The sequence below is a fragment of the Hippopotamus amphibius genome, chromosome 2, assembly GCF_030028045.1.
Source record: "Hippopotamus amphibius kiboko isolate mHipAmp2 chromosome 2, mHipAmp2.hap2, whole genome shotgun sequence".
Classification (NCBI taxonomy): Eukaryota; Metazoa; Chordata; class Mammalia; order Artiodactyla; family Hippopotamidae; genus Hippopotamus; species Hippopotamus amphibius.
In genome coordinates this window covers 144,973,501-145,099,215 of record NC_080187.1, presented here as the reverse complement: position 1 = coordinate 145,099,215, position 125,715 = coordinate 144,973,501, and the positions used below count along the sequence as shown (strand labels likewise).

The following is a 125,715-nucleotide window of genomic DNA, read 5'->3' as shown; positions in this document are numbered from 1 at the left end:
GGCTGCTTCACCATGTTGGGGGCGGCCTCAGACAGCCCCCTGGGACAGAGCCTGGAGTCCTCTACCGGCTGGGAAGGGGAAGGGGAGTGAGTTTCAGACAGAGAACAGCTCAAGCAACCAAGGGAAGCGCATGTACTTAGTGACCTTACAACTGCTCCCGAGCTGAAGAGACCGTTCGGCTCATTTTAGAGATGAGAGAAAAGAATGGCAAAGAGGTTCTGAGCTGCCTCAGGGCCAGTCAACTTTTCAAAAGCCAGCTCTCCCAATCCCCTATCCCAGCACTTCTTGGAGGCTTCTCAAACTCTGAGGACATAATGATAAAGCCTTGGCTCAAGGCTGTGGCACATCCAACGCTTCCCGAAGCAATGTCCTTACCTGTGACCTGCACATCACCCTCTTCCACAACGACTCCTCTTTTACCAGCTCCTTAAACTCCTTTCTTCTCCCCGACAGCAAATACCTCCTCTGAGACTGCTTCTCTCCTCTCAGCCAGTCTCCCATGCCAAATCAATCTTGACTTTTCTCTTATACCGTGACCCCTTCTAGCCACCCTGGGTCCTTCCCCGCAACCTAGACACATGCTCATGTATGATCCAGTTTAGAAAAGTGCTCACCGGACCTGTGTGTCCTCTTCGTTTGCCATCTTCCCTGTTTCCTTTCCCATCCATACTAGGTTTTAATGACCGTGTCTGTGCTAATAGATCCCAAATTATCATTCCTAGCGCTGCTGTCTCCCCTCAGTGCTGCTCCCTGGCATTCCACAGGCACCTCACACTAAACATGGCCAAAATGGAATTCCTCTTCTGCCTCAAGTCCACTCCAGCTTTATTGCATCTGGTGGTACCGCCATTCACTTGGTCATCCAAGCTAGAAACCTGGGAGTCCACGTGGGTTCTGGCCAATTCTGAATTCCTGTGATTACCGCAGTCCTGCTGGTGTTACTTCCCAGATCTCCCTCAAGTCTGTTTGCGCTTCCCTACCTGCACCATCCCTGTCTCATTTCAAGTCTCTACTGTCTTCCATGTCCCAGCCTCCTCCCCTGTCTCCCTGCCTCTGACCTCACCTGCTCTGGAAGATCTTACCTGGCCCCCCTTCTGTGCAACCCCACCCTGTTTATCAAGCACCTTGCTTTGCTTTCATCATAGTATTTTACTTACACTATCCAAAATGATCTTGTTTAAATATCTGCTTCCCGTTCTGTGTCCCTCTTTCCATTATGATGTAAGCTCCCTGAGCTCAGGAACCTTATCTATCTTGTTTACTATTCTGTTTCCATCACCTAGACTAACACCTGTATGGAGCAGGTGCTCAAGAAATATTTGTTCACAGAATGAATGCTCTAGATCATCATTGCCTGATAGAAACATAATGTAAGCCACAAATGTGAACCACATGTGTAGTTTTAACTTTTCTAGTAGCCACATTAGAAAAGTAAAAAGACAGAGGTGAAATTAATTTTAATAATATATTTTATTTAACACAATGTATGCAAAAGATGATCATTTCAGTGGCCATCAATATCAAAGATATTAATGGGAAACTTTACATTCTTTTTTTAATACTAAGTCTTTGAAATTTTGTGTGTACTTTGCACTTAGAGTATAATCTCATTTCAGGCTAGTCACATTTCGAGTGCTTAATAGCTACATGTGGCCAGTGGTTTCTGTATTGGACTTCACAGTTCTAGACTTATTCCTCCTCTTATATCAGCTGGCTTCAGTTATGCTCTCTGCTACTTTAAGAATGGGTGTGATAATCAAATCACGAATAAACTTACTCAAACATCCTCAGAGAGTCTACCATATTTCCAGCATTGTTCTAAGAAGTGGTCACACGAGATGAATCACAAACACATTTTACCCAAGAAGACCATAGTCTAGTGTGAGAAAAACACATGTAAACAATTAGCATACAAGGTGATAAAAGATTTATGTACAAATTGCTGTAGGAATCACCAATCTGTCTGGAGAGTCAAGAAAAGCTTCAAAGAGGAGGTGACGCTTTAGACCAGCCTTGTAGAACAAGTAGAAGCTGGCCAAGCAGCCAAGGCATAGTGGGATTTTCTAGGAAATGGAAACAACACATGTCTAAGGCAGAAATGTATGGGAGAGCATGTCACTCTTTGAACTTCAAGTTATTTGCTCTGGTTGTAAATACTCGTGCATGATGGGGCCTGGCAGGAAGTGATGATGGAGAGGTGATCAGGGGCTCAATCTCAGAATACCTCAAGGTCAGGGAGCATTTAAGATTTATGAATAGGAGGAGAGGCTGACTTGATCAGAGTAACTCTTTTGGAGGGGGGTAGGACCACAGCACAAGGCTTGCAGGATCTTAGTTCCCCAATAAGGGATTGAACCCTGGGCTGCGGTAGTGAAAGCGAGGAGCCCTAACCACTGGCCCACCAGGGAATTCCCCAGAGTAACGTCTTTAAAGATCTGCCTGGCAGCCTTAGAGGACTGGGGCAGGGAGGGTGGGGGGGACTCGAGGGTGGGGGAGTCAAGGAAGGGAGGGAATACGAGGATATGTGTATAAAAACAGATGATTGAACTTGGTGTACCCCAAAAAAAATAATAAAAAAAAAAAAGAAAGGAAAAAAAAAAAAAAAAAAGATCTGCCTGGCAGCTGGTGTGGACCATGGTTTAGAAAGAGGAGAAGTAGGAGGCAGAAAGACCAATTAGGGGACTTATCCCAGCAAGAGATGCTGAGGACCTGAACCAAAGTGATGGCAATGAGAGGGAAGAGGAGGGGGCAGATGTGAAAGATCTGGACAGTAATTGTAAGAGGAGAGAGTTGGGAGGAGGGGGCTTGAGGATGAGTTTGATTTCGAGTATGTTGGGTTTTCAGTACCCATGGGGCTCCCTGGAGGAGCCGTCCCATAGGCAATTGGGGATGCTAGTCTGTGGCACCAAGAGAAGCACAGGCTGCAGATACAGTTTTGGGGGCCACCAGCCTAGAGGTGTGGCTTAAAATCAAGGAAATAAATTCAATCTTCCAGAAAGAGGGTAGAGTCGAAGAGAATGGTAACAAAGGACACCCAAAAGGGGCTGGTGAGCATTTCCATCAGCAGAGCAGCCCAAGGACATCTGAACTCAATAACAGAAGCATCCAGCATCCCAAACCTGTGAGCTTCTCCCTAGGAGTCTGCAAGGGACCCAAGGGCCATGGCAAAGCTTTGGGGTACTTTGGTATACATATTGGAGATTATATTATTTTGTTGACAACAATTTGTCAATGCTGAAAATATGAGTGGTCAGAACATTTGTAGTAGAGAAGACTATGTGATAGGAACCCACCCCAGGTTTCCAGGGAGGGCATAAACCCAGTGAATACAATATCATTCTCCAGCACTGCAGTACTCTGTAAATTATAAAGGAACTCCATCAACATATCCCCTTTAATCTTTACAACAGTTCTCTGAAGAATATCGAGTCATTTATGGCTGAAGAAACTGGGGCTCAAAGAGGTGAGACAACTTGCCCAAGGTCTAAGGGCCAAGAGAGGGTGCACTTGAATTCAGATTTGCTGACTTTAAGGCACTATACCTATGATGCCACAGCTGACCAGAAAGAAGCAAAGCACCACATCGAGCGCCTTAGAAATGGTGGGTGGACACCCTACAGATGCAAATCAGTAATTATTAAATTTCTCCTTCTCTTGAAAAAGGGTTTGGGTATGATTTAAAATAAAAGGCATCCAGGCAATAAAGTTGTTTTTTGATTTTCAGTTTTTGTTTTTTTTAGGACCATCCATCTTGCAAGTCATGAAAGCTAATGTTGTAGCGGTGAAATTTGACTCCAAGCTTCCTAGAAGCAAAAATAGACTCATGAAGGTCTGTCCTCTGCCCATCCCCTGATGAGAATGACAGTTTTGGATGTGTTGATTCAAAAGAATTGACTGATCAGGAATTACGCTGAAGGGCCCCTGACCATGCCTGCTTCTGCCATGGAGGGGAAGTGAAAGCAAAACATCAGAGAACTTGGTCATGTAGGAAGTAAGAAATAAGGAAGAATGCTGCTGGGCAGGGACTGAGGGAGCACAGGAAGGCTGTTTTGAAAGAGCAAAGAAGTCAGCCCTGTGTTCACTCTTTAGCCTGCAGCCCCAGTGCCCTCTTCCCCTTTCACATGCTTCAGTTTTCCACTTTTTTCCTTCCTTCCTTCTTTCCTTCCTTTCTTTTTCTTATTGAAGTATAGTTGATTTACAATATTGCATTAGTTTCAGGTGTACAGCATAGTGATTCAGTAATTTTGCAAATTATATTCCATTATAGGTCATTATAGATACTGGGTATAATTCCCTGTGCTATACAGTATATCCTTGTTGCTTGTCTATTTTATACATAGTAGTGTGTATCTGTTAATGCCATACCTCTAATGTGTCCCACCTCTCTTTCCTCTCCCCTTTCTTCTATTTTTTATCCTTCTGATAAAAGTTCTGATTGTATTCTTTGAAAGGCTGAACACTCTAGACAAACGTGCAAGGGGCAGTCAAACAGATTGCTCTGTGGGGTGTATAGAGACAGAAAAAAATGACCTGAGAGTGACCAGGGCAAGGGTGGTGTACCTTAAAGGGTACACTACTAGGGTCTTGTCCAGAGAAGGGACCAGACAGTGACCAGTCCACTCAAAGAAACATTAAGTTATCCTAAACACTGTCACATTAAACACTGATTTTGTCTTTGGCCACAAGTGCCCTGTTTGTCTTAATATGCTACAATGATTACCATGGATATTTTGGGGCAGTGCCAGGCATAGAGCAGATGCTCTATAAATGCTCACTGAAGGAAGAGGTAAAGTTATATGTAAAATGTTTGTCCAAAAGTCTTGTGCAGTTGCTAGATGAGATCTGCACCATTGCCCTGGGTTTCCTAGCAACCAAAGCAAAGAGGGAAACATTGTTATAACATTCACAGTGTCCATAAGGTAAAAACAGATCAGTGGCTCAGAAGAACTCTCTCATGGCTCCTCTTAAAGGGAACACCAACTCATATAGTATGTCCTCAGCAACATTCCTATAATAAATATAGAATCTAATTCTGAATAGTTGTTTTGCTACATCTTCAGTGCAGGTGGCTGGCATACTGCCGAGAGCCACTCAGTGCAAAGGAGCCAAAATAATTCCTCACAGATAAGCAACTCTCTGAAGGTTTGGCTTGGTTCAGTGATAAATTTTACAGTATCTGGGGGCAGAGGTGGAAATACCTTCCTGGCAAGCACATCATCACTTCCAGTCCAAGCCCAGAGCAGACATCACCAACGATCACTGAAACCTTCCCCCAGGGAGACTGGACATCACCAATCGGCTTCTTCTCACTTACCAACTTAAGTCGACCTGCCAGCTCTGATCAAAGGGTATTCATGAATATCCTTCAGGCAATGTTCTGTGAATATTATTTCATATAAAACATTTTAATATAAATGAGGCAATAGAGAGTTTGAAATTATAGTGGCTGGCAAGAGAAGAAACAAGTGGCCAAGTAAGGACAAAGCACTATGGTTTGACAGACAAACAAATGGAGGGTAATTTGACATTCTTGCATGAAAAGAATGAGCATGGAACAAACAAACCCAAGGTTGCTGCATTGTTTTTGTTTGTTTTTATAAATTTATTTATTTATTTAATTTATTGGCTGCGTTGCGTCTTTGTTGCTGCACACGAGCTTTCTCTAGTTGATGCAAGTGGGGGCTACTCTTCATTGTGGTGCGTGGGCTCCTCATTGCAGTGGCTTCTCTTGGTTTGGAGCACAGGCTCTAGGTGCGTGAGCTTCAGTAGTTGTGGCACACAGGCTCAATAGTTGTGGCTCACGGGCTCTAGAGCACAGGCCCAATAGTTGTGGCGCATGGGCTTATTTGTTCCACAGCATGTGGAATCTTCCCAGAGCAGGGCTCAAACCCATGTCCCCTGCATTGGCAGGCAGATTCCTAACCACTGTGCCACCTAGGAAGTCCTGCTGCATTGTTAAGAATGCTCCTGAGGTATAACACCTCACATGTCAGGGTTTGGGTTAGACAGAGCTGATTGGAGGGGAGATTGAAGTACTTCCTTGACATTCACTCTTCCTCTCTAGATACCTTTCAACCTTTGATTCAAGAGTTAATGTAAAAGTGGTTATCTTAAGAATAGTTAACATAATTAACTGGCCAGTAAGTACATTTAAAAAAAAGGCTAAAGAATACAGTGCTTGAAACAGGAAAGGGTACTCCTAGTAGATCTGAAACTTGAAGGATACACAGAAGATTGTGGTAGCTGTGACTTTGCTGGTCCCCAAACCACACTTCTCAGTATTCGTCCCCTTTGTAGACCTCCACCACACTGATTCGACTTGGCAGGTGGCGAGCTTGCTCTGCCCAGTGGAACGTTAGGAAGCATAATTTAAACAAAAGCTTGTAAGAGCTTGCCATTAGAGTTTGTCCTCTTACGGTGCTTTTTCTTGGAACCCAGCCACCATGCTGTGAAGAGGCCCAAGCGTCCATGTGGAAAAGCCAACACGGAGAAGAACCAAGGCCCCTGGCCGACAGCCTGAGCTCCAGCCAGCAGCCAGCAGCCAGCAGCAGCATGGAAGAAGGTTAGTTTCGACCTCCCAGCCATCCCGACATCAACACCACATAAAGCAAAAGAACCACATGGTCAACCCACTGAATCATGAAAAATGAGACATTTTTGATGTTTTAAGCCACTAAAGTTTGAGGTGGTTTGGTATGCAGTCATAAGAAAAATAGGAAGCAGTGGTGGAGAAAGAACAGAGGCAATTTAAACCTGAGACACTAAAATTCTTCCCAAGGGAGGCAAGGAACAGGTCCTAGTTCAGAGTCGATAAATGCAGAGCAGAAGGAGAGTTTGGATGAGCACTGAGGAACAGTATTGAGGACAGCTCAGACCATCAGCCCTTCATTCTTTCCCAGCACGAACATGTAATAGCTGAAAGCAATGGCATTCACCCTCAGCATTAAGAAACCTCTTGTCTAAAGAAAGTGGGAAATCTGTTTAGAGGGTGTCTGAGGGGGCTAGTAGGTGGGCCTGAGAATGAAGCAGAACCCAGTTAGAAATGCTAAAGGGCTCTGCCCCTCAAGATAAAACCTACCTGGAAAACTATGAGGACCTCTAACTTGACTACTTGCTTCCTGTCCTGGTACCCTAAAAGATTTCTATCTCCCAAAACCCCACGTGCATAGAACCCTCCGACGACTCTGTCAGCCAGGGGACAGGCCTGACGGGGACCAACAAATCTGCCAAGGTGTTCAGGAAAGCTACCCATACGGCTTAACATAGTCCCTTACTCATAACTATAAGCAGAAAACCAAGGTTGCTAAGTATATTAGGAAAATCAACAGCATGAAAGAGAAGGCCCAAGTTGAACCAACAGAAAAACTGATCTTGGAAAAAACAGAGACAATTTAAGAAAGAAAAGAGAACTTTATAAAAATTGTAGTTATCCTCAGAGAAATGTGAGAAGGCATTGCAGTTGAGAAATGGTCAGAAGTGGCTAACAGAAAGGAACAAAGAATAAGTTCTAGGAAATTAAAAATGAGATTGTAGTAGGAAAAAATTCAATTAGTGGGCTGAAATAATAATTTGGACACAGCTAAAGACCAAGCAGTTAATCTACTCTTACACTGATCTACTCATTCCTTTTGCACATAGCATATTTCACCTGCTGGCATACTATGTAATTTTCTTATCCATTATGCATATTATTTACAACCTATCTCCCCTGCTAAATTGTCAGCTCCAGAAGGGCAGGAATCTTTGCTTGATTTGTTCATTGATTGTCCAGTGAAACCTAGCACCTTGAACGGTGCCTGGCCTTTAGCAGGCATCAGTAAATATTTGTTGAATTGAATTAAAATCTAGATAGACATATCCTGGTAAAATTTTGTAATTCTAAATGTAAACAGGAAATCCTAACATCTTTGGGATTTCCTACAAAAGAACAAGAAACAATTGTCATCTAACATTAACAACATTGAATCTTGGAAAACAGAGTAATACCTTCACAGTTAGCAAGGAAACTGATCTCGGACCTAGAATTCTAAACCCTGTCACACTGCCAGTAATTTGTGAAGGCAATAATAAGGCATTTTCAGATGAGCAAGAACATTTACTATCCATGCATCCTAGATGACAAATTATTCCAGTATACTTTCCAGCAAATTTTTTTTAAAAGTTCAAGAAAGGACAGCATGGACTACAGGAAACTGAAACCCCAAGGAAGTGAAAAAAGCCAGCACAATATTAAGAGAATTGATCATATTGGGATGCTTGAAAGGATCTCCCTGGACCAACAATGTTTAAATGACATGAGGATTTACATTTATTAATATTCTCTGGCTCCAATCACACGAACTGTTTCTTTAGTGACTAATATTTACATAGTCACGAAACTATGTAATTTAAAACTATGCTATTTAAAAATTTTCTAGGGACTTCCCTGGCGGTCCAGGGGTTGAGACTCTGTGCTTCCACTGCAGAGGGCATGGGTTCGATCCCTGGTTGGGGAACTAAGATCCTGTATGCTGCATGGCAAGGCCAATTAAAAAAAAAAGTTTTCTATTTTTGAAACAACCGTAGGCAAAACATGGAAAACAGAGTTTCAAAGCAAAACGTAAATATTATAAACCTTTACCCTGTAAGAATCATAGCTACAAAAATTGAGGTGGGCTGACAGAGGAGGTGTTTCAGATCCTTTTTTTTTTTTTTTTTTTGTCGCACATGGGCTTAGTTTTTCCGTGGCATGTGGGATCTTCCTGGAGCAGGGATCGAACCTATGTCCGCTGCATTGGCAGGTGGATTCTTAACCACTGCGCAACCTAGGAAGCCCATGATCCTTTTTTTTTAAGAAATAAAATTGAAATTGAAATCCCCTCCTTTGTACTATTCCTCTCCCTCCATCTCTAGAAGTAATCACTACCCTGAAATTGGAGCATATCCAGTCCGTATTTATATACGTTTCTATACATGTAAACAATATATAGTTATTTTATAAAATTTACATAAATGATAATATCCTTACATATTTTTTCACTTAACATTGAGTTTTTGAAATCGACTGATTTCCATACTCTTGTTCAATTCAGTTTCATTGCTAGAGCATTCTACTGTATGACCATACCATGATTTATTTTTCATTCCTCCACTAGTATATCTCAGAGTTGTTTTTAATTTTTCAGTTTTATAAACAATGCTGTAATGAACATCCTATAATTCTCTCCTGTGCACATGTCAAGAGTTTCTCCAGGTGGCAATGCCTAAACACAAAATGGCCAGGGCAAGGTATGCATGTTGTTTGGAGCTTCTTTACACTTGTTCGGTCCAGGGCCAGCTTCCTGCAAGTTTCTTCACTGACCTGATGTGCTTTGAAAGCAAAGAGTCCTTCCCAAGAGTCAGTGAGCTTCGCTCTAATCAAGAGGTTAAAGTTGTCTCCACTCTACCTTCTGAGAAACACTGTCCTAATCCATGGCTGGAGACAGATAATATCTTCAAACCTAAATCAGACGTCAGGAAAAGATGCAATTGAGCATAAGAAGAATCAGATGGGAAAGGTCAGTAATTTCCCCCAGAATATGCTGGTAGCAGAAATTCAGACCTCAAACAATGGTATAGAATGGCTACAGTTTTACAAGGGAGAGTTTCACTTCTGCTCTGAGCTCAGGACATGGCATATGATCTTTGTTTTTAGCTCCTTGTGTGGTGGGACAGTTTTTGCTAGTTCACCCTTTCATCACAGGTGTAGGTCTCCTGTAAAGGTCCCAGTTCTCTGCAGGATGTCAGGTTTCAACATTCTGCATCCAGTGAACTCAAAGCCAGGTCTCCTAGCCTAGTGTAGACATAAAAACCAAGCTTCTGGGTTATTGAAATTATTATTGAAATGACAACCTCCCTGGAGCTGTTGGCACTGCACTGCTTGCAGACTCCAGGCCCCAGACTTTAGTTTTAGCCTCTGGGAATTTCACTGACTTTCTTGCAGTCTAGGCTATGTATTTAAGTGATCCTATTATATTGTATCCAGTATTTAGGTGTTTTTAAGAGGGAGAGTTTTCAGATTACATATCTAATCCAGATAGCTCAGGACTTTAACTCGAAAACATTAAACTATCAAGTGAGAGGTGGAAATAAAAAGGCATTTTCAGAAATGCAAGGTCTCAAAAAATCTACCTCCCTTGAACCTTTTCTCAGAAAGCTACTGGAGAATGTGTTCCACCAAAATAAGGGAGTATACAATGTAGAAGATGTGGGATTCAGGAGACAGGAGCTCCAGCCCATGAACGGGGCTGAGGGTTTCCCCAGGATAATGGGGTGACAGCTGTGGAGGAGCAGGTCTGGAGAATAAGCAGTCCAGCTTAGGGCAAGAGGAAGGCAACTCCAGGAGAACTGTCTCTAGAAAAAGATGTAATTGTTAGGCTACCTAGTATGTTTGAAGGTACTAAGATATGAAAAAGTCCAGGGACTTTGAGGCTGAAGTAATGAGAGAAAACAGAAAACTAAGCAAACGGCCTCATCTTCTATAGTAGAAAGTCAATAGATAACTTCCAAATGTGAAAAAAATCAAGAAATCCAGTGTAAATATGTTATATAGAAATATGCGGCAAAAGCAGGCATTAGGAGATGTCTTCAGGGGCAGAATTCAGGGGGTGGGGAAAAGTAGGGCAAAGGATTCTGGTTTTCATTTCAAGCCATATAAACCTATTTTTATTAAATAGATGTGTAACTTTGATAAAAATGAATAAGTAAATAAAATAAGTATGATGGCATAATACACAACATTCATATCATTTTTGAGCTTTGCAGCAAGATCTAAGACAAATGTCTTTTCATAAGTATTCAAGAGATTAGTCAGTTTTCCAAAGCCGGTTCTTTTTTTAACTTTATTATTTTTAAGGCTGCAACATGTGACTTTTGCAGGATCTTAGTTCCCCTACCAGGGATTGAACCCCAACCCCCTGCAGTGAAAGCGGGGAGTCCTAACCGCTGGACCTCCAGGAAGTCCCCCAGAGGCAGTTCTTAATCCTTCGATATTCAAATCACCTTCTCTGAAACACTTAACATATTTTTATCCTTGTCACTTATTTTCTTCACTTGTTAACTGGTTTTATAATCAAATTTTCCTTTGTGAATAAGCCATTCTCCAACATCACTTTAATCAACTTCATGAAATTCTGCGACCCCACAATCCTGGAGAGGATGAGTGACTACAAAAAAAAAAAAAAGCCATTGACTCAATGGCAGAGGTAAATTGCGGCTAATCCAGTGGGGAATTATTTCATAATTGACTGGTTTGTTAGTGAATGTTTTGGAGGGTTGTTGACTTTTGCTACTTTACATAAACGTAAATGGTGGGGTCCTGACTAATGAATACTCGGATAATAAGAATTCTGTTTATGTTAAAACTGACTGTCCCAACTGTCACATTCACTTCTCACTCATTGGTTCACCACCTGCTTGATGTCTGGTGCGGAAAGGAAATGGCATAAAGGCAGGAAGCAGAAAGGAGAAGTGGGAAGGAGATATAGAATGAGGACTAAAGAAGCTGTATATTTTATAACCAGCCTCCAATTACTGGAGAGCTCGCTGAATTCCCTATCCCTGAATTCCCTATTTAAACAATCATTTATTCATTCATTTACTACACCTTTATTTATTGAATGAAGACAATGTGCCACATACTCTCCTAGGCACTGTGGTTATAAAAAAGGAAAGTGTGAATAAGTGACCAACCCATTCACAATCTACAGAGGACCCAGACCTATAAAAAAAATGATCACAATCACAGCTGTACTTGAGAAGGACAATAATAATGAAGATGAAAGGTGCCCAGGGGAGGGAATGATTCATGAAGCCAGGACATCTCAGAGGAAGTAATCCCTGAAGGACCGAGGCAGAGAGGACATTTCAGAAGGAAGTTGCCTACAACATATGGAGTGGAACGGAGGCTAAAATGCCATAACACAGGGACTTCCCTGGTGACACAGTGGTTAAGAATCCGCCTGCCAATGCAGGGGACATAGGTTCGATCCCTGGTCCGGGAAGATCCCACATGCTGCAGAGCAACTAAGCCTATGCGCTACAACTACTGAGCCTGAACTCTAGAGCCTGCAAGCCACAACTACTGAGCCCGTGTGCCTAGAGCCTGTGGTCTGCAACAAGAGAAGCCACCACAATGAGAAGCCCATGCACTGCAATGAAGAGTAGCCCCCGCTCACCACAACTAGAGAAAGCCCGTGCGCAGCAACAAACACCCAAGGCAGCTAATAAATAAATAAATAATTGAATAATTAAAAAATAAATAAAATACCATAGCACTGTCTAGGAAGTGCCAGCCAACCCCCCCAGCATAAAGGAACTAGTGAAATTTTTAAGATAGAGAGGGACATGTTCAGGTTGGCCATTTTAGGAGATTATTCTAGTAGATGTGCAGAGTTTGAGGTGAAGGGGAGTGAAACAGGAGACAAAGGGATGAGAAGAGCAGTAATCCAAGCAAGAAAAACGACACTGTCTTGAACCAGGGCAGCTACAGTGAGAGTAGAAAGGAGAGGCTAATTAGGAATAGAATCTACAGAGCTTGGTGATTAATTGGATGTGAGCGGTGTGAAGCAGAGAAGAATTTAGGAGTGGCAGCTTGCTGGAGAGAAGGAAAGGGGCAGGGAACTCAGAGGACGGAGGTACACTGAGATATATGGAAACCAATCGTGGTTTTTCTCCGAGGCCTGGAGACAGTCTTCCTTCCTTGTGCTTGCTCCTGCCCAAATAAAATCAATTATACACTAAGAAAGAAAGAGCACAACTGGGTTGTATTCTGTATGTTGTGATCTGTTGAAACCAGAGGCTGAAATCAGACTGCCAGACATTGTTTCTACTTGAGTGCCAGAATTTCAGCTGGATTTTTTAAGGTGGCAGCAATTTACTGCATGAGGAGCTGAAGGAGCTTCCGTGAAAGGAGATGTCAGCTCAGTTTGATGCTTTGTGGGATCAAAGGAGTAGGAGATTTCTAGTAGACATTTGGGTATCTAAAACAAGTATTGTGCTTATAAGAATGATCAGAGATGAAGATTTTGATTTGGGACTCACCAGCATTAGCTGAAATCATGGGAACAGAAGAGATCATGCAGAAAATATGGTTGGAGGGAAAAAAAGAAGGGCCCCAAGGTTGGAATCCTAAGTAAACCAACGTTTAAGGGTGGGGACAGAGGAGCTCATCATGTATTAAAACTGAACAGGAGAAGTTAGAGAATAGGAAACTGAAAAGGAAAAGTTAGAGAGGTGAAAAATTATAAAACTGTATCACAAACCCATGTAAGCAGAGTGTCCAAAAGTAAGTCAACCATCACAGTCAATGAAAATAAAATGACAGGGACTTCCCTGGTGGTCCAGCGGTTAGGACTTTGCCTTCCGATGCAGGGGGTGCAGGTTTGATCTCTGGTCGGAGAGCTAAGATTCCACATGCCTCAGGGCCAAAAAACCAAAACATAAAACAGAAGCAATATTGTAACAAATTCAATAAAGGCTTTAAAATATGGTCCACATCTAAAAAAAAAAATCTTAAAAAAAAATGAAATGACAAAGATTTGGCAGTAAGGAAATCTCCTGAGGCCTTATAGATGCTCAGTGGAGTGGTAGCCAAAGCCATCCTATTGTTGCTTGAGGAAACAAAGTGAATACTGTGATAGGAAGGAAGAAGAAAGGGGGACACTTTGAGGCTGACACAGGGTTGAGGACCTTTTTCCTGTTAGGGAAAATTGTTACATATTTGTGGGTACTGGGAAAAGGTGCTTGTGAAAAAGGAGAGTTTGAAGTCACCAGAAAGAAAAGCTAGAGACAATAGCAAGATAGTAAGGGAAGAAGCTGAAGAGCAAAGGTGGAAAACTTAGCTTTGGAGAGAAGGGAAATGTCTAAGACAGATGGGAAAAGAATAAGCCGACCTACTTATAACTGGGTTGATCCAGTTTCTGTTGAAACTGAATTGGGAAATCAATAGAGATGGGCAAAGTTAAATGAAGTGTGTTCATATAATCAGCCTGGTCTATATTTACTTTGCTGTAACCAGAGAGGCCACCTATTCTAGTGATATGGACTCTGAAACCCAGCCTGCTGCTTTGAATTTCACTTCTGGCCGTGACATGCTTTTTCGTGGAAGGTCATATTTATATCACTGCAGCAGAATCACAGCAACTGTGCTCAGTCTCCATGGCTTATTTCAAAGATTCAAAATATGTGGGACAGATAATTCCAGCTCTTCAATGTCCTTGGAGCCCTAGTATTATTTTTATGAACACGACAAAAGCCTTGATAATGTGGTGTAAACGGGACTAATTTTAGTTATTTATCTTATACTTGATTGCATCAAAATAGTATGTGAGACAGCTAATAATAAAGTACAGCTGGAGATTTAAAATAGACTAAAAAGGGAAAAATCACAACTGTGGCAGAACTGTGAAAACTGTACAGCCACCACAGTGATCACAGAAATGTAAATTTGAAGAATGAGGCACCATCTATGAAATAATCAAAATCAAAGTCAAATTGTTAAATCTAAGTGGCGTGGCCTTTAGAAAAACAGAAATTGCCAGTGAACATTTCAATTGGTTCAGTTCTTTGAATAATTGCCAACATTTATTCATCATTTACTCCACATCAGGCACTGTTTTAATGTGTAGTCATCTAATCTTCATTTACTCCTCTAAGGTAGATTGTGTCACTGTTACCTTCTCCATTTTCCAAATAAGGAAACTGGGACACACGGTTAAATAAGTTGTCCAAGCAGTTCATGAAGCAAGTAAGCAGTCAAGCTGTGATTCAAATGACATAGACTGATTCCAAAGCCCTTGCTCTTAACTAGTATTCTATACCAGCAGGACCCCTTTACATTTTTTTTCTTTTTTTGGCTACAGTGCGTAGCTTTCGGGATCCTAGTTCCCTGACCAGAGATTGAACCCCGGCCCTGGGCAGTTAAAGCACTGAGTCCTAACCACTGGACCACCAGGAAATTCCCAACATTCTTAAAAATTATTGAGCCCTTCATGATAAGAACACTTAACAAACTCACAACTAACATACTCAATAATAAAAGACTAAAGATTTTCCCCCTAAGATCAGGAACAAGACAAGGATGACTACTTTCACCACTGCTAGTCAACAACATTATACAGGAAGTCCTAGCCAGAGACATTAGTCAAGAAAAAGAAATAAAGGTGTCCAAATTGGAAAGGAAGAAGTAAAATTAACAGATAACATGATCCTGTATACAGAATATCTCAAAAGATACACACACAAAAAACCTATTAGAGGTAAGTAATGAATTCAGCAAAGCTGGAGGATCTAAGATCAACACACAGAAATCAACTATATTTCTATATACTAGGAATGAACACTCTGAAAATGAAAATTTTAAAAACAATTCCATTTATAATGGCATCAAAACTAATAAAAATACTTGGGAATAAATTTAGCCAAGTTGGTGCAAGACTTGTACACTGAAAGCTACAAAATATTGCTGAAAGAAAATAAAGATCTAAATAAATGGAAAGACATTCTGAGTTTGTGGATTAGAAGACTTAATACCTTTTTTTTTTAGAAGACTTAATACCTTTAAGGTGGGGATACTACCCATTCAATGCAATCTACACAATCATTGCAATCCCTTCAACGATCCAAATGACCTTTTTTTTTTTGCAGAAATTGATGTTGATTGTATAATTGATAAGGAATTGCAAGGGGCTCTGAATAGCTAAAATAATCTTGAAAAAGGAGAACAAAGTGGGAGGACTCACATTTCCCAATTTCAAAACTTACTATAAAGCTATAGGAATCGAGACAGTGTGATACTGGCATAGGGATAGATATATAAATAGTTGGAATAGAACAAAGAGTCCAGAAATAAGTCAAAAAAATCTATGATTAATTGATTTTCAACAAAAGTGCCAAGGCCATTCAATGATGGAAAGAATAGTCTTTTCAACAAATTGTGCTGGGACAACTGGTTATCCACATGCAAAAGAATGAAGTTAGACCTCTACCTCATACCACATATAATAATTAACTCAAAATGGCTCAAAGACCTAAATTTAAGAGCTAAAATTATAAAACTCTTTTTTTATGTAAGTATGTTTGATTTACAATGTTGTGTAAAATTATAAAACTTTTATAAGAAAACATAGGGGTAAATCTTCATGCCTTAAATTTGGTGAGAGATTCTTAGAAATGACACCAAAACACAAGCAAGAAAAGAAAAATTAGGCAAATTGATTTAATCAAAATTAAAAACTTTTCTCAGAGATATAGAAAACAAACTAGTGGTTACCAGAGGGGAGAGGGAAGAGGGAGGGGCACCTTAGGGGTAGGGGACTAAAAGATACAAACTACTATGTATAAAGTACATAAGTAACAAGATATATTGTATAGCACAGGGAATTATAGCCATTATCTTGTAATAACATTTCATGATGTATAATCTGTAAAAATACTGAGTCACTATGCTCTATACCTGAAAATAATATAATATTATAAATCAACTATGCTTCAATAAAAAAATAAATAAATGAACAAAATTGTAAATTTTTGTGCATCAAAAGACATTACCAAGAAATCAACTGTACTTCAATAAAAATTAATAAAAAAAAAAACCACTACCAAGAAAGTAAGAAGACAACCTACAAAATGAGAGAAAATATTTGTAAAACATATCTGATAAAGATCTAGTATCCAGAATATATAAAGAACTCTTAGAACCCCACAAACAAAAGACAACCCAATTTAAAAATGAGCAAAGGGTTTGAATAGACATTCCTTCAAAGAAGATATACAAATGGCCAAGTAAACATGTGAAAAGATGCTCATCATTAATCATTATGGAAATGCAAATCAAAACTACAAATGAGATACCACTACACACCCACCAGGAGAGCTACCATTTTAAAAAAAAAGAAAAATAACAAGTATTGAGGATGTGCAGATATTGGAACCCTCAACATTGCTGATGGGAATGTAAAATGATGCAGCTGCTGTGAAAAACACTTTATCAGTTCCTCAAAAAATTAAGCATAAAATCATCATATGACCCAGCAATTCCATTCCTAGGTATCATACCCCAAGGAATTAAAACATGTATTCCAAGAAATACTTGTACATGAATGTTCACAGCCACACTGTTCACAGTAGCTAAAAGGTGGAAATCACCCAAATATCCATCAACTGGTGAATGAATAAGCAAAGTATGGCATACCATACAGTGGAACATCATTCAGTCATAAAAAAGGGGTGAAGTACTGATACACGCTGTCGTGTGGGTGAACCTCAAAAGCATTATGATAAGTGAAAGAAAGGTCACAGATTGGATAATTCTGTTTATATAAAACATCCAAAATAGGCAAATCCATAGAGACAGAAAGCAGACCAGCAGTTACCAGGGTCTGAGGGGAGGGAAGAATGGGGAGTGACTGTCAAATGGGTACAGAGTTTCCAATTTGGGGTGATGAAAATGTCTTAGAACTAAATAGAGGTGATGGTCACACAACACAGTGTACTAAATGCCACCAAACTGTGTACTTTAAAATGGTTAATTTTATGTTGCATGAATTTTACCTCAATTTTTAAAATTTATTCATTAAGAAAAGTATTGAGGACCCCAAGACCTTTTGTTTATGTGGGTCTATCTATCAATATTTGTTGTGTTAGAAATTTAAACTGGAAAATTTTAAATATCTTTATTCACTTAAAATAACAAGGAGTATATAGAAATAAATATTAAAAATTTTAAATAATGACAGATAACATTTTTATTTAAAATAACTATATTTTCCAAAATAGAAATTAGCGAGAAGAATAGTGTTGTTTTACATTTTTGACAGTGTCTTTAGTGTGTGGCTTGATAGAAGACAGCTGAATTCTCTGCTTCTGAATTCAACCTGTTGCAGCATCACACTGTCAGGCAGCCTTTGGAAAACCTCACCATACACTCCAGAGAGAATGAAAGTGAAGAACGCAAATACTGTCTTCGTGTTATTATGAAAATAGTTTTGACTTCACAGATCCCCTGAAAGGGTCTCCAAGAACTCCAGCGGCCCCAGGAATATTTTTAAAACCGCTGCTGAGAACAGGGAGGGACAACTTCATGGACACGGGACCAGTGCAGGCACACAGAGCCCTGTGCTCTGAAGAGCCCCTACATTTGGGGTTAAATGCTCGGTAGTCGCCATCTTGAAATTCTTCAGAATTTAATCTTTGAATTTGTGTTTTGTAAGTCCAGTCCGATGGGACAATGGGGCATGCACCCGAGGCTTGGAGCCTTGGCTCATGCACTATCCCCTCCTTCTGCTGCCTCCCTGCCTCCCAGGGATCAGCTCAATCCACCCAGTCCCCACCACCCAGTGCCTTGGGCCTTACCTGGCCTGCCTTCCTGCCCAGCAACCACTGGCACCCTCGTTCCTGGTGGGGGCATTGGCTAGGGCATGGGAAGGGTCAGAGTTGGGCACAGTGCACTCGGTGGTGACAGGAGCTGACCTCACCCCAGAGTAGAAATACCCTGGACTCAGGGCAAACCTCTCACCCCTTGCCAAATCTAGATACCTACCTTGTCCTGGCACAAAGATTGCAACACCTTTGGGGTTCATGCATTCCTGTGGGTGAGGGCAACTGGCCTATGGGAAGGGGTATCTCTGGTCTGGCAGGAGAATTGAACCAGGCAGCTGCTGTGCCCTGCGCATGCCTGCTGCCAGGGGACTGACCCCTAGGGGGCCTGTGAGGTCTGCGCTCAGCCCGCCAGTAGCCCTGTGCCTAGGGGAACCCGACATTCAATAGCAAGTAAGAAACACCAGGACAGGTGGAGGGAGGATCAGGGAGTGAGAGATAGCGAAAAAAAGAAAAAAGCTTTTTATTTTAGTACCTTAGTGGAACTTATTTACTGCTGTTTGAACCAGGGCCCCCATGTTCATTTTATATGGATGGCAAACTACATAGCTGGTCCTGTATATAGACTCAGGAAATAATTAAGCAAGATACTTGAGTGTTCCTGCCCTCAGTACTAATAAACCTACAAGAGTAAATTATCCTAAGTGAATGAATTCAAAGGGGAAAAAAAACTATAAATAAAAGTACTTAGAACAGATATATGTATTTACAGTCAAAACTAATAATCTATAATAGAAAAATGACAGAAAAATTTGTTTTCCTTCACCCTTCAAAATGTGTTCCTCCCCTAATATTCTTCATTTCATCTCTGTCCACTGAAAAGAACTAGAAATAATGACCAACCCAGAAGAAATGAGCTACTTTAGAGGCCAGATTCTGGTTTTGAAATGTATTTCCTATTAAAGGGAATCGAGGCTCCTTAGAGAAATGGCTGATTCCAGGTCCAGGGCAGCAGATGTACACCTTGCCATACTACAAAGCAAAGAAGCTCTTAAAGATTATGACCTGCCATCAGGTCATAAGACTCAGAAACCCAGTACTTTTAACAATACCTGGCAATTAATATGCCTAGACACCAAAAGTGCAAACAAGCATATGTGGATATGTGGAAAGGTGAAGCCGGAACAGTGTTGTTACCTGCTCACCCTCTGTATTCGAAACTTGATGGCAAAGGACTATCATTCATCTTCTAGCTCAATATCTGGCTCATGGCCCCCAAAAATGGTTACTGTTTGGGTGGGTAGATAGAATGGAAAGGTAAGAGAAACTCTAAAATTGTTTTACTAATAAATAAAGGGATGATTGTGGAGAGGAGCAATGCTAGGAGCTTTCCCTTCAGATATCTAGAAAAATTCCTAAAGTGAACTATTTCCAGCAACAAAAGTTTACAAGTTGGTAAAATCAAGAAAAAATAAAAGAGAGAAAGAGGGATGTGAATTTCATTGCGCTATACTCAGAAGTGCTAAAGAAACGTAGCTCCTTTATTTATCTTTAAGCAAAATGACCTTACTGGGTCCCACTAATTAGGTGACATGGAAACATGTATTTTAGTCCATACTAGTGCAATTAGTCCAAGCAGAAATGGGACCAATTCCTTTTAGTAAGGCTGCTTCAGAAGCAAAACAACTCAGTCTGTCAGATTCCACCCTCCTCCTTCAGCTAATTTCTAAGGTAGCATTTGGGTACAGGGAAGGGGCCCTGGTGACCTCAAGTTATTGTGGCGTCACAATGGCCCTTTGCTATGTGGGGGCTGGTGACCACTGAGGTACAACTGGCCTTGGCTTTGGCTTCTAGTGTCCACAGCTGACCCCTGCAGTTGCTCTAACCTGCAACCCAGTTTTATTTATCTTGGTCAGAGCCTGAGGGATGCTCTCCAAGTGGCTTGACTTCACCATAGCTTTCACTGACCCATGGGCTCTGATTAATTGCTACCACATTGTCCATCTGGCCCCTGACCAAGAAGTCCAGGCAGTGGGGTCACCTCACAACCCCCCCCCCCCCAGCAGATCCATAGCAGGGTTGCTGGCTCTCAAGTCTACGTTCCTAGGGGCTAAAAGAGGCTCAGGAATGAACACTGCATCTTTTCCCTGGCCATCCTAATTTTAAACCAATCACTTTGATAAGCAGACCAAACATTCACTCTTTCTTGCTCTGGGAAGATAAGCCTCCTGTCTTAGGGAAGGCTGCATAGGAACATTATTTAAGAGGGAAATAAAATACATCCATTTATTGCGTATTGTCACAAATACATAAGCAAGCAAAAAGTAATCTAAGGACCATGACAGTAAAAAGCAGTAAAAGCCTAAGGAAAATGTCTTAACTAAATCATCCAGAAGAAATGCAAGAATTTGGAGAACAAATCTTCAGCATTTTTCTGGCAACTCTGATGAAGTCTAACACACACACCAAAAGGTGCACAAATCCTAAGAGTATAGTTCAGTGAATTTTCAAAAGTGGGTCTACACTTCTGCAATACCCAGATCTAGAAACAGAACATTAACAGCACCCAGAAGCCTGCCTCAAGTCATTTTGTATCTTGACATAACACCACAGATTAGTTTCTTGTTTTTGAACTTTACTTATGCAGGATTACACTGTACATACTCTTTGGGATCTGGCTCCTTTTATTCAATATTATGTTTGTAGGATTCATCTATGCTCTTGTATCAGTTCATTCTGTGTAGACCTCCATTGTGATAATATGTCACAATTTACATTTCTATCATTGAAGAGGAACACTTGGGTACTCTCTAGTTTTTGTTTATTACAAATTTTACTCCTATGAACATTCTTGGTTATGTCTTTTGGTGAACATATATACATATTTCTGTTGGGAATATCCCTAAAAGTGGAATCGCTGGGTCATAGATTATGCGTATGTTCATCTTTAGGAAATAATGCCAAATAATATTTCGAAATGGTTGTATCAAATTACACTCCCATCAGGAGAATATGACCATTCTGATTGTTCTGTATCCTTGCCAGCACTTGTTATTGTTGGCCATTTAATTTTTAGCCATTGAGGTCCTGATGTAGCTGTATCACATTATGGTGTTAGTTTGTATTTCCTTGATGATGATGATGTTGAATATCTTTTTGTGTGCTTCTTGGCCTTTTGTGTAACCTCATTAATGAAGTGCCTATTCAAGTCTCTTGCCCATTTTTTATTTAATTGGCTTCCTTTCTCTTATCAATTTACACATTTTGGATGACAGTCCTTTGTCAGATATGTGTATTGCAAATATCTTTTCCAAGTCTATAGCTTGCTTTTTCATTCTCTTAATTTGTATCTTTTGATAAATAGAAGTTCTTAATTTTAATATAGTCCAATTCATTAATTTTGTTTTATGGGTAAAAAAGAGCTATATATTTCCTTTTAAAGAAATTTTTGCCTGCTCTAATATCTTCTCTTTGGTTTTATGCTGTAAGAATTTTTTTGTCCTTTACATTTAGATCTGGAATGGATTTTTTTTATATCATGTGAGGTTCATGAGTTGTAAAAGAGATAAAAGGGGACATATATCCAAGAACAACAGGCAAGTTTTTTAATTATTATAAAAAATTAATACCAGACTACTTAAAGTCACTATTAGAACCAGTGGAAATAAAAATTGACATGGTACAATAAGATATTATGAACCTCCCAGTGGAAGAACACAGCACCACCTACAAAACGATTTTGCTGAAAAAATGGAAGCTGAATCTGATCAAGCCTCTAGATCTAATTACAGAGGATGGGAGAACATGTTAAACAGCACCATGGGGATGCAGTCTTAATGTTTATTTATCTGTGAGCTACTCTACAGGACAATTTGGTTTCTTCCTCAAACAATTTGCAGGGCAGAGAGAGAGAGAAGCAATAGATTAAAGAGACCTAAGTGACATTTCAAACGAAACAAATATGTAGAGCTTACTTGGATCTACATCCAAATAAACAAAGAAATTGGAATATTGGCTGAAAATTTAACAATATTGGGACTTCCTTGGTGGCGCAGGGTTGGGAGTCCGCCTGCCAAGGCAGGGGACATGGGTTTGAGCCCTGGTCCAGGAAGATCCCACATGCTGCGGAGCAACTAAGCTTGTATGCCACAACTATGGAAGTCTGTGTGCCTAGAGCCTGTGCTCCACAAAAGAGAAGTCATCATAATGAGAAGACCTCACACCACAATGAAGAGTAGCATGTGCTCGCTGCAACTACAGAAAGCCAGTGAGAAGCAATGAAGACCCAATGCAGCCAAAAATAAAAAAATAAAAAAATAAATAAATAAATAAATAAAATTTTTAAATTTAACAATATTAAGGAAATGTTATTAAATTTTAGATGTGGCAATATATTGTAGTTTTTATTTATTTTATTCTTTGTTGAAGTATAGTTGATTTACAATATTGTGTTAGTTTCAGATGTACAGCATAGTGATTCAGTATTTTTGCAGACTATATTCTATTATAGTTTTTTAAGATAATGGGTATAATTCCCTGTGCTATATGGTATATCTTTGTTGTTTATCTATTTTATATACAGCAGTTTGTATCTGTTAATCCCATACCCTTAATTTGTCCCTCCCCTCTGCCCTCTCCCCTTTGGTAACAAGTTTGTTTTCTTGAAAAAAAAAAAAAAAAAAACAGCAACAACAAAAAATTGACATAGTGGAAAATCAGTCAGAACATAAAAGAACTCTAAAAGAAAAATGTACAGTAAAACAAAACAAAACTGGAGAAAACCACTTTTAATCAATTCTAAATGTGTATTTCTTCTTTTAACAACTCTGAAATCAGAATGCATCTTATAACTGATATGTGTGATTCAACTGAGAAAAAAATAAAACTATAGGTTTAGTCAAATAGAAAATACTAGTGAAATCCTATAAAAGTGGTAAATGATAAAAATATATTTCTAAATGTCTGAAAGAATTCTTTCAATAAGTATAAAACAAGAATCTTAGGTGATTAAAAAATTTATTGAGTATTAGTTTAATTAGAAGCCTTGTTTGTTTCTTAGTGGTACATAAAATATGGTTTTATAATCACTGGTGTGCTGGATTTGATGAGATACAGTATTAACTAATTTATCCCATTCAATAATCTAAAGACATGAGCATTACTATCTATGCTTGAAAAATGAAGAAATGTATAGAGAAAATTAGTGAAGTCATAATTAGTAACTGATCTAGCTAGAATTTAGATCCAGACTTTGCATAGTATTTATCACAGAACTTTTAGACAACAGAAGGTAGCATCTGGACTCCTGACCTCAGGAAACTCCAAGAAGACTTTCCAACCCTCAACAGTCAATACTTAAGGATATAAAAGAAATTTGAGAGGGAAAAGATGAGTTTATACATAAATAGAGTCCTTATTAAAATTCTCAGGGAATCTTCCCATTTTTATGTAGATTTGAAATCTTCCACAATAAAAAGTAAAAACAAAAATTTAAGTCAGATACTGACACATGGTTTTTTTCAAACTGCAAATAGTTTGCAAGTTTTCCCAGCAGAGATGGATTTTATGAATCCAAGTCAGATTGCCTTTACTTTTCTGAGGACCTAGTCAAGCCCAGATGAAATGGAACTACATCTACAAGGCTTGGTGGTAGGGGAGCAGGCAAGGGCGAGGTTTATTGCAAAGGGTTGTTTTCTTAGCAAAGCTGTCATTCATAGAACAAAGCAACACCGAGATATTCTCAGGTCTACAAAGTCTTAGAAAACTTACTTATCAAATGCCTATTCTCCCTAATTTGCTCAAAGACATATACTTACTTTAAATCACTTAAATATAGCTCTCACCATGTGTCAGGCAATATTCTAAGTGCTTTATTACATTATCTTCATAGCAACCCTGTAATGGTAGATGTCATAATCCCCATTTTATAAGGAGACTGGTGCATACAGAGGTTAAGCAACTTGCCCAAGGTCACACAGTCAGTAAGGGGCAGAGCCAGAATTCAAATGCAGGCCATGTGGCTCCAGGATGTGTGCTCTGTACTTTGTGCTATCCCACTTCAAATTGTTGGATGCTTTTTTTTTTTATTGGAGTATAGTTGCTTTACAATGTTGTGTTAGTTTCTGCTGTACAGCAAAGTGAATCAGCTATACATATACATATATCCCCTCTTTTTTGGATTTCCTTCCCATTTACATCACCACAGAGCACTGAGTAGAGTTTCCTGTGCTGCACAGTAGGTTCTCAGTTATCTATTCTATACATAGTATCAATAGTGTATATATGTCAGTCCCAATCTCCCAATGCATCCCACCCCCTCCCTTTCCCTGTTGGTGTCCGAACGTTTGTTCTCCACATCTGTGTCTCTATTTCTGCTTTGTAAATAAGATTGTCTATACCATTTTTTTCAGATTCCATGTATATGCGTTAATATATGATATTTGTTTTTCTCTTTCTTTCTTCACTCTATATGACAGTCTCTAGGTCCATCTATATCTCTACAAATAACCCAATTTCGTTCCTTTTTATGGCTGAGTAATATTCCCTTGTATATATGTACTACATCTTCTTCTTCTTCTTTTTTTTTTAATGGTGATGTGGACTGGGTCAGTCTGAGCTTGAAGGGGTTAATGCAGTGATTGGGTATAGAAGAAGTTCTAGAAGCCCAGAAGGCTGCCCCTGTTCTAGCAGTTGCTTCAGTTCTCCTGTACCACATCTTCTTTATCCATTCTCTCTTGTTGGACATTTAGGTTGTTTCCATGTCCTGGCTATTGTAAATAGTGCTGCAATGAACATTGGGGTGCGTGTGTCTTTTTGAATTATGGTTTTCTCTGGGTATATGCCCAGGAGTGGGATTGCTGAGTCACATGGTAGTTCTATTTTTAGTTTTTTAAGGAGCCTCCATACTGCTCTCCCTAGTTCCTGTGCAACCATGGTGAATTTAAATGGAATTTTTGAACAAGAAAGTTGTTCAAAATAAGTGGTGAGGTAGTGTCAGAAGAAGAAAGGGGCGGGGCGGAGGAGAAAAGTGATTACCAAAAACAATAACCTCAGTACTTATGTCTATATGCTTATTGGTATTGTTGTGACATCTAAATAAACTATCCTCAGAGTGCCCTGACTTCTACTTGATTGACAAATCTAGCTTCCCTACACACTCCTCTTTATGTAGCTCTAGTTAACTAAAAATCTAACATTTATTTCAGTTCTACTGGCCCACGATAATTGCATGGTCTTATGGGATCAGAGAAAGGAGGTAAAATTTTGACAGATGACAGATTCTGGGAGAATTTTGTGGTATCTGGGATTTGGAAGAAAAACAGTGGGAAGGCAATAAAGATAAACCATGCCTAGGGCCCCGGGGCCAGCCAATGAACAGATGTTTGGGTTAAGAAAACAGGGCTATTTGGAATTACAAACCTCAGCTTTCCCCTATTCATCTCCCAGAAAGCTGGATCAGAAGGAATGTTATTGCTGAGGGAACCTGAGAAATAGGACTCAAAAGATAAAGGACACAGGGCAGCACCACCTATTCCCACCCACGAGTCCAATACCTAGTGAAAAGTTGTCAAGAATCAGTTTGGGATGGGTAGACATGCCCCCCTATCCCTCAGATGGGTCACAGATTAAAACTGTGTATCAGCCATTACGTTCTCATTCACGTCGGGAAGAGTGGCTCCTCAGTGAAGGCAGAAGAGAGATATTCCACATGGAGAGGAGGCCTGTCCATCTCTCTAAGAGCTGTAGACTTAGACAACTTGAGTTGACTTGGTGACCTAAAAGGCTAGTCTCTTCCCTATTCTTGAAGAGCCACTAGTGATGAGAGTCAAGTGCAGAAGAGACCTCTCAGAGAAGGACAGAGAAGAGGCAGCAGGTCCACTGAGCATCCAGGTAACCCACCACCACTCAGTGGGGACCCTGGCAACCATGCACAGGGGGCATGTTGGTGGACCCCTTGGTGAACGAGTCCAGCTCAGGCAGCGGGGACAGAAGCCCAAGAAAAGACAGAGGGGACAGTCAAGGCAGGAGGGGGTGGGAAGTGCTCAGGGAAACATGCCCTGCTAGAGCCTGAGGGGACATGAAAGCTGACAGGACAGTGGAGAAGGATGAAAGCTGAACTGCTCTGTCCTGAGTGGGAAAGCAGAACGTGGGAATTCTGGGATAGAGGAGGTCAGGAGGGGGATGGAAAGATGGTGGGAAATCAAACTGCTTCAGACTATGGGTGACCTTCCACCTGTTTGCTTTTTAATTTCTAGGGCCATGCATCTAGCAAAGGCTTCTCAGAAACTCTTGACCCTAAAGGAGGAGGAGATGGTGGTTTATAGGGCTTAGGTCAACCACATCTTTCTGAAAAGTGTTCATGCTTAGTTGGAAACAGGTGAAGTGTGGGGAAAAAATTACCCCATGGGCTCAGAGGTCTTAGAAATAAGACTCTGCTGTGTATCTGTGTTATCATAGTGAAGTCTGGTGAAGACTTGGACTAGTTTAAGATTTATAAGAAGGGCGATCTTGGACCCTTCTGACTTTTACCCCTCCCCTCTTCCCCGGAGTGGTCCCAGGGACCCTTCTGACTTTTATCCCTCCTCTCTCCCCTGGAGCTCAAACTCAGGTCACAGGCATAATTGCAGCCTTCTGAGTAAAGGATATTATTTCACATGCTTATCAGTCTCTGCTGGACACGTGAGTCTTTTTCTGCCTTTAGCTTCTTGACCTTAGCTTCTATTTATACCCACAATACTCATCCTTTCAAATAGAGGGTAATCCAATAGCAGCTACTTTTTCAAAGCACTCCTGAAACATAAAAATCCTAAGGACATAATAATTGCCTTTTATATTTTTTAAAAGTCTTCTCTTTCTTTAGCACTAAATTAATTTCCAAAATAGAACTCTTCCTCCTTCTTTCTCCTGACTGCCTTTTCTAGAGTTTTACTAAATGTTTTTTAGCCAATAGGTCTTTTTCTGATAAATCCTCACATTCATTCTAATTATAAACTAGCACACATGGTGACATATATTACTTTCCAAGGCTGAATTCCAGAAAGCAATGACAAGCAAAGAAAGAAGAGCTCCATAAGTAAGCTGAATTTAGTCTAGGGGATGGCAAATTGCCTTTGCTGTTGCTTTTTTTTTTTTTTAATGCAAAAAGAAAATTTATTTCTAGCTGAAGGAGGTCCCAGTGGGTTTCCCCCTCCTACTAAATTATTATCTTCTTTGAGGAAAGTCATATGTTCTAGTCATCTTTGTAATGTCATCTCCAGTGCCTTGCACTAGGAGTATGCAGTGAGTGTTGAACTGAATTAACTTGCATTTAGCCAAGTGAGAGGTGATACCTAACAGCATTTCAGAGGAAGACAAAGAAATAAACTGCATCTTATAACATAGACATGCTGGTGTCCTTGCTATAACTTACCAGTTAGCCAATTCAATAATTGTGTACAGTGAAACCTCACAATATTTTTACCTCTTTCTTAACCTCAAATAAGAAAATTAATATAAAGTGGGTGGAGTCACTCACAATCCCATCACCCTGCAATATATCAAATTAACAACAGTGGTTATAAACTTTGTCTTTTTTTATATGTATAATACAGACATTTAAAACAAAATGGTGTACTCTGAGCCCATAGGACAAAGTGATTTGCTATACATCTTGTTCTGTAGCCTGCTTTTTCACTCAGCGTTATGAGTTGAGAACACATTCTCATGCCAATAAACATTCCTCAGTAGATATTTATTGTTCCACCATATGATTGATTGTACCATAATTTACCTAACCAATCATATGCCTAGGCTGTTTCCATTTTTTTAATTTATGATAATGCTTTGATATCCTTGCTGTTGTGGTTTTGGTTTTATTCTAATACTCTGCTTTATTTCCTCAGGATAAATTACCATAGGTAGAATTGCTAGGACAAAAGATACATAGATTTTAAACTGTGGAACACACATTTCTGAGTCGCTCTTCAGAAAGTTTATACTTCTGTGCATTCCCTGTTCATGTTCTTTGTCCATTTAAAAAAGGGGATGAGTGGATATTTATCTTATTGATTTTTAAGGGCTCTTTATGTATTAAAGACACTGTCCTTTTGTCATGTTATACAAACACTTTTTCCTAGTTTGTCTCTTTACTTTTAATATTAATATGCTTTATTTATAGATGGATAGAAGTTTAATTTTTATGTAGTCAAATATGCCAATATTTTTATTTTGTGGGTTTAGTCTTGGTGTATATTTAGAAAGAAATTCCCCCTCTCAAAACCAGATCATTTCACTTGCACTTTTTCTTGTTTCTTTTATTTTGTTGTTGCTGCTGTTCTCTTCTTTGTTGTCATTGTCTTCTTTAAAGTATATAGATTTGTTCTTTCAGGTATATATTTTGGAATAGAGAGTGAAATATAGTCTACTTCGAATAAATAAATGTATATATGTAATTGAATCTCTTTCTGGACTTGCTAGTCTGCTGTATTTATCCGTCTATTTCTATATCCATAATGTATAATAAGTAGTATTTATCGAGCACTTAAGCTGCTCTAAATGCTTTCCATACATTAATTCGGTTAAGCCTTACATCAACTCTATACAGAGGCAGATTTATCACGAAATTCATGAAGCTTAAGCTTCAGGGTCCTTCACTGGCACAAACCTCATCCAAGAGTCTGGGAGGGGCCCTAGCAATATATTCACACAATGTTATATTTTTATAAAATTTGCAGCGTAAGCTATTTTAATGACTGTTGGTTAAGATTGTGGTCTGATAAATCTTCCATCACAATTTCCTATGTCACTGGGAGGCATTGGAATGGCCTCTGGCCTTAAGGAGAAGCTGAGTCAGGGATACATTTAGTTAAGTTTAGTAGGATATCCTTATGTGGTTATCAATCACTTTTGCTACATGCCCCTTGTAGGAATAGCTTCCAGGAATACTTCTACTGCCTTTTGTGCCAACTTACCCAGCATCATGACACAAAGGTACAAGCCAGAACTCTTATTACGATATAAATGGATCCTCTGGGACCCAGTCCCAGAAGTATGTGGGCAGTGGAAAAAAACAAGGTAAAAAATAAATAACAACATATTTCTATGGGAAATTTTTCCAATCTATCAAAATGTAAAATTACAAATGGAGAATTTGGTTTTTATTAACACCTGGTCAAGAAAGAAGTCCTCACTTTTGGGGAATATTCTTGATTATTCATTGGTTACAATGATAACTAATCATAGCCTTTTGTGACAGGAATCACAAAAAATATAATTTATGAGAATTTCTGGGTTTGTTGGACACAAACATCGAGCAGTACTGCAAATGTCTGTTACAACTCAGACAGAGAAGAAATGACAGGGGCTTCCCTGGTGGCGCAGTGGTTAAGAATCTGCCTGCCAATGCATGGGACACGGGTTCAATCCCTGGGCCGGGAAGATCCCACATGCTGCGGAGCAACTAAGCCTGTGTGCCACAACTACTGAGCCTGTGCTCTAGAGCCTGTGAGCCACAACTACTGAAGCCCGCAAGCCTAGAGCCCATGCTCTGCAGTAAGAGAAGCCACTGCAATGAGAAGCCTGCGCACCATATTGAAGAGTAGCCCCTGCTCACCACAACTAGACAAAGCCTGTGCGCAGCAACGAAGACCCAATGCAGCCAATAAACAAATAAATAAATTTATTAAAAAAAAGAAAAAGAAAAGAAATGACAGAGAGAGGTTCCCAGTTTTCACAATAATGCTTAAAATGTTCGTATTATCGGTAACAAGCTCTGAACATGCAAAAACTTCTCTGAACAGCCAACAATAAATTCTTTGATCCTGTTAGAGGAAAAGCATAAATAATTTTTCTATTCTTTCTCTAGAAAATGATGTTCCAAAACCATTTTCATGTCAAGAGAAAAAATATGAAGGCAAAATTGCAGAGGAAAAGTATTATAGAAGTTTTTCAGGCAGTTACTTTTTAAAAGATTATGTTATTTTCTGGATTTGTGCTGTTTGTGATATTTGTCAGCTTTTTAAAAATTTGTGGTTTCTTGTGATTTTTTTCTTATAAATAAATACTTTTCTAACTAATTTTTCTAATAATTTCAAACATGTAGAAAAGTTTAAAAGACTTCTGCAATTGAGACCCATACACCCCAATTTTCTATCTGATTTTGCATTCTTTTTCTTAAAAAGTACCCCCCCACACACAACACACATGCTGTTGTAGAAGCTTCACACCCATAAAACATGGGTCCACTCCCAACTCTATGATATGGCTTTTATTGATATAATAATAAATTCACAGGTGAGGAAGCTGAGGTAGAGAGAGATCAAGGCCAACAGTTAGATAATACATTGTCACATAGGATTGTTGCTATATACTATAATGCCTGTTAAATTTTGTATTAGTTCAGCTGTGCAACATTTTATTTTTTTAATCTTCCTTTTCCACTGGGCCATATAACTTGAATTGCTGCCATATTAGTACATATAATACTACCTCATTCTTTCTAATGACTTTATAGTGTTCCAGTGTATGAATTTACCACAATTTAGCCAGTTTTCTCTTGATGGAAATTCAAATCTTTTATTATACAAATAAAACTGTCATGATATCCATGTACTTCTGACATTTCACAAATATGTGAATATATTTGAATCAGATAAATATCCAAGAGGGAAACTATTGTGTCAAAGGGTGTCTGGAGATGTCTTTTTGATACTTGGGTCAAGATGTCCATGTCTGAGGTGATAATTGCCAGTACCATTTCTTTATATTGAACTAGCTTTGTTTTTTAAGATTTATTTTTTATTATGCATTTATTTATTTATTATTTATTTTTGGCTACACTGGGTCTTCATTGCTGCACACGGGCTTTCTCTAGTTGCGGTGAGCAGGGGCTACTCTTTGTTGCGGTGCGTGGGCTTCTCATTGCAGTGGCTTATCTTATTGTGGAGCATGGGCTCCTGGCGTGTGGGCTTCAGTAGTTGCAGCATGTGGGCTCAATAGTTGTGGCTCACAGGCTCTAGAGCACAGGCTCAGTAGTTGTGGTGCACGGGCTTAGTTGCTCCTCAGCATGTGGGATCTTCCCAGCCCAGAGTTCGAACCCATGTCCCCTGCATTGGCAGGCAGATTCTTAACCACTGCGCCACCAGGGAAGCCCCTATATTGAACTACCTTTGAATTACTACTTGAATAAGTTTTACTTAGTTGTGGCTAATTATGCTTTTATTTAGTGCTAAATTTGATTTGCTGTTACTTTGAGATTTTTTTATATTATATTCATATATGAGATTGGCTGATAGTTTCTTTTTTATGAGTTCTCTTGGTCGAGTTTTGGTATCAGAGTTAAGCTATCTTCGTAATATGAATTTGGAAGTCTATCATTTAAGCTCTCATTTATTTAGCACCTATTCTTTGAACATTTGAAGGTATCCCACTCTCAAACTGCTTGGCAAGGAAAGATTTCCACAATGTACTAAGTGAAAAAAACAATATGTGTAACAGGATACCATTTTAATTTTTTGGACAATTGTATTTGGGGCATACATGTCTATATGGATGGAGGCATGCATGGATAGATAGATATATTTAGATAGGTAGATAGATGATAGATAGATAGATAATGTTTTCAAGTATACAAGATAAAGTTTAAAAGTGACTAGCTCTCAAACAGATAATGATGGTGACCTCTGCAGAATGGTTGTACAGGAAAGAAGGGCCAGAATTGTCAGTCTTTTTAAATTTCACAAGTTTTTCACATTTTATTTACTTTTCTATTGAGATATAGCTTACATATAGTGAGGGACAAGTCTCAACTATAAAGCTAAAAAGTGTTTACATATGTGAACTTCCGTAGCCGATTGTATTTTCTAAAGATGACTTAATGTCTCCAATCCCATGTGACTTTCCCGCATTGTGACTTGCCACTCCCCTATCAAATGCAGAGTCTATGTGTCCTTTTGCACCTGGGTAGCCCTTTGACCACCTCAACAAATTAAGTATGGAGGTAGTGTGCTGGGTAACAGTTGAGGGCTAGGTCATAAAAGGAAATAGAGCCTTTTTCTGTCTCTCTTCCCTCTCAGGCCGCTTGCCCTTGGCCACCGCGCTTTGAGGAGGCCAGTCACATGGAAATGTTCACGTAGGGAAAAACCAGGGTCCTGGGCCCTCAACTCTGTTGGCTCCCAGCCAATAGCCAGCTACATGAGTGAGCCTTCTTGGAAGCGGATCTTCTAGCCCTCAGCCAAGCCACCCTGGATAACTCTGGGTGGAGAGACGAGCCTTCTCTGCCAAGCCGTACCCGCATTGCAGATTCATGACAAAAACAAATAATTGTTGTTTTAAGCTGTTAGGTTTTGGACAGGTTTGTTACACAGTGATAAATAACCAGAACAACACCCATACAACTACCACCAAATACAGAACATTTCTGTTACCCCAGAAAGTTCCCTCATGCACCCTCCCAGGCAACAACCCCCCAAAAGCTGACTGCTATTCTGACCAATAGCCCCACATATTAGTTTTGCCTGTGGTGAAGTTCAATGTAAATGAAATCGTGATATATTCTTTATGTCTGGCTTCTGCTCAACATGTTTATGAAATCAATTCATATTGTTTCAATGTTAGAGTTTGTTCTTTTTCATCCATTGTATGAAGATATCACCATTTATCCATTCTGCTATTGATATTCATTTGGTCATTTATTATGAATAAAGTTGCTGTGTACATTCATGTACTCCTTTTGGTGGGCATAACTACCCTGTTGGGTATATACCCAGGAGTGGAATGGCTGGGTTGTAGGATATAGGTATGTTTAGTTTTAGTAGGGGGGTTGTTTTAAAACATACCCATGAATTCTTCAATACTACCCCATCAAGAGGTGGGGGGTCTATGTCCTCCCTCTTTGAATCTGGACTGGTCTTAATAACTCATTTGTAAACATAGAATGCAATGGATATGGTCTTGCATCTTTGCATGACTCCTGAGGCTAGATCCAAAAAATTATGCAGCTCTACCTGGTTTTCTTGGGACATGTGCTCTGGGAAGTTTCCAGCCAGTATTTCTCCAAATACTGTTCTGTCTCATTTTCCATTCTCCTCATTCGTATTCCATTTTTTTCATTCTGTCTTAAATGATTAATAGGCACATATTCTTTTCTGTATTTTCTGTCCTTTTTTCTCTCTGTATTTCAATTTGGACATCTTCTACTGACTTGTCTTCTAGTTATGCTAGTCGTCTGTTCTGCTGTGTCTAATTTTCTAGTAAACACAAATTATTTAGATATTAATTTGTTATAGTGCTTTTCAGGTCAAGAATCTCCATCTGACTCTTTTTTTTTCACGGATTCCAGCTCTCATGAAATTCTCCATCTTCTATTTCCCCCATCATATTATCATAGTTATTTTACAGTCCTTGTCTGATAAATCCAACAACTGAATCATCCACAGAACTGATTCTATTGTCTATTCTTTCTCCTTCTCTGTCTCTGTCTCTCTCTCCCTCTCTTTTTTAGCATAACTCATAATTTTTATTTTTTTCCCAACAACATTATGGAAGAAAAAATGTTGTCTCTGGATGATATATGTTTCTTCAAACAAGATTAAATTTCCTTACAGCGGCTTGTACAGATCACCTTGACACTGTCAAAGACTGGTTTTAAGCCAGTTAATTTTTCTCTTACTACTAATGTGTAACCCTTAATTCTAGGGCATGTCCTTTTGGGATCTCAGTCAAAATCCCTTGTAATTACTAAGGCTCCTCCATATTGGTGGAGCTTGAACTACAGCCTCTGTCTCCCCAACACTGCAGCACATGTGAAGTCACTACTTATCTCTGTTCTCAGCTGCTATTGTTTCTCCTTATACATGCGCAACTTAGAATTTATCCAATAGCATGAAGTTAATTTGTATGAAGATATTGGGGTTCACTTCTTTATAGTTCCCTCCTTTCCAGGACTTTGCCCAACTATTTTGGCAGTTTCATAGTTTGTCTCTTGAGTTCTTTCTGCTTGAGAAACAAGCAACAAATTAGAAAATGCCCTCAGGAAAAAAAGCAGGAGTAAATCTCCCATGCTTCCTTCTTTTAAGGACCCTAGTCCCTTAAGTCTTGTCTGCGTTATTTATCCTTTAATGCTGACAAAGACTCTCCCTGACCAAACTTTAGTCAGGCTCCTCTGAGCCTTCTTCTCAACTGTGCCTCACCGTTGGCCCCAGGACTGTCTTTGGCCTGCCTAACTCAATCTTAGCAAGAATCCTCTAAGTTTAGTAAGAATGCCCTCACCTTTTATCTGATTGCCCTCAATACCTGATCAAGTTTCTCACTCCCTACACTTGATATCTGATGACTCTGGCTTGCCTTCAGCAAAAATCCTAAATTAGTTTAGCAAGAATCTCCCTACCCTTGCTATTTCCTCCTAGTAATTTTCCATTACTGACCCCCTCATTTTGCTTATTGGCTATAAATCCTCAGCTGTCATTGCTGTATTTGGAGTTGAGCCTGATCACTCTCCCCTACTGCAATGCCCCCATTGCAATGGACTTAAATAAAGTCTTCCTTACCATTTAAAAAAATAGCTTTTTTTTGTTTTTTTAAGATTTGTTTACTTAGGCTGCACAGGGTCTTAGTTATGGCATGCAGGATCTTTTGTTTTGTTTTAGTTGCAGCATGTGAACGCTTAGTTCCCTAACCAGGGATTGAACCTGGGCCCCCTGCATTGGGAGCACAGAGTCTTACCCACTGGACTACCAGGGAAGTCCTTTAAAAAAGTGTTTTAAAAGTTTGTTGTTGTTGTTGTTGTTTTAAGTTTCTAGGAATTTATCCATTTTACCTAGGATATTCAATTTTTTGGCAAACAATTGTTCACAGTACTCTCTTATAGCCTTTTTTATTTCTGTAGCATATAGTAGTATCCCCACTTTCATTTCTGATTTTAGTAATTTGAATCTTCTCTCTTTTTTCCTTAGTCTGCCTAGCTAAAGGCTTATCAATTTTGTTGATCTTTTCAAAGAATCAACTTTTGGCTTCATTGATTTCCTGTATTGTTTTTCTATTCTCTGTTATTTATCAATGCTCTAATATTTATTATTTCCTTCTTTCTGCTAGCTTTGAGTTTAGTTTTTTCTTCTTTTTCTAGTTCCTTAACTTGTAAAGTTAGGTTGTTGATTTGAGATATTTCATGTTTTTTAACATAAGCATTTATAGCTATAAATTCCCACCAGCACTGTTTTTATTGCATCTCCTAAGTTTTGGTATATATACATATACCTATATATATATATTTTTTTTTAATTGATGTATGTTGATATACAATGATGTGTGGTATATTGTGGGGGGTTTTTTTTGTTTTTTGTTTGTTTGATGTGGACCATTTTAAAAGCCTTTATTGAATTTGTTACAATATTGCTTCTGCTTTATGTTTTGCTTTTTTTTTGGCCATGAGGCATGTGGGATCTTAGTTCCCCAACCAGGGATGGAACTCACAGCCTCTGCATTGGCAGGCAAAGTCTTAACCACTGGACCACCGGGGAAGTCCCTGGTATATTGTGTTTTCATTTTCAGTGGTCTCTAAGTATTTTCTAATTTCTCTTGTGATTTTTCTTCTTTGGTCCATTGGTTGTTTAAAAGTATGTTGTTTAATTTCCACAGTTTTGTGAATTTCCCCTTTCTCCATTTGCTATTGACTTCTAACTTCATCTCTTTGTGGTCAGAGAAGACACGACCCATATGCACTTGGGAAGAATGTGCATGCTGCTGTTGTTGAGTGTTCTGTATATGTCTGTTACATCTAGTTGGCTTATTGTGTGTTCAAGTCCTCTATTTCCTTACTCATCTTCTGTCTGGTTGTTCTATTCATTACTGTGAGTGGGATATTGGTGTTTCCAACTATTATTGTGGAACCATCTATTTCTTCCTTCAATTCTGACCATTTTTGTTTCATATGTTTTCAGCCAATATTTATTCAAGTTTTCTCTCTGCCCCTTTCGCTCTCTCTTCCCCTTCTAGGACTCCCATAGTACTGTCTGTTCTATGAGGGCCTATAGTTCTCTCAGGCTCTGTTTGCTTTTCTTCAATCTCTTTTTCTTTCTGTTCTCTGCCTTAATGATTTCTATTGTCTGATCTTCAAGTTTACTGATTCTTTTTTTCTGCTTGCTCAAGTGTGCCTTTGAATTCTTCTAGTGGATTTTTTGTTTCAGGTATTGTACTTTTCAGCTCTGGAATTTCTTTTTGGTTTCCTTTCAGGCTTCCTGTCTCTATTGATACTTCCATTTGGTTCACACATCATTTTCTTGATTTTCTCTAAATTTCTTAAGTTCTCTGAGCATCTTTAAGATAGTTGTTTTAAAGTCTGTCTAGTATATCTGCCATTAGGTCTTTTTCAGGAACAGTTTCTGCTGATTTATTTTTTTCCTTTGAATGGGTCAAACTTTCCAATTTCTTTGCATGTCTTGTGATTTTTTTGTTGAACACTGGACATTTGAGTCTAGTAATGTGGTAACTTTGGAAATCAGATTCTCCCTTTTCCCCAGGGTTTGCTATTTTTGTTGTTTTGATTGCTGTAAAATCTGTCTCTTTGCCAAGGGTCAGCCTGAGGTGTAAACTTAAGGTCTCCTCAGCCCTTTTCTCAGCCTTTCCCTGGGCATGTATGGTCACTCTAATTTTCCCCATGCATATGGTTGCTTTTTAATATACTAGTCTTTAATATCTGGCTCCCCAAAAGGGAAAAAGTGAAAATGAAGGATGGGGGAAAAGGCTGCTGGTCCTTTAAATCCCCTGGAAGTCACTTCAGCTAAAGCATCTTGCAACAATGGAGAGAGGTACTACAACAATAGCTGCTCCCTCTTTGTCCATACGTTTGTTGTCCAAAGCAGAAATGAGAGTGCAGATCCCCAGTATGTGGAGGATGGTTGCCTTTTTGCCCTCCCTGGCTCCTACAAGCTGTCAACTGAAAAAAAAAATGCTCAACGTGAGAGTTGTGAGTTAAGTTTTATTTGGGGGAAAATGAGGACTGTAGCCCAGGAGACAGCATTTCAGATAGCTCTGAGAAACTGCTCCAAAGAGGCATGCGGGGGGGGGTGGGGGGGGTGGAGGCTGATATATGTGATTTTGGTGAAAAGGCAGTACATGCAATCAAGCACATATTTTTTGCAGAGGTTTCTGCTAGTCTCATGAAGATTACTGCTAGTCATGAGGCACAGATGTCACCATGAAGGATTTTAGTGCTTTTCTAGATACAAGGAGATGCAAGAATTGGGCTCATAAAATCGTCTCCTGAAAATATCTATCTGAAGACCGTTTGGCCAGTTTTTCCCAGAGCACAGAATGCCTCATTCCTGATCTCCACCCTGAACTCCTCTCAGGGATGTTGAAAATCAGCAGCTACAGTGGCTCATAATCTGATCCTTGTAGAGGTAGATGGCAAGTGCCAATTTGTAGGTGACAAAGCTGTGTGCAAGCTGCTCTAGGAACACATGTACTGCCATGTAGCTGGTGGTGGAGGATGGGTAGCTGCTACTGTGCAAAGAGCTGAAGTTGACCAAAATTAACAGCAATTTACTGTCCAAGTTTTCCCCTAGAAGTTTCCAGCCTTCAACAGAGTCCAGAGCTCCAAAATAAGTACATCAAACAGATCCTGCTAGTGGGGAGACAGATTCCTGGTGCTTCCTACTCTGTCATCTTCCCAGAATCCTCTACTTCACTTATTTTCCTTGTTTTCAGTTTGGTAAAGAAGTGCTTTCGGCTACGCTATAGCCTTGGGCTCAATTTTGACTACATTCCACAAGTTTTGATAATGCAGTGTCTTTTTTTTTTTTTTAATATAGTCAATTTTTGGTAATGGGTTAAAACATTTTAAAAACAAACAAAAAAATCCCTGAGTCCACACAGATACCAAAAATAAAGACGGAAGAGGAAGAAGGAGGACAAAGGAAGGCTGTTAGATGTAGAGGGGCTCCAAGCCGCAGGAGCAGCGGCCTTCTGCAGGGGTGACACGTGGAATCACGTCGTCCCTTCCCACATGCTCTCTCGGCCAAGCCCTCGCCGCCGCCCCCCACCCCCCTAACTTCCAGGCGTGTAACTCCTAGAAGGAGAGCCTAGGGACTGTCCTAGATACACGCGGGGGGCACTGTAGCTGGTGACGAGGGGCCTGAGGGAAAGAAGGGGCCAGAGCTTCGGGGGCCCACAGGTCTGAGGAGGTGCCCGCGCCGGGCCGCAGACAGCCAGCGGAAGTCCCAGCTTCGGGACGTGGGGCTCGGATGCGCTCAGTGCGCCCAGCGCTCCCGGGACGCCGCCGAGGGCACCGTCCCCTCCAGGCCCAGCTGGGGCGGCCACGCGCGCCTCCGCCTCCCAGCCCAGCGGGGACGCGCGCCTGGCAGCTCGGGGCGGGGCCGGCGGAGGCGCGCGGCCGGCGGAAGCGCCTTTCCCGGAAGGTAGGGAGGCGGCGCCGGCCTCGGGGGGCGGCCTCGGCGATGGCGGCTGGACCGCGGGAGCTTTCTCTCTAGCCCGCTGAGCCGCGCCGCTGGACGATGGCCTCGCTTGGGCCGGCAGCTACGGGCGAGCAGGCACCGGGAGCTGAGGCGGAGCCGGGCGCCGCGGGGCTGCCGCCGCCCCCGCCGCCGCCCGCGCCGTCCTCTCTGGGGCCCCTGCTCCCCCTGCAGCGGGAGCCGCTGTACAACTGGCAGGCGACCAAGGCGTCGCTGAAGGAGCGCTTCGCCTTCCTCTTCAACTCGGAGCTGTTGAGCGATGTGCGCTTCGTGCTGGGCAAGGGCCGCGGCGCCGCCGCCGCCGCCGGGGGTCCGCAGCGCATCCCCGCCCACCGCTTCGTGCTCGCGGCGGGCAGCGCCGTCTTCGACGCCATGTTCAACGGCGGCATGGCCACTACGTCGGCCGAGATCGAGCTGCCCGACGTGGAGCCCGCCGCTTTCCTGGCGCTGCTGAGGTGAGCGGCGGCCGCCGAGCCGGCCTCCCCGGCTGCGCGGTGACCTTGGGCGAGGCTCTCCTTACTCTCCCGGCCTCAGTTTCCTCCCGAGTGGGTGATGCTCGGGAAGGTCGAAGCCGAAATCTATCAGCCGAGAAGGCTGTCCGCTGGCTGTTAGAGTAAATATTGGTGTCTAGGGCCAGTTAGCGTGCGTTTTCACCTTCAGGTAGCGGGTTGTCGCCCACGCTTGGGAATCAGGGAATTGGTGAGGACAGAATGGGTCAGGTTGTCCTGACGGCCCGTTTGCGACGTTTCAGGTTTTTGTTGGGGGAGAGGGATAATTGGGAAGTTTGTAGGGTCGATGAATTTTTTTTTTCCTCTCTCACTCTTACGCCTTTTTCATTAGTGTTAGTTGTTATGATCCTGGACAGTGAATAGTAGAACAGGTAAGTCTGGGTTTAGCTACCTTGCGTTCCTGCAGACAAGGTCATGTTTGCTTAAAAACCAATCTCCCTGTGTTAAGAGTTTGCACTTTGAGGATAGAAGATGGACTTCTGATTAATTTTATTTAATGGAAGGGAGCTAATAGTTGGGCATTATTAGCTGTTATTCACAAAATTCCATTTAGGAAGGTATAGGTATTGTTGTTTACAATTTTATAAGTGGAACTGAGGCCCAGAGAAGTCAAGTAACTTGATGAGGTTACAGAGGCAACTCATACCGGAGGCCATGTGTGTTTCATTATACCAAGAAGGTTTTAGCTGCCTGAGTAGAATGTACTATTAAAATAGCAGTCTTGGGTGGTACTGAGACAAAAACAGGTAGGTCAGTGGAACAGATAAATACTCCACGAGGGCTCACAGCTCTTTCAGGAAGATCAAGGGAATTGAGTACAAAGTTAACACAACACAGGTAGAAAAGAAATACTTAAATCCCATTAATAAGTGGATAAAGGACAGGATAGATAACTTAGGAAAAGAAAAAAGTAAAACTAACAACGAATGCTTAACCTCATTAGTAATTAAAGAAGTGCAAATTAAAAGTGTAGTACTTTTCCTCTTCTGTTAAGCCCTCCAGTTTTTTTTTTTGTTTGTTTTTTAAGGTAACATCTGGTGAGCCCTCTCTAACAAAGCTGGTGGTAAAAGTTTGGCACTGTAGATTGTTTTCCCCACAGGTAGGAAGTATTCAAGTACTGAAAAAATGTTCCACACAAAAATATTTAAGGCAGGATTATTTATAGTAGTGAGGAAGTAGTCAAGCAGAGGGAATGGTTAGATAAACAATGATAGGTCCACTTGATGAATTGTAATGCAGCTACTAAGTATGATGCTCATAAAGACTAGGTAATATTAATGTGGAAAATGTGTATAGTTAGCATTTGAAACTGTGCTATGATTAAAGACTGGGAAAAGAAACAGCAAAATTATACTTAGAGAAAAGGAGAGAAGAAACTATACCAAAATGCTAACCAAAGTTGTGTTGGTGTGGTAAGGCGATGTTGATTTTTTTTCCTTTTCTCTTTGTTTCTCATATTTTTTGTAATTTAGTTCAGTTACATTTATAAAGGGGGAAAAAGCTCAAAAGCTTGGATCTAGATCATTTTGGTTTTTGGTTTGAAGTTGACCAGGAGGATTGGTTATAGCTCGTTTAGATTTTCTAAACTGGAAGTATTTTTTAATGACCTCTTGGTCCACTTGCATGGTAATCACCTGAAGTACTTGTTAAATTGGTAGATCTCTTTCTCCCTCCTTACAGTACTGTGGTGTTTGGAGGTGGGACCTTGAGAGCATATTTAATACTCTCTCTAAATACTGACACTTGAGAGCCACTGATCTAAAAATATTGTTGAGTAGCTTTTTCCTTTAAGAAATATTGAGATTGCTAGGATAAGAATATAGAGGGAAAATGCTGATTTCATATTTTCACTGAAGCTGTTAATCATTCAGTGTTAATCATTCAATCCTTTCCCATCAATAGAAAATAAGTGAATTAATCTGAGTCCTTGAAATTTTCCTGTTTCCAGTGTAGGGATCGTATTTGTCCTTCCGGTTCTAGTAATTGTTCTAGTCTGAAAGTGATATCTGGACTAATTTTTAAACTTAGGTTACTGGCTGGTTGTGAAACATAGATGCTGTGCTTAGCTATTATTGTGTGACAAAAAGATGTCTCAGTACTTGCTGAGGTGGAAAAGCACGTTCGCTTGGGCATACTTCTGTGTTTACAACTTGAATTATTTAACAGTACTTAAAGCCTTTTGAACTTGAGTTTGAAGCACTTTAAGAAACTGCTCACTTTGTCAGACCTTTAAGTGATGTTCTTTAGTTGTTCATTTGAGGAATACTGCCCCCCTTGTGTTAGTCACTTTTAGTTATTGGATACAACAGTGAACAAGAGAAAGTCCCTGCCCTCATGGAGTTTATAATCTAGTAGGGAGAAACAAAGATATAATGTCAAGTACTGATAAATATTTTAAGGAAAAATGACCAAGCCCTGAGGGAAGGAGCATTCTAAGCAGGGAAAAACATGTTTAAGGCCCAAAATTTCTCCTGTTAAAGGAACTGCAAGAGTAACCATTGTGATTCGAACAGATAGAATATGTGGGAAAGTGGTAGAAGATGAGGTCAAAAAGATAGGCTGGCCAGGGCGGTAGAGCCTGTGGAAGGACTTGGATTCCCTCTGGTGGGAAGCCTTTTGAGGGTTTTGAACAGGGGAGTGCTATGATCTGATTTACATTTTTAAAAAACCCATTCTGGCAGTTGTTTGGAGATTAGACTGTGGAAGGAGTAAAATGAGCAGCAGGCAACTGAATAAAAGAGGCTTTTGCGGTAGTCCAAGCAAGAGCTGATGGTGACTTATACCGGGGTGGGAGTGATGACATGATGAGAAGTAGTCAGATTCTGGGTATATTTTGAAGGTAGAACCAGGAAGATTTTCCAGACATCCAAGGAAGGATATAAGAGTAGCCAGTTAGAAATATGAACCTGAAGTTTAGGGAAGAGCTTCTTGCTGAATGTAAATTTGAAAGTTAAGAGTAAATGGTATTTAAACCACAAGACCAAATGAAATTACCTAGGGAAGGAATGTATTGATACTGTGAAGAGAAAGTGGTACAGAGATGAGCTCTGGTTTCCTCCAACGTGTAGATATGTAGCCTAGGAGGAGGAGCATAAGATGAGACTGAGAGACAGCTGTTAGAGGAATTAGAAGGGAAAGCCCACGTGGTGTCTTGAAAGTGTTGTTGAGGAAGGTGTTCCAAGAAAGAGGGAGTTGTCGACTATGTTAAATGCTGCTTGAGAGTTGAATAAAATGAGGACATTGAATTGATTATTGGTTTTGACAAAATGGAGGCAGTTTATAATCCTCGCAAGAGTGATTTCAACAAAAGGATTAGAATAGATTGGGAAGAAAATATGAGGTGAGGAGCTGGAGACCACTAATGTAAATAATCCTCTCAAGAAGTTGTTGCAAAGAGGAACAGAGAAATGGAGCGGTGACTGGAAGGAGACATGGGTTCCTCAGGTGACAGCTATTCCTCGGGTTCTGTCTGCACCTGTCTTCTTCCTTTCCCCGGTTAACCCATGGCACTGCATGCTCCCCCAGCTATATTGCCAAGCTTCTACTCAGCTGAAACCCAGTTTCCAACTGGACAATCACAGATGAATGTCTAGTACCCATGCAGATGGACATGTCAACAATAAAAATACCTAACACTTAATGAGTGCTTGCCATGTTCTGCTTACTGTTTGTTTCTAAGCACCTGTGTGAACTCAAATTTCAGAACAATCTTTGAGGCAGGCACACTTATTATGCCCTGTCTCCGTCAGCTTTTGCCACAAAAATGCTATAAAGCACCCCAAAACTCAGGGGCTTAAAAAAACAATCATTTATTCTTCCTTTGAATATTCTTGTTTTGTGGATCAGTTGGGGATTGACTCAGATGGGCTTGGCTCCAAGTTGTACTTTGGTTCAAGTTCCATGTGTTTCTCATCCTGTTTGGACCAATCTTGAAGGTTCTCCTCCTTTCTCTTAATTTTTTTAGACATTGCTTCAAACAGACCACTGCCTTTAGACTTAGCTCTCTTCATTCTTCACAGTTAACAAAGTTCTATCTCTAATATCTAGATGTCATCACATGACTCCCCTGAATCTCTTAATGACTTATTTTTGCATACAGGATGCAGTTTAAACATTTTAGCAGGTACACAAGACCTTTATGATTTGATATCGATTCCCCTTTCTCTCCATGTGCTCAGCGCCCCAACTCTACTGATGTCTGTTCCTTATCTTAATACTTGCCTTCTAAAGCCTCTTTGCCTTTCTACTTCTTAATCTTTCTGCCTAGGAGATTTCCACCCTTAATTATTTCCCTTGGAAACTGCTGCAGAGCACAGGGAGATCAGCTCCATGCTTTGTGACGACCTGGAGGTGTGGGATAAGGATGGTGGGAGGGAGGCTCAACAGGGAGGGGATATGGGGATATATGTATACACGTAGCTGATTCACTTTGTTGTACAGTGAAAGCTAACACAACATTGTGAAGCAATTATACTCTAATAAAGATGGGGAAAAAATTATTACCCTTCAGGTATACTTCAGGGTGTCTCTCTCCTACAAAACATCACTAATTCCACCAGCAGGCAGGTTTGCCAGCAGATTTGTGCTCTGCCTCATCTAATCTCTTGTAGCAAGTTTTGTATCTATTACTGTAGAACAAACCAAGGTTTTATTATCTTTCACAGTTGTGTGGGAGGTTCTTACAGCATTTTCTTCAGGTCTCCTGTGCAGTCATAGTCTGATAGCAGTTGGGGCTGGAGTCATCTGGAGGTTTGATTCAAATTCTGGGCTGGCTGAGCCTTTCTCTCTCTCTCTCTCTCTCTCCATGGCTTCTCCAGCTGATCTTTCCAACAGGGTAGCTTGACTTCTTGGATAGCAGAAACCCATGGCTCCTGAAAGCACAAAAGTAGGAGCTGTCAGCCATCCTCAAAGTTTAGGCTCCAGACTGGCATAGTGTTGCTTCTGCCACATTCAGTTAGTTAACAAGAGTGAAACAGGATGAGCCCAGGTTCATTATGGAACAGATCTGTATGAGGGTATGGATAATAGAAGATGTGATTTATTGGGACCATCTTTAGAGATTAGTTATCAAACCATGCCTAATGTATAATTCTGTTATAATTATGACATTACTTTTTAACAATTTTGTTACCAACCTGTTTATGGGCAGAGATATCTCTCCTGTATTTGTATTTCTGGGACCTGTCTCAGTATTATATAGTCCCTCAATAAACATTTTTGAGTAAAATGAATGAATCAGTAATGATACACAGTTTCTTGTACATGATCTTGTGATTTTTCTAATTTAAAATGAAGTTTTTACCTTAGTCTTTTAATTTTTAAATTGGGTTAAATGTAACCTAAGTTTTATATTTTGGAAAGGCTTTCATTTTTGGGGAGAAATCAGAAATCGTTTGATGACCTATAATTATTTCTCTGTGCTCTTGTCTTTAGAATTAGTATATCAGAGCTGAAGTGTTCACTTTAAAATACAAAGTATTGTGGTACTATTATGTTTAATTTTTAATTATACTTTGTTAACATTGGCTTATAGCAGTTTTAGTAATCAAATGGAATGTAGAGAAACCATGTATGTAAAATGTGAATCAAGATGATTCTTGGATTTTCAAGTAACTTTTTTTCTTATTAACATCGACATATATACACTACCAAATGTAAAATAGCTCATGGGAAGTTCCTGCATAACATAGAGAGATAAACTCGAAGATTGTGGAGGTCTCATCCACACGAACCAACCTGAATGTGAGTGGCACAGAGGAATTAAGAAAATTCACACAAGAGTATAGGAAAGCATGGGGTCAGGGGACTCAAGACCAAGCCAGTCAAGAGTCCCAAGCTCTGATTCCCATAGCGTATTTATTGAGAAAAATCATAAGCAGTCTAGCAGAGACTGGATTATAAATCACGGTAATAGACATCACAAGGTATATGCTTAAATTAGAGAAAAAAAGCAGAACACCTTGTTTTTTATGACTACTAGGGGAGATAGTTAATCTTTAACTTGGAGCTGGAGCCTGGAGCCAATGGGCTATGTGACTGCTTTATCTCAGTCAGTTTTCCTTGAGACTAGTTCTGCTTTCAGAACTGCTTACAGCCATGTAGCCGGTCATGCGCTCTCAGGATTGTTACTCCAAGTCAGTGTCCTCTGGGTCCTCTCTGGTTCTCTACATCTCCCCCTTTTTGTTTATTGGACACACATCTGAGCTTCACAGAGTATGCAGCTAGTTGTTTTCGACTTTGTCAGAGGAGACATCGCCAGACTAGGCAAAGACAGAAAGTTATCAAGATTAATATTCCTGTTATCGCCAAAGCGGAGCCCCCAAATATGCACAAATGGGGCATAGGATTCAATTTACCCAATTCATTAGCAATATTGTCCAAATAATTTGATCCTGCTAGTAATTCCAATTTTTTGTCAAGCGTGTCAAGAATTTCCTTATGTAATAACGTTAATTCATGTCATGTTTCCTTGATTTAGCAAATGTTGGCGTACTTTGTTCCAGTTAAATTTTGAAGAATTATAAGGATAAAGAGTAACACAGAATTGAGTAACATTCCAATCACAGTGAAGACATAGTTGTTTCTGAAGACTGAAAATCTCATCTCATCATAATTACAGCTTGTTGTAAATCAGCTACCTCAGAAGTTATTTTATTGTCAGTTTGATTCTGAGTGGACCAAAGCAGCTCAGAATCAGTATGCCATTGCCGCACAGACTCCGTAATTTGAATATTCTGATGTAAAGCTACACCTGCAGTTGCTGCCGTGGCAGTTATTGCAATTAGACCTATTATGACAGCAACTAAAGTTCCGATGAAACGTTTGGTTCTATATAGCATTTTTAAAATTATTTCCTGCAGGCAGTAAAGATTAGGAGACTTACCAGGATCATTTCATTTGAACCAGCAGCCAAATTCCTGGGCGAGCTTTGAGTATACAAATTGAGTTGGCATTATGATTAAATAATATGCTGGAATTTAAGCAAGTATAAAAGGTACAGTTAACACAATTCAACAATAATTCATAAGTATCAAAGTTAGTGCGTCCTTTCATTAGTAGGTGAGGGAATCTTACACAAGCTTGTATGTAATGTGTTCCATTAATAGTAAAGGAGAGCTCAGTATCATTATTGACCAAGTTTCTAGTATAGTTTTCTTTCCAAGCATATATTTCATAAAGAGAGGCCATGAATTTCCATATTTGGTTATGAATTGGACCATGAGAAAAGTATGGACTCGGAGGAGTCATTCCTGGTTCATGCCAGTATATAATATCTCCAGATGCCTCAGTTGAGATAGTAGTACCATGCTTATGTTTTTTCCCTCTTAAATCATATGGGGAACCGTGGCGTTGAGCTGAACCCCTAGGGCTCCAATCAGTGACATTTCCTTGGGAAATATTAAGAAGCACTCAACCTTTATTCCCCCTGCATTTATCCCAACTGATCCAATTGGAAATAGATGATACTCTTTTTTGCTGGCAAATGGATATGTCTGGAGGCATGGTGTTGCTAATGATCCCGGCGTCTTTGAAGCTAAAACTGGACAGTAAGAATACTTGAGTAGGAGTAGTATTACTAGTCTTAAAGATAGATAGCCAGCCTTGATATGCCACTTTAAGACAGTGATTCTCATGTCCAAAACAAATAGGGATGTTATCTGCTCCTACAGTATAATAAAAAATGATATGGCCTTTCTCACTTGGCATCATAGGTCCCCTAGGATCAAATGGCCCAGGAAGCCAATTTGAGTCATTAATATAAACAAGGGGCTCTCTGTCATACCAAGTAATTAGTTTGTTTAGTGGAGGATGTGGAACATAAGCCCAGTATGAGAAATTTGTTTCACCATATGCTATTCCCATCGTAGTATTAACGACGGCAAGCATAGCTAGAAACATGTTGGCCAACGTCCTTGGCATGCGCAGTCCCTCCAGTATCTTGTCAGCTTCATGCGAGGTCTTCTTTATCGCTTCCCACGTCATCGGAGGGGTTTTCTGAGTTGTGTTGGTGACGGTTATTGAAGGTCATTGAAGGTCGTATATTCAGCTCCGCCATTCTTTCCTCTAGTGGTGGATCTATGTCATATCTCACCCGTTTCCAGTTCATTTCTGGGTTTCAGTCGTTTTGCAGGGAGCCACAATATTTTTCTGCTTTCTGTGGAGACACAAGCAAAACCTCTGCCCCATGATTTAACCCAACCCCTTTTCCATATATCTGTACTTATATCATGCCACCAAATTGGCTGCATGAGAGGAGATTCAGGTATCTCGTTTTCCCAGTGTTTTTCTATTGCTGATTTATTCTCTTCGGTCCAAAAATTTAAATGATTAAGTGTAAACAAAGCTTTATTCAAATGATCTTTAGGTGTTATAGGAAACCCACCTCCCCCTTTTTGTTTAGCATTTGTTTTAATATTAAGTGAGCTCTTTCAACAATTCCTGGCCTGTTGGATTATATGGAATGCCAGTGAAATGTGATATATGCCATTCATCACAGAATTTTTTGAACGAATTGGAAGTATAAGCAGGACCATTATCTATTTTTATTTGTTGTGGAAGGCCCATGACCATGAAACAAGCTAGTAAATGAGAACAAACACGAGATATTTTTTCACCAGATAAAGCAGAGGCCATAATAAAATGAGAATAGGTATCAATAGTAACATGCACATATCCCAGACGACCAAAGGAAGGGATACGAGTGACATCCATTTGCCATAATTGGTTTGGGGCTTGCCCTCTGGGGTTAGCACTGCTAGGCCAAGAGGGAACATTGACCACCTGACAGGACGGACAATGTCTTACAATCATCTGACTCTGGTGACGGGAAATTCCAAGGCCTTCTTTAAGGCCTTTGGCATTGATATGAGTTAATCGATGAAATTCTGTTGTTTCCTTAAGTTGAACATTAGCGATAAGCAACTGATCAATATTATGATTACCCTGAGATAGTGGTCCAGGCAATTTTGAATGAGCTCACGTATGAGTAATGAACAATGGAAAAGTTCGTTGATGAAGAGTTTTCTGTAATTGAGTTAATAGTTGAAAAATAGAAGAAGAGGAATTAAGTTCAGCAGTTTCAATGGTTTGCACTGTATAAACAACATATGGTGAATCGGAAACTATATTAAGAGAGGCAGAAGAGTCTATTAATAATGATATTACCACCATTAATTCAGCCTTTTGCGTGGATGTTTGAAAAGTGTCCCATACTTTAGTGAGAGGTCCTGTATAACCTGCTTTGCCATTACTGTTCCCACCGGTAAAGAAGGTAGGGGCTTCTATAATAGGATTTTTGGCAACAATGTGAGGTAAAATCCAATTAGTGGTTTTTAAGAACTTAAATAATTTGCTATGGCAAAAATGATTTACATAACCGAGAGCCCAATTTGCCATTCAGTATTAGTTTGCAAAGTTTTGTTAATTAGAGCCTTTGTTAAAGGAACTACAATAACGTTGAGTCTTGACCAGCTAACTGCTGGAGGCGAATTTTCCATTTGTGAATCAGCTGTCCCATTTTGTCTAGATAAAGCTGGAGCTGTTTGTTAACCTTGTTAGGGAGAAAGATCCACTCAGTGATGGCCTCTTCCTGAATTAATATACCAGTTGGAGAATGTAAAGAAGGAAAAATCAAAAGTTAAATAGGTTTATTTAAATCAACGCGTTCAAGCCGAGCTTGGTGAATGTGTTGTTGTATCCATTCCAATTCCCTTTTTGTAGCCGGAGTTAGTTTTCTGGGACTGTGTAATGCAGAGTCACCTCTCAGAATATCAAAAAGATTAGAAAGAGCATAAATTGGAATTCCCAGTGCTGGACGTAGCCAATTAATATCTCCTAATAATTTTTGAAAATCATTTAAGGTATTGAGAGAATTGGCACGAATTTGAACCTTTTGTGGAGTTACGATGTTACGATTTATAATAGCTCCCAAATAATGGAATGGAGATTCAGTCTGAATTTTGTCTTTGGCTATCTCCAAACCATGTTTTAATAGCTCTTGTTGAGGTGCAGCAATGAGGAGAGTCAATTCTTCTTTATTGGGAGTTGCAAATAACAGATCATCCATATAATGAATTATATAAGCATTAGGAAACTGCTGCCTTAGCAACTGCAGTGGTTGATTAACAAAATGTTGACAAAGAGTAGGACTGTTTAACATTCCTTGGGGCAATATTTTCCATTGGTATCGTTCTGCAGGTTTGTGGTTGTTAATTGAAGGAATAGTGAAGGCAAATTTAATACAGTCCTGTGGCTGTACAAGGATAGTAAAAAAGCAATCCTTCACATCAATAATGACTAAAGATCAGTCTTTTGGAATCATAGCAGGAGAAGGAAGCCCTGGTTTTAACGATCCCATTGGTTGAATTACAGCATTAATTTTTCTCAAATCCATTAGCATTCTCCATTTCCCTGATCTTTTCTTTATTACAAAGACTGGAGAATTCCAAGGACTAGTAGAAGGTTCGATATGACCTGCTTGAAGTTGTTCTTGAACTAATTGTTTAAGCACGTCCAGTTTTTCTACAGTGAGCAGCCACTGCTCCACCCATACAGGTTTGCTTGTTAACCATGTTAAGGGAAGTGCAGCTGGACTTTCAGCAGTGACCGCTAGAATAAATTTGGATTTCTAGAATTTTGTCTTCCTCTTTCATTAACAGCTGTACTCACAGAAAGTATGCTTACACGTTTGCCATTGTTGCATCAGATCCCGTCCCCATAGATTAATAGCTATATCGGCTATGTAAGGTTGTAAAGTAGCTATTTGATTATCAGGACCTAAAACAATATAGATCTGCATACTTTGATGAATATGAGTCATAGTGCCGATGCCAGTAAGGACTAAAGGGATATCCTTAATAGGCCATGAACAAGGCCAGTAACGTCAGGCAGTAGTAACATCAGCCCCTGTATCAACAAGACCCTTAAATTTCTTATTATTGATAGACAGTTCCATCTCAGGCCTTTGATCGTTTATACATGTTTGCCAGAAAATTTGTTTTCCTGTGCTACCAAAACTCCCTTCTCTCCTGACCGAAGAGCGGTTGATAATATAATAAGGTAGCAATAACAACTTGCAATCTGTTCTCCTGCTATAATTTGATATTGCTGACTAGTACTCATCACGACTAAAATTTCCCCTGTAAAATCAGAATCTGTTACACCAGTATGCACAAATACTCCTTTAATCGTTAGACTGCTTCTGCCCATTAATAAACCCACATATCCTTTTGGAATAGGACCATATATTCCAGTATGAACTTTAATAATGCCATTGGCTGGCACAAGTAACAGATTTTGAACAGCAGGAAGATCTAGGGCTGCACCAGCTGAAGTGGCTGGGTAGAGGTCTGAGATTCGTTGGACGTTGGAACCCAGGCCGGGAATTGAAGACCCGTTTTGTTTTGATAGGGGCCCCAGGCTGGGCCCGGGTTCGCGTTTCCCGGCTGGTTTAGGGCTTGACCATTAAGATGAAATTTAGAAGAACATTGGTTTGCCCAGTGCTTTCCTTTATTGCATCTAGGGCATGTACCAGGAACTTCAGGTATATTTTGACCTACAGAAACTTCATTTTGAGGTTTAGCATGACACTCCTTTTTCATATGTCCTGACTTCCCACAATTGAAACAGGTTGTTCCTTTAGAAGGTTTTTTCTGTGAATTGGCTCCACGGATGGCCTCAGCCAACACTTGCATTTTATAACTGTCTGATGCCACATCTTGACAAGCTCGTAAATGTTCTCCAAGAGCTCGTCCTTTCACATGGCATAAAGCCTTTTGACATTCTGAATTAGCATTATGATACGCCAACATTTGTATTAATAAGTCACATAACCCAGGTTGAGAAACTGTCTTATGAAGTACATCTTTTAAGCGGGCTATAAATTCAACATAAGGTTCATTGTGGCTCTGTTTAACATTTACCACTGATGGAACCACTTGACCTGGGGGTGCAGTTTTTTCCCAGGCTTTCATGCAGCATAACCACACTTGTGTTATAGCCTGATCAGAGTATTGTAATTGGGCTGGTACACCTTGTCAACTTCCTGTCCCCATCAGTTGCTCGGTTGAAATTGGGATTGGTGGATTTTGAGCATTATTCCTAGCTCCTTGCTGAGACGCTTCATCTAGCCACCAAGTTTTAAATTGTAAAAATTCTGCCGATGTTAAACAAGTACGGGCTGGTTGGTCCCAGTCCCATGGTATAAGTCTTTCCGACTGAGATAAACCTTGCATTAGCCCCATGGTGTAGGGGGAATTGGTTCCATAAGCCATACATGCGTGTTTTAATTCTTTTAACGTCTTAATAGGGATAGGGGCATGATCATATTGATAAGCCCCTTGAGGGAATTGCTGATTAGGAGCTACTGGAGTAACAGTCACTGGAAAAGCACAAGGGTATAAGTAAGCCTCCAAATCCCCTTCTAGTTGGACTTGGCGAATTCCTTTCTGTATTCCTGAACCCTCAAGTGGTGAGACAATAGAACTTTTAGGAGGATTATTCAAATCCGGAAACAGACTACTGTCCCAAAAGGGGGCTGTAGCACCCTCTAAATCCTTTTTTTCTCTATTGGTCCATTTCTTACTAGTTCGTGTTCCATAATCTAGGGCAGGCATTGCCAATAAAGGACTCTTTTCCCTTTCTTCCTTTTCATTTTCATAGACATATCGTTCCTCATCCTCTGTAAGAGGGCCGGGGGAGAGAAGAAAAGCTTCTCTGGCCCCATCTTCTTCTTCTCCCTCTGAATCTGTGACAGATGGAGATTGTAATGCTTGTAAAGCTAAGGAAATAAGGTTACAAAGAGACCAAACGGAGAGAGGGATATGCTCTCCGTTTCTATGAACTCTCTTAAGTTCTTGTACTACCTGTTTCCGTTGTTTTATTTGTAAAGTACCATCCACTGGAAACCAATAGCAGTGCTGTCTGACAAGAGAAAACAGCTCTTCAAAGCTCCTGCTTTTCAGTTCTACTCCGGAGCTTTGTAAAAGAGTTCATAACAATTCCACATATTTATCATGAGTATGAGCAGAAGATTGCTGACCCATAATGTAACCCTGACGAGAATCCCCAAAAGGGAACTTACCTCTCTGTCTTATGGATAGTCCCTCTGTTTTTTGGGTTCCACCCGTCTTTTGTTTCCAACCAGTCTGTCAGGCAACTCCTTTCACTTCAGGTCCCTGCTCAGGCGCCAGTTTTGGAGATCTCATCCACACGAACCAACCTGAATGTGAGTAGCACGGCGGAATTAAGAAAATTCACACAAGAGTATAGGAAAGCATGGGGTCAGGGGACTCAAGACCAAGCCAGTCAAGAGTCCCAAGCTCTGATTCCCATAGCGTATTTATTGAGAAAAATCATAAGCAGTCTAGCAGAGACTGGATTATAAATCACGATAATGGACATCACAAGGTATATGCTTAAATTAGAGAAAAAAGCAGAACACTTTGTTTTTTATGACTACTAGGGGAGATAGTTAATCTTTAACTTGGAGTTGGAGCCTGGAGCCAATGGGCTATATGACTGCTTTATCTCAGTCAGTTTTCCTTGAGACTAGTTCTGCTTTCAGAACTGCTTACAGCCATGTAGCCGGTCATGCGCTGTCAGGATTGTTACTCCAAGTCAGTGTCCTCTGTGTCCTCTTTGGTTCTCTACAGAAGGTGGGTGATGCCTTAGAGGACCAGGATAGGGAGGGTGGGAGGGAGTCACGGGAGGGAGGGGATATGGGGATATATGTATAAATACAGCGGATTCACTTTGGTGTACCTCAAAAATTGGCACAACAGTGTAAAGCAATTATATTCCATTAAAGAGCTTTAAAAAGAAAGAAAGAAGGAAAGAAAGAAAAAGAGAAAGAGGAAGAAAAAATGGTTTTTCTATCAATGTTAGCTAGAAACCTCTACTGAATCATCTAGTTGGCTAACATGTATTCATTAAAGCTTAGCCAGGTGCCCACACAGTGCCTGGTGCTGTAAGAAAGATATGGGAAAAAATTTAAGAAACACAGAGTTCCCTTTCTTATTGTTTATAGCCTAGTATTTATTTATAACTTTCATTGCTCCAAAAAGAATTTAAAATGTCTTACATACATTGAAATACAGGATAAGAAATAAAACAGAGCCAAGATGAAGCTAATACAAAAATGCATGCTACAGGTACTCTGGAAACTTAATATTGATCATTTTAGCAACTATTACAAAAAGAGATACCTGGCTAGTCAGTTACAGTTCACAGTGTTTGTAGATTAAAAATAAACCAACTGCTTAGGAGGTGCACAATTCTATCTGATGATAAGATCAGTTAAAAAAAAACTCCCGATGCAGTCCCCTCGTAAGGAAGGCATTACTGAGATGAATAGTGTTCTCAGTCTATGTTTTTAGATATAAATATAGATGTTTCTTAAATATGTTCAAGCAGAAGTTGTAGTACTGAAGTATAATTTTATAAAAGAAGTTTGAATTGGGGTTGTGGACCATACAGAATAGTCTAAAGACACAGTTCTTTGGTTCCTGGAATGTTCTTCCTACCCTCTTTTCATCTTTTAGATCTCAGGTAGAAATTCTTGTAGGAAGCTTTTCCACATCTCCCTGTCAGGGTCCCCAGTTATAGATTCTTACAGAACCGTGTACTTCAACTTTGTGGAACTGGTTTCCTTAAGTTTGAATCTACTCAAGCAAATAGTAATAAAGGCCCCACATTTCAGCTCTATATTTTATAACTCTAGTAATTTTTGCCTGAAAAAAATTGACGCGTATAAAGACTGTTTCCTATCTTGCCCTTAAAACAAAAACCTCCTATGTTTCTAGTTTAAGAAGGGAACTGAGCATGATGTTAGCCTTCTCTCTGTCCCAGTTAAAGTGCCTGTAAAGAAATACAAAAGAGAATAAGTCCATTACAGTGAAGACAAAAAGAGGAGAGAGGTTGGAAGCCAGTGTAGAAAAGGGACAAAGCAGGTGGTTCAGTGGTTAAGAATTCTCCTGCCAATGCAGGGGACACGGGTTCAATCCCTGGGCCAGGAAGACCCCACATGCCACGGAGCAACTAAGCCCGTGTGCCGCAACTACTGAAGCCCGTGTACCTAGAGCCCGAGCTCCACAACAAGAGAAGTCACTGCACTGAGAAGCCTGGGCACCACAACAAAGTGTAGCCCCCGCTCGCCGCAACTAGAGAAAGCCTGCTCACAGCAACGAAGACCCAACACAGTCAATAAATAAATAAATAAATAAACATTTTTAAACAAACAAACTGGATGGGGGTGGTCTCTAACCTAAAGTCTGCTTTCCCACTCTAATGCAAAGTGCCAGTCAACAAGCCTTCCACGTACACAGCTCCCAGCCAACCTTTCCATTTTGGAGAAGGTTTTAGCTGAAAAGCAGTCCTATATTTACACAACAGCAAAGAAAACATAGCAGCCACCAGAATACTCAAGTGGAGATCATCATTAATCTTTTGACATATAAGGAAAATCAGAATATGAATGATAAAGACCAAGAACAGCTGATCCTCCAGGAAATAGGTAATTCAGGGAACAGAAAAGAACTTTTAAAACTTGGAGATTTGGGCTTCCCTGGTGGTGCAGTGGTTAAGAATCTGCCTGCCAATGTAGGGGACATGGGTTCAAGCCCTGGTTAGGGAAGATCCCACATGCCACAGAGCAGCTAAGCCAGTGTGGCACAGCTACTGAGCCCATGTGCTGCAACTACTGAAGCCCACATGCCTAGAGCCTGTGCTCTGCAACAAGAGAAGCCCCCGATTTCTGCAACTGCAGAAAGCCTGCCCGCAGCAATGAAGGCCCAGTGCAGCCAATAATACATACATAAATAAATAAAACAAAACTTGAAGACTTGAGAACATTTTTGCATCCATAAAAATGAGATGGTGCTGTGGAATATTAAAAAAAAGGGGGAAACACTCAAGAAAGAACAAGAATTCTTAGAAATTTAGACATATGATTGCTGGGGAGAAAAATAGAAGGGCTAGAAGACTGGCAAGGAAATCTGAAATGCAGAGGAAAATAGAGAATAAAAAAATGAGGCAATATAAAAATTTACAGCCAACATTTACTGACACTAAGTATTTGTCAGGCATTATTCAAAACACTTTATGTATTTTAACTGATATTAAGCCTCACCAGAGCATTATGAAGTAGATACTGTTATTCACATCTCTTTTCAGAGAGGAACACAATAATAACTTGTTTAAAGTCACATAGCTAGCAAGTGATGGAACAGGCTCAAGCCCAAGGCATCTCTTCCTGAGTCCAGGCAGAGTAAAACATCCCTAACCTGATAGGCCTGGTAGTGTAGCACTGAGAGCAGTCAGACGCCCAGAAATGGCGGGTTATGGTAGATAGCTCTTGTGTTTCCTCAACCTCTGTTTCTCCATCTTTAAAATGCAGGAAGCAGCACCTGCCTTCCTTGTGGGAGGATTAAATGAATCGGCATCTGTCACATGATAAGGGACTAAATGGTTTTTTCATGTAATGTTAAGTGAGTATTAGGAGGGTGATGTGATACAGATGGCTGGCTTGAAAGATTTTGGAAAAAATGTTTGAAAACAGTGTAATCTTGAAAAACAGTAACCTTCACTTTTGAACCTGAGACATAGGGGAGTATGAGAATGAACAGCCTCCACTGGAGGTAGTCTTAGGGATAATGATATTAGAGGAAGGCCAGCATTTGGTTAGGGTGGGAAGTTAGGGGGCTGTAACAGGCTAGAATTTCATCTTGGATGGTACTCTGGCCACCAGAATAAAAGAAGAAATTGAAAAGCAAAGGGTGGGGACATGAAATAGAACTTCCTTTCCTCACTCACTTTACTGTACAGAGTGTTCTGAAAGACGTTAATGGGTTTTCTTAAACTCTTATTTTATGACTTGGGTCCTTGGAATATAAGTGTAATAAGTGTTTTAAATCTTTAGTATTGCTAAAATGAAATACTTGTTCTTAATGCCTTATTTCTCCAGCACCCTCAGCTATTCTGAGTTAGCTGAGAACTGGGCAGTAAGCACAGGGGTCTCTGAGGAACCACAAAGGAGGCCTGAAATGGTTATTCATAAGTTCAGTATAGTTCAGCAAGTACTGCCCAGGCCTTCTCTGAGAATCTTATGCTTTATCTGCACTTCTAGGAATCTGATTTGTCTAATGACCTGGCAGTTAGAAGCAGCCAACCAGGGCGGGGGGTTGGGGGGAGAGGCAGTATGGGTTTGATAGTATTTTGAGAGAAAATTGGACCTAAATACCCAAAAGCACATAGCAGTATGGGGTCATTTAAGATGCTATTAAACTGTTTTTAAGCCCCAGTACTCTAGTCTTTGGTCATAATGCTAATTCTGGGATAATAAGGAAAGGTTAAAAGATACCCAGAATAAAAGGACACCATGAACAGGAAATAAATGGATGTTTTGACATTTAGAGATGTGAATTTAAGCCATCTGTAGATTTGTTTAAGTGAACATCCTTTGATGAAGGAGAGAGAAATGAACCACTCGTCCTTAGCTGCTATAGAGTGCTAAAAGACCTCTAAAAATTTGGCTTGGAGACATGCAGTCCCATGATCTTCACTTCACTTTAGTCTTCGCTGTAAATGAAGACTGCCTACCTCTCAGGACTGAGTCAGGGTACAGTGTGGTGATGTATGTGCAAACGCCCCATAGCCCTGGGAAGCCTGGTGTACTTTTCAAGTTACTTTTCACTTTGTTCCTTATCTTTTAAGATATTCCTCCGTGGTTTAACTCTGATAGATTGCTTAGCTAAAACCCTGCTGACCATCTCTTCAATTTCCACTTGCTTACCAGATTTCTGTATTCAGATGAAGTTCAAATTGGCCCAGAAACAGTTATGACCACTCTTTATACTGCTAAGAAATATGCAGTCCCAGCCTTGGAAGCACATTGTGTGGAATTTCTCACCAAACATCTGAGGGCAGATAATGCCTTTATGTTACTTACTCAGGTAAGTAAATGTAGCTAAGGTATGTGTCATTTAGCTTTAGAAATTCATATTAAATATATGAATATTTAATATTTCCTGGAGAATTCATCCTAGATCATTATTTTAAAGCATATGGAATCTTCTAGTATCATTCAGGGAAATACAGCAGAATCATAGTTTTAGAATAGAAAAGTCAGTTAGCATTAATTTGCCACATAGGTAAAGAAACTGAAGCCTTATGTAAATAGGGTGTTATGACTCAAAGTTATATAGCTATTTAGGACTGGAGTTGAGATTAGTATCCAGCATTGTTCCTGCTGTGATTGAGAGTGTGATAGCATGAAGCTTTCTGGACATCTTTGTTCTCAATTTTTGTTGGGTCTGAAATTAAGATTGAATATTTCAAGTCTAGAAAAGTTGTAAGATATACTGTCTTCTATCTTTAAGCTTGTTCACCCCTTCTGGAGGGGTATTGCCATTTAAAAAAGTTTTACAAAAATGTGCATATATCATAAGTGTACAGTTTGATGAATGTTTACAAACTGAACACATCTATGGAACCATTAACCAGTCTTTAACATATACTGTTTAGCATTTGTTATATGCCTGTAATCTGAGCTTCATACTTGAGACATAAATTGTTGTTGTTCTTCTTAGACAATGTTATGATACCGTTTTATATATTTGTTTTAAAAATCCTAAGCTAGTCTATAACCATGTGCTAGGGTTGCATTGTGTCCCCCAGAATTCATGTGTAGAAATTTCAGTCACCAGTACCTGAGAATGTGACTTTATTTGAAAATAGGGTCTTTACAGAGGTAAGCAAGTTAAAATGAGGGGGTAAAAAAGTCGAAGGTTATAATATATATATTGAATATTAGTAGTGGAAATAATCATGGATGTTCCTTAGCTTAACCCTCTCATTTTCCAAATGAAAAAACTAAAACCTGGCTAGTTGACTACCTGCCCAAAGTCTCACAGCAGTCTAGGTGGTGCCAGAGCCCAGAGCTCAAGTTCCCTGGTTCTACATCCATACCAAAAATGACTGATGGCACTTTTTTTTAAGTCTTTGGTCATCAAGTATTTATAATTATAGAAGAAAGAACACGCTGATGTCATCTCTTCTCAGACATAATCACAGAACTCCATGTCTGTATTGCACACCAGACACTAAGCTAGTCCCTTTGTATATGTTATCACATTTATTCCTCATTACAGCTGTGATGTTGTTTATTATTATTATCCCCATTTCAAAGATGAAGAAATGGAAACTTGAAGAGGTAAATATCTTATATAACATAAGACAGCAAGTGGTAAAAGTGAGGTCTCAACCGTAAACCAGTAAGGTATGGTGATATTGATGATAATAATAGCAAAATGTATTGAGTAATTATTTTGTGCCAGGTACCATTCTGAATACTTTGTATGCATTAATTCATTTAATCTTCACAATAACTTTAGGAGATGTAGCTGTTTTAGGTGCAGATTTTCTTATCCCCATTTTATAGACAAGGAAATTGAAATACAGAGAGGTGAAATAACTCAACCAAGATTATGTAACTAATAAGTGCTATCTCCCTGCATTTTTTCCTCTTTTGAATTTGTGATGAAAATCTAATAAAGAAGTTGATAATCATAAGATTCTTTGTTGTCTAAAGAATTTTATTGTGTGTAGAGAGGGTCATTTAACTACTTGTATTTTTTAAATTCAGTCATAAAATTTAGAAACCAATAGGACCACCCTGGTGGTCCAGTTATTAAGACTCTGTGCTTCCACTGCCAAGGGGGGGCCTGAGAGTCTGCATTTCTAACAGACTTTCAGATGATGCTGGTGCTTCTGGACCACACTTTGAGTAGCAAGGGTTAACAGATGTCACTGAGGGGAAAAAAAAAATGAACTTTTCAGTGCCTTGTTGGTTTTAGAACTCAACATTACTCCAGATTTTTCATTGATGGGGTCATGTGAATTAGCCCACGAATTGTCATGTGAACATCTTGTTCCTGCCAAGTGAGTCATTTGAATTGAGCATGTTCATTTACTTGAGAGGACCTCTGCCAGCCTCCCTCTAAAACAAAGAGCCAGTATAGTGTACCAGCATAGATTACACAGGGAAAACACTGTCTATGAAGTGATACAATCATTAGAAATAGTGTTTTATCAGGTAATGCCAGACTCAAACTAAATTTAGAGAAAATTTATTTTACTCTTAAGTAGCAGCAGTAGACTCTAAAGGAAACTTAGTATTGTATCTGAGTGAATGAATAAAATAATTTTTACTGGGACTTCCCTGGTGGCACTGTGGTTAAGAATCCTCCTGCCACATCTTTTTTTGTGTATGCAGCCTGAAATGGATATCAGGTATTATGCTTGTTTAGTACCTGTACATTTACTTTTATTTATTTATTTCCATTTTATTTACTTATTTATTATTTTTTTGGGGGGTACACCAAGTTCAATCATCTGTTTTTATACACATATCCCCGTATTCCCTCCCTCCCTCGACTCCCCTCCCACCCTCCTGTCCCAGTCCTCTAAGGCATCATCCATCCTCGAGTTGAAATCCTTTTGTTATACAGCAACTTCCCACTGGCTATCTATTTTACAGTTGGTAGTATATGTACATTTACTTTTAAAATTTTGTTTTGTTTTGCTTTTTGTCATGTAGAATACTGCCTTGCTTTAATGTGATCTGCATTTGTGTACCTTTTTTTAACTTTAAAATCTTTAAATAAAATGTTTAATACTCATCAAAAAAAGGCGGGGGGGGGGGCTTCCTTTGTGGCTCAGTAGTTAAGAATCTGCCTGCCAGTGCAGGGGACACGGGTTAGATCCCTACTCCAGGAAGATCTCACATGCCGTGGAGCAACTAGGCCCATGTGCCACAACTTTTGAGCCTGCACTTTGGAGCCCGTGAGCCACAACTATTGAGCTCATGTGCTGCAACTACTGAAGCCCACATGCCTAGAGCCCATGCTCTGCAACGAGAAGTCACGGTGATGAGAAGCCTGCACACCACAATGAAGAGTAGCCCCCACTCGCTGCAACTAGAGAAAGCCCGTGTGCAGCAACAAAGACCCAATGCAGCCAATAAATAATTAATTTAAAAAAAAAAAACCTTTAAAAAAAAAAAGAATCCTCCTGCCAATGCCGGGGACATGGGTTCAATCCTTGGGCAGGGAAGATCCCACATGCCGCAGAACAACCAAGCCCATGCACCACAACTACTGAGCCTGTACTCCAGAGCCCTCAAGCCACGACTGCTGAGTCTACGTGCCATGGCAATGAGAAGCCCTCGCACTGCAACAAAGAGTAGTCTTCACTTGCTGCAACTAGAGAAAAGCCCACGTTCAGCAGCGAAGACCCAACACAGCCAATAAATAAATAAATATTTTTTAAAAATTAAAAAAATTTTTTGCAGAAATTTTTTCTAAAGTATCAGTTTTTGTGTGAACACTAACTCAACTATAAAAACTGAGTTGGCCAATTATCTGCTGATGTTAGAATTTTATTTGTTAAAAATGTACTATTTTTCATATTTTAAAAATACGGAAACTATGATCCTAGACTGAATCCCATGCTAAGAGGAATAGTGTTATAAAAAGCATTATTGGGTCAATTGACAAAACCGAAATATAGACAGTAGACTTCTGTTTTATCCAAGCTATTAAATGTAAACAGAGCTGACCCTAGGCCAGAAGGAAACATTGGTCATTGGCACACCCATCATCATATCTCCTTTTTCAGTGTTATGGTTTCATTTCTTCTTTTTCAGTATTATGGTTTTTAAAAATTTCATTTATTTGAAACCCCTCCTACTTTTAAACTTGTTTTTTTGAATTATATGCACCCTGATAAAGCACATGTTATAAGTTTGACTTCTGACTTCTTAAAGCCTAGATTAGCTTTGCTGAACTCATAAACAGTGTACAGTTGATCCTTGAACAACATGAGTTTGAACTTTGTGGTTCCACTTATACATGTAGTTTTTTTCAGTCATAAATACTACAGCACTACATGATTTGTGGTGGTTGAATGTGCGGTTATGGAGGAACTTTGGATACAGGGGCCGACTATATATGGATTTTCGACTGTGCAGAGGGTCAGTGCCCCAACCCCCAAGTTGTTCAGGATCAGCTGTATACTCTTTTTTTTTTTTTTAAGCTCTTTATTGGAATATAATTGCTTTGCACTGTTGTGCCAGTTTTTGCTGTACAACAAAGTGAATCAGCTGTATTTATACATATATCCTCATATCCCCTCCCTCCCGTGACTCCCTCCCACCCTCCTCTTCCCACCCCTCTAAGTCATCACCTATCATCAAGTTGATCTCCCTGTGTTATGCAGCAGCTTCCCACTAGCTATCTGTTTTACATTTGGTAGTGTATATGTGTCAGTGCTACTCTCTCAGTTCGTCCCAGCTTCCCCATCCCCCATCCCCCCCCCCCCCCCCCCCCCGAGTCCTCAAGTCCGTTCTCTACATCTGCATCTTTATTCTTGCCCTGTGACTGGGTTCATCAGTACCATTTTTTTTAGATTCCATATATATGAGTTAGCATACGGTATTTGTTTTTGCTCTGTATGACAGCCTCTAGGTCCATGCACCTCACTGCAAATAACTGTTTCATTCCTTTTTATGGCTGTGTAACAATCCATTGTATGTCTGTGCCACATCTTTATCCATTCATCTGTTGATGGGCATTTAGGTTGCTTCCATTTCCTGGCTATTGTAACTAGTACTGCAGTGAACATTGTGGTACATGTTTCTTTATGGATTATGGTTTTCTCAGGGTATATGCCCAGTAGTGGAATTGCTGGGTCATCTGGTAGTTCTATTGTTAGTTTTCTAAGGAACCTCCATACTGTTTTCCATAGTGGCTATACCAATTTACACTCCCACCAACAGTGCAGGAGGCTTCCCTTTTGTGCACACCCTCTCCAGCATTTATTGTTTGTAGATTTTTTGATGATGGCTATTCTGTCTGGTGTGAGGTGATAACCTCATTGTGGCTTTGACTTGCAATTCTCTAATGATTCGTGATGTTGAGCATCTTTAACGTGTTTGTTAGCCATCTGCATGTCTTCTTTGGAGAAATATCTATTTAGGTTTTCCGCCATTTTTGGATTGGATTATTTGCTTTTTTGGTATTAAGCTGCATGAGCTGCTTGTATGTTTTGGAGATTAATCCTTTGTCCGTTGCTTCGTTGGCAAATATTTTCTCCCATTCTGAGGGTTGTCTTCTTGTCTTGTTTATGGTTTCTTTTACTTTGCAAAAGCTTTTGTTTCATTAGGTCCCATTTGTTTATTTTTTATTTTATTTCCATGATTCTAGGAGGTGGGTCAAAAAGGATCTTGCTTTGATGTATGTCATAGAGTGTTCTGCCTGTGTTTTCCTCTAGGAGTTTTATAGTGTCTGGCTTTACATTTAGATCTTTAATCCATTTTGAGTTTATTTTTGTGTGCATACTCTTGCTCAATATATACAGTACCTTCTTATTGCTTACCATTAAGTTTGTGGGATTCATTCATATTGTGTGTAGTTGTAGATCGTTCATTCTCATTACTGTATAATATTCTATCATGTGAATTTATTTATTTGCTCCTCTGTTGTCAGGCCTAGTTTTTGCTTAGGTTCCCAGAACTTTCAGGCTCTAAAATTCTTGTACTTTAAACTCTTCTTCCCAATCAAAATGGGAAGTGGTAAAAAAAAAAAATCTGATGTTACTGGTATGCTTGACAGTTGATATTGTTTAGTGAAAAGATCTTAAGACTTGAATTTAAGTACTGGCTTTGGAGCATAACTGGCTAGATGGCAAGTCAGTATACCTCTCTGAGCCTCTGTTTCCTCATCTGGTTAATGGGATAATGTCTGCCTTATCTAACCTGGAGTGTTTCATTAAGGATCAAAATATATAATGTATAAGAAACTAGGCAATGCATATATATGCATATGAAAATAAAAATAACAGGGTTGTTAGTGGTAATATGAATTAATTGTTATCTCAGCAGGGCATTTGTGCTTTTAGCTTTTATTTCTGATTGTGGAATGAAAAGTTGTAAGTATATATAGACATTGTAATTGTATTTTAAGTATGTGCTTTTACATAATTAGTGATTATAACTGCTTACAGTATTAGCTTTGAATATGTACAGCCTGAGGGTAAAATAAGTATGAAAATAAAATAACTGTCTTTTTACATGTTTAGGCTCGATTATTTGATGAACCTCAGCTTGCTAGTCTTTGTCTAGACACAATAGACAAAAGCACAATGGATGCAATAAGTGCAGAAGGGTTTACTGATATTGATATAGGTAAGTTCACTGTGAGTTAAAATGTTACATTTTAAGTACAGTAATGCCTTACGAGTCAGCCTTGTTGTCTTGTTGTCAGACAAGCTGTTTTTAAATGAGTGGTTTTTCCAAGTGATTTAAGCCTACCTCTTTAAGAGTTTTGCTTTCTTTATTTTGCTGAAATATCCCTAGAAGTCTTAACTACCTCATTGCCTTTTTTCCCCCTTTTTTTAAGCTCTTTATTGGAATATAATTGCTTTACACTGTTTACCTCATTGCCTTTTAAAAGATGTCAAATCAAATAAATATTCATTGAGTCCTCACCATATGCACGGCATTATACTAGAGTCCTATAAGAAATACAAAAAAGGGTAAGATGTGATTTTTCTTAAGGAAACGATTATCTAATTGGAGAATCAGGGAACAAATATGTGAAAATTAAGATTTAAGACATTAAATAGAAGAGATGACATAAGGTAAAATGTGACTTTTGCCTTTTCTGATACATAGAAAATAATTACTATGCAACTCCAAAACTTGGAGAGAGCACTTCACATTGGAGTATTAGGAAAATCTTGACACAGGATTTTCTGACATGGGCCTTAGAAAATGGATTCTATTTGGATATGAAGAGGGGAGGGCATTAGGGACAAGCAGAACCACGTGAAGAAATGTGTGTAGAGGAAGGGTAGTGTAAGGCAGTTGAAGGCCAGGTTGTGGAGGACCGTGCAGTGACAGGCTGTGGAGCTTGAATTCTCTCCTGTAGGAGAGCAGAGAGAGCTGATCCAGACCTGTGACTTATCATCATCATCATCATCATGAACTCAAAATATCTATATTTAATCTTAGCTTCTTCTGGACTCCAGATTTATATACCCAACTGTTTACTTGACGTCTTCATTTGGAGATTTTATAGGCATTTCCAACAACAGCTAAAAGAGAGCCATTGATTTCCCCCCACTCCGTGTTAAATCTTTTTTGTTCCTTTCCAGTTTTTTTTTTTCCACTCTTTCCTAATGGCACCACCATGCACAACTGAAAACCTAGAAGTTATTCTTGATTACTCTCTTTCATACCTCACATGCAGTTTTATCAACACATGCTCTCTCCTCTCCACCCAAAATGCACCCTCATTTTGCCTCTTATTTCGTTGGACAGAATTCAGTCACCAGATCCTACTTAACTTCAGGGGAGGCTAGGAGATGCAGACTGCTCACATTCCAGGAAGAAGAGAAAAAAGAATTTTGTAAAGAACTGGCAGTCACTACCTATCTCTGTCTATATCTGACCTTGTCTCCTACCATTCTGCTTCTCATTCACTGTTCTATATCCACTGGCCACGCTTATTTCAATTTTTTTGAGCCTTTGTATTTGCTGTTCCTTCTTATTGGAATCCTTTTCCCTCTGAATCTTTGCATGGTTACCTCCTTTTAATCATTCAGATCTCAGGTTAATAAGACCTGAGATGGGCCATCTCACAGCTACTTAAAGTAAGTACCACATTCCCCTAAACAATCCCTGTTCTGTTACTCTGATTTATTTTTCTCTTAATATGTATCACTCTCTGAAGATCTTATCTTGATCTTTGTCTGTGTATTTATTGATTGTCTACCTTCCTCTTCTAGATTGTAAACTTCTTAAAGGCAGAGACTTTGTCTTGTTTAACCACTGTTATCTCCAGCACTGAAAATAGTAGAACATAGTGTGTGTTCAGTTAGTATTTGTTGACCAGCTGGACTGACTGGCTGTGTCTAGACTGTTGCCTTTCCTTCCCACTTTGGCTAGTTCTCAGTCTTAATGTCTTGGCTCAAATTATAACTTTGCAGTGATTCCTTTCTTAAAAACTGCTACCCTCCCCTCTTCCATGAAATTTAATATATTCCTGTTACAATAACATCCCTTTCTTAGTTTGCTTGTCTGTTGCACATTACCTTGGGAAGGATTTATACTTTTCTTGCATTATCCTGAAGGGCAGGGACTAGATGGGGTTCCTCCCCAGCACCTGTCCCTCTGTACTATTGAATTTTTGTTGAGTTACTGGATGTTTGAAAGCTCTAAGCACTGCCCATGTTGGTAATGAAACATTGTTTAATCCTAGTTTCCTTCCCTTTAAGGGGCTAAGTGCTCCACTTCAGTCTACCCTCATTTGAAATATTACTGCCTGCATATGGGTGACTCACGCCAAGAGGTTGTTTTGTAAATAGCCCCTACCTTAGGCATTGCCATTGGATCCTGGGAATCTTGAAGTAGGTGCCTTGCACAGGGTAAAAACCCTATATTTGTTGATTTGATTTGACTGGCAGTAGTTTATATTAAAACCCAGTATTGTATTCTGTGTATAAATGTTATCATATGTGTTTTTATGTTTTTTATTAGGCTCTCAGCTGTCATTTCTTATAACACATCTGTCAATAAAAGACCTATGTATTTTCACCCCATAGTCTATAGTTCGTCTCAAATGTACTTGTTAAAAATGGGAAATGAAAGAGAATTCTAGGGGCTGAGAGAAAGAAAGACCTGGCTTCAGGAGCTTTTTTTTTAATAGCTATTTTAGATTCTGGGCGTGCTTTTTCTCTTCTGGCGTTTGAATATGTGCTCCAGAAGGATATGCTTACCTTTTTCCAAGTAGAGAGAGAATGTTTCTCTCTTGTAGCTTTTTGCCAAAGGAAAAAGATAATATGTCACATTGATAGAACAGAATTAATTTACATTATGCCAGGGGCAGTATATATAACGTGCTTTTTTTTAGTCTTTAAGTCTCTATGTTTATCTTTACTGAGGTTATTAGCATACAGGGTAGAGACGTGTAGGTTCAAAGTTGTCTTTCTAGTCAGTGATTAAATATTACCGTCATGGTATGTCTCTAATCCTGCAAGTATTGAGATGTACTGACTTACATTCATTTAACTTTGAAAAGGTTTCCTGGGGCCTTAGTTTATACTCATCTGCTCAGCTACAAGAGAAGGAAAAAGCTTGATTTTCAAAAAAATTATGTTGAATTGGTTTGTTTTTAACATATTGTTGAGCCCCTTCTATGTCCCAGGGACTGTGATCTTTGATGGAATGATACCTATGTTTGTTATTAAACAAATACTTGGTTCTGGTATGAATGTGTAGACCGTTGCATAATAGAATTTTGTTTTTAATAAATTTTCTTAGGTGTGTGTTTCTGGGCAATTTAATTGTATTTTAATGTTTTCATTGATTTCTGCTATATGGCATCCTCATTTTTATTTAAATTTAATTTAAAATATGTTACATATTTTATAATAATGTGTATTATATTGAGGTTCTTTAGAAAGTAAGGTTCCAGATAAGTAATTTTTCTGTACATCTAGAGCAATAGTTTTTTAAGAACCAAGGCATTTGTTTTGGTCATTTGAGAAAGATATCTAAAAAATATATTTTACTTTACTTGCCCTTGTTAAACAGTACATCTTGACTATAATTTAGGATTCTTATGATTATTAGCGCTCATTATTATGAGTATCAGTTATTATAAACTGAAGCCCTCGGGTCTCTGAAGTTTTTGTTTTTTTAAATCTCTTCCTCTTTGTATAAAAGACTCGGCTACAGTGCTTTTCAGGTACTTATGTCTACTTTTCACAAGTTTCCTCTCTTCTTATTCCTGGTAGATTGCAGCTTAGCATTTCATTTTAGTATGTTGACCTCTAAAGCCTTTTTCTCTGAACTTACTGCTTATGGTCTACTGTAGCTTAAAAATAACTCAGCATATTTTAATTTTCCTACATTTATTATGTAGCATATTATAATTTGCTTATGTTTATTTAATCTCTTTCCCCAATTAGAATGTAAGCTCCATGAAGGCAAGGAATTTTTAACTTTTTGTTTAATGATGTATCCTCGGTGTCTAGAATAGTGCCTGGCACATTGTGAGTGGTTAATAAGAAATATTTGCTGAATGAATGAATAAATTGTAATGTGTAGACTGTATGAATTTGTTCATTACTCATTGGGAGCCTTTTCCTCTGACTCACTTATTCTTGTTCTGGATATTTGAGTTTGCTTGATAAATGGCATGAATATATATATAAGGAGATACTATATCTACGCTCCCATGTATGGTAATACGTTGAATGTTAACCTTATAGTAATTTTTTAAAGAAAACTTTACAGTTTACCTCCTTTAATTCTATAATATTTTTAAGTGTAGAGTCTATAGTTTTAAGTGTCTAACCTATTTTTTATTGAGATTTGAAAATTTAATATAAACATATTTGTCAATATTCCTAATTTGACTTATTTTTGTATTTTACCTGTAGACACACTCTGTGCAGTTCTAGAAAGAGACACTCTTAGTATTAGAGAAAGTCGACTTTTTGGAGCTGTTGTACGGTGGGCAGAGGCGGAATGTCAAAGACAACAATTGCCTGTGACTTTTGGAAATAAACAGAAAGTTCTAGGGAAAGCACTGTCCTTGATCCGCTTCCCACTGATGACCATTGAGGAGTTTGCAGCAGGTAAGGCTTTAACTTGTCCAAAATCAATTTGAAAGTGTTTTAATGGGCAGTCTCCCTGTGCGAGAGAGGAAAAGAAGTTATTTATGTATGTGCATTTGTGTGTATAATTTCATTCAATTCTCCTAATAGCCTTTCAAGAGAATATTGTAGGCCATATATATATATATATTTTTTTTTTAATTTAAAGTTTTCAAGGAATTTTTTTTTTTAATTTTTTTTAAAATTTTATTTATTGTCTTGGCTGCATTGGGTCTTCATTGCTGGGCGAGCTTTTTCTAGTTGTGGAGAGTGGAGGCTACTCTTTGTTGCAGTGTGCGGTCTTGTCACTGTGGTGGTTTCTCTTGTTGTGGAGCATGGGCTCTAGGCATGCAGGCTTCAGTAGTTGTGACGTACAGACTCAGTAGTTGTGACGTACAGACTCAGTAGTTGTGGCTCGAGGGCTTAGCTGCTTCACTTCCTGGACCGGTGATTGAACCTGTGTTCCCTGCATTGGCAGGCAGATTCCTAACCCACTGCACCACCAGGGAAGTTCGTAGGCTATATATTTATATATTTTTAAATTATATGTATATTTTTCTATGTCTTTTGAAGTATTTTATATATTATAAATATATAAAAATCATATGGGTTTTATAGGTTTAAGAACTGAACCTGAGAGGGGTTAAGTGCCTCACCCAGAGTTATAATGAGATCTTTCTGACTCTTAGGGTTATGCTTCTTAGTTCTATGACTATTTTCTGGCCTTTATAAATGAGTTTTGTCTGTTTCTGAACTTAATATAAAGGAAGTCATACATTCAGCCATGTGTTCTTTTGTGTGTGGCTTCTTTCTCTTAACATTATGTCTGTTAGATTCATCTGTGTGATTGTGTGTGGCAGTAGCTCATTCTTTTTCATTGCTGTGTAATCTGTTGTATGGGTGTGCCATGATTTATTTATCCATTTTACTGTTGTTGGACATTTGGGTTATTTCTTTTGAGGGCCATTAAGAACATTCTTATACCTGTCACTTGGTGTACACATGTGAACATTTCTGTGGAATAGGTAGCAGTGCAGTTGCAAAGTCATAGAGTTGTACATATGTTCAGCATTGGTAGATCCTACCAGTTACCCAAAGTAGTTGTAACAGTTCACACTCAACTGCCAAACTAAGAGAGTTGAGTTCATTCCAGTTGCCTCACATCCTCTCTATTATATGTATATAATCTGACAAAAGACTTGTATCCAGAATATATTAAAGATACATATAATGTATATATATATAGCTAATATCCCAGTCTGTGGATTGTCTTTTCATTATCTTAATGCTGTCTTTTGATAAATAGAAGATCTTAATTTTAATGAATTAGCTTGTCAATCTTTTCCTTTAAGGTGAAGGCTTTTTATGGCTTCCAAGATCATGAAAATATCCTCCTAGGTTTTCTTCTAGGAACTTTATTGTTTTACATTTAACTTTTCAGCCTGTAATTCAGTTGGGTTTTTATTTTTGGTGGTGTTTTTTCACACGTGTATGGTGTGAGGTAGAGGTCGAGGTTCATTTCTTTCCCATGTGACTGTATGTTGAAAACTATCCTTGCCCCCATACACAGCAGTGCTAACTTTGATGTAAATCAGGTGACTGTATATGAATGAATCTATTTCTAGAATGTTTAGTCTGCTCTACTGTTATATTTGTGTATCCTTGAACCAGTTATGTGGAGTTTTGATTTCTGTAGTTTTAAACCAAATCTTAAAATCTGGTGCTGAAAATCCTCTAGCTTTGTTCTTCCAGATTACCTTGGCTATTCTTGGTCTTTTGCATCTTCACATAAATAAATGTTTTAATCAGCTTGTCAGTTTCCACCAAAAAAAGTCATGGGATTCTGATTGGAATTTCATTGAATCCATAGGTTGGTGTGGAGATAATTAACATTTTTATAATATTGAGTCTTCCAATCAATGAACATTGATTTGAGTCTTTTAAAATTTCTCTTAGTAATATTTTGAGTTTTTTGATAGAGGTCTTCATATTTTTTGGTAGGTTTATTCCTTACGTATTTTACTTCTTAAATGTTATTGCAATGATGGTTTTTTAATTTCCATGTCCTAATTGCTTGTTTGCCAGTATATAGAAATATGGTTGGTTTTCCTGTATTGACCTTGTATCTAGTGACCTTGCTAAATTCACAAATTCTAATAATTTGTTTGTAGATCATTGTGCGTTGTCTACATGTACAATCATGTGATCTGCAAACAATAATAATTCTCTTTCTTCCTTTCTGATCCCTAGACATTTCTTTTTCTTGCCTTATTGTATGACCTAGGACCTTCAGCATATTAAGAAGTACAGATAGTGAACATCCTTGTATTATTCCAGTTTTAGGCAGAAAGCTTTCAGTATTTCCCCACAGAGTATGCTTGCTATAAATTTTTTGTAGATACTCTTTATTAGAATAAGGAAGTTTCCTTCTATTACTAGTCTGCTAAGAGTTTTATCATGAATTTTACCAAATGTTTCTCTTCTTTTGAAATAAAGATACAGTTTTACCCTTTATTCTCTTAATAGAGTGAACTGCATTGATTGATTTTCCAAGTTAAACCTTTGGATTCCTTACAGACTTGGTTGTCATGCATTATTCTTTTTATATACTACTAGGTCCAATTTGCCAAATTAAAAAAAAAATATTTTTAGGACTACCTCACAAGAGAAATTAGTCTATAATTTTCCTTTCTTCTAATGAAATTGTCAGAATTTGATTATCAAGTTTATGCTGGTCTCATACAAAAGTTAGGAATATTTCTTTTTTCTGTATTCAAGAGTTTATGTAAAATTGGTGCTAATTTTCCTTAAATGTTTAGGGGAATTCACCAGTGAAGCTATCTGGATCTAGTGTTTTCTTTGTGGAACATTTTTAATTAGAGATTCAATTTCTTGAAGTAGGACTTTTCAGATTTTCTCTTTCTTTTTGTAACAGTTTCATCGAGACCTTTAATTTGTTAACGTGAATTTCATGATACCCTTTTATTATTTCTGTGTTTGTGAAATCTAAATTATGTCCCCATTTCATTTCTGATATCGATATATTGTGCCTTTAATCAGCTATGCCTAGGAGTTTATCCATTTTATTAATTTTTTTCCGAGAACCAACTTCTAGCGTTATTAATTTTCTCTATTGTGTATGTGTTTTCCATTTTATTGATTTTGCTTTTTTCTGTATTATTTCTTTCCTTTAATTTTAATTTGCTGGGGGTTATTTACTTAGTTATTATGACTTTTTTTTTTTTTTTTTGGCTGCGTCCGGGCCTTAGTTGCGTTGCATGGGCTTCTCTCTTAATTGTGGCTTGCGGGTTTTCTCTCTCTAGTTGCGCGCAGGCTCCAGAGCACGTGGGCTCTGTAGTTTGCTGCACATAGGCTCTCTCATTGAGGTGTGTGAGCTTAGTTGCCCCACGGTGTGTGGTATCTTAGTTCCCCGACCAGGGATTGAACCTGAGTCCCCTGCATTGAAAGGTGAATTCTCTACCACTGGACCACCAGGGAAGTCCCAGTCATTATGACTTTTTGAGATAAATACTCAAAACAGCGACTTTCAACTTCATTCTTTTTTGTGTATATATTTAAGTCTATACTTTTCCCTCTAAGCATCCTTTTTTTCCCCACAAGTGTTTTTTTTTTTTCTTTCTTTTTTTAAAGAGCTTTTATTTATGTGTTTATTTTGGCCGTGCCACACAGCACATGGGATCTTAGTTCCCCGACCAGGGATTGAACCCGAGTCCCCTGCAGTGGAAGCTCAGAGTCTTAACCACTGGACCTCCAGGGAAGTCACTCCCCACAAGTTTTGATATGTTGTATTTTCATTGTCATTCAATAAAAAATATTTTCTGATTTTCATGGCAATTTTTTTCTTGATCCATGGGCTATAAGTGTTAGGGGAAACACAGATTGTAACCGCCCACCCTGGCCAGGCAAATAATAACAATTTGCATGCGAACTAACAATTTGCATGCGAAATAACAAGTCACCACCAACCTGAAGAATACGGGAAAGGTCAAAAAAGGAAATGCCAGTCCACATGTCCTACTCAACTCCCAGAATTCTCCTCGCCAAAGTCCATCTTGGCTATAAAAGATGCTCACGCCACTGGAAAGGGCCCTAAGTCAGAGTGATGGGCCACAGACAACCCAGAAACCCACCCCATCACCATAAAACCCGAGACTGCGAGCCGCATGGCAGAGCAGTCCTCATGGGTTCCCTTACCCTCCTGCTCTCCACCTGGGCGCCCCTTCCCAATAAAGTCTCTTGCTTTGTCAGCACGTGTGTCTCCTTGGACAATTCATTTCCGAGTGTTAGACAAGAGCCCCCTCTCGGTCCCTGGAAGGGGTCTCCCTTCCTGCAACATAAGTATATAGCTTAATTTTCAAACATTTGGGGATTTTTCTCTCTAGCATTTTTTTTTTTCAGATCTTTATTGGAGTGTAATTGCTTTACACTGTTGTGCCAGTTTCTGCTGTACAACAGAGTGAATCAGCTGTATTTATACACAAATCCCTTCCCTCTTGAGCCTCCCTCCCATCCTCCCTATCCTACCCCTCTAGGTCATCACCAGTCATCAAGTTGATCTCCCTGTGTTATGCAGCAGCTTCCCACCAGCTATCCATTTTATATTTTGTAGTGTATATATGTTAATGCTACTCTGTCACTTAGTCCCAGCTTCCCCTCCCCCCTCCCTAGCATTAAGACAGAAATTTCTGTTTAACTCTTTAGTCTCTTAGCAGCTCCTTTCTGCTTGGTTTCTTGGTCTCATAGTTTTCTCTTGCTTGTGCATAGCTTAGGAATTGACAAGTACTTCAAAGAGAAATTATGCACGAAATGTTGGTCTTGTTTGTCTATTAAGTATTCTCTTCCGGATCATTGTCTGGCTGCCTTGGTACCTTTGAATTACAGTTTCTGTCTTTTCAGTTAAGTGAGGACTACCACAATTTCTAGGCTGCCAGTTTCTGTGTGGCATTTATGCCCTGTGAAACAAATCAGCAGATACTCCAAGGGAAGAAGTGGTGACAGATAGGGCTTCATCTCAGTACATTTTCCCTTCGCAAGCACTGACTCTCAGGTGTTCTCAGCTAACGTGAAATAGCTGTTTTATGTACTGTTTCATCTATAGTTGTTCTCTGACACAGGTTATTCCATCCTACAGACTTAATATTTTTATATAGTCAAATAATGTTTCTTCTATTGCTCTTGTGTATGTTCTTTTCTATTATGCATATTATTTCTGTATTATATTTTTCAAAACTGTTTTTTGGGAGATTTCCCTTTATGTTCTCTATTTTGATGTTGAGTGTGTGTTTTCTTTTTTTTTCTGTCTAGAGATTAGGAAATAATAAATTTTGTATTTACTTTTTTTCCCCTCCAATTTTCTTAATTCTCCATTTCATAATAAAATGATATTTATTGACCTTCTCTATTTAAGATAAGAATGTTAGCATGGTGTTCCATCCTTTCAGCCTTTCCAGCCCACTTTATGGTAACTGATTATACACCCGCACAACATACTACAAAAATACAATTGTATTAGACTTAATTCTAGGTTGCCTTGGCGTTAGTGCTCATCACCAGTTCTTTCATGATATACCTTCTTGAATTCTTTATTTTGATTAACTCATTTGTTGAATTTGTTCTTGATTACTTTCTTTAGGTAGGTGTATGGTATATATCTGAGAATGTTTTTCATGATCTGAAGACTTCTTTTTTCAAATTTCCTTTCAAAAGGAAATTTTGTAATAGAGGCATACCTTGGAGATATTGTGAGTTAGGTTCCAGACCAACACAATAAGTTGACTATCACAATAAAGCGAGTCACAGAAATTTTTTTGGTTTCCCAATGCATATAAAAGTTATGTTTACACTATATCGTAGTCTGTTAAGTGTGCAATAGCATTATGTCTAAAAAAAAAGCAATGTACATATCTTAATTAAAAAAGACTGTATTGCCAAAGAATGCTAACCATTATCTGAGCCTTCAGCGAGTCATAATCTTTTTTTGCCGGTGGAGGGTCTTGCCTTGATGTTGGTGGTTGCTGACTAATCAGGGTGGTGGTTGCTGAAGGTGAACGTGGCTGTGGGAGTTTCTTGAAATAAGACAACAGTGCAGTTTGCCACAGTGATTGACTCTTTCACGAACAATTTCTCTGTAGCAGGCAATGCTGTTTGATAGCATTTTACCCACAGTAGAACTTCTTTCAACCTTGGAGTCAGTCCTCTCACACCCTGCCACTGCTTTATCAACTAAGTTTACGTCATATTGTAAATCCATTGTTGTCATGTCAACAGTCTTCACAGCATCTTCACTAGGAGGAGATGGTCTCAAGAAACCCCTTTCTTTGCTCATCTATAGAAGCAGCTCCTCATTTGTTCAAGTTCTATCATGAGATTGCAGGAATTCAGTCACATCTTCAGGCTCCACTTCTAATTTTAGTTCTCTTGCTGTTTCCACCACATCTGCAGTTACTTCCTCCACTGAAGTTTTTAACCCCTCAAAGTCATGCATGAGGGTTGCTGTTTACTTCCTCCAATCTTTTTAATATTGACATTTTGACCTCTTCTCATGAACCTTGAATGTTCTTAATGGCATCTAGGATGGTGACTCCTTTCCAGGTTTTCAGTTTGCTTTGCCGAGATGCATCAGAGGATTCATTATCTATGGTAGCTATAGCCTTACAAAACATACTTCTTAAATAATAAGGCTTGAAAGTCTAAATTACTCTTTGATCCATGGACTACAGAATGGATGTCCTGTTGGCAGTCATGAAAACAACATTTAAAACAACATTTATCTCACGGTACATCTTCATCAGAGTTCTTGGATGACCAGGTACATTGTCAAGGAACAATACTATTTTGAAAGGAAACTTTCTTTTTCTGAGCAGTAGGTCTCAACAGTAGGCTTAAAATATTCAGTATACCATGTTGTCAACAAATGTGCTGTCATCCAGGCTTTTTTGTTCCATTTATAACACAGAGTAGATTTAGCATAATTCTAAAGGGCCCTAGGATTTTCAGAATGGTAAATGAGCATTGACTTCAACTTCAAGTCACCAGCTCCATTAGCCCCTAAGAAGAGTGTTAGCCTGTCCTTTGAAGCTTTAAAGCTGGGCATTGACTTCTCCTCTCTAACTATCAAAGTCCTAGGTGGCATCTTCTTCCATAGAAGGCTGTTTGTCTGCATTGAAAATCTGTTGTTTCGTGTAGCCACCTTCATTAATCATCTTAATTAGATCTTCTGGATAACTTGTGGCAGCTTCTACATCAGCACTTGCTGCTTCACCTTGCACTTTTATGTCTGGAGGCAGCTTCTTTCCTTAAACCTCCTGACCCAACTTCTGCTAGCTTCAGACTTTTCTTCTGTAACCTCCTAACCTCTCCCAGCCTTCATAAAATTGAAGAGAGTTAGGGCCTTGCTCTGGATTAGTCTTTGACTTAAGGGTATGTTGTGGCTGGTTTGATCGTCTATCTAAATGACTCAGGTGCAAGAGACCTAGCTTTCAACATGCCTTCCACACTCAGCTTAATCATTTCTAGCTTTTGATTTGAAGGGAGAGATGTGTGACTGTTCTTTCACTTAAACATTTAAGAGGCCACTATAGGGTTGTTAATTGGCCTAATTTCAGTATTGTTGTGTCTCTGGAGGAGATGGAGAGAGATGGGGAACGGCTGATGAGTGGACCAGTCAGGACACATACAACATTTATTAAGTTCGCTGTCTTATAGGCATGTGGTTCATGGGGCTCAGAACTATTACAATAGTAACATCAAAGGTCCCTGATCGCAGAACATCATAACAAGTACAATAATGATGAAAAAGTTTATTACGAGAATTACCAAAATGTGACGGAGACGCACAAAGTGAGCAAATGCTGTTGGAAAAATGACAGCAATAGGCTTGTTTGATGCAGGGTTGCCACAAACCTTCAGTTTGTAAAAAATGTGTCTGTGAAGCATGATAAAGCGAGGTATACCTATAGTCTTGAATTAGGAATGTTAGTTACCTGTATGTTGGTCTCTGCTTTTTAATTAAAATCCATTTTAATCACCATAAACATCTTAATTCTGTCTTCTTGTCTTCATTAATTCTTACTTAATTCTTTTGTCTTACTTCTTGTCATTCTGAGAAAGTTACATGAGTTTTCACCCCATCTTTCTTCTGATTTTATGCAGTTCCAGTTATGTTCTTTTTTTTTCTCTAAAATGTATGTTTTAAGCTTGTAATTGTATTTTTTCTTCTTTACAATCTTTACTTATCCAGAGATTGCAAGTGAACCATGGGGCCAGGTCTGGCAGTGTGATATATTTTGTGTGTGATATTTTAAAAATTTGTATTAAAAATTCGGGTGTTTTATATTAAAATCTGATTTATAGTTTCCTAAACCCAATTTCTAGTGTTTCACAGTCTCTTATTTAGATTGTTTTTACCAGCCTTTGAAGAACTCTCTTGGCATCTTTTATGAGGAACAGCATTTATTCCTAGATATATTTAAGCTGTTTGGAATTTTCTCTTCTCAGAAACAGTGAATGAGAAAACTGTAACACGTGATATGCTGCTTCCACAGCTCTTCCAATCTTAGCTTCTGCCCTCTGCTAATTTCAAACTCCCACATTGAAAGCACTATGTCATCTATTTCCACCTCTAAATATTCCATTGTTCGGTTGTAGCCTCAGACAGATGGGGAAAGGAAAGGTAACGATAACTCTGGCCACCACTGTAAGCATTTCTCCACCTCTCCTCTTTCTGGTAAGCAGAATAGTCAGAGATGGCGAATGAACAGAAAAATCGAGATCTTTCTGTGATCTCACGGTTTCACCTAAGCTTTTATTTATTAATCATTTGAACACTTACATATTAGGTTAACCTCAGATGTGAATTTAGTAAAACTTTTAAATTAAGTATATGCTAAGATTTTTCTACCTCATTGTTACTTTATATCTTTCATATTTGAATTCACATTATTATGTGGAGTATTACAAAGTTAGGAATTGCAATGAAGTTACTTTTATTGAGGTTTATGTTTTTATTTCTACAGGTCCTGCTCAGTCTGGAATTCTGTCAGATCGTGAAGTGGTAAATCTCTTTCTTCATTTTACTGTCAATCCTAAGCCCCGAGTTGAATACATTGATCGACCAAGATGCTGCCTCAGAGGAAAGGAATGCTGCATCAATAGATTCCAGCAAGTAGAGAGCCGGTGGGGTTACAGTGGAACGAGTGATCGAATCAGGTATCTGTCATGTGGTAGACTTGGGGGTAGGGCAGGGCAGGGGTTAGCATTTGGCCTTTATGTTCATATTGTGGGAGATAATTAACCACATTTTATTTTATACTTTGTTTAATACATTTCTAACCTGAGACAACAGTCAAGAAGTCAGTGAGGCTTATTAATCTCCCCACTGAATTATGAGTGAGGGAATCTCTTAGGAAACAAGTAAAGTAAGAAAGAATTGAATTGGCCCTTCTGTTACGTGAGTTTTGTTTGGATTGCCGCTGCTGGTGAGCTGAAGTCTAGACTTTAATTGATCAAACTCTGTTTTAGGGGTATAATATAATACATTTAATCTTACTTGGTTTAGCGTGAGATTTTTACTTGCATGGATGTTGCATGGAAAATATCTCTGTATACCGTTTATAACAACTTTGAATGGGAAAATTTTTTTTAAATCTTAAAAGATACATGCATATAGTCCTGTTGGAATTTATATTTGCTCTACTGTATTTCTTTAGGCTAAATGTCAAAATAGAATATGTGCCTGTTTTCATGAAACGTGCCTTTTGGATTTTCACTTATTTACTATTAATAGCACTTTGGTACAAAACTAGAAACTAACAAGTTTATTTAAAACTAGAACTCCAAGGGGGAGAGGACTCATAAATATTGGGTTAAAATGGAAATAAAAATGTATTTGTGGACTATTTAGTAATGATTCACAATGAGAATACTGTATATGAAAACTTATGGGATGAGGCCAAAGCGTCACCCAGAGAATTAGCAATAATTAACTACTTTTACTAAATAAATTAGAAATAAATAATTTAAGCATTTAACTCAAGAAGCTAGAAAATGAATAGCAAGAGAACCACATGAAAAGAGGAAGGAAATAGATAAATGTAGAAATTATTGAATTAAAAATAGTAAAGTTGTTAAATCTTTAAGCTAGTTCCTGAAAAAGACCAGTCAAACAAGCAGGCCTCTGGCAGAGGTAATACAGAAAACATACTTACATCTACAGATAATAATGGGAATATCGTCTGTACTGAGGAAATCTTTATTTTAATTCTGGGTTTACTTTGTGCTAATAAATTGAACATCTTGATGGAATGGATCATTTTATAGGCAAATATAAATTATCAAAATTGACTGAAGAAGAAAGCCTGAATAGACCAATTACCATGGAAGAAATTAAAAGTTATCAAAGAACTGTCCCTTCACAAGGTGGTTTCGACAGGTGAGTTTTATCAAACCTTCAGGGAACAAGTTGTTTCCTTGAGCATTAAAAGAAGAAAATACTTCTTGGTTAATTATTGAAGGAAGCATAACCCTTATACAGGAATCTGACAAGACAAAAAATTTTCTAGGTCAGTCTCACTTATATAGAAAAGAAATCCTACCTAAAATAGTGTATTGAATCTAGCAGTACCTTAGAAGAATAATACTATAAAAGCAAATAGATGTAAATCAACTATACTCCAGTTAAAAAAAAAAGATGTTAAATCAGGGTCAAAAAAATACATCCAGTGGAGATAAATATGCAAGGTCCACGTTCTGACATCTTAAGTTTAAGCTATAAAGTTACAGAATTAAGGAGCTTATAACATGAAAAGCACACTTTTGGTCAGGAAAAGGGTGGCTATTTCAGATACAGACTTAAGAGACGTTTCTCCTGTGGTTTCTTAGAAAGGAGACACTGAGGAATGCAATGAACATCATTTAAAATAACATTCATCCAACTGTGAGTTTTGTAGGGCTATTCCTAATAAAGTCCATCAGTGTGAAAGGAGTACAAAAAAAAAGGCAAATAGAGTTTGTTTGCAGATTGAAAGAATGGCTCAATACTAGGAAATGTATTACTATAATTCACCACGGTAGCAGATCAAAGAAAAAAAAACAATTTACTTGGATAGATGTCAAAAAGACAATAAAATTTCACTCTCGATCCCGATATAACCATTAATAGGCTAGGTCTAGAAGAATATACTTCTTTAACATGGGAGACTATTGAAACTTCAAGATAGGGGTGCCTGGTAACCTTGCTGTTTTTCAGCAGTGTTCTTAGAACTCTGATTGATGTAGGCATAAAGGATAAAGAAATATGGTAATTAATGCAGTGTTGCAAATCAACTATATTTCATTATAAATAAATATTGGAAAGGAAGAGGTCTCTTGCATTTTTTGCAGATAACATCTATATTAGTATTTCTATACTCCATCAGATCTAGTTCTCCCATTTTATAATCAGTATTTTGTATTCCCCCTTTATTAACCTGAAATGAAATTCATAAATAACGTTTCCTTTTTTTAAGTGATATAAAGGTCTAGTTGTAATATAAAAGAAAATAAATGTAACTGATAGTAAAATAAAATGCTTACTTCGATATGTAGACACTTGGACGGCACCAGAAGACAACAAGCAGTCAGACATAGTACCTATACGCAGCAGCACGCTGAAACGGCTGCAGGTGCAAGGGACAGGCATATTATACTCATGTCCCAAATACCATGAGCAGGTATTTTTAAAGGTTTCAAGTACAGTCCTATTTATCCAGTTTCCTGTCAAGTCCTATCAAGTACATCCTATTTATCCAGTTTCCGTATTTGAGAACTCATCTACTCACTAGAATTTATTTGTAACCCCCAAATCAGTACCAGCAGCGCTTTCTTAGTCATTCACAGGAGAGATTTTAGTTGCCCGGGAGCATGCTCCTATGAGAGATCAAACAAGGTGGATGCTCTGCCTTCTGTTTCAGCGCTCATACAGAGATGGAGACACCAGCGGGCAGTGCAGTGCAGGACATTGCAGTTCTGGGGCCATTTGGACAGTTTGAATCCCAGCTCTGGCATCTGTTAGTGGGGTAGCCTCAGGCAAGTCCCCCAACACTCCTTAATTCCATTTTCTATTTTATGAAATAAAGAAAATAGAATATACTAGAATGAGTCGTTCTTAGGATTTAAGATTATAATCTACATGAGTGGTATGTGTGTGTGTGTGTATTCGTGTGTATTCCCCCTAAGAGCAATGGTGTAGTATTTGCTAATTCTGTGTTTGCAGCAACTATAGAATATAATTATCACAAATAATGAGAATTGACTGTATGATAGTTCCTCTATTTGTGCCTCTTATAAAGGTCAGTGAATATTAAAATTGCCATAAAAATCTTTGATTAATAAATAAGATGGAATTAGGTTCAAGTCTCATAGTTAAAAATAGGTTTTTCATCTACATGAATTCTGACAGGACACTTGAAAGTTGGTTGGGATTGTTTTGGGAGACTGTCCTAAGTATTGCAGTAAATCTGGTGTCCCTGCTCCCTGCCGGTAGTGCTTCATATCCTTTGTGAAAACAGAGCCTGCCTCCTTGGGGATAGAACTCCTTTTGAAAACAACTAGTCCACCCAAACAACCTCAGGATTAGTAAAGGTCTATTAGAACCAATAAAAAAGAATAGTGGCCATTTATAAAACATGTGCAAAAACCAGTGATGTTCCTACGTCATTAAAATTGTTACAGAGATGGGTGGTGTTGATGGTTAACAACAGTGTGAATATACTTAATGCCACTGAACTGTGCACTTTAAAATGCTTAAGGTGGTACATTTTATTATCTGTTTTGCCACAATAAAAAAATTTTAGGGAATTTCCTGGCAGTCCAGTGGTTAGGACTTGGTGCTTTCACCATGGTGGCCTGGGTTCAATGCCTGGTCAAGGAACTAACATGCCTCTCAAGCCACGAGGCTCAGCGAAAAAAAAAAAAAAGTAATATTTGAATTTTCAGTTATAATGGTGAGTAGAAACAGGCCACACTTGCGATAGTAACAAATAACATAGAGTAGCAGGATTAAATCCTATAGGAAATGTACGGTATGGGATCTTTATAAAGAATTGGAGAACTTCGACTGGAATCAGACAGTGTCTCTTCAAACTAACCTCTCTGTATTATGCAGTTCCTTGTAGAAGTCACATGTTTTTTGTAGGGAGGAGTGGGTTGGCAAAATTATTCTAAAATTAATCTGCAAAAATAAATGTTTCTTTTTTAAAGGAGTGATATTAATCAAATATGAAAAATATCATAAAGATATTATAATAAAATAGTGTTGTATGGAACATACTACAGAGTTCAGAAACCAGCCTAATGTAAATGAACATTTAGAATGTGAGGGAAGGATTAACCACTGGGAAAATAAAGGTAGATCTTTATACTGATGCCATCTTCCAATATTTGTATAAATTAAAATTTTAACATTAAAAAAAATGAAACCATGAACGTGCTGGAACAACGTTTTTTTTTTATTTTTTTTGAACAACGTTTATTATGAGGATGACATAGGCCTCTCTAAACTTGGCATAATTTGACTACTGATAATTCAAAATGTTTACATCCAAAACCACCATAAAGTTAAAAGATAAATGACAAATAGGAAAGTTTTTGTAATGGATATTACTGACAAAACATGTAATAACATGGTCTTTCAAATCCACATGAAAAAGTCACTCATCAGCAGAGAAAAATGGGAAAAGAACATGAGTGGGTTTTTCATTAAAGAGAAAATCCTCTAGATAGTAAGCATATGAACAAATGTGTTAACTCAGTAATCAAATATAAATAGACTTTGTCAATCATCAGTTTCTCAACAGCAAAAAGAAATGAAGATACTTGTGGTTGTTGAGAGTGAGATAGAAATGATTTTCATTCCTTTTTGGGTGTAAAGTTTTATAATCTTCCCAGAAAGCAGTTTGATACAGTTCATCTAACACCTTAAGAATATGCCATTCATTTTCCCCAGAAAATCTGCTTGCAGGAATTTATTCTAGGAAATAATTAAGGCACTGTTAAATGATTTAGCTGTAAGATTGTTCATCATGGCGTTATATAATAACAAAAACTGCAAATAACCTAGATTATCTAACAGGTAGAAATTGTTTCAATATAATGAATCAGTAGTAACTTTTTACCTTTTTACATGAAGTTACAAAAATATATATATTCTGACATGGTTTTTAAAATAATATATATGTTGATAGAAAAAAGTCTGTTTTTCTATTGTTTAAAAATAGAACTAAAAGTCTGAAAAGGAAATGCACCAAATTGAAAATGAAGTTATCTCTAGATGGTAGATTTAGAGATGCTTTAAATGAGTTTCCTCGGGCTTCCTAGGTGGTGCAGTGGTTAAGAATCTGCCTGCCAATGCAGAGGTCACGGGTTCGATCCCAGCTCCAGGAAGATCCCACATGCCGCGGAGCAACTAAGCCCGTGTGCCAAAAAAAAAAAAAAAAAATGAGTTTCCTCTTGTTTGTTTAACTGCATTTTCTAACTTTTTTTAAACAGAGAATATACTGCTTTTTTATAATAGAAAACTATATTATAAATACTATATTTTTAAAATTTTAAGGTGATCCTCATACTGGGAGTTTAACATAGTGATTAAGAGTGTGACCTTTTGATCCATGCAGACCTGGGGTTGTGTTCCAGCTCTGCTACACATTTTGATTCAGGCAAGTTAATTTTTCTAAACCTCAGGTTCTTCAGCTATAAAAACTGAGGATGATAAAAATAATACCGTGTTACTTAGTTTATAGAGCTGTTATGATGACTAAAGGAAATAATTCATGTAAAGAACTGAAGCTCAGTGCCCAGAATAGGAAGTGCCCATAAAGTGGTAATGGTGTGATAGTAATAATAATAAAACTTGAACTTTTTACTTCCGTTCTTAAAGTATGAAACGTTGAGGATAACTGCCTTATATTGTAGATTATCTCTTATTATATAGTCGTTTAGTGCTATTTGTGGTCAATACTAGTTTTTATACGTCTATAAAATGGAATAAGGTGGGTCTGTTTCTTAACTGTGGTGACCAAACTGGACCTGCTAATTGTTCTAGTGTGAAATTTCATTCTGATCCACCTGTGTAACTTGGGTCCTGTCCCCAGCGCTGCACCACCAATTCTGTTACAGCAGCCTGCTTCCTTCACAACTCTTATCACAATTTATGAGGAATGATTTATCCCTCTGTTTACTTCTGTATTATCAGTGTCCTCCATTAGGCTGTAAGTGCAGTAGGGACAAAGACTGTCTTGTTGACCATTATCTCCCCAGTGCCAGGCCCAGTACGTCAATCTAATAGGCCCTCAGTAGGTACTCATTGAGCTGAAGAACTTTCAGAGTTTGGGATGCTCTGCATCAGGTCTGATGGCTGACAAGTCTACATTCATGAAGGAGATGTGCAGACAGATTTGGACTAAAGTTATCATTACAACAAAAGTGGGTTATTTAGGTTAAATAAATTGCGTGGCTCAAAAATGTACAGTACAGAAAACAGATTCTACTTAAGTTCCCAGTAAGTTACTCTAGCAAGAGTTTTTGGGTAAGCAGATGACATTCCCAAGGGTGTTTAATTTTTGATAGTTTTCTTTATTATGAGTAAAATTAGGTGTTCTGAGTAACACTTAAAAATGTATAAGCCTTTGAAGTGTGAATGCTTACTGAATTATGTTTGTTATTTTATATTTGGCCTCATTCTCTCAGGTTCACAGTTAATAGAAGAATCTCTATAGTCGGATTTGGTTTATATGGATCTATTCATGGTCCCACGGATTATCAAGTGAATATACAGGTACACTTTTTTTCTCCCACTATATAATCTGAAATATATAACAAGTGTAATTTTACAATAAGATATTGTTTCGACAGAGTCCAAATTTCAGTATAATATTATCAAAGGCATCAGAAAGCCTATTAGTAGTATTTTAAGCCTAGAGGGTTCCATTAAAATTGATCTAAAAAGTGTGGTTTCAGAAAATTGGGGTCCTTAACAGAAGTGTTAACATACAAGGAGCTCTCCTTTGTCCAGGCAACCCTTCTATTAGTCCTTCCTGCTGTATATTGACTGTCTCAAAACACCCACCTCCTTTTTTCATGGTACTTTGAACTCTAGGGCTTGAAACTGTCTAACTTCTTATAACTACTGGTAACACCTCTGATTTCTGATTGTCTAACCGTACCCTGCCCCATTCTTAGGTCTGCTCCACCTCAGTTCTTTCAGATATGGCATGATTACTTAATAAAGAAAGTGAAGCAGCTCTCTCCTTCCCTTCCAGCCAACCAGTGTTTTCCACACTTCTGATTGCACAGCCCAATTAGTAAAATTATTTTTGAAACACATCTACATTGTACTTTTATTTACTACACACACATACCTATGCAAGACTATACTTATACATAAATTAAAACAAAAAATAGAAATGAAAAAAGGAAGTAAACAATGTTTCAGACTTCTATCAGCAGAAAACATGACCCTCTCTAAAATGTTAATATACTATTTTTAATAGTTAAAAACATTGGTGAATTTTGTGATCAAAATGCATCATTAGTTTTTCTAAAATAAATTATTTATTTATTTATTTATTGGCTGTGTTGGGTCTTTGTTGCTGCGTTTAGGCTTCCTCTAGTTGCGGAGAGCCAGGGGCTGCTCTTCATTGCGGTGTGCAGGCTTCTCGTTGCGGTGGCTTCTCTTGTTGCCGAGCACGGGCCCTAGGCACACATGCTTCAGTAGTTGTGGCACATGGACTCAATAATTGTGGCGCTTGGGCTCTAGAGCGCAGACTCAGTAGTTGTGGCGCACGGGCTTAGTTGCTCCCGAGACATGTGGGATCTTCCCAGCCCAGGGATCAAACCTGTGTCCCCTGCATTGGCAGGCAGATTCTTAATCACTGCGCCATTCAGGAAGCTCTGCATCATTAGTTTTCAAGATATTTGACAATTCAAAGATCTGGTCTGATGACAGCCAAAACAGATACTTTACTACCTCACAAAGGCACCTTGTTCCCAATGGAAGAATTGCTTTATTGGTTGTGCTAATGAAATCATGCTCATTTTTAAATCCTATTCACTAAGGTTTGTAGTGAAATTCAGCTATAAATCTACATCACTCCTGTCAATTCATTGCTCTTATAAACTAATTAGAAAGTTACAATTTTAATATTTTTAACAAACAAATTCAAAAGCCACTGAAATTGTTTATTTGAAAGATTTTAAGTTAGGAAATTTTATTTCTATAATTTTTAATGCCAAAAAACCACAGCAAACCTCTGAGGGGTATAAAAGATTTTCATGATCACTCCCCATTTTACTTTATATATTGTTAAGACCCTATCCAATAGGATCTATAAACCCACTTAAGCAGGCTATATAATCTGCAGGCCTGGGAAGGAGTGAGGGTCATTTTCTTCAATTGTGGAACCCCTCTCTTCCCTCAGTGCCCCTCATGTATTACGTGAGACGCCAGATTCCCTGTGTACAAACTGAGGGAGGGCATCGGGGTTATAGGTGTATTAAAATGATAAAATATAAAATGAACAGAAATAGAACTTCTTTCTTTTTCCTTTTGCCCAGTGGCTAGTCTCATGCACCCTCTAGATACACTACCAGATAGACCTGCCTAGGTTTGAATCTCAGCTCTGCCATCTCCAGGGTGTGACAGTGGGCAAATTAGGTAACCTCTCTAAGCCTCAGTTTCCTTGTTTACTTTTACAAGTAAACTTGTAGTGGTGCCTCCATTATATTTTTGTGAGGACCAGTTGAGATGATGCATGTAAAATGCTTGGAACAGAGTCTGTCGCTCTCATCGTTGCTGTAGTTTTGTAATTTGATTCTCACAATAGCCTTAGGAAGAAGGCAAGCAAGTTTTCTTCACAAATTAAAAGATAAAACTGAGGCTCAGAGAAGTGAAGTGGTTTGCTCTAGATTACACTGCCACAACCAAATCCTGTGTCTTACTACTTTATTCCAGGTCACCATCACGTCTTAAATTTTTTATTGAACTGTGATATACTGTAGTCCCTTAGTATCCGTGGGGGATTGGTTCCAGGACGCCCTGTGGATATCAAAATCCACGGATGCTTAAGTCCCTTATATAAAATGGTGTAGTACAGTCAGCCCTCTACATCCCCAGGTTCTGCATCTGTGTATAAGGGGCCAACTGTACATACAGAAAAATGCACATAATTATAAGGGGTTACGTATGGCTCCCTTTTCACAAACTGTGAACGCACTTGTGTCACCAGCAGCCTGATCAAGGAACAGGGTATTATAGCACCCCGGACGCCCCCTCGTGATCTTTTCTGGTCACTTTCCCCCTGAGGTGGCCACTGTCCTGATCTCTTGCTACATGTACTGGTTCAGCCTGTTTTACTATTACTGTCTTTATCTGATGTATGCAAAAAGATATCTTTGTGAGCTTTGGCCTCCACACATACTGTTCCCTCACAGGAAGACCTTTCTCTTATAACCTGGTAACCTCTGACTTGAGCTTTTAAAACTCTCTTCTGTGAAGCCTCACCCCTTCCTGACAAAATCAGTTTTTCCTTTCCTCTTCTACTTCATCTTATGTATAGCTCTCCTACTGCTATACAGTTGGCTGTACTGAATTGTCATTGTTTGTCTTCTCTAATGACTAGAAACTCCGTGAGGGTGTCCCTCAGTGCCTGGCACAGATTATGGAACTAAATTGAAAAGACAGAATTTTCATATTTTGAATATCCAGATAGGAAATGCTATAGGAATTCCCAGCAATGAGACATAGGCTAGCAAGGAGTAAAGGCTTATTTCCCTCAGGTATCTAAAATCCACACATTCTAAAATACCAGTTCCCAAGCAATGTGTCTTTTTTAGAAGCTCCTCTGTCCTGCAGCCAAGGCCCAGTTATCTGACATCCTCCCCATCCTTCCTGCGGTGAATGCATTTGCTAACAGCATGTTTAAAGCCATCTTTGGTGGTTAGAGATAAGATTAAAATTGCAACAGAGAGATGTAGTACTCTATCCTGCTGTGCCTAAGGGCTTCCTACTCTTTTCTGTGAAACTTTGTTTCAGTTGATTTAACTTAAATTTAACTTTTCTTTTAAAAATTACAGATCATTGAATATGAAAAAAAACAAACTCTGGGACAAAATGATACTGGATTTAGTTGTGATGGGACTGCTAACACATTCAGGGTCATGTTCAAAGAACCCATAGAGATCCTGCCCAATGTGTGCTACACAGCATGTGCAACACTCAAAGTAAGAGTCTTCCCGAATGTTCCAGGTGGTGAGCTGGCAGGGCCCACGGTTTCCTCTTGCATATCAGAGACAGTGTGTTTCAGTAGACGCTGAGAATCACTAACAGTACAGCCTTGTCGGAAGAGGGGAAGGTAGGAAGCTGGGAGCTAAAATATTCCACTGCTTTCAGAAAAGCAGTGCCTCTCAGCACTGCTCTGCTCTGAAAGAAATGGTTCTTCATGAGAAGTAGCCCTTTGTGTGAGTAGGAGATTGAAAGTTTGACAGAAGATAAAATTAAAAAAATTATTTCTTTAAAATCATTTTACTGCTCTCTAATAGCTGAGCTCTACCTTCAGTATTTTTAGTTATTAATTAGCTTGTAGCAAAAACTACATTTTTCAGTAAATGACTTGGCATAAATTTTTATACAAGAGCTATAATGAAATACAATACATTGTTAATCTAATTAAAATACTAGTTAAATTGAGTGCTTATTAAATGAAAGTTACTAATGAGCCTTTTGTTCTCATTTAGGGTCCAGATTCCCACTATGGCACAAAAGGACTGAAGAAAGTAGTGCATGAAACACCTACTGCTAGCAAGACTGTTTTTTTCTTTTTCAGTTCCCCTGGCAATAATAATGGCACTTCAATAGAAGATGGACAAATACCAGAAATAATATTTTATACATAATTCAGCATTATAATACATCCTGGCTAAATAGTATCATACAGTCTAGCATCAGAGGCATAAAAAACTGGCCACAAAAAAGAGTTTGAGTGTTATGAATATTTATAACTGTAAGGTAAGAGACATTTTAGTTTCTTAGAAGAGGTAGATAAGTGTTGACTTAAATCTCTGCATGATTTAAAGGGATATTTTCCATTTTCTTATAACTTTAGGGGAAAAAAGAAGGGTTTAATTGTTTAAAAAAGCTATTTCAGCTTTATCTTGTATAATTTCATAGACCAGCTGACTCATCTTTCAGCAGTTTTATAATTGAAAGATTCTTGTTTTACATAGCTGCTTTGTTTTTTTTTGTTTGTTTCTGTTTTAACTATTTTGAAAGTTACTTAAGATGAGGTGGGTCAGTATTCCTACAGAACTCCTATTAACTCAAATAACTAATTGCAGAAAATGAGGAAAACTGACCTTATCTTTGGAGTTTAAAAATATCTGGTGGTTAACATTTGGAATATTGCTAGAAATAGGCTTATAACAAATGCCTAAGAAAATTTTCAATGCATTTACAGAAAAGGATATTTTATAATAGTATAGTAATATGTTACATAGTACAGTTATTAATGATAAATGGAATTTGTACAAATTCACAATAATGTGATGTAAACAAAGGCTCTAAAGGTATACTCTAGGACTGGATTCTTCATCACTAAACTGCACCACTATACCTGTCTCTCTGTGTGGTGGGGGATGCTGTTGAGAATTCCCAAGATTGAGACGATGGTGATGATGATGGTGGTGATGTTGATGGTGACTGGGTAAACAGACATCAGTTCAACATTGTGGTGGTAATCTTTCACAGCAAGAAATGGAATGAAATACTAACATCTTTAACAACTACTTTGAAATTTTAAAGATACCCAACAGAATCCTGCTGAAAAGTATACTTTCTGTCACCTGCATGATTCTAGCCAAGAAATAAAATATGTTTAACATTCATGACCTCACTGTCACAGGTTCAGCTGCATTAGGAGGGGATAGGAAGTATATTGGCAGAATGACATTTATACACTTTTATAAGGCAAAATTTTTATATAAATAACATTTTTTCTTTCCCTTGAAAATGATTCACTAAAAATGTATGTGTAATTAAGTTTAAGCTATACCAGATAGTTGTTGTGGAACATGTGTAGAAATCACAATTCTTCTAAGTGTCAACTTAAAAAGAATTTTTTCTAAATGGTAATTAGGATAAAAAAATTTTCCATCTAAAGTAGTATTTCATTTGATATTTTCAAGAACGTAGTGAGGTGTGTTGGTGGCAGAGGTTTCTTAAAATTGCTGAAGAAAAGGGAAATTTTTCTATCTCTGGTAATGTGGCCTTATGGCTGTAAAGCTCAGTTAACTGAAATATCTATGAAATGTGTGGTTCCAGTAAACTAAAGATTAACCAGCAAACGTTCTGCAGTTACCATTTTGGAAAATACTTCTGCCTTAAAGTGCATGGTATGCCAGAGATAAGTTCATGTTTTTTGACATTTTGAAGCATTTCACATGCTTCAAGTATGTTGCACTGAATGATTGTAACTGAAGGTAGTCATAGAAGAGACAAGAAATGAAACTGTTTACTGATATGGGACATCCCCTGGAATTTTTAAAAAATAAATATCTATTATACTTCTATTTTTTTTGTCATTTGTCTTTTTTTCTAAAAGTTGAGTATAAGATACCATTTTGGAAAAAGGTTGTAGTTAATTGAGGTTTAATGTTATCTTTAATTTATGGAAGTAATGCAACCCAAAATAAGAATGCCTTACTGTTGCCTTAAAGCAACTATAGCAGTAATAACTGCTGCCATGTGCTGCTCCATCAGTTTTTTTGCAGTCTCAGGTTTTTCTTCCCTGTTCTACTCTCAGCACTGAGAGAAGGAAAACTCTTCCTGTTATTTACTCTGATACAGTGTAAGGACCATCTCACCATCATTTAGTATTAATAGAGCTACCTGAGTGACTCCTGTGCACCAGGCTCTGCATTAAGTACTTTACACACATTCTCATTTGCTTCTCACAACATCAGTACGAGGGAAGTACTATTATAATACCCATTTCACAGGCCAAGAAATTCTTGTTTTAAAAAGTCAATAAGTGGTGGGAAGCAGAATTTAAACCCAGGTCTATCTCCCAAGCTACAAAGTTGGGAAGATATTGTTTTGCTGGGTCCCAAAATAATGTGTCACCATTCTCAAACTTTACAATAAGACCCAAAAAGATACTTGGCTAATCTTTATTTACTGTAGAATACAAGCATTTTCTATTTTTTTTTAGAAGTTGGATTACTCCAGTATCTACCCAACAAATTGTGATTATTTATTTACATTATCAAAATGTTCTTTCTTTGAGGCCCACATAAGTAGTACTTTTAATTTGCAAGAAAATTTTTTTACCTGGAAGTAGACAACCGTATAGGACATTAGAGCCAGGTCTTCAAATGCACTATGTTAAAAGCAGTATGTTTTAGACAAAGCATCGTTCCCTTTAAACTCCTATATCCTTCAAACCTTTGCCTTTTTGCCTTCCTATTCTAGTCATCCAGATTCAAAACCTGAAAATTGTCCCTTGAATTAGAAACACATCATAAGAGAGGATGGTGCTGTAGTGGTCCCAGCCCCAAGAGCTACACGGCTGGCTCATTTACTCTCTTGCCTCCTTTGCACACTTTAAAACTCCATTTTTCATCTTCTCCATTGGCAAAAGCTAAGACAAGATTGAGGTTTTTAGTGGGACTTTACTAAAACCTGAAAGAAATTGAAATAGGAACCAGTATAAACATTTATAACAGGTTTTCTGCCATTTGGCTCATAGGCCCCCCCCCCCTTTTTTTTTTATTACCATTGGGCAGTATTTCTTCCAGCTCTCTCCTCTCCAGGGGCAGAAGCAACAACAGATGTACAGTTTGGGTGGCAAATGGAGCTGATGGCTTTTCCCCTCCCCCTCCCCCTTCCCCACTCCCCACTCCTAAGTGACCTTTGGGAAAGGCTGAATGGTCCTTGCAGGGCACCTCTTCCCTCTCTGTGCCTTCACTCAATCTAGTCAACTGCCAGATACCATAATCACGATTTCAAGTGCTCCCTTTATTTCGATCTTAACTGACAAAGCTTGAGGCTGTTGTGACTTCACCCGAAACTAATTCTATATAATGCTGATTCAGCTTCTCTGCCCCAAATCACAACTAGTTTCAAACAAAGAAAATATGGCTTTGGTTTAACACTTAGTTCACTTTCTTCTACCAAAGCCTTCATACTGAGTGGCCTCATTGTCCAAGTAGGTGGACAGTCCATCCAAACCTAGCTTTCCATTTCCTTCCTGACCTCCAGTAACCTTCACCATTTCATGTCAGTCACTCCTCATGACCACACCATGTACCTTGTCATGGACTCCCACTACTTATGAAATGGTAAATCCAGACATTTCGCTCGCTGACCACAACCTTCGATGCCTCTTCAGCTCTCACCTATACTCCAGTGACATGTGTTCTTGAACCTCAAGACTGCCATTCCCTTGGCCTCCCCACCCTTTTTGTCGACCCTCTTCCTTCCCTACCCCATTAGACTCCACCTTCAATCTTTTTTTTTCCCCTTCTCCACTTTTGATCTTTGATCACTTTAACCATTTCAATAACCCTTAACCCCCTCATGTCCACCTGGATGAATCCAGTTGTCTGCCTTATCTGCAACTTCCTGGCTGCTGGGCCCAGGCATTTAAAAATGTTATAACTACAAGATTGGGGTCCTGATTATTTCATGGTCTCCAAGTTCAACTAGACCATCAGTGCTGCGGGGTGAGTTTCAATAGTTAGCTCTTTGACATTCTCCAGAGTATTTAAATCTGTTCTACTCTCTTCACCTCTTCAACACTCATCACATCTTGAACACTTTCATTTAGCTAATGAAAGAACTCGAGTGCTTCCCATCCAACCTACAAACACAGCTGCATGTGCATCTAAGCTTTTCTTTCTCTTACGAAGGAAGGGGTGTCTGAGTAAGGCTTCTTATAGACAGTCTCCACCTGTGCTCAGAACTCCACCACCTCCCTCTGTTGTAACTTCTCTCCTGGCTTATTCCTATCAATATTTAAATGTGGTTAATTCTCATCCAGTTTAAAACAGAAAAAACATCATAATGTCATGTGCTCCTCCAATACCAGTTACTCCTTCCCAGTGAAATAAAACTATTCTCTGCATACATTCTCTCTTTCCTCCTTCCATGGAAACTGCTCCCACCTAGGTCACCAGCACCGCTCATTTCTGCTTTACATGCACTCTCTGTGGCACTTCTCACTTTTTCTGACTACTCCCTCTTGAAGTACCCTTTCTTGGCTGCCATGTACTCTTACATCTGGCCAATGTCATTTGGTGCCTTCTTTACCTCTTAGGGCCGTCACGCTCTGCACACCCTGTGAGTCTTTATCTCATCCACTTCCATGGCTTCAATTACCATTTATTTTCAGAGGGCTCCAGAATCCATCACAAGTCCAGATCTCTCAAGCTTCAGTTACAGACATTCAGTTACCCCCTTAATACTTCTACTTAGTGTCCCACAGGACACTCACTGTGTCCCAGACTGAACAACTTACCTCAGACTCCCAAACCTGCTCTTCGGGCCCCAAACATGGGCATCTTCTCTGACTCTTCACTCTCATTCCCACATCCAGTCATTCCCCAAGCTCTGATCATTCTAGTTCCTGAATATCCTTGAAACGATCAGCTCTCAGTTCTCCATTCCCACTGCCACTACTCTGGTTCAGGCCACCATCTTCCATTTAAGTGGGAGATCGCCCTACCTCTATTCTAATGGCCACATTGCAGCCAATGATCTTTCTAATCACAAGAAATTTGACTCTACCAATCCTTTGCTTCAAACCCTTCAGTGACTATGTATGGTCTTGCCTCTGCCTTCTTCAGTTTCATCTCTTGTTACATCACACAGAATATATTCCCTCTCCTTTTACATTGTGGCATCCTCAGAGCCTGGCACAAGGTAGGTGCTCCATCAAAATACGGAAGGTACCTAAAGGCTGAGGCAGCAGGAAACACTAAACCCACTTATGGGCCATAGAAAGCGGCGTGGGGCTCTGCACCTGCTGGTTGGCTGCGGCAGCGAAAAGACTCCTGGCCCTGTGCGCTCTTTGCCGCTCACTCCAATACTTTCTTCCCGTGAGGAAACAAGACCAGAGTTAACGCAACCTTCCCGTCTGCTGAGGGGTGAGGGGTGGTCACGACTCGACCAGAGCCTAGCTCCCCATCTCTCAGTCTCCTGAGCAGCTGTCTAGATGGAGAGGGGCCCGCGCAGATCCCGGAGGAGTCTTGCTCCCGCCAGCCGGAAGGTGTCGCCCTCGTGCCAGAACAGAGGCACGGGCCAACGGGCCGCTCCCTCCCGCTGCGTGCGCAGGCGCACAAGCCTCTTCCGGCGCCGGACCGCCCGTGCTGTCGTCTCCTTGGCTGGGATGCTGCGGCTCGGTTGCGGGCTAAGGCAGCTCTGGGCAGGACCTGGTGCTGCGGCTGCCGGCCGGCTCCCTTTAGGCGCCGAGATGCCTAAGAAAGCTGGTGCTACGAACAAGGCCAGTGGCAAATCCCGTGGCAGCGGGAGGGTGGGCCGCAGGAATGCCGGTTGAGGAGCGCGGGAGAGAAGCGGGACCCGTGGGCGGGTAGAAGCCTCGCCAACTGCTTGTTTTCTCTGCTCCCCACCTCACTCGGCTGCTCCGCCGTCCACCGGGGAAGTCGGAGCGCCCGGGCCCGCGGCGCGCGAGGCTCTCCCTGAGCTGCGGCTGCCGACCCCGCCGGCCTCGCTCCCACACTCGCAGGCTCGCGCTTCGTGCTCCTTCAGCGCCGTGCGGCCTGGCTTCCCTGGGAGGCTTTATTCAGCGTTCTGTCTCCTTCCCTTGCCTAGTCTTCGCACCCCTTGGTCGGGAACGCACCACTCCCACTTTTCCTGCCACTGTCTCCGCAGGGCTGACTCCAGTCGGTTCCTGAAACTCTGCTCTAAGACCGCCTCCTGCCGGGAGCTTCCCCCGTGTTCCGAGGCGGGACTGCCTCCCCCTTCTCTGCACCGCGATGCCCCGTGCGTATGTGGTCGGCGCTTCTAGCACAGTGTATCAGAGTGATATTTGTTCTTTCTCCCTCGCCGCAGCCCGAGCTCCCTGAGGGCAAGGACCGTGTGTCCTTATTCGTCTTTACACGTCCTTTGCCTGCATGCTACCCCGGTGCGCAGTTCATGCTTATTGAATGTAAAGTTCCTCGTACAGCTTCTGGCACATAGTAGTCCTTTAAATTGCCACTATTGTTCCCTCCTCCCCCCGCCCAAACACACACACATACACTTCCAGCCATAGTTGTTCACAAACCTTTAGTAACTTGTGCTGCTTGAGATACAAAAACGAATAATGAATGGTCGCTGCCCCTGAGGAATGGGAAATGCAAAGCAGACGGTAGGAACCAGTTCTAAGTCAGGTCTTCCAAGGCAGGCAAAAAGCACTTTGTGGGGTTGATGGGAAGGCTTCACGGAAGAACTGATTTGAGCCGTGAAGGATGTTGGAAAACCATTCTACGTGGCCAGAAATCCCTGGATGCGACTGATTAGCCTAGTTTGTCTTGGTTAAGTGTAAAAAGGAATCATAGAAGGATCAAATGTGTGGGAAAGTGTTTTGTAACCTGTAAAGTTGTAGTGTGCTTGTTGTCGTTTTAGGGTAAAAGCCAGAGCAAGGAACCGGAGAGACCACTTCCTCCCTTAGGTCCTGTGGCAGTTGATCCTAAAGGTTGTGTCACCATAGCCATCCATGCCAAACCTGGTTCCAAACAAAATGCTGTGACAGGTATACGTGGACACTGGGGTGGGAATCTTGTATGAATCAGTTGTCAGTCTCCCCCTGCCCTCCATCCTCCCTTTGCCTTGGTTTGCTGAGAGTTTATTCTGTATGGTCAGGTATATTTTTCACATCTTCAGTTAGAGGCTTCTCCATTTTAACATTCTGAATTCTAATGTAAAGATGTAACCTAGTGTTTAAAAGTGAATATACCATATTTAAAGCATACCAAGTTAGATGAAAAACCATTGTATATTGTCCTTTTTAATATGGTATTTTATTAACCAGTACTTACTCTGGTGATCAATTCGGAATACAAATAGTGAATCATTATATTGTACACCTATTATGTGTCAACTATACCTCAATTTGTAAAAAGATGTTTTAGAAAGAACATATATAGAAACGTGTAGCCTAGATGATTCTTAGTTTGTCCTATCCCAACAGTGGAAACATTGGCCAGAGAAAAAGAGATGTTTTGGTTGATTTTTGTAAATGACCATTGGTCCAGGGAGGGAGATAAAACCTCAGATCTGTGAACCCGATCATCAACACCTGTGTGAGCTTGTTTTAAATCAAAACTATACACAGTATTTCTGGGCCCAGTTCTTTCATCTGTCAGGTGAGATAGTTGAACTGTTAAATATGTTTAAGCTATTCCCTGGAGCCTGAAAGGTGCCTCAGGAATCTCTGCAGTGGGCAAGGGGGAGGTTGGCAGACAGGACTCCTGAGTAGCTGTTTACATTTGTTTTAAATGTTGGGGCTTCAGGGCAAATTGAGTTGGGGTGGGGAGGCTTCTGAGTGGGGAAAAAAGTTTGAAAACCATTGAACTATCTTGATGGTCTTATTCACCCACTAAAGCTAAAGCTCTATATTCCAATTTTTAAAGTATTTTGAAAACAGTACCTCAAAATTGGAGTGCTAGGCCCGGTTTGTGCTGGTGGCCATGTTTAGCTTGGCTGTTTGTTGGCTATACCCTCCTTGGCCAGTATTTTCTAAGTAGTTGCTGTGGACACTGTCTACTGTTGGATTGCCATGTTTCATCAGATCTAATTGGCCATCAACTGTAAGGTACACAAGTACTTTATGTACCAGTAAGTAAGGCAAAATCCACATCAACTAAACATGTTCTTTTCCATCTGTTTTTCACTCTTTTCCACCTGGATTTCAAAGATACTAAAATGTGAAAAACTGTGCATCTTAGAATCAGAGATAGGATAAGAGGAGGGGTTGTTCTACCATCTCATTCCTGTGGATTCTGTGCCCATGTTTACACAGGCAAGATGTAAGCGTGTGGAAATGCCCAGGTAACCCCAGATGTAGGACCAGCTCAAGCTCATGTGTAAACTGCTTTGAGTATATACTTTTCTCTCTCAGAAATAACAGTGGAGGGCTGCAGGCAGGTTGCTCTTAATAAAGGCTGTATTGATGAAGGAGTCTGGACCACTCTTCAAAAAGCAGTGTTCATTGTCCCTGGATTTCAAAGTATGAATTCAAATTTATTTTTGAATCACATCAGTTTCTAGCCATGTGACCTTGAACATATTACTTCTCGGTTCCAATTTCCTCATTTGTAAAATGGAGATGATAAAGGTATTAATATCTTCATAAAATTATAGGAATAAACAAGTTAATATTTGTAAAGCCCTTAAAACATGTTTGTTTGCCCTTAAAATTAGTGTATATAAGTGCTATGTAGATGCTAACTAAATAAATACTACATTTTAAAAAACATCAAAGAGGCATTTCACATAAGAGGTGGATCTAATCCAGTGCTCCCATTTTCCTGATGAGGAAGCCCTGAACAACCCTGTAAGGTCTCATGAACTGCCTGGTTCACCCGCTTCCTATCAGTGACTTTGCTGGGGCTAAAGCTGAGCTCCTCTGACTCCCTGCCCGGGGCTCTTCCTATTAGACCAACTGCAGTTTCCAGCTCCTAAATCCAAGTTATTGCCCAGGACTCTGGAGGCCCATCTTGGTCAGCAGGTGGGGGAAATATCGATTTTCTCCTCTGGATTTCCATAATAGTAGAGGCATATTTATATTTATGTTCCCTTAACTGTGATTAGTTTAATCGTTCTTCATTCAGCAGTTATTAATTGAAACCCTGCTATATGACAGACAAATGCATACAAAATATGCTCAATTCATGAAGAGAAAGAACTCCATGAGGATCAAGTCCACACTGTTTTCATTCCAGATTTGACAGCCGAGGCTGTGAGTGTAGCTATCGCAGCGCCTCCAACGGAAGGAGAGGCTAACGCTGAGCTTTGTCGGTATCTTTCCAAAGTCTTAGAACTCAGGAAGAGTGATGTGGTTTTGGACAAGGTAGGTCTCTCTCTCGACATCTTTGAGTACTACATCAGTCATTACTTTTAAAATACCAATTTTTTTCTTTTCCAAATAATTGGAAAACCAGTTGTTTTTAACTCTCAGTCACTAAAATCTGTGAATTCTTCCTAGTCTCCTTCATTCCTAACGCCTCAGTTCTTCTTCAGACTGTACACACGCTATACTTATAACGCCTTAATTGCCATCATTTCCAGCATTTTCTCCTTTCTAAGTTCATTCCTGTACCTGCTCTGTCAGATTAATCTTGTCTCTTCCCTCAAGTCATCACCATACTAGAAAAATCTAAAATGATTCCTGTTGTTTGCCATCTCCATTAGTGAGTTCATTAAGCATATCTGGTCCCCCATGCTATCCTTTTACTTACTAGGAGAAGCTCATTAGGAAGAGAGACGGCTCATATAAAGTCATTAATACCTGGGTTTGCACTGGGGTGGATATCAAAATCACCTAGGAATGATTTCTAAAACACGGATTCCTGGGCATCATCCCAGACTTATTGAAACAGAATCTGCAGGAGTAAGACCCAGCCATGTTTATATTTCTTAAAGCTCTACTTATCTTCCAGTGCTATACTCTGTAGCTCCTACCCAGAATGCAGAGGGCATACAGAGTCATTGATTAGTAGGCTGCACCTAAACATCCATCTGATCAGGCCACTCCCTCAGCATCTCCCCCGCAGCAGGTCATTTCTGATTTTCTGCCAGCACACAAGTTCCAACATTTGCCTGAAAGGCATGCCCCACTCTTCCACCTGTGCAGCTTCTACCCATCTAGATAAATACCTGCTCAAAATTTACCTTCTTTAAAGGATGTTTTAAAACAAACCCTTATAGTTGTCTTAAGCAGTTGTGGAGTCATAGCACTTGGATGTGTGGTCACTTTTTGCTTGGAATTTTCAGAAATGTGTAACAGTATAGAGAATAGCAAATAGCAAATGTTCTACATTTGGAATTATTTTTATACAAAGTTTATATAAAATTGAAATATTTGTTTTGGTAATTTAAAAAATAAAAGTATTACTTGAAATCAGAATATTGTACATCTGGATTCCATATTCATTTTGAAAATTTAATGCCTAGCTTTTATTATTACAGAAATTGATGTATAAAGGTTAAAAACTCTGGAGAGTTGTAAAAAAAAAAAAAATTGCAGTAAGGCAGAATCTAAGAGGTCTTTGGTTAGACCAGAAATGGCTAGGAGAAAGCGGGCACTAAGCTGTCAGAAAAACACCAGCCCATCTGTAACAACCCCACGAGGACACAATTGCATGTCCTCAGCAACTGAGGTACGCTGTCTCTGATAGCATTAGAAAGTTTAGTGTGTTATCCTGACACTGTTTTTCCCTTTTGGTCCAGGGTGGTAAATCTCGTGAAAAAGTCGTGAAGCTTCTGTCCTCCACAACCCCAGAAGAGATCTTGGAGAAATTGAAAAAGCAAGTTGAAAAAAAATAAATCCTTGAAAAACTTTTTTTATGCTAATGATGAAGAGACTGTTAAAAAGGAAAATTTATTTAAGTAAACAGAATGTGGAACTATATATATTTAATAAGAACAGGACTCAAAAAAGAAGTATGAAGATTAAAAGTACTATACATTGAATTTAGGTTCTAAAAGCCCTGATCCCAAACAGCTTGGGACATGTTACTCTGGTTTCATGGCATTACAAAATAACAGAGCTGGAAAGCATATTTTGCAGCCCCTTTCATTTTGTGATGGGGCTTCTGACATCCATAAGTTGAGAGTATTCAGGAAAACATGGTGCAAGACAGCAGCCAGAACCTAGGTCGCTTGGCTCCTAGTTGAATGCAGTTTATCCTGATTGTAAATTAAAATATTTCCACAGCACTATTGGAATTCTGGGGATTGCCTTCTAATCCAGTTTACAAGTGATAGAGGAAAACCTGTCACACTGCTTTGTAGTGTCACTTCATATTTTAAAATGCTTATGTAAATGCAAAATTTTTTTCTGTCTTTTAAACAAAATGTTCAATAGAATTTTTAAAAGTAAATAATTATAATCAAGACTTGTAATTTAGGGAATTCCCTGGCAGTTCAGTGGTTAGGACTCTGCTTTCACTGCCAGGGCCTGCGTTCAATCCCTGGTCAGGAAGTTAAGATTCTGTAAGCCATGTGACACAGTCAAAAAAAAAAAAAGATGTAATTTAATGTTAATTTTCATTTTTGAGAGTCACTGAATTTTCTTCCTCCTTGGATGGTAACTGCAGTCATCAAATCTGGTAGTTCTTATGAATCTCCTAGGATCCTCAAGACAGAAGATCTGGAAGCTTTTTCCAGTATTTGTAAAAGCCTATCAGAAGTCATCTCTATAGTGAAGTTTCAAAAGCCAGTAATAAATATCTTGTTTTTAAATGTTCAGTATGAATTATAGTAATTTGTTAAGGTATATAACTTGATTACCTTTGCTGACAGAAGAGCTGATTTGCTGTTGTGGACTTTGTCTAATTAAGTACATGAGAAAAATTTATTGATAGACCAAAATCTTTAAAAATATAAAATCCACAAAAAAGACAAATAAAAATTTTGGATGGTAAAAGAACTGGGAGCCACTCATCTAGTACAGCTTATTCTGTTGAGAGGAATCAAGGACAGCCAAAGTTAGGTGGCTCATCCAAGATCAGAGGAAACTTTAAGGGCAGAGGATGGGTGACACTCAGTTGCCTTCTCTTCTAAGCCATTATGCCATATAGCTTCCTAGCATGCTTCTGTTTTTTGGGGTCTTGGCTACAGAAGCTTTACTTTTAACACTCTTCTGGCGTGGGCTCTATGGACATTTTACTTGTGGTTTTTACATGAATCCCTGTTTGTTAGGATGCTTTCCTTGGTAACTAACAGAAACCTAACTCATCGGCTTAAACAATGAAGGGATTTACTAGCTCACATACCTGAAAAGTCCAGACACAGGGTTTACTTAGGGGTGAGTTTGACTCAGCAGCTCAGTGATGTCATCAAGGACCCACCTTCTTTCCTTAACCTGACTCACCTTAGCAGTGCCAGCTTCGTCCTCGGGCCCACTTCCCCCATGGAGGCAAAAAGGCATCAGTTTCAGACTTCTCATCCACCTATCACCCCCTCCAGTAGGAAAAAAGGCCTCTCAGAAGAGCTGTGGTATTTCTTTTTCAAAAGCTCTCAATCAGCTTCTCCTTGTTTCTCAGCCCAGATTAGGTCACACAAAGTTTCTAAACCAGCCCCTACTGTCAGGGAATGCCATATTATAACACAAGTTACCTAACACAGTGACTAGAGAGGTGAGTTACTCTGTTTTAGACTAATCAAGGGCCATTATAGAGCTAGGGATGGGCTCAGCCTACTCAGGAGCAAAGGGGTAGGGAAGGTAGATACTTGAATACAAACTGGGAAAAGTTAGAGAAAGAGAAATGGATGCTGAATAGGAGTCAACAAATATCCATCATAATCATCTATTTACTTCACTTAAAATGGCCTATTTTAACATAAGGACTTTTTTGCCTAATCACTTTTTTCTTTGAGAAACACAGTGTTTCTTTCTTTTTTTAAAAAAAGAACATCCAGTAATACTTTGTCATCAAAAACTGTTGCCAGAGGTAGGAACTAGTTCAGCAGCTGTGTTTGAAGACCTGATTTCCCTTTCTTCCTCAGCAAACGAAGTTGCCTTCAGCAGTCTAATGCTCTCTCGACCCACAGGCCGTTCCCCATTAATAACAAATCACAGCTAAGGCCTGGGCACCTTGACCTGCTGTGGAAGTTTAGTTGACGCAGCTTTCTTCAGCTAGGCCCTATTCTTCCCCCAAGAATATTAAGACAGGCCCAGTGACCTAGGACAAGAACACAAAATCCCCAACCCCTGATAATTAGACAAATAACATTTGTCTAATAATGTGATTATAGCCCTGCCTACCCCCATTACTTTTAAGTGAATAGTCTATAAAGTGACCTGATTACACTGCCTTTCTTGTCCTGTGCTGTCCTGAGGGTCCAGTTGTTCAGGCAGACCATGAACAAGGTTTGAAAGACACTTATCCAACTCTGGTGAACAGTGTCGTGGTGATGTTCTAGCACTGCATCTGTAATCTATCATGCCCACCTTAATATATAATTATTCCTGCAAAAATGATTTAAGAATAATTTATTAATAACTTGGGTGCCTTCTACTTGTCAGACACTGCTAGGTGCTTTGTCTACACTGTATGTTGACAGAATGGAGGCAGAAACAGAGAACTTGAACTGCTGATTCCTGTGAGCCAGTCCTCACTTGTCTGCCAGCTAGGGGATGAAGAAAGAACCAGAGCATGTAGGTGGTACCTTTGTAGTATTTAAAATTCCAAACAGCTAAAAACTCACTTTAGGAGGCAGTTCTTTTCTGGGCTGCAGGCTATGAGCATCCCCCCTCTTACAGATTCTAGGGGTTTGGTTAAGTAATTCCTTAACTGTAATGCAGAATATAAATGTGAGAACCCATCGTGGCCCCCCACTTCAGATTTTTTTAATGCATGTGACTAAAATTTTTTAAAGCTAGATTTTCAGTTTATATCCAAGAGGTGGCACCATAATGCCGTAGCAGAAAGCTACACACAGTTTAAAGAAGGGAACAGACTTTAATTCCTTTTGAAGTGAGCAGTACTATTAAGAATTCCCTTGTATAGTGTCTGACTACTGATGTCACAATCTCTGATCCTTCTTGTCTGGTCTTCTCAGAGACATTCCTTAGACTTAGTCCCCTCATAGCTTGAGCTTAGCGCAGGCCAGAGTGTGGTGTTAACCAGGGCCACTTGAGTACTCAGGAGTCGCAGGTCAGTACTGTGGTGGAGCCAGCAAGGTCCTGAGTGGCTTCCTTAATTTTGCAGCTTTCAGAAATCCCATTTAGTCAGTGTTTTTGAAAATGGAATTGGGCTGGACAGTTGACAAGGAATTAATTTCTGAAAGGATGCCAATTTAATAATTTGAGTGAAGAACGTGCCTGCCAAATATACTGTGTGGTGGTATCCTCTAGTGAATAACTTCTGTCCCCTCTGGGAAATCTCTTCAAGAAGCCAGTCATCATTTGAGGCTTGGAAAGCTTGGGGTCAGAGCCAGGGAACTTAGGGGCCAGGGGCAGGGAGCTATGACTGTCTAGAGCTCCCATTTCTGCTGCAGGGATAGACCTATTTTATCTTAGCAGCCCTCTCCTGGGACAGCATGGAACACTGATGCTTCATGGCAGAGGAGCTCCCTTTTTGCAGGTTCCAGAAGACCACCTAACTCTGCGCACACAGGCTTTTTTCAGATAACCCTTGTAATTCAACTGGTATGGTGTTTAGCATTTTATAATCCTGTTCCAGCTGTGTGCCACAGGGTCCATCTAGTCCCCCTGATGTTAGAGTTTGGGCAGAGGCAAATCCCCAGACTTTGCAGCACAAGTATAGAGTCTGTGGGCATTTCTACATGAAACTCATCCGTGATGTGGTTTTACTATCACAGTGGCTTTCGAATTGTTTCAGAGCCTTAGGTTTCCCCAGAGATACCTGGGGGTTTGCAGCAAATCAAATCAACAGAACTCCAAGCCCTTAGTCCGCTTCTAGAACTGTGCTGCCAATACAGTTGCTGCTGGCCACATGTGGCTCCTGAGCACTTGAAGTGTGGCTAATCAGATTTAAAAATAAAAAAATAAAAGCATCATAGAAATAAAGGCCCTGTTGGAAACAACACAACAGAGAAGAGGCTGAAAACATGACATGGAATTTAGAGGGTAGAATAGAAAAACGTGAGCAAAGAAAGGAAAATGACATACAGAAGTCAGACAAAGAAAAACCAACACATACATAACTGGAGAAGAGAACCGAAGAAATGGAACAGAAGAACAAAGATTTAAAGATATAATCAAGAAAATACTGGAGGACTTCCCCGGTGGTCCAGTGGTTTATACTGCAGGTGGCATGGGTTCGATCCCTGGTCGGGCAAGTTCCGCATGCAGCACAGTGCAGCCCCCACCCCCACCAAAAAAGAAAGAAAACATTGGAGAAATGGAAGATAAATTTACAGAACGAAAGGCGCAGTGTCCTGGGTGAAATACTGACAATAATCAACAATGAAACACAACCTAGTAAAGTTCTTCTAAAGTAAAAACAAGCCTGTGCCCATCTAGACAAAAAGCTAAAGTCATAGGGAGAGAGAGAGGAGACACATACGTGCATACTCATATGTTGCTGATGGGAATGTAAACTGCTACAGTGCTTTAGAAAATGTGGCAGCATTTATTGAAATAATACAGGTTTTTTAACCCAACAATTATTCTTTTGAGACTACCCCATTGAACACATAAAATAAAAGCATCGAAGGATATACGGACAAAAGCAACATGGCATTGTTATTGGGGGCAAAAAAGGAAACAACCTAAGTGTCTACCTACAGAATGATCATACTATACAATATCATGTTATTAAAATTGTCATTAATTTTTAATCTATAGCTACTGACCTGGAGTGATGTCTATTATAATCTGTTGTGTGAGTGTGGTGAAACTGAAGCATTCACAACAGGCCAAAATCACTGGTTGGGTAGATTATTCATATTTGTTTAGTTTTAGTTTTTACAGTATTATTTTGTATACAAAGAAAACATACAGTGAAGGAAACTTTAAAATGAGGCGCACGCACGCGCGCGTGCGCTCTGGCCTTCCAATTACAACAGCTTTATTTACCTGATTCAGACAAAGAGGCTGGAGATCCTTTAGGGAGTTAAATCTACTGGCAGTGGAAAAAAACCATGAGATCATCATCACATCATCTCCTGAAGCTGTCTCAGGAGTAAGTCACTGAAACCTGAAGAAAATCTAACTGGTAATTAATACATGGGGCTCTCTGTACCCCTTAGGGACAGGAATGAAAACAACTGAATTAGCCCATCAGCACACGGAGACATTGGTGAAAGATTTGTGAGCTGCACTTTTTGCACCCAAGTCAGCCCAGAGGTACCCCACTCTACTTCTGGAGGCATAAACCTGACACTGACTGGGCATCGAGTATGGGCCCAGTGTACTTTATGCAAATGCTTTCACTTAATCCTTCAAGGGGGCAGTCAAATCACACATTAGCAATTTGGATGAGGATGACTTGTCCTCATTAACCTCCTCCCATGCCATCCTATAAATTTTAAAATCTGAGGGGTATTATTCACAGCTCATCCCGTTTTCCAGTCTGACAGCACTGATAACAAACTACTCAGATACGAATGTGTCTCTGACACATACAGGCCTCAGCAGCATTACAGCAGCTGAAGTTATTTCTTCAACCCTGGCATATCCTAACAGAGCAGCCCTACTGACAGAGACCCATGCAGCCAGCATGGCTCTCTTTCCCACCATCTCCACAGGTCATGGGATATCTGCTCCCATCCCTGTTTTCCCCAAAAGCTGGTTCCAGTAGAGGTCAGTCAGACTTCTAGAAAGGAGGAAATATTTGCTCTCAAGGCTACCTTAGAGTCCAATGGTATAATCTACTACTTGAACCTAGTTGTTGATTTGGCTCCAAAATAATTTGATATAGCAGGACCTAGGGAAATATCTGTTTAGATATTATAGAATGTCACATCTGAATATATCAGAATTCTTAAATATTAATCTAAAAATTAACATTATTGATTTCAACAAATGTCAAGAATATTTACTGCTATTGGTCTTAATTCATTCTAAATTAAAAACTGGAGAATTTTAAAAGCATATCTAAGCTTATAAATAGAGGAAACATTCTCTGAGTGTCCTATATAATTAGGTTTTTCACACAGAATTAACCAAAGCCTAATGTATTTCAAAGTTCCCATTTACGTATATATCAAATATCCTTCTTTGGTTAAAACACAATACACTGAAAGACAAAGGCCAAACAAGATTTTCAGTGAATATTATACATAATACCTCAATTTGACTGACATTACCACAGTAAGTGTTTTCACAAATAACATTTCCACAGCTAATTGAAGTTATCCAACAAACCACCTCAAGCTGGTAATATTTATTTCCTACATTTCCTAACAAGAATAAAAATTCCCTTTCGCTATAAACAATAGTGCTGATTAAAAGAAGTCAAAGGCCCAGAGCATAGATTTCCATACACAGCCACATCTGTTTGGGTTGCCTGAATCAAACGGAATACAAAGTCTAGGAAAATTTTTAAGGTGTTAAAAAACTATTTAGAAACAAAGTGTAGTGCTTTCATTAGAGTTCAAAATCAGTGATATCAGTAATCTTCAGGGTAAAAGATCATTTCCTTCCTTTCTGGTATTCTAAACCTAAAACTGGCATGTCATTACCCTTAATTCTGTCATAAAGTTCTATATTTTCCTTTAGAAGAATAACATACAGAGGGAAAATTACATCCTTGTCTGTTGAGCATTATGGCATAAGGAATGCAACTTTGGAAATCAAAACCATGCTACAAATCTTGCTGGCTTTTTACTATATGGTTTCAAGAACCTAAAATCTATTCTTAGAGCAATGACCCAAGGTTATTATACACTCTGGATACCTTCAAATCCTTCTAGCACTCAGGGGGAAAAAAAAAGTCCTCTATCTTAAATCTCTAGCAAGCTGGTCTCAAAAGGATATTAATTTGATGTGTGCCATAATCAACATTCAACATTCTAAAGTCAATGCCAATTTCCAAACAGCAAATGCCAGTAATTTTGGCTCAACTTTTATATAAACTTTCTTTCTTCCATATTTGTTTTTTGGGTTTTTTTTGTTGTTGTTTTTGGCCACACTGTGGGATCTTAGTCCGCCAACCAGGGACTGAACCCAGGCCACGCAGTGAAAGCACCAAGTCCTAACTACTTGGACTGCCAGGGAATTCCCTTCTTTCTTCCATATTTGAAGTGTTTGTTATTTTCTGAGGGATAGAATGTCTCATTCTTTTGCTAATTCATGTAATAATTCACATAAGGGAACAATCACAAATCTTTAATTCTCAATCTGCTACCTCATCTTCTACCAGTTACTCTACGTCCTTTTATATCAACACTGTGCTTTACAATTTATCAAATCTTTCCCTCCCACTGATTAAACAAATGTTTATGCGGCACCAATTACGTACCCCTGGGGTTTTAATGCTTACAAGCTTTAGTTTCTATTCTCAAGCTCTTGTATGTTTGGTCACTTATTTTTATAATAACCCAGTGAGAGTGACAAGGGTACGTATTATCCCCATTTCTGCAGGTGACCATATAAGCTCAAACTTTAAGTGATTTTCTCAAGGTCAGATATCTTGTAAAGACGGACTTGGAGCCGGGACTCCTTTTGCTTAATCTATATGCTATTACAACGGACTACCTATTTGAGATTAATTCCATTTGACACTTTTAATTCTTTCTTCTCCAGTTTTAAATGATCCTTAAGTTGTTTTGATGTTCTTTTCTGTCTCTCCTACATGAAGCAGAAACCATGCCTTTATTTCTTCCTGGTTTTAAGCACACAGGGAGCAGTCTGATAGTGACTGTTGTTGAAAAAAAAAAAAAACCATCACATAGACTACTCATGCAGAATGCAGAAATAACTCATGTAAAAAGGACTCATCATATTTTCAAGTAGTTAATACTCAGACCACATGTACCCTACTGTATCAGTGTTAAAATATTTAAATACTGTTGGAAAATACTTTTCTTCTAAGCTTCCTGAGAGGCATCCCTCACTACTACCCTGTCCCTTGGATTCAGAGATCTAATTAGTGTCAATAGCTGGCACAGCAGAGGACCCCTGGGATCCTCCTCTAAAGTTGTGGTCAGCTGCTGTCCCAACTGGTCAGTGGCTGTGCTTTACCAGTTGACAGATATTTTTAACACCCATCTGCTTTCAGAGAAGATCTTGGGGTATAGTCAAGCCATTCTTAACTCTCTGGGCTCAACATTCTATAGTATCAGGACCTATCTTAATGTATCAGCACATTATTGCCTACTGATGTAATGGGAGGGATACAGGGAAAACCCTTATCATATTGTTAGAGTTTTACTTAAATCTGAGTGTAAGTACTTGGTTTATCAAATCCTTCCCAATAAAATAGTTACCTGAAAGGATGGCTCTTCAGGAATGGGGGGTGGGGTGGAGAGGAGAGTTGGATCCAGAGCATGAAGAAGTAGTACCTGGAGATGTCAACCTCAAGGGCCTAGAGTGGACTGCTGAGAGAGAAGGCAGCAGAAGGCAGATTTAGGAGCTTGCCTTTTAATACCTCTGACCTATGATGAAACGTATACTCTTAATATTATTCTTAAAACAAATAAACCTTTTCAACAAATACAGGACCAAGTAATAAATCAAAAAGCTCAACTCACCATATTAATGAATGGGCTAACTGCCAAAATTTGAGAGAGAATACTTACTTACAAGTATTTTATTTGAATAAAACTATTATAATGATGTGAAATATAATGATCACTCTGAAAGGAAATTACAGCATCACTGGATTTACAGAAGAGGAAGCAACAAAGGTGCACATTTGGAGGTATACATAACATTGTAAAATCAACCCACATTAAATACCACAAAAGTTGAGTCAAAATGCAGCACTATTTACACGTGATTGAAAAGGAAGGGAACGTTACAGAGTTAAACTTTTGTATAATGCATGAATTTTGACCTGGTATGTTCAAGTTACCAAAAACCTTAGAGTTTGTATAAAATTACTGTGTGCCTTAATCCCACCCATCAGTAGATCAAGACAGTGAAACTGAGAATGATTCCTTCCTGATTTTACGGCTTTATTCTTGATATCCCTCTAAAAAGAGACCAAATGATTATGAAGATGACTCATACCTATAGGGTAATTACAAAGTACCACAGTCACATAACAACAAAAGCCAAACGAACTATATTACAACTGTTTTACCTTTCAACTACTACTCTGTACAATATATCACAAGTGAGTATAGTTGTGCATTTAGGAGCTGATTGTACTACTTCTGTAAAATTTTAGGAATGAGCACATCTGAGTATAGGGATACTTCCTTATCTTACAAAGTAAAAGCGGGCATTTTCTATGTAAAATTTTTATCTCTGTGTAAAACAAAGAACTCCCGAAAGTCAAACAAGGGAAAAATACACAACATTCAAAGCACTATTAAGTCATGAAACAAAGACGAATCTGAGGTAGAAGTCAAGCAATATAATCCACAACTTTCTCAGGGGAGTATTTATTGATATTTCCAGTAACCATCGTATCTCTCCAGTAAGATCTAATTTTAAAAATGTCTCAAGTTCCAAAAATTTTACATCTACAATCAGATGTAAACTCTGACCAACAGAAGATACAACATAAACTTTTGTCATGTTAACAGAGTAAACAGTTTTACTAAAAGCTGCTGACATTTCTATCAGTAGTAGCCATAGGGAGGCCGTTGGTTGTAACCATAGTGTCCATACTGATGGGGGTAGTAAGGTTCTTGTCTGTGCTGCGGGTAATTGTTACCCCAGGATCGTCCATGCCACTGATTGGATCGATTGTCACTTGGCCACCCCCGTCTGCTATCCCTACCTCTAAACTGTCTGTTATCTTGCAACCTACAACAACAAAAGAAAAAGATTTTTATACTTCCCTTAAAAAAAAAAACACACCCACATGACAAATCTACCCTGGTGCATTCAATTTCTCAATCTAGTACTCAGTATACAAAAGAGTAAAAAACATTTTTCTCTACACAATGTTATAGCACCAGTTACTCAAAACTTTCCTAAGATTCAGATCCAGTATTATTCTGGGTATACTTTGTAGAGAAGAGGTAGACTACAACACCAAACCCCAAACAATAGGATGGTTCTGAAACACACTGACACCTATTCAATTGTTCAAAAGCAGTATGGTAATATTCCCTTTATCTATTTTGAAGTAGTAAATAGAATTATAATTTCTATTGTATAAACTTCTTTCTAAAGTAAAACCAAAAACAATACCTTCTTTATGGAATTTAATGCAAAAGTTCTGTAGAAGACTCTAGGTTTTTAAAGCATATTGCAAAGAAAATAAAATACTGGTCCAGAGAAAGAATATTTTTTTAATAAATCATTAAAACACACACACACACACACGATTGCACAGCAAGGGAAAAAAATACGGTGCTGACAAAACATTAAAGCAAATATTTTATCAGGCACTTACTCTATGCCAAGCAGTTACTAGGTATATCACACTGAACAAAAACATTGATCCCTGCCCTCACTGGCCTTGTGGGCTAGCAGATTCAAGCTATCCTCTCCCAGATTAGCCATGTGCATTTATTCTTCTGAAGTAATACATACCGACTGCCTCTATTTCTTTGGTTCCCACCAGCTCTGCTGTTCCATTCCTCAACAATTGGAGGGGACTCAGGAGGGCGTTTCAGGTATTCCTGGTACTCTTTGTCATCTTCTGTGAATCTGCTGGCAAACATCTCTTCAAAATTTGGAACAGCTTCAGAAGTGTCAGTCATTCTGAAATTCTGTACAGTTTTTAATATGTTTCTATTAGATTTTTTTTTTAAGTAACACTATCTTTACCACACAGTAAAGAAAAAAAGAAGTAAACACTTTTAGGCAGGGTATTCATAAAAGTCCTTGTGTACTTTTAAACCTAAGATAGACTAGATTCAATTCAGTATTTCTTGATTGCTATAATATAGGCATTGTACTAACTAGGAGCCTGGGATACAAAGATGAACAATATATCATGAACCCTGCCCACAAAGAGCTCTCAGTCCAGTAGGAAAGACAGATATGGTATAAATATACAGGGAGGAGCAGCAAATGTCAAGAAATGAAGCTGTAAAAGTGGGCAGGGGTCAAATTGTGAAAAACTTTGTATCCAATGCAAATAACTGCACTCTTTCTGGCAGGCACTGGGGAGTCATAGCTGGTTTAAGCAGGAAAGTCTCAAGAGCAAATTTACTATTTAGAAGGATCACTTTTCTACAGGGCAGGGAACAGATTAGTGAGTTTAAAGGCAGATTACTGAAATAATATACGTGACAAGCTGAGGATTTAATCTGAGGCACTGACTGTGAGAATAGCTTTAAAAGAATTCCAGGCGGAATCAGTCACTGAGTAGACGTTGTGAAGCGAGGAGGGAATAAAGGACAACTGCTAGGTTTCCGGCAAATAACTGGACAGGTTATGCTGTCATACAGGAAGACTGGTGGGCGAAGATCCACACTGATCTAAGGTATGTACATCCACATGGAAAATCAGTTCACAGTTAACTATCTGGGACTGAGAACTGAGTGGAAGATGAATATGGGAGACATCAATTTTGTTGGTGGATAATGCTGTGAGAATGAGACTCCTCAGGAAAGCTATGGAATAAGAAAGAGTAACAAGAAACAGAATTTTGGAGAATATCGACATACAAAGAAGTTAAAAAAGATAAAGAAAGGATAAGAGGAGAACATTTTACACAGATGAGAGAAGAACCAAAAGAGATTATCACAGAAGGCAAGAGAATAAAGAGTAAAAGGTCACCAGTGCTGAATGGTAAAGTAATATGAAGAACCAAGAAGAGAAAATTAATTGGATTTAGCCATTAGGAGGTGATTAGAGTAGCAGAGGTTAAAGCAGGACTACAATTAATTAAGAAGTAACTGGAAGGTAAGGAAGTAGAAATCTACACTGATTAAAGCCTAAGCTTTCAAGAGGCTTGGCTGGAAATAAGAGAGAAAACAGGAAGGGCAGTAGCTAAGGGGTTATTGGAAGATTATCTCTTTTTTTCGCCAGGCTAAAACACCTGAGGTTGTCTATAGGAAAATAAAAGAGCCAATACAGAAAGACTGAAAATATAGTAAAGACATGAAAATATTACAGAAAGGCAAATAAGCCTTTAAACACACAGCTACTAAAGTCTAGCGTAACTACTTTATAATGGTATCCAATATATTCTTATTCCAGGTTCTGTGACTATGAAAAAAAACTACTATAAATATTATCTAATGGCTATGAAAACTGAAATTTGCATAAGCTAGGTTTTCCAGGGCAATTATGGATTCACTTTTGAAGCAGTATTTCTTCACCCAAATTTTCAGAGAGCCCTCTACCTCTGAGAAAAGATTTGACTTAGGCTGCAGAAGCCCAATCCCTGAGAAACCAGGGGAGAAAAGTGTTCACTTCCTTCCATCTTCACCCATCTTCACCCGAGACCTGGAAGCCAGCCCTGGCAGTATTTTGTAGGTAGCCCCCAATTCCCAGTCCTTCCTTGATGTAGTCCCATCCCTGACCCTTCCTAACCTAAACCCCATCCTTCTGCTCTTCGCCGAAAGACTCCTAAAACCTATTTTATGATTTGGGGCATACGTGACATCATACTAAAACTTTAAAACCAAATCTCTCTTATCTGACATCCTAAAATTCTATTTCTTCCTGTATTACTTGAGTTTATAAAAAGTTGTCACCGAGATGTGATATTGGAAGACAGCTTTTTCATTAGTTTGTCTTCCCTCCAAATCCCTCCAGACATATGCAAATATTTATACTACTACCCATGTCCCAACAAAATTAAAGATTATTTGGATGCAAGAAACAACATCTAGATGTTTTACCTTCCAAGCCTCTGCTCTCTTACAGCATGTCTTATGAAATACCAACGTGTGTGGGATTGGCAAACAGATGTCAAATTCTCAAATCCAGGGTACGGTTTAAAATAAATTCAGCAAGTTAAAAGCATGTCTCGATTTCTATTGGAATCACAGAAATCACCAGAAAGATGACCCATACCTAACCAGAGGGGCAGTAAAAATCACAAGCAAGGCAAATGTGCTACTCTGTTTTTATGCTCTCCCAGGATCTCCCTCCCACAAATAAACAAATGTGTATCATCTTTGTCATTACTGGTGAGAATGAAATTTAAATAGTAATTGATCTAAGCTTTACTTACGTTGGGGATTTGAGACAGCTGCTCTGTATAATGTTTAGATTGTTGAGATCTGCGGGAAGAAAAAAAAAGAAAATTAAAACCTTGACTCCCTTGAAAGAAACCCTCAAAAGGTGTGTGTCGTGGGGACGGGAACCATAACAGTCTTAAAGAAGTGGTAGTATTGACAGTGCTCTAAAGACTTCCAACGCTAATTGAAAAAAGGGAACTGGCGCTTAAAGTGCCACCGAAGAGCTAGAAGATGCTACAAGACTTGTCCTTCCGGCCTTCAAAACCAACGAGCTAGGTCGAGCATGAATAACCACCTCACACAGTATGTTCTTTTCTGTTGAAAAAACAGAGTACGGCTTTTCAGATATGTACTCGAAGACTACTGGTTTCTTTTTGTTTGTTTGGGCACACGGGCTTAGTTGCTCCGCGGCATGTGGGATCTTCCTGGAGCTGGGATCGAACCCGTGACCTCTGCATTACCAGGCGGATTCCCAACCACTGCGCCACCTAGGAAGCCCCAACTACTGGTTTCTTGACCCTAAATAAAACCACACAGAACTTTCGCTGCGGGTCACCAACCTTGGAAATGACTCCCGAGAACGGGGTTTCGCTGCTCTGGGAGATGAACCCAGAGAACTAACTGACGAAGACACGGACTGAGAACCACTGCGTTTTTCAGTCCTCTCTCACAGCATACCAGAGCCTGTCTATTAAGGCTCTGACTGATGCACCTCAGCCCCAGGAGCGAGGGGAATTGGAGGCCGCGAGGGGTAAGCGGCTTCCGGTCTCGCAAAAGAGCCCAGCCGCAGAACCGCAGAGCCGGAGGGCACCTCGCCACCCACTCAGTTCGGCCCCCCCGGCTCCCTCCTCCCCGCGGTCCCGAACCGGCGACTCCCCCGCCTACGGCTGTGTCTATCCCGCCCGAGCCGGACTCTGCCTGCCGCACGCTCAGGGAAACCTACCTCCGGCCCAGAGAACTGTCACAAGACCTCCGCGCCCCTTCAGCGCTCCAAAGTCACCAAGCCACTTCGGCCGGAATCCGACCACCCACTCACTTCCGCTTCCGGCACGCTATGGCCGCGGCGGGCCTGTGAAGTCTCGCGGTATCTTCGGCGCACCGTGAGGAATTGTCCTAGTTCTTCCAAGGCCGGTGGCTCCCACGGAGCTCCACGAAGGTGGTGAGGTGGTGGGCTAAGGGTGATGATGTCCTCCGCGCGCTTTCAGTCTGCCTGGTGACTGTGCGGGAAGAGACGCATGGTGTGTGTTGAGCCCCCTTGGCTGGGAGCCGGTGACGGATAGGGACGGAAGTTCTGGAACTTGTGCTGGGAAGGGAGGGAAAGGCTACTTCCGGCCGCCTGCACGCCGGAGCCTGTGAGGAACGCCAGGCGAGGACAGGCCCTGAAGAGTAGGCACGAGGGGGTTCCTGCAGCGGTGCTACACCTTTCACGCCTGCCTGGGCAGGCCTCGGTAGTCAGATTTCTCTAGTCCGTTTTGTACGTGTGTTTGCCGACGCGCAGCCCCGCTCTGCTCCAGCTTCCGAGTCGTCAGTATCCAGCTACCTCCAGGAGTCTTGTCCGCTTCTTCTGGGATGTTCAGTAGGTGTTAATAAACGCTGAATATCGCCAAACATGTCTTGGCCTCCTCCCTCCCAAACTGCTTTCCAGACTGAGTACCGCTTTTTGTTAATGCTCACGAGTTCCTAGCTTGGAAACATCGATGTCTATATTTGATGCCGTTTCTTTTCCCTTGCTCCCGTCAGTTGCCAAGTTCTGTCGATTCTACCCTGCGTTCATTCTGGCCTCCACCCACTCTCCGTAACCACCGCCTCCCCCTACTCAAAGTGGTCCTTACCATCCCCTGGACAGTGGGGATGTGATACCTTTCTCACCGATGTCCTTCCTCTAGCATCACTGTCCTACCTACCCATCTTACCCATCACTGCTGTAGGTTTACTCATCTTTAAGATGATAGAAAATCTTCACCAACTCCCTGTTGCCTGTAGATTAAAGGCCAAATTTATTCACTTTGGATTCAAAACTCTTAACTTTATTTTCTGCTGTCCCCCTTTCATTCTCCTTTTGCCCATAACAAACCAGGCCGTGTGACGTGCCTCATGGATGAGCTACCCATTACCTTTCTGTAGAGGCTAGTGTCTCTTTCTGCTTGGAATACCCTTCCCTCCCCATCATCTCAGGATGTTGAAATTCTACCCATTAAAGCTAAATGAAGCAACATCTCCATCTAGAAATAAGTTTTCCTTCTACTGGACGTCCATTATGCTTTCTGAACCATTCTTCCTCTGTTCAGTTATTACCATTTTCTAAGTTAGAACTAAAATTATTTATGTGCAAGTCTTTTCCACCTACTAGACGACATTCATTCTACATTCATTTATACATCCCAGAGTGTGTAACATTGTATAAAATAAGCACTCAGTAAATGTTTGTGGAGTGAATGATGAACTGTGAATGTTCCAAGCCACATTTTAGAGACATTAACCTAGCTAAAGTGTATAAGATAGTATGGATGGGGAGATATGATAGTCTTGGTGTTGGGTATTAAAGGTGAGAGCAATAATTGAGTGGTATAGTAACTGGATGATGGGAGAAAAGTATCAGGAGGAATCTGGAAAGACTGCAGTTCTTTAAGTGTGGGAAATTGCGACTGAGAAGGGTTATTCATAGCATGAGTTGGTTTTAAAGTAAAAATGAGCTCAGAGCTCAAAAAAGATTTGTAGAATTTGAGATAGTAGTGAGATATTCAAAAGAAAAATTTAGGGTGTTATTAGAAATACAGGACTAAAGCTGATGAAAGAGCGGCTGTGCCTAAATATGTAAATGTGTGAGTCATCCATGATGAAACAACAGTTGACATCATCAGCGTATATGATCACTCCAAAGGACAAAGTATTTAATGAAAAGAGCAGAAGGCCAACGCCCACACCTCAGGAAATACCCATATTTAGGAAGGAAGAATAGGAAAATGTAAACTTCAAGAGGAAATTGTAATAAATAAGGTTAGTAATGTAACAGTGGAAAAACTCAGGCAAATGCTTGCCTACTTGGTATCAGCAGCCAGAGAGGATTTTTGGAAAATGGGTTCTTGAGGTCAGCTTGCTGGTTTCCTTGTGACTTCATTATGATGCTATTTCTAGGTAATGAGGACTTACATAGAAAAGAGTATAGTCCTTTTATTTAAATTCAGAAATGGCACTTAGGAGCTCCTAGGCTTCAGAGAGTCTCTGTGAAAAAGTTTAGGTTATTCCAGCCAATTTTCAAATGAAACAATTTATGCCCATAATGTTTTCTCATATCTTATCAGTTATTATATTTCACTTCTGGCATCACTAAGAAATAATATGTTCCACGAAGGGGAGTTTTCCAGATAACTGACAGCCTTTAAGCACCAAAACTTGTTCATTGGAACCATTTTTGATAGAAATATACAGAAAATGTAGTACTTCTCTAGCATAACCAGGGTAAATGGGCCGTAATTTAATCTTTGCTTGGCAAAGATTATTGTTATAGCATCAATTATTATATTCTGCTGGATAGTAATTTTTTGGGGCCTGTTGATACACATGGAAAAGATTGCCTTTTATTAGTTGACTATGCTGTCTCTGTTATTAGTATTGTGTCTCAGTATTTTATCTTCTAGCGACTATGAATTGACCTGATTTTACCCATCATTTAAAGCCTAACTTTGACCCAATTTGATCTAGAGGCAAACACACTAGCAGAAGACCATGGAGAACTGTGGCATCAAAAGAGCGTTCAGAGGCTGTGAGTGACTTTAGACAGTGACCATTTTAAAAATGATGAAACTGAGGCTGAAGAGGTTATATAATTTATTCAAAGGCACAGCCAGTAAATGGCAGAGCAGGATTTGGATTAAGCCTGTGATACTTCAGAAGGCCTTGCTTTTTCTTCAGTAAAGCACTGTTTTCTCCCTTTCTTTCCCTACTCCACAAATCTCGAGCCACATGAAACAACTTTGCTGCTGCTATGCAACCCAGACTCTTCCAGTCCATGGTTGATGTGGAGGCCCAGAAGGCAGGCGCTCCTGCAGCCTCCCCACCAAAAAGTGAGCTCCACAAGGTACCTGTTTCCTCACATTGCTTACCTTAAAAAAATTTTTTTGAAGGTGTATTTCATAGGCAGAACCCAAGTCAAATGACTTGTCCCTAGCTAAAAGGAAAGCAAGGCAAGTGAACTTATAGTATCCTTCTTGGAGTGGTAGCACTCATAAGGTAGTAAATTGAATAGAAGGCTATTCAAAAGATGCCGGGCAGCTGGGAAATGTGGAAGTTTTCCACTGTACTCTAGTTTACCACTCATCACACTTTGCCTTGTATTATGGTTTATTATACGTAAAATCACAATATTGAAGCATTGAAAGGGATTATCTGGGTGAATGCTTTTTTTTCTTAACAAATACCCTAAGAGATCAAATGACTTCTCTAAGGTCACAAAACTGATCAGTGGCAGAACCAGAACTATAACCTTCAGGCATTCTTCAGTAATTTGACTTTTTTTTTTTGAATATCTATTAGATGCCGGTACTGTTCTAGGCTCTGAAAACATCAGTGAGTAAGGATAGAAGCCCTGCCCTCATGGAGCTTGTATTCTAGTAGAGGAGACAGACAATAAAAAAAAAAAAGTGTGTGTGTATGTGTTGTGAAGAGTACTTAAGCTGAGTAAGAGCACAGAGGGTAGTGGGCTGCGGCTTTGGATAGCATGGTCACGGAACATGTGTGTCACAGTTTTCATCTCAGCCCATTTCCTTCTATGGTGAAGTCCCTCACTCTTTTTCCTGTTATCAGGAATGTAAAAATTGAATATTTTGGTTATTTTTAATGTCCATACTCTTCATAAGGGAGTAAAAGAATATCTCTCTTGTTTCTGGGACAAGGCAGATTTGCTGAGTTTATAGTTTCCTACACTGTGACCAGTGGCACAATTGAACCTCTGTGCCTATAGCTTTGGTTGGAACTACATGCTCCCAAATGTTATTTTGTCTTTATATTGAATTATTCAAACCATCTCCCCCTTTTCACACCATCCATCCCACTCCATTCACAAACACACCATCTTTTACAAGCAAAGCACGTGAACTCAATAAATATTAAGTTCCTAAATGAGAATTGAAAAATGACAACCTTCCACTCACTTTTTCTGATCTGGGCAAATCTCAGCATGTTTCCCTGCCCTGATTTTATCTTCTGCAAAATGGGAATAATAATCCTTGCTACTTCTCTGCTTCATAAGGTTATAGTAAGAATTAATTATTGCATATATAAAACACTTTAGGCTCAGGTAAAGAAAGATGCTATATAAATTCTAATGATAGTTATTATATGTTACATAAATGTTTAATCTCCAAGAAGAAAAAGTTTCAAGTTATATGAGGCATTGGTTTAGATTCACATTTGTACTCCTGTGGCTTTAATTACCTGAAATTGTTTTGATCAGTGATTACAAGATCTTAGTCTGGTTCTCCATCTCAGTGTCATCCTTATACATAAGGAGTCCTTTGTGTAGGGGCCTTTTTTTTTCAGGAGACTGCAGAAAGCAAGCCAGTGCTAGTTGCAAGTTTGTTTGCCAACTGAGTATTTCTATTTACTGTAGAAGTCAGTTGATACTGTTGAAGAAATCACAGAAGAAGGAAAGATAAGCAATCTTGGGGATGAAAAAACTGTGAATTGGTCTTAATAGGTTGGACTAAAGTCTTTTCCAATTCTAAAATGTATGATTGTGATATGAAGGTGTTTTCTCTCCTTTTTCCTAATGTTATATGAATAAGAGCACAAACTATGTTTTCTACGTGGACATAGTTTGGACTCGAGTTGCATAATATCTGCCTGCTTCTATTCCATTTGACAGGCCCGTCCAGGGCTAAACGATGGCTCTGATCTTCATTACCCTTCCTTCGCTGTTTTGAAGGCTGTATTCTCTGTATTGGCTAGCTCTAGTCATCTACTGCAGTATCTTGGTCCTATCCACCTCTTCCTCAGATATGTGTGTTATGCTTAGAAGGGACCTTGGAAATGTGCTGAGAGACCTGTCCAGAGTTTACTCTCAACCACTCCTTCCCCCATAACACCATACTCTTTCCTCCAGGTACTTTTCTAGAATAATTTTCAGTGAAGCGATAATCACAGTTTGAGTGCTGGATGCATGTTCTAAGCACTGGAAAGTGGCATGAGTAAGTCAGGATCCCTGTCTGAGGGTGAACTTATGCTGTCTTACCCATTTTAAGAGGGTGAGTCTTCTGGGTCCCGGTCCTGGGTTTTGGCAGGCTCACTGTCCTTGGTGACAGGTGGCTTATTCTGCCCTTTTGTGAAGCCATGCTTGCCTAGTAATCTTTCAAAAGAAAAGTACAAAAAGCCCCATTTTAAAACATATGTTCAAGTGATGCAGGTATCTTCAGAACAAGTGAGTGTAATCTAGGGAGTAGAAAGAGCACCAGGCAAGGAGTCGAGTAATAAAAGTATTACTCCCAGGATTTCCCCGGTGGCGCAGTGGTTACGAATCCTAGAGCCCGTGCTCTGCAACAAGAGAAGCCACCGCAAGCTTGCACCGCAAGGAGGAGTAGCCCCCACTCTCCAAACTAGAGAAGGCCCGCGTGCAGCAATGAAGACCCAACACAGTCAATAAATAAACAAATTTATTTTTAAAAAAGGAAGGACAATTAGTTGAGCAGAAAACTAGAAAATATTTGAGAAATAATTTCAAATAAAAAAATTTAAAAAAACAAAGTATTTCTCCCTGTGGGTTATCATGCAGGTCACCACCTCTCTGGGCCTTAGTTTTCTCATTTTCTTATTTTGCAGATAAAATTGGAGCTTCAGCATTGATTCCATTGAGTTCCCAATCTCACACCTACAGTGTGACCTCTTTCTGCCCCCTTTCACCTTTTGTCTTCCAGTCTCTTGCCACTGTGTCTCTGGTCATTGGACCCTCTGCTCTGCTGGATATTGCTCCTTCAGTTATTCCTTCTCTCTTCTCTGTTTTCAGCGCTCCCTCTCTAATGGCTCCTCCCACCGCCACACCCACCACACCATGTAAACTTGCTCAAGTTTCTCCAGTCTCAAAACAAAACTGATACCCTGCCCTCAATCCTGTGTCCTCCTCTAAATATCTCAGATCTCCTTTCCCCTCATGGGGAGTGTCTTACAAAGAGTGCTCACACTGCAGTATTATACTTCCCCCCTCTTTTCTGTACTCCGCAGTCAGGTTTCTGCCCCCAGGCACACCACTGAAACCACTCTGGCAAAGTTCCCTAGGACAGAGTTGACCTAGGGCCAAGTTCAACTACTCTCTGGCTAAAATCTTCAGTTTATTTAATATCTGTGCAGTATTTGACACTTTTATCTCCTCCTTCCCATAAACCTTCTTCTCACTTTGTTTCCAGATTTCTCATGATTCTTTTCTGTCCTGGATTGCTGTTTCTTCTCTGTCTCCTTGGCTGACTCCTCATTCCCCTGCCCGTGGCCCTGTCTGTAGTCTACTTGTGTTGCCTGTGCAGACTCAGTCTTTCTTATGGCTTTAGCTTCCCACTCTGTGCTGATGTCTCAACGATGGGTATCTCTAGCCATCTATGATATCTAAGCTCTAGGCTCATAAATACTCCTGCATGCTAGAAATTTCTATCTGGACGTCCAATAGGCACCTCCAGCGTGTATCTAAATGTGAGTTCATCTTTCTTCCTGAACCTGTTCATCTGCCTCTATTTCTATGTTCAGAGAATGATTCTTCCCTGTTACCCACGTCAGAAACCTGGCGGTCATCCTGTACTCCACCCTCTCTCTCATTCTACCCACCCAGTCCCTCCGCAAGACCTGTAGACTTCAGCTCCTGACCGTCTCTTCTGTTTGTTCATTCCTCTTCTTTTCTTCCACCACTCTCTTAGTTCTGACCCTCATCACTTCTCATACAAACCATGGTGATAGCCTTTAACTGGCCCCTGTATCCAACTCCACTCCCCTCCAGACCCTTCTCCACCATGTTAGTAGAGTGCTCTTTTACTATCGTGAAATGTACGGAAAAGAACCAATGATAATAATGTAGCTGATTCTTGTGTATTTACCAACCAGCCCAGAGAAGACTCTTTTTAAAACACAAACTTATTCCATTTATCCTTCATCTATCCACTTTTCAGTGGTTCCTAATTGCTTCTAGGATGTACTCTAAGCTCCTTAGTATGGAATACAGCCTGTTAAGATTTAGTTCTGTACTATCTGTTCAGCCTTATCTGCCACTCCCCCTAAGTGAACTAAATGCACAGTCATATCAGACTGTTTATTTAAAGTTCCTGGAAGGGTTCATTCCGTGTTGTACACATGTTGTTTCTTTTGTTTGACGTGACCTCCCCACTGTGGACTACCTGGTAAACTGTAGCCTATTACATCATCTTCAGGTAGTCGTCCCTATATACCCCCTACCTCTAAGTGGAACTCATTTCTTTCTTTATATCTTTAACATATATAGTCAATGCATTTATCACAATGTATTGTAATTTGTTTACATGCACTTGAATTATAAATTCCTTGAGAGTAAGGCTGTATCTTTCATGTCTTTAACAATTAGCATAGAGTCTGGCAACCCAATCCATAATTGGTGCTCAGTAAATGTTTCTTGATCTAGTTCCTGCCTTCCTCTCCAGTTTTGTATTTGACTAATCTTTTCCCACTTCCTCCGCTCTAAGTATACACTCCATGTAAAGACTCAGCTCACCTCCTGTGCATAGCACATGTTCTCCGGCCACCCATTTATCATGGCACCTGCATTACTTTATTGAGTCCATCTGTTTTCATGTCCATCTTCCCTGCTAGAGCATCAGTGCTAGGAGTCTCTGCCTCGCCAACACCTAGCACTGGGAATGACACACATGAGGCAGTGAAGAAGCATTGTGAACATATGAATGAAGGAGTCAGACTTGCTGATTTTAAGTTCTCCTTCAACTCCAAACCTATATGATTTGAGGCTCCAGAAACTGTGACATAATCTCAGAGTTTTCTCCAGCAGATGGTCAGAACTGTTGAAACACCAATTCAAACAGTTGGCAAATATAAAGGTAAACATTTAAGAAAGTGAGTCAGAATGAAGGTGAATCCTCCAAAAGGAGCAGGAACATTGGCAAGAGTGTATCCCATGTAGTCATGGGCACCCCCTTTGCATCTGATGGTGGGTTCCATATGGTCCTCTCGAGGCATATGACACATGTGCCTTGAGAGCTTCTCAGGAGGGTGGTTGACAACCTCCCTATGACTAAACCCCAACTGCTAAAAATGAGCTGAAAGCACACTATTTCTCTGCAGCAAAAAATTAATTTTTTTCTTCAACGATTTAATTTCCTCATTTTTGTAAACTAAACACAAAGTTTAGTCACTTATTTAATATTTTGTTTCTGTTCGGATAGAATTCTAGGAAAAAACCTCTAATCTAAAGACTCAGGGGGACTTCCCTGGTGGCACAGTGGTTGAGAACCCAGCTGCCAATGCAGGGGACATGGGTTCAATCCCTGTTCCGGGAAGATCCCACATGCCACAGAGCAGCTAAGCCCACATGCCACAACTACTGAGCCCATGTGCCATAACTACTGAAGCCCGCATGCCTAGAGCCTGTGCTCTGCAACAAGAGAAGCCACCACAATAAGAAGCCTGTGCACCACAATGAAGAGTAGCCCCTGCTCGCCACAACTAGAGAAAGCCCGCACGCAGCAATGAAGACCCAACACAGCCAAAAAAAAAACACCTCAGGATTTGTGATTTATTTTTTTACTCCACAAACATTTATCAGTATCCAATATATTTCTGGGCTCAGTGTTGGGGAGTGGAGAGATTTCAAAAAACGTGGAACATAAATCTTAAGATCTAATTGAAGAGTCAAGCAGAAGACAGTTATGTAGCATATGCATAATATAAAATAGTGCATGGTAACCTAATGGAGTGCAGGAAAAGGTAATTCCAACTGGATACCTATGTACAGAGAGGCTTCACAGTGAGTAAAATATCAGCTCAGTGAAATTAACCACGAGAGATTTACTGAAGGAGGTGAATCTCCAATAAGCACATATCCACATCCAAAATATATGGGTTGCCAGCAGTAGGGCCTGTGTGTAAACTGGAATTGGGGGTATAAAGGACGGAGACTGGCTGTCCTTCTGTTGAATGCTCTTCAGAGAAAGATTCAGAAGCTGCTCCATTTCCCTTCAGGCCACCTCTCGGGGCTCTTTACTATTCCTCTAGCCCAAGTTCCCTCAGGGCCCCCCTGTGTAAAATCATCCCTGTCATACTTGGAATATGAGTTGCAATCCCAGCTCACTTGGGGAAATGCATGTCTCTTTGGATTTCTGCATATTCCAGTTAGACATTGTTGAGGATTGATTCTCTTTTCCCCATGACAGGTAGGAGTCAGGCCCCCTCCCACAGGTGGGTGAGATCACTACAAAAATCTTCAGAATTTTCAGGTAGGAAGGCTATTGGGCTGCAGACCAACCTGAGTGACTTTAGCCAAGATAAAGGTTCAATTTCCTAATTTCTAAAAAAGAGATTATAATGATTATTTCTACCACCACAATATAAGAATTAACAAATGTTATTTCCCTTTCTCATTCCTCACTGTTTCCCATACCAAAGTAGAACACTCTTGATTTGGCTGATTTGAATAGTAGGGAGAGGTTCTGATGCAAACATTTTGCAATAGTCCTGTGAAAACAGCCATGTCAAAATGCGGACATTAACTACCACTACTATTTATTGAGCATTTACTACATGCCAGGCACTGGGCAATGCTTTATATTACCTGATTTTATCCTTACAATAACACAGCTAGGTAGGTATTATCTCTTTTTAAAATGAGGCTTAGAGAAGACAGGTAATTTGTCCAAGGTTACACAAGCAAGCAGGGGAAATGAGATTTGAGCTGAACTTTCTCATTCCCATGGAAGGGACACCAAAGAACCTGAAGAACAGCATATTGGAGCTGGAGTTTTGAGAAAAAGCTGTAGGACAGGCTAATCAAGATTACCCTCTGTGGTGAGAGAGTAGAATGCAGATGTTCTGTGGCATTGGAGCAAGATCCATTTGTTTTCATGTTAGACACTGCTGGAGCCAGAACTTGGAGTCTGTCAGGGTTGAAGTGACAGCTGAGACTTAGCTCACAGTTACGTTTACGTTGGCTTTGGCTTATTCCTGAAGCCGGAGAAAAGCAGTGCAAGGGATATAAATGAGGCAGCAGGCCCCCTGATGCCTGCCTCTTTTGTATCCAGTGGAGGTGTACCCAAGGTCTGGTATATCTTGAAAGTCCACACAATGTGAGATGTCCACAGGTCCAAAGCATAAAAAACTATGGGTTTACTGCTTAGCACTCAGAAGCAACTGTACCTCCATATAAAGCAATCATCCTGCTACTCAGGAGAAGGCGAAATCATAGGCCTTGAAATTCCTGTTGTGGGTTGCCAGAATTTAGAGCAGTCTACTTTTCCCTACACCTAGACTGCAGGGCCTAAGAATCTTCCATTTATGTCCACCTGGGTGCTTTTCATGAGCAGGCCTGGCTATGGCCTACTATAGACACATAAGCACAAAATTATATTCTATTGTAAAAATTGATTAATGCAATTTGTATCCTTACCCAGAGGGCCACCCTGCCATCAAGTAGAGGTGTAAGAGTTCATGAGTGGTTATGGCCAAAATTTTGTTCGGAGAAGAAACTCAAATAGAGACAGAAGTCAGATAAGTGATTGCCTGAGGTTTGGAGTGGGAGAGGGATTGACTACAAATGAGCATGAAGGATTGTTTGGGGGTTATGAAAATACTGTAAAATTGGATTGTGGTGATGGTTGCACACCACCATAAATTTGCTAAAAACCATGAGTTGCATGTACCCTTACAATAGGTGAATTTTATGGTATGTAAATTATGTGAGAGAGAAAGGGAAGAAAAGCAGCTCTGAATCTGCTTGAATATATGGCTAGCACTTCCATGAAGCCCCAGGATGACTGGCCATGGAGCACAGAGAAGATTTTGGCCTAGAAAATGTTAAGGAAAGGAATTAATAATTAAAATCTCTGTGTCCAAACATCTCACTTTGAGTATCTGATTTCCCGATGTATTCCTTGGAAAGGTGACCATCATACTATTAATAATGGCTGTGCAGAGACAGCTGGTTCTCTCTCGCCCTCTTATTAGTTCTCTTCTTCTTCCACAGTAGAGAGAGGATTTTGAGGCACTGGTCCAGAGCTGGACTGACTTTAGCAGAGTCAGGGTTTAATAGCAAGAGCCATCATTTTTTTGCTTCCAGGAATTCTTTAAAATCTATTTGAATTTTAAAATAAATTCCCCACAGTAAGTTGTTGCATTTAAAATGTCAGGTTAAGGCTGGCTAGCCACCCAGCCATTGGCTAGGGGCTCTCTGTGCAAGAATAACTAAAATTTATTTGAAAATGGTGTCAAAGTAAGAAAATGATACCCTTAGTGGCTCTGCCTCCCCAGCAGCCTCTATCCATTTCCCTCTCTCTCTCTCTGTCTCTCTCTCTCTCTGTGTCTGTCTGTCTGTCACTTTCTCTCCACCACCACCACCCCCTCCCTTTCCCTCCTGCCTTTAACCACCACTTCTTCCCTCACTGGTTCAGAGTTCTTAAGAGAGGAGGGACAGGAATTACCAGCATTAGAAACAAGAACTGTGCCCTAGTGCCCTGTGGGGAGCTGGAACAGCAGGAAGGAGCACATGAGCTTCCTCTGCTCTCCCAGGATGATTTTAATGACCTGCACCTGCAGCATGATCCGGCGCCCAGGACTCAGCTGAAAAATCCAGAAGTCAGAGTTGCTCCTTATGAAGGATTGGCTGTGCTAACCAAGCTTATTTAATCAAGCTACCATACTGCTTTCTCATTATATCAGATACCAGCTCATTAATTTACAGAGAGAAATACAATTCCCCTTTGAATGGGCTACTTCCTTCCCATCAGTGATGCAGGGTGCCCCTTTCCTGGTGTCTGTGTATCTGGTGCTACTTGGGGCCATGGACTATGGCTTTCCACCTCTGCATTCCTAGAACACAGTTGGTGCTCAATAAATATTTGCCAAACTGAATTGAATTTTGCCAGGGATAAGATGTGTGTATCTTCAGCCTTTTTTTTTTTTTTGCCCCACACAGCACTGGGTAGACTTTTATTTTAAAGTCAAAGGCACAGCCTGGATGGGCTGAAGCAGTGACTGTGGATGCCCAGCCCAGACCCCCAAGGCCCCACCCCAAGCTAGGGGCAGCTGTGCCAAAGGGGAGGGGATGGGTCTTCAGCCATTTTTAGTCAAACAGAACCTAGAGATATTTTTACCTCACTTATTAGTTTAGTCAAATGCTGTTTCTGTGACAAAAGGATCCATGCCACTGCGTGGCAAGATTTATGAAGCAGCTATTCTTAAAAAAATTTTTTTCCACACAGCTGACTTCATCATGAAGAAAATTCATCTCAGGGGATTTACCTAGCGAGATATCACTCTACTTCATTTTGTGTTTTCTCTTTTCCTTTACATTTGAAATGGATGCTATAAAGGATCCCACTGTGCCCCTGGTAATAATAGCACACACAACTATAGACTGTGCACTCTGTCCCTGAAATAGGTTCTTCAGTAGAAAGAGCAACAGTGCTGTCATTTACTGAGTTCTACGGGTAGCAAGGATCAGAGCTGAAGACGTAAAAAGACATGAGTCAGTGGAGTCCAATTTAGCCTT

General features: G+C 39.6%; 3 protein-coding genes and 1 long non-coding RNA gene across 5 annotated transcripts; 2 read left to right on the top strand and 2 right to left on the bottom strand.

The window, feature by feature from the left end:
• The first annotated feature begins 38,691 nt into the window (after nucleotides 1-38,691).
• Nucleotides 38,692-89,611, top strand: BTBD1 (BTB domain containing 1). Of its 2 annotated transcripts, XM_057719980.1 has the most exons (8): nucleotides 38,707-39,232; nucleotides 57,078-57,234; nucleotides 63,419-63,524; nucleotides 67,787-67,984; nucleotides 77,038-77,230; nucleotides 83,744-83,831; nucleotides 87,128-87,274; nucleotides 87,788-89,611. In XM_057719980.1, exons 1-8 carry the CDS (start codon nucleotides 38,820-38,822, stop codon nucleotides 87,944-87,946), a joined length of 1,461 nt encoding a protein of 486 aa, XP_057575963.1. In that variant the 5' UTR covers nucleotides 38,707-38,819; the 3' UTR covers nucleotides 87,947-89,611. The 2 variants fall into 2 exon arrangements, with proteins under 2 accessions (XP_057575964.1, XP_057575963.1); XM_057719981.1 differs by lacking the exons at nucleotides 83,744-83,831; nucleotides 87,788-89,611 and having other exon boundaries at nucleotides 38,692-39,232; nucleotides 87,128-87,230.
• Nucleotides 43,813-48,478, bottom strand: LOC130844019 (uncharacterized). The gene is made up of 3 exons (XR_009051131.1): nucleotides 46,170-48,478; nucleotides 45,379-45,546; nucleotides 43,813-44,157 (listed from the first exon to the last, which is right to left on the bottom strand). It is a non-coding gene; the product is annotated as an uncharacterized LOC130844019 (long non-coding RNA).
• Nucleotides 89,612-93,405: 3,794 nt separating the features above from the next.
• Nucleotides 93,406-103,635, top strand: C2H15orf40 (chromosome 2 C15orf40 homolog). Its single transcript, XM_057719982.1, has 4 exons — nucleotides 93,406-93,549; nucleotides 94,674-94,800; nucleotides 96,992-97,119; nucleotides 98,499-103,635. The coding sequence occupies exons 1-4, from the start codon at nucleotides 93,436-93,438 to the stop codon at nucleotides 98,592-98,594; spliced, it is 465 nt and encodes a 154-aa protein (XP_057575965.1). The 5' UTR covers nucleotides 93,406-93,435; the 3' UTR covers nucleotides 98,595-103,635.
• A 4,202-nt stretch (nucleotides 103,636-107,837) lies between these two features.
• On the bottom strand, nucleotides 107,838-113,078 carry RAMAC (RNA guanine-7 methyltransferase activating subunit). Its single transcript, XM_057719983.1, has 4 exons — nucleotides 112,942-113,078; nucleotides 111,992-112,040; nucleotides 109,393-109,571; nucleotides 107,838-108,657 (listed from the first exon to the last, which is right to left on the bottom strand). The coding sequence occupies exons 3-4, from the start codon at nucleotides 109,560-109,562 to the stop codon at nucleotides 108,471-108,473; spliced, it is 357 nt and encodes a 118-aa protein (XP_057575966.1). The 5' UTR covers nucleotides 109,563-109,571; nucleotides 111,992-112,040; nucleotides 112,942-113,078; the 3' UTR covers nucleotides 107,838-108,470.
• Between the last annotated feature and the right edge of the window lie 12,637 nt (nucleotides 113,079-125,715).

What these genes read in the sequence shown, in the direction of transcription:
- BTBD1 (XM_057719980.1), top strand. Translation starts at nt 38,820, where the DNA reads ATGGCCTCGCTTGGGCCGGCAGCTACGGGCGAGCAGGCACCGGGAGCT. An exon ending in CATTGAGGAGTTTGCAGCAG is followed by an intron (nt 67,985 to 77,037) that starts GTAAGGCTTTAA and finishes TTATTTCTACAG; the next exon opens with GTCCTGCTCAGTCTGGAATT. An exon ending in ATTATCAAGTGAATATACAG is followed by an intron (nt 83,832 to 87,127) that starts GTACACTTTTTT and finishes TAAAAATTACAG; the next exon opens with ATCATTGAATATGAAAAAAA.
- C2H15orf40 (XM_057719982.1), top strand. Translation starts at nt 93,436, where the DNA reads ATGCTGCGGCTCGGTTGCGGGCTAAGGCAGCTCTGGGCAGGACCTGGT. An exon ending in AAGCTGGTGCTACGAACAAG is followed by an intron (nt 93,550 to 94,673) that starts GCCAGTGGCAAA and finishes TTGTCGTTTTAG; the next exon opens with GGTAAAAGCCAGAGCAAGGA. An exon ending in GTGATGTGGTTTTGGACAAG is followed by an intron (nt 97,120 to 98,498) that starts GTAGGTCTCTCT and finishes CTTTTGGTCCAG; the next exon opens with GGTGGTAAATCTCGTGAAAA.
- RAMAC (XM_057719983.1), bottom strand. Translation starts at nt 109,562, where the DNA reads ATGACTGACACTTCTGAAGCTGTTCCAAATTTTGAAGAGATGTTTGCC. An exon ending in CAAAGAAATAGAGGCAGTCG is followed by an intron (nt 108,658 to 109,392) that starts GTATGTATTACT and finishes TTGTTGTTGTAG; the next exon opens with GTTGCAAGATAACAGACAGT.